The sequence below is a fragment of the Phascolarctos cinereus genome, unplaced genomic scaffold (assembly GCF_003287225.1).
Source record: "Phascolarctos cinereus isolate Bilbo 61053 unplaced genomic scaffold, phaCin_HiC Scaffold_8;HRSCAF=390, whole genome shotgun sequence".
Taxonomy (NCBI): Eukaryota; Metazoa; Chordata; class Mammalia; order Diprotodontia; family Phascolarctidae; genus Phascolarctos; species Phascolarctos cinereus.
The window spans coordinates 67,810,257-67,954,435 of NW_027556291.1; the positions used below are offsets into that span (position 1 = coordinate 67,810,257).

The 144,179-nt window shown below is 38.4% G+C and overlaps 1 protein-coding gene and 1 pseudogene across 5 annotated transcripts; both read right to left on the minus strand.

The window, feature by feature from the left end:
• Nucleotides 1-13,174: 13,174 nt before the first annotated feature.
• Nucleotides 13,175-74,792, minus strand: LOC110203167 (uncharacterized). Of its 5 annotated transcripts, XM_078147741.1 has the most exons (5): nt 74,299-74,792; nt 65,912-66,055; nt 59,654-59,743; nt 24,930-25,034; nt 13,175-16,388 (listed from the first exon to the last, which is right to left on the minus strand). In XM_078147741.1, exon 5 carries the CDS (start codon nt 15,678-15,680, stop codon nt 14,514-14,516), a length of 1,167 nt encoding a protein of 388 aa, XP_078003867.1. In that variant the 5' UTR covers nt 15,681-16,388; nt 24,930-25,034; nt 59,654-59,743; nt 65,912-66,055; nt 74,299-74,792; the 3' UTR covers nt 13,175-14,513. The 5 variants fall into 5 exon arrangements, with proteins under 5 accessions (XP_078003867.1, XP_078003869.1, XP_078003868.1 ...); XM_078147743.1 differs by lacking the exon at nt 59,654-59,743 and having other exon boundaries at nt 65,955-66,055; XM_078147742.1 differs by lacking the exon at nt 59,654-59,743.
• A 30,389-nt stretch (nt 74,793-105,181) lies between these two features.
• LOC110203168 (fizzy-related protein homolog pseudogene) lies at nt 105,182-106,573 on the minus strand (annotated as a pseudogene).
• Nucleotides 106,574-144,179: the final 37,606 nt, after the last annotated feature.

Here is a 144,179-nt window from a genome sequence, read left to right on the forward strand (position 1 = left end):
GAAGTCTTCTCTCTAAAATGCTCTCTATAGTGAATATCTGGGGTTTTTTTGTCCAAAATTGCTCAATATCCATTTTTATTAACAGTAGTTGAAAAGGCAGTCTTTACTAAGGAAAGAAATCCATGCAAATGTGTTTGTTTTAGTGTGCTATTGATGTGGTTTTGAAGCTTTTTTTGCTAGCCAGGAAATATCCAGTATTCTCAACCTTTTGTATTGTGGTTGAAGATAGGATTAATTTTTTTTAGTTTCTTTTTTATTTTTATATACATTATTTATGCTCAATAAAAATTATATTAGAATAAATGAATGATCTCCTACAACAAAAACTCCCTTCTCATTATTTTTTAAAAATTAGTTTAAAATGGCCAGTATTTGGGTTTACACAGTATATATGAAAATAAATCCTCATGAGTTTTGAGATTTTCCCCTGGGAGGCCCCATCCCCAGCAGATGATTTATGTTTTCTGAACCCTCCCAGCTATAGCATTTACTGTTTTCCAGGACACTGGAAGATCTGACCTTTTTTAGTCTGTGACTTGTCATTACTTTTGATATCCCCTCTCCTATGGACATTTTCATTTCCATGGCACCTCCAGGCCTGACACTCTGTGTGTGCTCACATCCTTTTGTTTCTGACAATTTCCATTCCCAGACCCTATACATCTTCCACTCTCTCTTCTCTAGACCCTCTCAGTTCTGAAATTACAGCATAATCCTGACTTCCAGATTTTCTTCAAGCTTGTACATTCTATGCTGCATGAGCCATCCCCCATCTAATACTTTCATTCAGCTTTTCATTCAAAATCTAGACACTGAAAGGCAGGACCTAGGCCCTAGCTAGGAAATTCAGTATTCTAAACTCTAGTAACCCTTGAACATATATCATTATAAGGTCCACAAGTAGCCCTGATATTCATTGTTCCAAGGGTCTAACCAGATATGGTATTGAAGATAGTGAGACCTGTGATCTATAAGGATTTTTTGTTTTATCACATATTGGGTAATTATTAGTATGCACATGCATCACATGCATGTATAAATTCCCAAAACTAACTCATGTCTCTTCTAAGTCCTTAGCAGGCTATACCTTCATTTGGTTGCCCAAACACATTCTGCATTCATTTTCCTTAATATAAATATTGATAGTAGTTTTGATCAAGGGAAGATCTACAGGGAATTATATTTATTTTGGTTCCCAAGTGCCTTCAGTTTGGGGGTGTTTTTGTTTGCTTGCCAAAAAATAGATAATACTTTAACTACATTCTTTTAGCTGTGTAGTCATGAATGAAGATGTGTTTCAAAGTATCCCTATAGCAGAATATCAAGTAAATTGCTGGAAAGGATTGAAATGCTAGATAACATCTCCTTCCTTCTTGTTTCTAAAACTCCCTAGAACTGGCCCATATTTTGGCTCACTTAGAATATAGATAAAAATAAATCCTTGCCCATTTCTGATATTTTCCATTCTAAGGGCCCTGCCAGAGCAGATTCTGATTCATATTCTGAGAGGGCTTCTAGCTACCACATAGGGTGGCCATGCAAAGGTCTGACTTTTTGTTTTATAAGACTTTTCTTTGCTCTGATATCCCTACTCCAAAGCAAGACATTCAGAGGTGGAGCTTTGGTGCAGCTAGGAAATTCATTACACTAACTCTCAGCCACCTTTAACAGTCACCCTTAAATGAAACCTGAAAGCCTTTGCATTCAAGTGTGCTATGGACATTCCAAGACATGAGATTGTTAGTTCCAAAGAAACATCATCCTATGAGCTCTAAAGTTGATTCTTAAAAGTCTTTTAATGGATTTTTATTCCATAGTACCTAATGGCTCACAGACATCATGATCCAGAAATATTAGTTCTTTCCCTCATGAGGCTTTGGGAATTACTACCTAGGTTTTTTTGTTCAAAAATATTCTATATTCATTATCAAGAATAATCACATCAAGGACAGTCTTTATCAAAGAAGGATCTTTGTGGAATTGCATTTGTTTCGTGGTGCTTTTATATTACCTTGCCTAAGGATTTTTAGCTAGACAAAAATTATCAGTACTTTCACAAAACACTTTTGGCTTTGTGCTGGAATATGGGCAATTTTTTGAGTTTCACAAGGGTGTAACATGAAGTAAATTGAAACAAATGATTTTTAAAATTAAATTTAAAATGCACCTAGTTTCTTTATTTACCTAGAACTGGAAGATATTTTGGCCAACTGAGAATATATTCCAAGTAATCTTTGAAATGTAGGACATTTTGCATTTGAAGGCCCATTCCATAGCAGACCATGTAGTTTCTCAGAGCCCTTAGAGCTATGGCATAGGGAAAACTGGAGGATACTCCAGTCCTGACCTTTGGTGTTCTCTCCTGGATCAGATATCCCTTGTTCTAAAGGCTCTCCTCAATGTCTCCTTCTCTTCTCCATGGCTCTTTGAGACCTGACATTGTCTCTTCTAAAATCCCATTTCTTCAGACAGCTTCCCTCATCAGCCTAAGAAAATCTCCCACTTTCTTTATTCTAATCCTTCCCCAAACTGACATTCCTATTTCTATAACCTCATCCACCTCAGGATTCTAGATTGTATAATTCCATCAACCTCATATATTCTAGTTTCCAAGTCAAAGAGCTGATCAAGACTTCTGGCTTCACAATCCATTCTTAATTGTTCCATTCAAAGGGGAAACTTACTGCCATGCTGGGAAATTATCTATTCTAAGCTCTAGGCTACCAACTACTTGCCATTTTTAATGGTACCTGGAAGCCCAGACATTCACTTTTCTAAGGACCTTCACAGTTGTGAGATTCTCATATCTAAAGGAACAGCCTCTTAAGTTCTGGTTGGTTTTATTTTATTAAGTTTCTGTTGCTGTTTATTTTAATAATGCACCAGAGTGTTACCCATATAGTGATTTCCGAACAGAAGTCTTCTCCCTTATAAGTCTTTATTGCCTACCACCATGTTGTAATGCCCCCCAATTTTGAACATTATCACAAATACAACTATCAATAGCTATCTTTATCAATGAAGCAATTACAGAAGATTTTATTGCTTCCATGTACAGATATTTGGGGGTTTTTTAGTATTATTTGGGGTGGCCATAAAATTAATTGTGTTTTCACCTTACCCTCAAAGCTCTGGGGTTAAGGATGTAAGATTTGTCAATTTTTCTATGACCAATGCATGCTAAAATGTAAATTAGAACTTATGTTTAATCATGTCACAGAAATCTACTTTGCCTTGTTTTAAAAATTACCTATAACAGGTCAGTATTTTGCCCAACATGTATAAGAATAAATTCTTACCATTTATGACTATTCTCAGAGATCGCCTAGCAATCAAACATAGTGATTTTCAGGACATGCCAAGATTTATTATGCCTTAAAATCCCCCTGCTTCTGAGAATTTCCATTCTTACTCCCTGAACATCTTTTACACTCTCTCTTCTAGTCCTTCCCATATATTATAGTCCAGCTAAATCAAACTCTGGATTCTGGATTCAAAATTTCCATGAAGCCCATACAGTTTTGGTTCCAGTGACCTCTGTGATCCCATGTTCTGACTTCCCTTTCTACTCCTCTTTGGTATATTCAGAGGCAGGATTTAGCTCCCAGCTTGAAAATTCTGTATCTCTGCTCTCAGTTCCTTCTAATATTCCCACATGAAAACTGCCTAGAAAGCTAGACCTTTAGTGTTCTATGGACCACGCAAGACATGACATTTTTGATTCTAAAGCCATATCATGAAAACTTGTGTCATGTTATTTTTTATTATTATTTTGAGTCTTATTATAATATACATAGTTCATAATGATATGATTTCAAAATAAAACTCTTTTCTCTAATAAACCCTCTAAACTGAACACCTCGTCTTTTTGTCCAAAATTGTTAGATTGTCATTTATATTAATGGTAATAGAGAAAGCAGTCTATACTAAAGAAAGAAATAGGGGAACTACATTTCTTTAGGTGTGCAGGTGTTGTGGTTTTGAGGGTTTGGGTTATTTTTGGCTAGCCAAAATATTGACAATAATCTCACCAAACCCTTTTAATCCTGTTGGTGAAGATAGGAGGAAATTTTTTGTTTGTTTGTTTGTTTGTTTATTTGTTACTTTTTCTTAAACATCATTGATGTTCAATATAATTATACTGGAATAAATGAATGAGCTCCTACCAAATGATCTACCTTCCTCTTATTTTTAAAAATTAATTAAAATGGCCGATCATCAGGCCCACTCAGTATATACTTGAAAACAAATCTTTGCTGTATGTGAATTTTCCACTTTGAGGCTCCTTCCCCACCAGATGATGTCTGTTTTCTGAACCCTCCCACCTCTAGAATGTAGGGGTTGGGTATACACTGCAAGATCTGACCTTTGCTACCCTAAGGGCTTTCTTTGTTCTGAGGTCCCCCGTTCTATGGGCACTGCTAGATCCTTTATTTTCGTCTCCATGGCAGTTCCCAGGCCTGACACTCTGTGTGTGCTCACATTCTCCTGTTTCTGAAAAGGTCCATTCCCTGCCCTCATACCTCTTCTACCCTCTCTTCTCTAGAACCAAACAATTCTGACCTTACAGATTCTATAGCCTTATCCAGATGATGACCCTGAAATCCAAAATTCCTTCAAGCTCATACATTTTATATGCATGAGCCATCCCTCATCTAATACTTTCACTAAGCTTGTCACTCAAAATCTGGACATTCAAAGGCAGAATTTATCACCTCACTGGGAAATTCTGCATTCTAAGCTCCAGAATCCCTATAATATATGTCCTTGAAAGGTCCTAGAAGCAGCCCCAATACTCAGCATTTCAAGGGACTACCAAGAGCTGATATTTTGGAATCTAAGGCCTACCTTCCTATTGTCCATAAGGATTTTTCTTTTTCTTTTTTTTATTGAATAATTATTACAATGCACATGTGTCTTACCTATATTCAAATTTCAAAACTTATCCATGTCTCTTCTAAGTCCTTAGAATGCTACACCCTTTTATTGCCCCCAAATACTCTGCATTCATTTTCCTTAATAGTAATCTCAATGGCAGTCTTGACCAAAGAAGGCCCTACAGGGAATTATATTTATTTTGATGTCCAATTGTTTTCAGTTTGGGGGAGGCTTTTTTAGCTTGCCAAAAAATAGACAATTCTTTAATTAGACTTTTTTAACTGTAACTGTGAATGGACGATTTGTTTCAATGCATCCCTCTGGCAGTATATCAATTAAATTGCTCAAAATGAGCGAAATGCTAGGCAAAATCTTCCTCCTTGTTTTTTTCTTTTAACCCCTAGAATTGGAAGATATTTTTGACTTACTTAGAATGTAGATGAAAACAAATCTTTGCCATTTATGATATTTTCCATTCTAAGGCCCCTACCTGAGCAGATTCTGATTCATGTTCTGAGAGCTATCATACAGGGTATTTTGTAGCCCATTCAAACGCTTTTTGTGTTCTAAGCTTTTGCTTTGCTCTCATATTCCCATATCTCCAAACTCAGACATTCAGAGGTGGGTCTTATGCCCAACTAGGAAATTCGGTACACTAACTCTTAGTCACCTCCAACAATTGCTCTTAAATAGGAACTGATAGCCGAGGCATTCACTGTGCTAAGGACATTCCAAGACACAACATTTTTGGTTCTAAAGAAACACTGTCTTCTGATCAATAAAGTTGATTTTTAAAAGTTTTTTTAGTGGATTTTTATTACACTGTGCTTAATGACTTATAGATACCATTATATGGAAAGATTAGTTCTGTCTCATGAGATTTCTGGAATTAACACCTAGGATTTTTGTTATTGTTGTTAAAAAATACTTTATATACATTATCAATAATCATATCAATGGTAGTCTTTATCAAAGAAGGATCTTCAGAGAATTGAATTTGTTATGTGGTGCTTGTATATTATTCTATGCAGGGATTTTTAAGTTTGCCAAAAAATTATGAGATTTTTCACAAAACGCTTTTGGCTGTGTGGTGGAAGATGTGATTTTTTTTTTTTACTTTTTGAGCTTCAGAAGGTTTAATATAAAGTAAATTGAAATTATTGATTTCACCCAGAGATTCTAAATTCTCCTACTTTATCTAGAATTGGAAAATATTTATATATTTAGAGTAATTCTTGAAATTTAAGATATTTTGCATTAGAAGGCAAGATCTCCACGGCAGATCACGTAGGTTCTCAGAGCTATGGCATATGGTCAATTTGAGAACACTCCAGTCCTGACCTTTGGGGTTCCCTCCTGGATCAGATATCCCTTCTTCTAAAGTTTCTCCTCAATCTCTCTTTCCCTTCTACAGGGTTCCTCCCAAACTGACCTTGTCTGTTATAAAATCTTGTTCCTTCATCCAATTTCCCTCATCAGCCTCTGAACATCTCCCCATCTCTCTCTTGTAGTCCTTACCCAGACTGACATTTCTGGTTCTATAGCCAGGATCAGGATTCTAATTTATATATTTCTATGAAGCTCAGATATTCTGGGTTCCAAATTGAAGACCTGTTCAAGAATTCTGGATTCACAATCCATTCCTGATTGTTCCAAGGTGGGACTTAGTGCCATGTTTAGAAATTCTACCACCAACTTGCACATTTTATTGGTACCTGTAAACCCAGACATTCAGTTTTTTAAGGACTTTCACAGATAAGAGATTCTCATATCTAAAGGAATACCCTCCTAAGATGTCTTTGGTTTTTTTCTTAAGTTTTTTTTTGTTATGTTGTTTTATTTCAACAATGCGCCTGAGTCTTATCCATATACTGATTTCCAAATAGAAGTCCTTATAAGTCTTAATTACATAACACCATGTTTTAGTGTCCTCAAATACTGAATATTTGTTATCATTAATACTACTATCAACAGCTATCTTTATCAATGAAGGAAATGCAGAATATTGTACTGGTTTTTATTTACAGTTATTTATGGTTTGTGGCACTTTTTTGGTGTGTGTGTGTGTGTGTGTGTGTGTGTGGTCACAAAATAGTATTTTCATCATACCCTTAAGGCTGGGTGGTTAAGGATATATGATTTCTTTTTCTTTTTTGCACCAATAATGCATACTAAAAATGAAATTGGAATATATGGTTTATCTGCCTTCTTTTTAAAATGACCTCCAACAGGTCAATATTTGGGCCAACTAAGAATATGTATGAGAATACATCCTTGCTACATATGAAATATTGCATTTTAAGGCATATTTGAGAGTTAATGAATTACATTCTAAGATACCTCCTATCAATCAAACATGGTGATTTTCAGGACATGCCAAGATCTGCCCTCTGGAGTCTCAGGGCACTCTCTGCTCTGACATCCCTTCTGCAAAATGCTCTCCTACTTCCTTCCTTCTCTTCACTATGGCTACACCAGGCCATATGTTAATAACCCTCCTGTTTCTGACAAGGTCCATTCTCAGGTGCTGAACATCTCCCACTCTCCCACTTCTAATCCCTCCCAACACTGGCATTATAGATTCTACAGCTGAATCAAGCTCAGGATTCTGGATTCAAAGTTTTATGAAGTCCACAGTTTTGGTTCCAGGTGCCCTCCAGATCACATATGCTGGCTTCACTTCCCACTCCCCATTGATACATTCAAAGGCAGGATTTAATTCCTAGCTCAGGCATTATTGATCTATGCTCTCAGCTACTTCCATCATTCCCCCATGAAAGGTTTCTGAAAGCCTAGACCTTTAGTGTTCTGGGAACCATGTAAGATGACATTTTTGATGCTAAAGCTATATCATGCTGAATTGTGTCAAATTATTATTTTTATTTTTTAGCATTTAAATTCTTATCACAATGCACATCCTATATGATGATTTGGAAATAGAAGTCTTCTCTCTAATGAGCTCTCTTTACTGAACTCCTAGTTCTTTTGTCCAAAATTTCTCAATATTCATTTTTATTAATAGTAATAGAAACAACAGTCTTTACTAAAGAAATACATGGAAATGCATCTGTTTTGGTGTGCTTGTGTTGTGGTTTTGAGGTTTGTTTTTTTACTAATCAAAAAAATTGACAATAATCTTACCAAATCTTTTTCTTTTTTGTATTGTGCTTGTCAACAGGAGGTTTTTGTTTTTTAGTTTCTTTGTCTGTCTTCTTTATACATCAGTGATAACCAATAAAAATTAGATTAGAATAAATAATAATTTCCCAAGTAAAATCTACATTCTTATTTTTTTCAATTAGTTAAAAATGGTCAATATTTGGGTCTACTCGGTATATACATAAAAATAAATCTTTGCCATTTGTGATATTTTCTACTCTAAGGCCCTTTCTCCAGTAGGTGGATTCTAAGACTTCTATGATGTATAATCATTTTTCTTTTTATTTTTCTTAGATAATTTTATTATAATGCGCACTGATCTTACCTATATACAGATTTCCCAAATTTGCTTTTGTGTCTTCTATTCCTTTTGATGTTACCCCTTGATGTTTTCACCCAATCACACTCTAATTCATTTTCTTTTTTCAATATTTTATTTATTTTCCAATTACACACAAGAACAATTTTTTAACATTTGTTTCATAAGTTTCGATTTCCAAATTCTCTCCATCCTTTCCTCCCCTCTCCATTCTTTCCTCCCCTCTCCCTTCACTGAGACAGCAAGCTATTTTACATAGGTTATACTTGCGCCATCATGCGAAACTTATTTCTATATTAGTCATTTTGTGAAACAGACCAAAACAACAACAGCAACAGCAACAACAACAATAACAATAAACAAGCCAAGAAAATAAAGAAAGGTTTTTTTTTTTCTTAAGTATGCCTTGATCTGTATTTGTACTCTCTTTCTTTCAGTTCTTTCTGTGGAGGTGAATAGCATTTTCCAAAATAAGTCCTTCAGAATTGTCTTGGATCTTTGTATTGTTGAGAATAACTAAGTCATTCACAATTGATCACTGTACAATAATGATGTTTCTGTGTACACTGTTCTCCTGGTTCTGCTCATTTCATTTTGCATCAGTTCATGCAAGTCTTTCCAGGTTTTTTTCTGAAAGCATCCTGCTAGTTATTTTTTTTACAGCACAAGAGTATTTCATCACAATCATATACCACAAATTGTTCAGTCATTTCCCAATTGATGGGCATCCCCTTAATTTCCAATTCTTTCCCCCATACAATGAGCTGCCATAAATATTTTTGTACACAAATATTTTGTACCTTTGTGTCTTTTTGGAATACAGACCTAGTAATGGTATTGACAAGTCAAAGGGTTTGTACAATTTTATAGCCTTTTGGGGATAGTTCCAAAATTCTCCTTAAATTGTTTGGAATAGTTCACAACTCCACCAACAATGCAAGAGTATCCCAGTTTCCCACATTCCCTCCAACATTTGTCCTTTTCCTTTTCTGCCATGTTACCCAATCTGGTACATCATATTTGTTTTTATTTTCTTTTCTCTAGTCAATAATGATTTAGAGCACTTTTTCATATTAGTATAGATGGCTTTGATTTCATCTGAAAACTTCCTGTTCATACCCTTTGACTATTTATCAATTGGGGAATGACTTGTACTCTTATAAATTTGATTTGGTTCTCTACATATTTGAGAAATGAGGCCTTTATCAGAAAAACTTGCTGTAAAAATGTTTTCACAATGATTATAACTATTTATTTCCCTCCATCCTATTTTCCCTCATTTATCCTCTCTCTCTCCTTTCACCCTGTCTCCTCTAAAGTGTTTTGTTTCTTACCACCCCTTCCCCAAATCTGTCCTGCCTTCTATCAGCCCCTCCCTTGCTTCTTTTATCCCCTTCCCCTCTTACTTCCCTGGAGGGTGATACAAATTTCTATAACCAAATGAATGTGTATGTTATTCTCTCTTTCAGCCAATTCTGATCAGAGTATTATCTGCCATCCCCCTCCCCCATCTTCCCCTTGATTGTAATAGCTCTTTCCTGCCTCCATTACTTGAATTTTTTTTGGTTGTTGTTCATTAATTTTTCTAGCCCATTTCTTGACCTTATGTTAAAAGGTGGGCTTTGCTCTTCAGGTAGAGGGGGCACAGTCCCAGGCTTTAGGATTTTCCGCTCCTGTTTTCAGAGCTAGTTCTGAAGGCCTTTAAGATTCAGTTCTTCCAAGGTTGTATGATCTAAGGAGATATGTGGTCACTGCTCTCTTGGCCTGTTCTCCAGTCTATGATTGACCAAAAGCACTCTTTCCCTCCCTGGAACTGTGACTGGGATCCCTGCTCCACTGCAGCCAATTGCTCTACTGTATTAATATTCCTCCTTGCTCTCTGACTCCAACCCAAAACAATTTATAGGCAAGGCAACAGAGTCCTACCCTCAGTGCCAATAAAGGGGCTCCTGTAATCTACTTCTGACCAGTTGTCAAAGCCCTTTACTATCTTTGGGCAGAGAATTTCAGCATGAATTTATTCAGTCACACCAAGTCCTACGCTGGCTTGCCTGAGCATGGCCTACCCTCGACGGGGCTGCACTCTCACCTCAGTGAGACAGACTTTTCTGGGAGATCTTCTAAATTGTTGGTGGCTAGAAAATTGCCCCCCTCTAGTCCATTTATTGGTTTGGCTGCTCCAGAATTCATTTTGAGGCATTACTTTAAAGTTGTTTAGAGAATGTTTGATGAGTTGAGTCCCTTTTTTATTTAGCCATCTTAGCATGCCTCTCTGCATTAATTTGTATTAATGCTAATATCAATAGCAGCCTTGACCAAATGAGGATCTAGAGGGAATTACATTTGTTTTGGTATCCAAGGGTTTTCAGTCTGGGGGCATATTTTTGACTTGCCCAAAAGCAGACAGTACTGTCACCAGACTCTTTCACGTATGTAGGTGAGAATGGGCCCTTAGTTTCAAAGCAGCCCTACTGTGGAATATAAATCAAATTAAAAGAAAGGACTGAATTCCTAGGCAAGATTTCTCTTCTTGTTTTTGAAATTCCCCAGACTTGGCTAATATTTTGGCTCACTTAGAACATATATGAAAATAAATCCTTGCCATTTATGATATTTTTCATACTAAGGCCTTTACCAGAGAAGATTCTGATTCATGGTCTCAGAGAGCTTCCATTTATCACATAGGGTGATTTGTAGCTCATTTAAATGTCTGACCTTTTCTATTCTAAGGTTTTTATTTTTGCTTTCATATCCCTACTCCAAAGTGGGATTCAGAGGTGGGACTTATGCCTAGCTAGGCAATTTTGGGATGCTAACTCTTGGCCACCTCCAACATTTACCCTTGAATGGGACTAAATAGCCCAGACATTCAGCGTACTAAAAAAATTCCAAGACATGACATTTTTGGTTCTGAACAAACACCATTCTATGATGAACTATGATCAACTATAAAGTTGATTTTTAAAAGTGTTTATTAATGTATTTTTATTATACTGCATGTAATGACTAACAGATATCATGATCTGGAAACATTAATTCTGTCTCTTATGAAGCTTTGGAAATTAACACCTTGGGTTTTCGTGTCCAAAAACACTGCATATTCATTATCATTAATAATCATATCAATGGCTGTCTTTATCAAGAAGTATTCATGGAATTGCATTTATTTCTTGGTGCTGTTATATTATCTCGTCTGAGCATTTTTTAGCTAGCCAAAAATTATCAAACCCTTTTGGCTTTATGATGGAAAATTAAAAAAAAAAATTGAGCTTCAGAGGGGTTTAATATAAATAAATTGAAATAAGTGATTACTCTCATCCAGAAACTCTAAATTTTCCTCATTTCTTTGTTTACCTATAAGAGGAAAAGATTTTTGCACATAAGAATATATTTAAAGTAATTGTTGAAATTTGTGACATTTTGCATTTGAAGGCAGATGAGGTAGGTTCTCAGAGCCCTCACAACTATGGAATATGGAAAATTTGAGGACACTCCACGATATTTCTGTTCTGTCTTGGATCAGATATCCCTTCTTCTAAGTCCCTCCTCAATCTCTCATTCTCTTCTCCAAGGCTTCTCCCAGACTGACAATGTCTATTCTAAAATCCCCATTCTCTCTGTTCTAGTCAGTCCCCAAACTGACATTCCTGTTTCTACAGCCCCATCTAGCTCAGGATTCTGGATTCTATATTACCATCAAGTTCAGATAGTCTAGGTTTTATGTTGACTATTTAAGTCTTTCTTAATATTCCATTCCAAATTGTTCTGTTCAGAGGTGGGACTTACTGCCATGCTTAGAAATTCTGTATTCTAAGATCTAGCCCCCTTCAATGATACCTGGAAACCCAAACATTCGGTGTTCTAAGGACCTTTACAGATATGACATTCTGTTATCTAAAGGAACACACTCCTAAGATCTAAAAGGACTTTTTTTTACTAAAGTTTATTTTATATTTTTAACTATACACTTAAGTCTTACCTATATACTGATTTTTAAACATGAGACTTCTCCACTTATAAGTCTTTATTACATAACAACATGTTTTAATGACCAAAAATACTGAATATTCATTATCACTAATACTACTACCAATAGCTATCTTCATCAATGAAGGAAATGCATAGAATTGCATTGGTTTTCATGTAGATTTTTGGGTGTCTTGGCATTTTTTTACCCCAGTGGCCAAAAAATAGATAGTATTTTCACTATACCCTTAAGGCTATATGGTTAAGGTTGTGAGATTTTTTTTCATTACCAATGCATACTAAAAAAAAAAAATTAACATTTAATTTATTATTTATTTTAAACATTCTTTTCTTTTTAAATTTTTAGTTCCGAATTATCTCCCTCCCTCCCAAACCCTCCCACACCTACTGAGGAGACAAGCAAAAATGATATCAATTATACATGTGAAATCACACTAAACATATTTCCATATTAGCCATATTTATACAGAAAGCAAGAGAAATATGGAAAATGACAAAATTATACTTCGATTTGCACTCAGTTCATCAGTTCTCTCTCTGGACATGGATAGCCTTTTTTCAGCATGAGTCCTTTGGAATTGCCTTGGATTGATGTATTGATCACAGTAAACAAGGCTTTCACAGTTGATCACCTAATTACAATATTTCTGTTATTATGTTACAATGATCTCCCTGTTCTCACTTCACTTAACATCAGTTTGTATAGTTCTTGGCATGTTTTTTTTTCTGAAACCACCCCCTTCTTCATTGTTCACAGCAAAATAGTACTCCAACACAATCATGTGCCACAACTCTGTTCAGCCATTCCTTAATTGATGCGCATCTGCTTGATTTCCAATTCTTTGCCACCACAAAAAAAGAGCTGATATAAATGTTTTTTTTTTAACATATCAGTCCTTTTCCATTTCCATTTATCTCTTTGGGACACAGACCTAGTCGTAGTATTATTGGGTCAAAGGGTCATGTGCAGTTTGATTGCCCTTTGGGCATAATTCCAAATTGTTTGCCAGAATGGTTCAATACACCACCAGTGGTTCATTAGTGTACCTGTTTTTCTCTCATCCCTTTCAGCATTTGTCATTTCTGATAGGTATGAGGTGGTACCTCAGAGTTGTTTTAATTTGCATTTTTCTAATCAATAGTGATTTAGAGGATTTTTTCATATGACTATAGATTTTTATAAAAAACTATAGTTTTCTTCTGAAAACTGTCCATTCGTATCCTTTGATCAATTATCAATTGAGGAATGGCTCTTATTTTTTATAAATTTGACTCCATTCTACATTCAGTATATATGTGAGAATGAGGCCTTTATCAGAGAAGCTTGATATAAAAATTTTGTATTATTTCATTGTCTATGGTACCGTTTTAGCAAAATGTAGTTCCTCTGATTATCTTTTTTAATTAGGTCTGTTTTTACTTTTGCATTGTTTGAGATCATGATGGCTAGTCGTGCTTTTTTACTTCAGCTGAAGCATAATAAATTCTGCTTCAGCGCTTTATTTTAACACTGGGTGTGTTTTTGTTTCAAATGTCTCTTGTATTGTTGGATTCTGTTTCCAATCCATTCTGTTATCTGCTTCCATTTTATGGGTAACCTCATCTCCTTCATATTTGGAATTATGATTTGCTGTTTATTTTGCTTCATTCCATTTTCTTCTGTTTCTTCTTTTCTTTCTTTTTATCTTGTCCCTCCTCAAGAGTCTATATTTTGCTGCTAAACAGTTTCTCCCTTAATTTGCCCTCCCTTTTATCAACCCCCCCCCCCAATATCCCTTTCCCTTTCTATTTCTCTATTGGGTAAGTTAATTTCTATGTACAACTGAGTATGTATTATACATATATATTCTTCCCTTTTTGAAGAAATTCCAATGAAAGTGAGGTTCAAACATTGCCTGTCATCCCCTCATTTCCCCACCCATTGTTCCTTGTGCAACTTTTTAATTTGAGAAAAATTTACCTATTAAACCTCTCCCTTCCCCTTTCTCCCTCTTTCTCACCCCTTCATGTGTTTTTTGGAGATCATGACAACATAATTAACTCATATCCATGCCCTCTGTCTATGAAAACTTATTTAAAAACTATCTTAAGAATGATAAAGTTCATAGGAGTTACATGTATCATCTTCTCATATAGGAACATCAACAGTTTAACTTCGCATCCATCATGATTACTTCTTCATGTATACCCGTCTGTTGTACCTCCTTGGGTCTTCTCTTTGAATGTCAAATTTTCTGTTCAGATCTGGTCTTTTCATCAGGAATCCTTGGAAGTCTTCTATGTCATTGAAGGACCATTTTTTCCCTTGAATGATTACACTCAGTACCGCTGGGTAGGTTATTCTTGGTTGGAATCCTAGATCCTTTGCCTTCCGGAATATTATATTCCAAGCCCTACGCTCCTTTAATGTGGAAGACACTAAATCTTGTGTGATCCTGACTGTGACTCCACGGTATTTGAATTGCTTCTTTCTGGCTGCTAGAAGTATTCTCTCTTTGAGCTGGGTGTTCTGGAATTTGGCTATAATATCCCTAGGAGTTTTGATTTTGGGATCTCTTTCAGGAGGTGATCGGTGGATTCTTTCAATTTCTATTTTACCATCTGGATCTAAGACTCCTGGGCAGTTTTCCCTGATAATTTCTTGCAGCATGACTTCTAGGCTCTTTCTTTGATCGTGGCTTTCAGGTAGTCCAATAATTCTTAAATTTTCTCTCCTTGATCTGTTTTCCAGGTCAGTCGTTTTTCTGATGAGATACTTCACATTTTGTTCTATTTTTTCACTCCTCTGTCTTTGTTTCACTGTTTCTTGATGTCTCATGGAGTCGTTAGCTTCCACTTGCACCATCCTAATTTTTAAGGATCTATTTTCTTCAGTGAGATGTTGTACTTCTTTTTCCATCTGGCCAATTCTGCTTTTTAAGAAATTCTTTTCATCAGTGAATTTTCGTACATCCTTTTCCATTATGCCAATTTTGATTTTTAAGGAGTTCTTCTCTTCAGTGGACTTTTGTGCCTCCTTTACCATTTGGCCTAATTTGTTTTTTAAGGTGCTATTTTCTTCAGTATTTTTTTGTGCCTCTCTTACCAAGCTGCTAACTTTCTTTTCATAATTTTCTTGCATCACTCTCATTTCTTTTCCCAATTTTTCCTCTACCACTCTTACCTCCTTTTTTAGCTCATCCATAAAATCTTGGTCAGGATGAGACCAGTTAGCATTTTTCTTGGAGCCTTTTTTTGAAGCAGATTTCATATTGTAGTCTTCTTCTCCCTTTCTGTCGTGGTCTTCTCTTCCAGCGTGAGAATTTCTTATGGTGAAGCTCTTTTTCTGTTTGCTCATTCCCTCACACTAATTCTTGGTTTTGAATTTTATGCTACAGTGGGGAAGCACTGTGCCAAGCTCCAAGCTTTTTTGTGCCGCTGTTTTAAGACCTAGTTCTGGGAATCTGCAATTTTTTGGTGCTTCCAAGCTGGTATGATCCTGGGAGAAGTGTGGTCACTGCTTTCCTACTCTATGCTCTGACCTTTATCCAGGAAACAACCCTAGTCTCCTTCAGCCACAAGAGCTAGAACTCCTATTTGCTTTAGAACTGTGACTAGGGCCCTTGCTCCCTTGTAACCAACCACCAGGGCTCCTCTCCACCCTGGAATTGTGGCCCAGAATTGAGTATAAATAATAAAGTTGCCAATCAGCTCCACACACCAGCACCAACACCAGCACCAGCAAAGGGTCTTCTGTAATCTCTTTCTGATGAATTGTCCAACCCCCTTATTGTCTTTGGACTAAGAGCTCCTTAAACTAGTGTTTTGGACACTGAGGCTGTCACCACCTGTCAGAGCTTCAAATAGGCTTCCACCCCAAGTGTCACAAAGTTCTGCTAACCACTTAGGTTTTCTTAGTCCCGAAAAATGTCTCACCCCAACCTTTTGTTGGCTCTGCTGCTCCAAAATTTGATTTGAGATGTTATTTTAAAGTTGATTGCAGGGGAATGTTGGGAGAGTTCAGTTGGGCAGCTGTCCCTAATCCGCCATCTTGGTTCCGTCCATACTAAAAGGTAAATTGAAATATATGATTGAACTCATAAGAAAAATCTACCTTCTTGTTTTTGAAATCATCTACAACAGGTCTATATTTGGACCAGCTAAGAATATGTATGAGAATATGTGCTTGCTATTTATGAAATATTGCATTTTAAGGCATATTCAAGAGTTAAAGAATTACATTCTCAGAGAACCTCTTAGTAATCAAACATGGACTTTGGGAGTTCTCAGGACATTTTTGCTCTGACACCCCTTCCTCTAGTGCTCCCCTTTGTTCTTTTCACTACAGCTAAACCATGTGATGTGCTAAAAATCCTCCTGTTTCTGACAATTTACATTCTCAGCCCCTGAATATCTTCCACTATCTCTGATTTAGTCCCTTCCAAGGCTGATATGATACATTCTACAGTTGGATTCAAATTTTCCATCAAGCCCACACAGTCTTGGTTACAAGTGGCTTCCCTGAATGAATATTCTGGCTTCACTTCAACACTGCAAATTGGTCCATTCAGAGACAGAACTTAACATTTAACTAGGACTTTCTGTGTCTACACTCTCAGCTAGTTTCACCATTCCCATATGCATGGAACCTGGAAGCCCTAGACCGTTAGTGCCGTAGGGAGTATCCAAGACATGCCATTCTAAAGCCACATAATATGTAAAGTTATTATATTTATTTTTTTTACTAATTGGATTATTATTACAAGGTACATGAGTTTTACCACTATGCTGATTTTGGAATATAAATCTACCTTATAAACTCTCTACTATTAACACCTTTTTCTTTTGTTCAAAATTACTTAATGCTCACTTTCATTCATACTAATAACAAGAGAAGTCTTCACTAAAGAATGAACTGCATGTAAGTACATTAGTTTGGAGAACAGCTTTTGTGGTTCTGAGGGGTATTTTTTTGGTTAGCCAAAAATGTACAGTAATCTCACTAAACCCTTTTGGTGATATGGTTGAAGATTTGAAGTCTTTTTGTTTGTTTGTTTTGTTGTTTGCATTTCTTATGCATCAGTGATGCATAAAATAAATCATATTGGAAAAAATGAATTATCTCACACAAAAAAACCTCTACCTTCTTACTTTTAAAATAAATGTAAAATGGCCAGTATTTGGACCCACTAAGTGTATATACATACACACACACACACACACACATATGTATATATATATATATATATATATATATACATATACTTATATACACACACACACACACATACATATATATGTGCATATATATATGTATATATATATGTATATATATTATATATATATATATATATATATATATGTATATATATATATATGTATATATATATATATAAAGATAAATCCTTTTCATTTGTGAGATTTTTCCACTTTATGACCCAGCAGATTATTTCTACTCTCTGAATCCTCCCACCTATGGCATATACTGTTTTCTAGGACGTTGTAAAATCTGAACTTTCTGCCCTAAGGACTCTCTTTGCTCTGATAAATCTTTTTTATAGGAACTGCTAACTCTCTCATTTTCGTCTCCATGGAATCTCCCAGGCCTAACACATTATATGTTCATGTCCTCCTGCTTCTGAAAATGTCTGTTCCCAGACCCCGTACACCTCTCTCTCTCTCTCTCTCTCTCTCTCTCTCTCTCTCTCTCTCTCTCTCTCTCTCTCTCTCTCTCTCTCTCTCTTTTCTCTAGGCCCTCAAAATCTTGATCTTGCATCTTCTACAATCTCATCCAGTTAATTATCCTGAATTCCAAATTTCCTTCAAGCTCATACTCTCTATGTTCCATGTGCCATCCCATATCTCATAGATTCTTTCAGCTTTTCACTCAAAATCTGATCATTCAGAGGTAGGGATTATGCCTTAGCTTGGAAATTCTGTATTCTAAGCTCTAGGACTCCAACATATATCCTTGAAAGGTCCCAGGAAGCTCTGATATTCAGTGTTCCAGTGGGGTACCAAGAGCTGATATTTTGGATTCAAAGGTCATACCCTACTATGATCAATAAGGATTTTTCTTCTTATTTGTTATGGGATAATTATTATAATGACCATGCATCTTAACTATATAAAAATTTCTAAAACTAACCTGTCTCTTCTAAGTCTTTAGCATGCTATTCCTTCATTTTGTTGCCCAAACATACTCTGCATTCATCTTCATTAATAGTAACATCAATAATAGTGATGACCAAAGGAGGACCTATGGGGAATTATTTTTTTTTGTGTCCAAATGTTTTAAGTTTGGGGGGTATTTGTTTTGGCTTGCCAAAAAAAAAAAAAAGAAAGAAAACAGCACTTTCACCATACTTTTCTAGCTATGTAGTTGTAAAAGGACAATTTGTTTCAAAGCATTCCTATTACCAAACATAAATTAAATCGGAAGAAAAGATTGATATCCCAGGCAAAATCTCCTTCCTTCTTGTTTTTGAAATTCCCTAGACCTGGCCATTTTGGCTCACTTAGAAAATATATGAAAATAAATCCTTGCCATTTATATTTTCTGTTCTAAGGCTGATAGCAGAGCAGATTCTGATTCATGTTCTCAGAGAGCTTCCAGCTATCAAAGAGGGGGGTTTGTAGCCCATTCAAAGGGCTGAACTTTTGTGTTGTAAGGTTCTGCTTTGCTTTCATATCCCCACTCCAAAGTGGGACATTCAGGTAGGATTTATGCCCAACTAGAAGTTCAGTTTGCTAATTCTCAGCCATTTCCAACAATTGCTCTCAAATGGGAAGTGACTGCCCAGGCATTCACAGTGCTAAGGACATTCCAAGACATAACATTTTTGGTTCCAAAGAAAGGCCGTCATATCCTATGATCTATAAAGTTAATTTTAAATTTTTTAAATAGATTTTTATTACACTGCACCTAATGACTTCTAGAAATTATGATCTGGAAACATTACGTTTGTCTCTTATAAGGTTTCAGGAATTATAACCTAGATTTTTTTTGGTTCAAAAATACTCTATATTCATTATCAATAATAATCATATCAATGGCAATCTGTATCAAAGAAGGATCTTCACAGACTTGCATTTGTTAGGTGGGGCTGGTACATTACCTTATGTGGGGATTATTAAACTAGCCAAAAATTTATCAGTACTTCCACCAAACATTTTGGCTGTGTGGTGGAAGATGTGAAATTGTTTTGAGCTTAACAAGGGTGCAACATAAAGTAAATTGAAATGAATGATCGATCTCATCCAGAAATTCTAAATTCTCCTCATTTATTTACCCAGAACTAGACAATATTTTTGCCCACTAAGAATATTTATTTAAAGATATTCTTGAAATATTGGACATTTTACATTCGAAGGTCTATTCCACGGCATATTACTTAGGTTCCCAGAGCCCTCAGAACTAAGGCATATGGAAAATTTGAGGATACTCCAGTCCTGATCTTTTCTGGATCAGATATTCTTTGTTCTAAAGACTCTCTTCAATCTCTCGTTGTCTTCTCCAAAGCTCCTCCCAGACCTGATATTGTCTCTTCTAAAATCACATTTCTTCAGAAACTTTCCCCTCATCAGCCTCTGAATATCTGCCACTCTCTGTTCTAGTCCTTCCCCAAACAGACATTCTTGTTTCTATAGCCTCATCAGCTCAGGATTCTAGATGGTATATTTTCATCAAGCTCAAATATTCTAGGTTACAAGTTGAGACCTGTTCAAGAATTCTGGCTTCACAATCCATTTTCAATTGTTTTATTCAGAGGTAGGACTTACTTCCATGTAGGGAAATTTTGTATTCTAAGCTCTAGTCTACCACCAATTTGTTCACTCTAATGGTACCTGAAAGCCCAGACACTCAGTTTTCTAAGGAACTTCACAGATAGGACATTTCCAAATCTAAAGGAACACCCTTCTGAGATCTATAAGATTCTTTTGCTTAAGTAGTTTTACTGTTTTAACAATGCACTTGAGTCTTACACAATATATTGATTTCCAAACATACGTCTTCTGCCTTTATGTCATTATTACATAACACCATGTTTTAAATGGCCAAAAGTGTTCGATATTCATTATCCCTAATACTAATATCAATAGCAGTCTTTATTAAATAAGGAACTACATAGAAGGGCATTTATGTGCATATTTTCACAGTTTGGGGAGTTTTATCAGCTGGTGAAAAAATAGACAATATTTCCACCATACCCTTTTGGTTGTGTGGTTGAGGATGTGGGATTTTTTTTAAGAATCACCAATGCATAATAAAAATTAAATTGGAATATATGATTGATCTCATCTTAAAAATCTACCTTCTCTTTTAAAACTATCTAGAATAGGTAAATATTTCAGCCAACTGAGAATATATATGAGAATACATTCTTGCCATTTATGACATGTTCCATCGCAAGGCACATTGCAGAGCAGATGATTTATATTCTCAGAGCCCTCCCAGAAATCAAACATGGTGGTTTTTAGAACATTCCAAGATCCAACCTTTTCAATTCTAAAGGCTCTCTTTGCTCTGATATATGCCTTCTTATACCTGCTCTCCTACGTCTCATTCTTCTCTCCATGGCTACTCAAAAGGTTCACACATTGTATGTGCTAAAATCCTCCTGCTTCTGAAAATTTCCATCCTGAGCCCCTGAAAATCTTTTATTCCCTTTGTTCTCATCTCTTCCACCACTGACAAAAAGCTACTACAGACTTCGTCTAGTGCAGGATTTTGAATCTGAAATTTCTTTCAAATCCAGACAATCTAGGTTCTAAATGCGCTACCTGGTCTAAAATTCTGGTTTTGAAATTCCTGATTCTGGAATCACTTTCCATTCCACACTGGGATATACAGGGACAGGGGACATGACTTAACTCCGAGTTTGGAAATTCTGTATTCTAAGCTCTCAGCTCCAACATTTCCATATGAATGCCATCTGGATGTACAGACATTCCATGTGCTATGCGCCTTGCAAGACATGACATTTTAGGTATGTTCTAAAGTTACACCTTTCTATGATGTACAAAGTTTAATTTTTTTTCATTTTGTATTATTTGGATTACTATCACAATACCAATATACTGATTTCTTAATATGATTCTTGTAAGTCTTTGGTAAATAACACCTGGTTTTATTTTTGTCCAAAAGTCCTCCCCATTCATTGTCATTAATAGTAATGTCAATACTAGTCTTTACCAAAGAAGGAATTGCAGGGAATTACATGTGTTTGAGTATGTAGGGTTTTGTGGTTTAGAGTGCTTTTTTGTTTAGTCAAAAAACGGAACAAACAAACAAACAAACAAACAAACCATCTCATTTCTTTCTGAATACTTTTACAAAGCCTTTTGGCTTTGTTGTTCAGGTTTTGTTGTTGAGGTTATTCTCCTTCTTAGTTAGTTTTTTTAAGCTTTACCAATGTGTAATTTAAATTAATTTGGAATAAATGACTGACATCAAATCCAAAAATCTACTTTCTTGTTTTATATTTTAACTTTTTGTTTCTACTAAAATATACATGAAGACAAATGCTTATCATTTATTGTATTTTCCATTCTAAGGCCCCTTCCAGAGCAGGTGACTTACATATCCAGGGCACTCCCAGCTATCACATACAGCAGTTTTTAGGACATTCCAAGTTCTGACCTTTTTTTGTTCTAAGGTTCTCTTTGCTCTGAAATCCCTGCCTTGAAGGGCTCTCCTCCCTCTCTCATTTTCTTCTCCCAGGCTACTCTCAGGCATGACATTCTGTGTGCTACAATCCCACACCTTCTGACCTCTGAATCTATGCCATTTTCTCAGTTCTAAAGGCCCTGCTAACTCTGATTATGAGGTTCTAAGGCCTCCTCTAGACAAGAAATCTGGATTTACCATTTCCCTCATGCTTAGACATTCTCAGTTCTAAGTTCTATGTTCCCTCCCTGATAAAAAATTATTGCCTTACTTTCCACTCAAAATCAGGACATTAAGAAGGAGGATTTAACTCCTCACTAGGAAATCCTGTATTCTAAACTCTAAGACCATCAGTATTGTCTCTAGAATGGAATTGAAAGGGCAGACATTCATTATTTTAAGGATTGTTCCAAGACCTGACATCTCCTTATTTTTAATTTTTATTAATTTTTGAAATTTAATTTTAATTAATGTAATTAATAATAAGGCTGTTTTAGATTTGTATTACTTGGGTAATTATTACATTGCACATGGGACGTACTCAGACTCTGATTCTGAAATATAAGCCTTATTCCTTTTAAATTCTCTTTAGATAACAACTTGGTTTTTGTCCATTGGTCCTCTTGGAGAAAGAAGAATGAACAATAATGACAACAACAGCAGCTTTATGTTAATTTATCATTAACAGTAATCTCAAGAACAGTCTTCTTTTTTGGTGAGGCAGTTGGGGTGGAGTGACTTGCCCAAGGTCACACAGCTAGTAAATATCAAGTGTCTGAGTTTGGATTTGAACTCAGGTCCTCCTGACTCCAAGGCTGGAGCTCTATCCACTGCACCACCTAGCTGCCCCTCAAGAACAGTCTTAAGGACTTCTAGGGAACTGATTGGTTTCACTGTGCAGGGTTTTGGGCTTGTTGATGGTTCTTTTGACTAGCCAAAAAATAAACACAGTACTCTCACAATAGCCATCTTGCTAGTGTGTTTAAAGATGTGAAATTTTTTAAGCACTGCCAATGTGTAATAGAAATTAAACTGGAATAAATGATTAATCTCAAACGAAAAATCTACCTTCTTGTTTTTTGGATTACCAAGAATGACAAACATTAGAGCCTATTAGGAAATGGTGATTTATGCTCTCAGAGCTCCCTCAGCTTTCAGAGATGGTGGTTTTTAAGACATTCTAAGATCTGACCTTTTGTGTTCTCAGTGGTCTCCTCCCTTTGACATCCCTTCTCCTAAATGCCCTCCAACTCTACCCTTTCAGCTATGTGGTTGAGGATGTAAGCTTTTATTTAAAGCATCACCACTGTGTAATATAAATTAAATTGGAATAAATAATTGATATCACATGAACAAATCTTTTTTTTTCAACTAAGAATACATAAGAAAATAAATCGGTATTTTCCATTCTAAGGACCCTTCTGGAGAAATGCACATAGGTATTATGGATATACCGAGTTTGAAACATGTCTTGTTTTTAATTCCTTTTTATGTAACAAGGTATTTTTTTTTGCCAAAAAGATTCTAAATTATCATTAAATGTAATATCAATAGCAGTCTTTACCAAAGAAGAAATGAATAGAATTATATTTCTTTCCATGAGCTGGTGTTTTGGGGTTTGGGTTTTTTTTAACCTAGCCAAAAAAAATCAGTACTTCCATCATACCCTTTTGACTGTGTTTGAGGATGTGAGGTGTTTTTTTTTTAATTTAAAAGCATCATCCTATGTAATAGGAATAAATGATCAATATCATATGAAAAATCTACCTTCATGGATTTTTTAAAATTGTAACTAGAATTGTCCAATATTCTGACTCACAAATACATATATGAAAATAAATCATTATTATTTCTGCTATTTTCCATTCTGAGGGCTCTTCCAGAGATGGTGATTTATATTCCCAGAGCCCTCCCACCTATCACAGAAGATAATTTTTAGGACACTCCAACTTCTGACCTTTTGTGTTCTAAAGTCTCTCCTTGCTCTGAGATCACTTCTTGTAAGGGATCTCCTCCCTCTCTCACTCTCTTCTCCATGGCTACTCCCATGCATGAAATTTTGTGTGCTAAAATCCCACTGTTTCTCACCATTTCCATGCTTAGCCTCTGAATTTTTCTAACTTTCTCCATTCTAAAATCTCTCCTAACTCAGATATTGAGGTTCCAAAGCCTCATCCAGACTAGGATTTTGGAATCAATGTTAAAATGAAGCTCAGACAGTGTTGGTTTGAAGTGTCCTCCCAGACTTGATATTCTGTTCCTCTGTCCAAACCAAGTTCTGACATTCAGAGCACAACATCAATCCTAGCTAGGAAAGTCTGTATTCTATGCTCTGTGCTACCTTCAATATTCTTCCCTCCAAATCATCTGGAAGCCCAGACATGCCAGGTTCTAAGGACACTTCCAGACTTGGAACTCTAGTTTCTCAGGCCACAACCTCCTTACATATATGGTGGTCCTTTTATTCCTTTAACTTTTTCAATTCTGTTGATTTTAATATATTTCCCTTCTGTTTTATCATTACAATGACTTCAAAGTGCAAATCAAGCTCTTTTTAATTCCGAGGATTTAATATTTACTTTCTTTTTCACAAAATAAGCGTAATTATATATTTATTTTACATGTTTATTATTCATTTATTTCTAGCATTTAAAAAAATTTGGGATCCAAATTTTCTCCCTCTCTCATCCCTCCCTCACCCACTGAGAAAGAAAGCAATATGGTATCAATTATACATGTGAAATCTTGCAGAACACATTTTCATATTATCTATATCACAGCAAAAAAAAAAGTGAGAAAACTATATCTGCACTCAGAGTTCATCACTGCTTTCTCTGGAGGTAAATAGCATTTCTCTTCATGAGTGCTTTGGAATTTTCTTTTAGAAAACTACTCCACAATTATTATCATTAAGAGGAATATTGATAGCTATCTTACCTGAATGGATTACGGAGTATTATAAGTTTTTCTTTTCCTTCTTTTCTGTCCTTATTGTGTGGGTGTTTGAAGACCTGGATTTTCATTCAAAACATCAGTGCTGTGCTAATATAAAATATATTGACATGAATGATTAAACTCATCCCCAACATACAATGGCTTCTTGTTTTTTAATTAGCTGGTTCTTCCCCATACTTTGGCCCACCAAGCACATAACCAAGCAACCTCCTTCCCAGCAACAATATTTTGGGTTCCAGAGCTGATAATTTACCATCTCCTGGCACCCCCAGCTTGGACATTATCTGCCTTCAAGGCCCCTCCAACTTCTGACATTCTGTCCTCTAAAGACTAGGAGACTCCAATGTACCTTGGGCTAAGTGCTCTCCTGCCTCTGTCTTTCTCTGCTCTATGGCTCCTCCCAGTCCTCACCTTCTCTGTTCCAGGGTCCCATTGGTTCTGGAAATTTCTTTTCTCAGGCTCTGAGCATCTCTCACTTGCTGTCTTCTAAGGTCTTTCCCTATGCTGTTAGGACAGGGTCTAGTGCCTGATCATGATGTAGAAATTCCACACAACATAAACAATACCTGTTCTAAGTTCCCAGTTCTGATATTTTGACTACTGTGTACATTTCAAGTTCTAACATTCAGAGCCCACACTGCCCTATCAGCTCTACCACGTTATATTCCAACTCCTCTTTCACCTCCAAACTTTTCCTTTAAAGAAGCCCGGGCACTCAATGGTCTAAGGAACTTCCCAATCTCGACATTTTATGTCTCAGTGCCTTACACTGCTATAAGCAGCCAGAGTTACCCCCGCCCCCCGTTTTTATAACATGTGCTTAACCAATACAAAGATTTCAAAGAGAAGTGGGGTCCTTTTAAACATAACACCTTATTTTGCCAAAACATGCATTATAATTATTATTAATATTGGGAAAAGTCAATGGAAAATGTATGGAATAGAAATGTTTTCAGTGTGCCTTTGGGGTTTTATTAGTGCTTAAAAAATAAACAGTACTTTTACCATACCCTTTTGGTTGTATGGTTATGAATGTGAGATTTATTTTTAAAGCATCAAAAGTCAGCTAAACTATATTAAATTGGAATAAATTACTAATTTCAGAGAATCCACTTAATTTTTGTTTTTTAATTTACTTAAAACTGGCCTAGTTGGGCCCCACTAAGAATATGTATTAAAGTAAATCTTTACCTTTTATGACATTTTTCATTCTAAAGTTGCTATCAGAGCTGAGGACTTGTGTTGTCAGAACCTTTCCAGCTATAACCTGCAAGAGTTTTTAGGACACTTCAAGTTCTGACTTTTTGTGTTCTAAGAGATCTCCTTTTCTTCTCTTTTAGATTTAATCTTACCTCTCTAGTTCTCCTCTCAATGGCTCCTCCAAGTCCTGCCATTCAGTAGGCTAAAATCCTACTGCTTCACACAACTTCCATTCTCAGTTTCTGAACATCCCCTGTTCTCTCTGCTCTAGTCCTGTCCAACTCTGACATTTCACTTTCGAAAGCCTTATCCAGTTCCCAATTCTAGATTTGAAATTTCCTTCAAACTCTGACATTCTAGGTTCTAAGTGCCTACCTTAATCTAATATTCCAGCTTCACTTTCCATTCCAAATTGAGACATTAAAGGGCAGGAATTAACCCAACTAGGAAATTTGGAATTCTAAACTCTGGGATTCCTCCAACATTCCCCCTTGAAAGATAGCAGGAAGTACTACAGAACATTTAATATCCTAAAGTCCATCTCAGCCACGACACATTTTGTTCTAATTCTGCGCCCTTGAAGGTTTTCTGACTTCATATTTTATGCCAAAAGGTTTCAATCAGAGGTAGAACTTACAATAAAGCTGGGAAATTCTGGATGAAGCTCACTCACATACCCCCTGGAAGGGTGCCTGCAATCCCAGCCATTCAGTATTCTGGGAACATTCACAGATATGACATTTTTAGATCTAAAGGAACACCCTTTTAAGACATATGGGGGAGGGGGAAAGGAGGGAGAGAAAGTATTTTTGCTTAATATTTTTATTGGTTTATTTTTTAAAAGCACTTTAATCTTGATGATATACTGATTTGCAAATGTAAGGCTATTTCCTTCACATGTGCTGATTTTAAAGCATCATGTTTTCACGGAAAAAAAAATAATCAATATTCTTTATCACTAATACTAATATGAGTAGAGATCTTTATCACTGACAGAATTGCACAGAACTGCATCGGTTTTCCTATACAAATTGGGGTGGGAGGCTTTCATGTGTTTTTTTGGCTGGCCCAAAAATGAGTGTTTTTATGATATTTTCATTTCAATCAGAAGTGGGAGTTAAAGCAAAGCTGGGAAATTCTGGATTTTAAGCTCTCACCCAACACTGAGGTGCCTCTTTGAATAGTACCTGGAAGTCCAGACATTCAGTGTTCTAGGAAACTTCACAGATATGATATTTTCAGATCTAAAAGAACACACTCCTAAGATCAATGTTGGTGGGTTTTTTTTGCTTAAGTTTCTTTTATTGTTTAATTTTTAAAAGGGACATCAATATTACCACAATATTGTTTTCATTGTCACTAATATTAATTTAAGTAGCAATCTTCCTCAATGATGGATCTGCATATCTGTGTGTATATGTGTGTGTGTGTGTGTGTATATATATATATATATATGTTAAACTGGAATATTTAATTGATCTTTCTATTGAAATTACCAAGAAGAGGTCAATATTTTGGCCAACTAAGAATATATACGAGCATACACTGATGCCACTTTTATGATTTTCAATTCTAAGGCCTATACTGAAGGCATCATACATGGATTCATTTAGTTACATTCCAGGATCTGGCCTTTGGAGGTATAAAGGCTCTTTTGGCTCTGATATTTCTTCTTCAAAGCATTTTCCTATTTCTCCTTTTTTTTCACCTTGGCTTCTCAGAAAGGCTCCAATTCTGTGCAATAATATCCTCCTATTTCTAACAATTTCCATTCTCAGCCCCTAAACATCTTCAGCTTCCCTGGTCTCTCCCAAAACTGACACTTCTATTTCTAAAACCTCATTCAGATCAGGATTCTAAATTATAATTTCCATCAAGCCTAAACATTGTAGGTTCTAACACAACTATCTGTTCAAGAATTCTGACTTCATGTTCCATGCAAAAATACTTTAATCAGAAGTTTGAGTCAGAAAATGGATGGGAAAGTTTGGATTCTAAGTTTTTGCCCACTATTACCTTGTGCCCTTATGGTACCAGCAATCTGAGACATTATGTGTTCTAGAAATCTTCACAGATATGACATTTTCAGAGCTAAAGAACACAGTCCTAAGATCTATAAGGTCTTTGGGGGCTTAAGTTTATTTTAATGTTTTATTTTTTAAAAACTCTTGAATGTTGCTCATATAATGATTTCCAAATATATTTTTCTTATAAATCTCGATTGTATAAAACTATGTTTTACTCAGGGAAAAAAATGTTCGATGTTCTTTATCACTAATACTATTGTCAGTAGTGATTTTTTTCTCAATGATAGAACTATACAGAATTGCACTGACTTTTCTGCAAAAAGTTTGGGGGTTTTAATAGGGATCTCTTTTGGCTTGCCAAAAAATAAACTATTTTCATGATTCCATTTTGGCTGTGTGCTTCAAAATGTGAGTTTCAGGGGGAGAGTTTGCATTGCTAATAAATATGAAAAGATAAACTGGAATAAATGCTGGATCTCATATGAAAAATTGACCTTGCTATTGAAATTACTTAGAAGAGGTCAATATTTGGGCCAATTAAGAATATATATGAGAATGTACTGGCACCATTTCTTAGACTTTCAATGCTAAGGCCCATGCCTGGGGCCATGGTTTATGAACTCAGAGGTATCATACAGGCTGATTTTTAGTGTATTCCAAGATACGCCCTTTGGAGGTATGAGGGCTCTTTTGGTTCTGATATCTTGTCTTCTAAGTGTTCTCCTACCTTTCCTATTCCTTTCACCATGACTACTCTGAAAGACTCGTGTTTCTTGACCTAAAATCTTCCTGTTTCTAACAATTTCCATTCTCTGAGCCTGAACATCTTCCACTCACCTGTTTCTAATCTCTTCCAACACTGACATTTCTGTTTCTACACCCTCATTCAGTTTTGGATCCTAAATTTTAAATTTTCATCAAGCTCAGGTATTCTGGGTTCTAACTCAACTACCTGTTCCAGAATTCTGACCTCACATTCCACACCAAAATATTTTAATTAGAAGTGTGGGTTAGAAAAAAGCTGGGAATCTGTGGATTTTAAGCTCTCACCCACTATCACCTTGTCCCCTTGAAGGGTACCTGGACACCCAGGCATTCAGTTTCCTAGAAATATTTATAGACATAACATTTTTAGAACTAAAAAAAAACCACACACCTTAGATCTATCTAGTTTTACTTGCTGAAGATTATTTTAATGCTTTATTTTAAAAAGTTATTGTTCATATACCAATTTCAAAATATGAGTGTATTCCTCTTACAAATGCTGGTTAATTGAGGAAGAATACTCAGTCCTTGTTAGCAATAATTCTAATTTCACTAGCAATCTTTCTCAATGACAGAACTCCCTAAAATTACATTGGTTTTCCTGTAAAGATTTTCGGGGTTTTAAGGAGTTTGAGGGGAATGGCCAAAAAAATAAACAGTATTTTATGGTTTCATTTGGGCTTTGGGCTTAAAAATAACAGTTATGTGGGGGATATTTTTGAACAGCCAATAAATATTAAAAGTTAAATTGAAATATATGATTGATCTCACAGAAAAAAATTGACCTTCTAGTTATTGAAATTGCCTAGGAGAGTTCACTATTCGGGGGAAACTAAGAATACATATAAGAACATATTGATGTCCTTAATGTGATTTTCGATTCTAAGGCCTTTCACTGAAGCCATGATTAACGAATTCAAAGGGTTCAGACATGGTGACTTGTAGTACATTTTAAGATCTGACCTAAGGACATGTAAGAGCTTTTAGGCTCTGATACCCCTTCTTCTAAGGGTTCTCCTACTTCTCTTCACCATGGCTACTCTGAAAGGTTCAAATTCTATGCACTAAAAAATCTGCTCTTTCTCAAAATTTCCATCTCAGCCCCGGAAATCTCCCACTCTTCTTGTCTCTCCCAACCAACATTGACATTTCTCTTTCTAAAGCCTCATACAGATCAGGATTGTAAATTATAAATTTCCATCAAGGTCAGATATTCTAGGTTCTAAATCGACTACCTGTTTAAGAATTTTGGCTTCACTATGCACACCAAAATATTTTAATCAGAGATGGGAGTTAGAAAAAAGCTGGGAAATTCTACATTCTAATCTGTCATCCACTATCAACTTGCCCAATTCAATGGTACCTGAGGGCCCGAACATTCATTGTTCTAGTGATCTTCACAGATATGACATATTCAGAGCTAAAGGAACATGATCCGGGGCAGCTAGGTGGTACAGTAGATAGAGCACTGGCCCTGAAGTCAAGAGGACCTAAGTTCAAATCTGGCCTCAGACCAAACATTTGACACTTATTAGCTGTGTGACCCTGGGCAAGTCACTTAACCCCAACTTAAAAAAAAAAAAGGAACACAGTCCTAAGATCTAAGGGGTTTTTTGGCTAAGCTTATTTTATTTTATTTTTTTGTTTTTAAAAGGCACTTGAGTATTGTTTATATACTGTTTTCCAAATATAAATCTATTTCCCATATAAGTCCTGATTACACACCATCATATTTTAATGGTGAAAAAATACTCAATTTTGATTATCAGTAACACTAATTTCAATAGCAGTCTTTCTCAATGTCTAGAATAGAACTTTATAGGTTTTCCTATAAAGATTTTGGGGGTTTTGATGTTTTTCCCCCTACTGGTCAAAAAAATAAACTATTCTGATGATTCCATTTTGGCTGTATGCTTAAGAATGTGAGGGGTTTTTGGGGGGGAGGGGAGAGTGTTGCATCATCAATAAATATTAAAATTTAAATTGGAATATATTATTGATCTCACATGAAAAATTGACTTCTTGTTGTTATTAAAATTACCTAGAAGAGAACAATATTTGGGCCAATTAGGAATATATATGAGAATATATAGATGCTGTTTATGGAATTTTCAATTCTAAGGCCCATGCCCGAGGCCATGATATATGAACTCCAAGGAATCAAATATGATGATTTTTAGGACATTCCAAGGACATGACCATAAGAACTGTAAGAGTATTTTTTGGGTCTGATATCCCTTCTTCTAAGTGCTATCTCACCTCTTGCATTCTCTTCACCATGGCTACTCTGAAGGACTCACTAAAATCCTATTTCTAACAATTTCCATTCCCAGCCCCAACCACCTCCCACTTTCCCTCTTCTAGTCTCACCCAACACTGACATTTCTGTTTCTAGAGCTCAGGTATTCCAGGTTCTACATCAACTACCTCTTCAAGAATTCTGACTTCACATTTCACTCACTCCATTCTTGGGCCCCTTCCAGAACTGAGGATTTGTGTTCTCCGAGCCCTCCCAACTATCACTTATGGTGGTTTTTGGGACCACCATATCTAAGATCTGATCTTTTGTATTCTAAGGGCTCTCCAACATCTGACATCCCTTTGTAAACTGTCCTATTGAACATATTCTCCATGGCAGCTCTCAAGCTTGATCTTCTGTGTGCTAAAATCCTATTGCTTCAGATAATTTCTCAGACACTGAACAAATCATACTCCTTCTGCTCTAGTCCCTAACAGTCTCTAACTATTCCCTAACTCTGTATTCATTGTCATTAGTAGCAATATAAATACCAGTCTTTACCAAAGAAAGACCTGTATGGAATTGCATTTGTTTCAGTGTCCAGGTTTCGGGGGAGGTTTTTGTGGCCAACCAAAAAATAGGCAGCACCTTCACCATACCTTTTTGGCTTATGGGTTGAGGATGTGAGATTTTTTTTTTAAGGATCACCACTGTGGAATATAAATTAAATTGGAATAAATGATCTCATACGAAAAATATACTTTCTTCCTGGAAAGTTGGACATTCAGTATTTTAAGAACCTTCCAAGAAACCACACCCTCCTATGAACTATAAGGATTTTTTCACTTCTATTTATAGGATTATTATTATTATTAAATGCACATATGTCTTACTGATATAATGATCTCCCAACATAAGTCTTCTCTCATATAAGTCTTCTGTATGTAACACCTAGTTTTTGCAGCCAAAAGTACTCTATATTCATTATCATTAATAGTAATAGCAACAGTACTCTTTGCCAAAGAAGGAACTGAATGGAATTGGATTTATTTGGTTTGTGTGTGTGTGTGTGTGGGGAGAATTATTTGGATAGCCACAAAAATAGAAAGTAATTTAGCTATATACTTTGACTTTGTGGTTTAAGATGTGGGTTGTCTTTTTTTTTTTTAAACCATCACCACTTGGTTAATATATTAAATTGTAATAAATTATTAATGTCATACAAAAAAATCTACTGTCTTATTTTTCAAATTAACTTAAAGTGGCCAATATTTTGTCCCACTAAGAATGTATAGGAAAATAGAACCTTGCCCTTCATAATGGTTTCCATTCTAAGGCCCCTTCAGAACAGATAATGCATGTTCTCAGAGCCCTTGCTGCTATGACAAATGTAAGATTTTAGGACAATCCAGGCTGACCTTTTATGTTCTAAGAGCTCTCCTCGTTCTGAGTGTTCTCATTCTCTTCTCCAGGTCTAGTCCCTGCCTTAACATTCTGTATGTTCAAATCCTACTCCTCCTGACAATTTCCCTTCTCAGCCTCTGAACATCTCCCCCTCTTTCTGTTCTAGTCCCTCCTAACACGGACATTCCAGCTGCTAAAGCCTCATCTAGCTCAGGATTTGGAAATTGAAATATCCTCCAAGCTCAGATATTCTGGGTTATTCTGGGTTCGAAGTGCCCTCCTTGATCTACAATTCTGGCTTCACTGCCCACTTCAAATTAGGACTTTTAGAATTTGGACTTAACGTCTGACCTAGGATGGTCTATAGTCTAAGCTTTCAGTCACATTCAACTTTCTTCCTTGAATGGTATCTGAAAGGCCAAAATACTGAATATTTTATGGACCTCTCAAGACCTGATATTTTTAGTTGTAAGGTTGCACTCAACCATAATCTAGATTAAAGTGTTTTTTTCTTAATTGCATTAATATCACAATGCAGATGGATCTTATCTATATACAGATTTCAAAACAGAAATTGTATTCCTTTCAAGTTGTACATTACACATTTTTTGGCCCCAAATATTCTTGATTCATTATTATTCACTGTAATATCAATAAGCAGTTTTGACCAAAGAAGGAACTACATAGAATTGCATTTATTTTGGTGTGAAGTGGGTTGGTTAGCTAAAAAAACACAACACTTTGCCTAGACCTTTTTGTAGTTGAGAACATGGGTTTTGTTTTTTTTTTTAAGCATCACCATTGTGTAATATAAATTAAATTGGAATAAATGATTGATCTCATATGAAAAATCTACCTTATTTTTTAAATTCCTTAGAACTAGAAAATATTTTGGTTCACTTTGAATATATATGAAAATAAATCAATGCCTATGATGAAAAACCATTCTAACACCTTTCCCAGAACTGAGGATTCATGTTCTCAGAGAGCTTCCAGTTATCACATAGGGTGGTTTGTAGCACATTCTACGATCTGAATTGTTGTGTTCTAAGGGTTTTCTTTGCCCTGATATCCCCACTCCAAAATGGGACATTCACAGGCAAGACTAATCGCCTAGCTAGGAAATTTTGTATTCTAAGTTCCAGGCACCTCCAACTTGCCCCCTTAAATGGTACCTGAAAGAGTGGATATTCAGTGTTCTAAGGCTCCTTTCGAGACATGACACTTTTGGTTCTAAAGACATACCATCCTAGTATCTAGAAAATTTATTTTTTAAAGTTTTTAATGAATTATTATAACAAAGCACATAATGCCTTACTGATATAACAATTTCAAAACAGTTGTGTCTCTTATGAGTCCTTGGAACATAAACACCTTGGTTTTTGGGCCAAAAATACTCTATCTTCATTGTCACCAATTAATTTAATATCAATAGTAGTCTTTAGCAAAGAAGGATTGGCAGGGAATTACATTTCTTTTGGTGTCCTGGTATATTAGGCTGTTTGGGGATTTTTTTTTTAGCTAGCCAAAAGATAGTCTGTACTTTCACCAAACCCAATTTTGGCTACTTGGTCATGGATGTAAGATTTTTTTTTAAGGTGTCACCTCTGTGTAATACAAATTAAATTAAAAAAAAAAAGATTGATCTATACAGAAAATCTAAATTCTCCTTTTTTTCTTAATTTACCTAGGACTGGACAACATTTTTGCCCACTAAGAATTTGAAATTTGAAATTAATCTTTGAAATTTACAACATTCTCCATATAAAGGCCCATTCCAGAGAAGCCCCTCCCCATTATCATAGGGTGATTTTTGGCATATTCCAAGATCAGTCTTCTTGTTCTTTAACGGGTTTTCTTTGTTCTAATATCCCTTATGTTAAGGGTGCTCCTGCCTCTCAATATGTTCTCCATGGCAGGTCCCAAGCTTGACATTCTTTATGCTAAAATCCCACTGCTTCTGACAATTTCCTTTCTCAGCCCATGAACATTTCCCACTCTCTGTGTTCTGGTCTCTCCTAACGCTGACATTTCAGCTTCTACAACCTCATCCACTTCAGGATTCTGGATTCAAAATTTCTTTCCACCTCAGATATTCCAGGTTCTGAATGTCCTCCCTGATCTAAAATGGCTTTACTTTCCACTACAAATTGGGACACGAAATAAGGGACTTATTGCATAGGTAGAAAATTCAGTATGCTAAGCTCACAGATGCTTCAACTTTAACCCTGGAATGGAATCTGGAAGGCCAGACATTCATTGTTTTAAGGATCTTTCAAGACATGACATTTTCAGCACTAAAGCCACACTCTCCCATGATCTGTATGGATACATATTTTTTTCAGTTTTTATTAATAGGATTATTATTACAATACGTATGTATCTTATATAATCATTTCAAAGTATAAGTCTTGTCCCTTATAGGTCTTCTTTACAAAAGACCAAAAGACTCTACCTTAATTATCTATTAGTATAGTACAGTATAGTATAGTAATATCAGTTACAGTTTTTAATCAAAGAAAGAATTACATGGTATTGCATTTTTTCTGGTATACAAGTGTTTTAGGTTTATGCAATTGTTATTAGGCTAACCTTTCGCCATATCTTTTTGGCCCTGTGGTTGAGGATGTCAGATTTTTTTTTTAAGCATCATCACTGGGCTAATATATCTTAAAATGGAATAAATTCTTAATCTCATATGGAAAACTTACTTTCTTTTTTTTAAACTAGCATTGGCCAAGATTTACCATACTAAGAATATATATGAATATAAACTCTTGTTATTTATGAGATTGTCCATTCTAAGACCCCTTCCAGAGCAGATGATTTCTGTTCTCAGAGGTCTCTCAGAAATCAAATATGGTGGTTTTCAGGACACTTCAAGATCTGACCTCTTGTGTTCTAAAGTCTCTCCTCTCTTTTGGAATCTCTTCTTCTAAATGTTTTCCTATCTCTCTCATTCTCTTCTTCATAGCAACTCCCAAGCCTGACACCCTGTGTGCTAAAATCCTATAACCTCTGATAATTTCCATTCTCTGCCTCTGAACATGTCCAATGCAAAATATAAATTAAATTGGAATAAATGATTTATTGAATATAAAAAAATCTACCACCTTATTTTCCAATTTATGGCCAATTTTTTGCCCATTAAGAATATATATATATATATATATATATATACATATACATATATATGAAAATAAATCCCTGTCATTTCTAATATTTTCAATTCTAAGGCCCTTTCCAGAGCCAATGTTCTAAGATACGATATGTGGAAGTTTTTAGGACATTCCAGGTCTGCTCTTGTGTGTTCTAAGGGCAATTCTTGCTCCAAGATCCCTTCTTTCAAATGTTCTCCTAACTCTCTCATTCTTTTCTCAATGGCTATTCTGAAGCTGGACATTCCCTGTGCTAAAATCCCACTTCTTTTGCCAGTTTTAATTATCAATCTCTGTACATTGCCCACTCTCTCTCTTTCTCCTTTCTAGTCCCTCACAGTTTTCACTTTGTTGTTTCTATGGCCTAAGATAGCTCAGAATTCTAGATTTGAAATTTCCTTCAAGCTCAGACATTTTAGGTTCTAAGTGCCTTCCCGCATCTAATATTCTGGCTTCACTATGTGTTCCAACTTGGGACATTCAGAGGTGGGACTTACCTTGTAGTTAGGAAATTCTGTATTCTAAAAAACGGGTACCTGGAAGGTACTCCATAACATTTAATGCTCTAAGAACCATCCCAGGCCTGATGTATTTTGTTTGAAAGTTACAGCCTTCTATGGTCTAGAAGGGTTTCTTTACTTGTTTATTTATTTGGATATTTTTACACTGCACATGTATCATCCCAATATAATGATTTCAAAGCATAAGTCCTGTTTCTTTGAAAGGCTCTGTACAGAACATTTTGTTTGCCAAAATGAGGCTACACTTATTATGATTTATATGATAACAATAACAGTCTTTACTAAAGAAGAAGCTGCAAGGAACTGAATTTGTTTTGGTGCACAAGTTTTTGGTTTTCTGTGGGTTTTTGGCTAGCCATTAAATAGACCATTCTTTCATCACATCTTTTTGGTGGTGTGGTTGAGGATATAAGATTTATTTTTGAAAGTATGACCACTGGGCTAACAAATTAAAATGGAAAAAATAATTAATTTCTTATGAAAAATATCTACTTTCTTCTTATTTTTTAAGTTATCTAGAAATGGATAATATGGTGGCCCACTAAAAATATATGTGAAAATTAATCCTAACATATATGAAAATAATCCTTGTCATTATGATTTTTTCAATAATTCTAAGGTCCTCTCCAGAGCTGATGATTTATATTCTCAGAGCCCTCTCAGGCATCACATATGGTAATTTTGAGGACACTCCAAGATCTGATTTTTTGTGTTCTAAAGGCTCTATTTGCTCCAATATCCCTTCTGCTAAGTGTTCTCCTAAATCTCTCATTCTCATTTCTCTGGCTAATCTCAAGCCTGACATTCTGTATGCTAAAGTCCTACTGCTTCTGATATTTTCCATTCTCAGCCTCTGAACATCTCCATCTCTCTCTCTTCTAGTTCCTCCCAATACTGGCATTCCATATTCTACAGCCTCATCCAGCTTTAGTCTGGATTAGAAATTGCCTTCAAACTCAGACATTAATCTAATATTCTGGCTTCACTGTCTACTTCCAATTGGGACATTTGGAGGTGAGACAACTTCCAAGCTAGTAAATGCTGTATTTTTCACTATTGGCCACTTCTAACTTTCTCCCTTGAATGGCACCTGGAAGCCCAGAAATTAAGTATTCTAAGAATCTTTCAAGACATGACATTTTTTGGATCTAAGGAAATGTGCTCATGTCATGTATAAAGTTTGGGGCTTTTTCCAGGATTATGATTGTTGGATTATTATTATAATGTACACGGGTCTTAGTGTTATATTGATTTCAAAATATGTCATGTCCCTTATAAATATTCAGTATATAACAACATGGGTTTTATCAAAAAAAATAATCTACATTGATTATCATTCATATTAATATCACTAACAGTCTTTAAAAAGAAGGAAGTGCATAGAACTGCATTTGTTTCAGTGTGAATGTTTTGGGGGTTTTCGAGGTAGGGGCTGACTAGTCAAAAATAGACAAAACTTCCACCATACCTTTTATAATTTTGTAGTTAAAGGTATCAGCTTTTCTTTTTAAAGCACCATCCTTGGGCCAGTATATATTAAATTAGAATGAATTAAATGTCATACAAAAATATGTTTTCTTCTTGTTTTTTTCTTAACTAGAATTGGTCAATATTTGAGCAGCCCACTAAGAATATATACGAAAACAAATCCTTTCCATTTGTTGTATTTTCCACTCTAAGGTGCTATCACACAGAGTGGTTTTTAGCAGAGTCCCAGATCTGATTTGTGTTTTGAGAGGTTTCTTTGCTCTGATATTCCTTCTAAGGGCTCTCCTCTCTCTCTCATTCCCTTCTCCTTGGATACTCCCAAGCCTGACACTCTGTGTGCTAAAATCTCACTGCTTCTGAACATGTCCATTCTCACCTACTAAACATCTCCATCTCTCTTTTCTAGTTCTTCCCAACACTGACATTCCAGAATCTACAGCCTCATCGAGCTCTGGATTCTGGATTGGAAATGTCCTTTAAGCTCAGACCCTCCCTACTCTACTATTCTGGGGATTCACTTTCCACTCAAAATTGGGACATTTAGAAACAAGGCTTGCCTCCTTGCTAGGAAATTCGGCATTATAAACTCCCAGCCATCTCCAAAATTTCCCCTTAAAGGGTCCCTGGAAGTACTATATAAAGTTAGTGATCTAAGGACCTTCCTAGCTCTGATATATTTTGTTCAAAGGTTTCACCCACTAAAAGTTTATTTTTATTTTAATTTTGTATTTTTTCTGTTTGTTATTGCAATTCAAAATGTCTTGTTTGTTATTACAATTCAAATATGTCTTGGCTGACATAATAATTCCAAAATATGTAGTATCCCTTTGCAATCCACTGTATGAAAACCTTTATTCATTTGCCTAAAAGACTCTGTATTGATTGTCACTAAAAGCAATGATAGCAAGCTTTACCAGAGAAAGAACTGTATGAAATTGCATTTGTACCAGTGTGAAGGTTTGGGGTTTGGGGAGGATTTTTAGCTTGCCACAAAATAAACAATACTTTCACCATACCCCTGTGGTTGGATAATTGAGGATGTGACTTTCCTAAAAGCCTCATCACTATTTACTATAAATTAAATTGGAATAAATAAATTATCTCGTGCAAAAATTTACCTTCTTATGTGTTCATTTACCTAGAATTGGCCAACATATTGGCCAACTAAGAATATAAATGAAAATAAAATAAATGAAATAAAAATAAATGAAAATAAAACTCTCCTTGCCATTTAGACATTTTCCATTCTGTGGCCCATTGCAGAGCAAATGTTTTATGTTCTCAAGGCCCTCCCAGCTTTGGCATATGGAAATTTTTGTAAAATCCAGGTCTGAACTTGTATGTTCTAACAGCTTTCCTTGCTCTGATAGCTTGTCTCCCATATGCTCTCCTAACTGTCTCATTTAGACCTAATATTCTAAAATTTTTTTGAAGAGTATACCCTGCTCCCTGTCTAGAAGGGCTTTTATTTTTTTATTTGAATATTATTAAAATACATGTGCATCTTGCAAATAAAATAATTTCAAATGTAAGTTGTATTTTTTTTAATCATCTGTATGGAATACTTTATTTGCCAAAAACTCCTACAGTGTTTTTTTTTTGTTAATTATTGTTAAGACACTGATTATTGTTAATAGAAATGACAATAGCATTTGTTAACAAAGAAAGAACTGCATGGAATTGCATTTGGTTTAATAAGAAGGGTTTTTTTTCTCTTTCTGAGTTTTCTGACTGGCCAAAAAATGGACAGTATTTTCACTATAACCTTTGGGCCATGTGGTTGAGAATGTGAGACTTGTTGTTGTTGTTGCTGTTGTTGTTAATTCTCAACACGGTGTCAGATTAATTAAATTGGAAAAAATGGCTGATGTCATATGAAAAAATCTACTTTCTTGTTTTCTCATTTACCTACAACTGGCCAATATTTTGGGGCCACTAAGAATAAATATGAAAATATATCCATTTAGGATATTTTCCATTCTAAGGTCCCTTCCAGAGCAGATGATTTCTATTTTCAGAGCCCCCCCAACCAGGCTATTACAGAAGGTTGTTTTTAATACGCTCCAAGATCTGACCTTTTGTGTTTTCAGAGCTCAGATATTCCTCCTTCTAAGGGCTGCCTTTCTTCTTCCCTTCCCTTTTCCATGGCTACTACCAAGCCTGACATTCAGCATGTTAAAATCCTACTTCTTATGACCCTTTCCATTCTCAGTCTCTGAACATCTCTCACTCTGTTCTAGTTACTAATCATGAAAAGCATATTTCCATGTCAGCCACATTGCAAATAAAGCAGAAAAGGTAAAAAATATTAAGTAAGTAGAAAAAAGTGATTTTCTAAGATCTCATCTACTCCAATTTTCCCAATTGAATGGCACTTGTAAGCTGAGACATTCAGTGTTTTAAGGCCCTTCCAAGACATGACATTTTTGGGTCTAAGGAAATACCCTTCGAGGATCTATATTTTTAAGTTTTTTTATTTGTGGGATTATTACTATTATAATGTTTTCAAATAATGATTCCCAATAATAAGTATTATTCCTCATAAATACTCTATGGATCAGCTTGGTTTTATCACCAAAAATTCTCTATATTTCTTATTATTAACAGCAGTCTTTACCAAAGAAAAAACTTCATGGAATTGTTTTTGTTGGTGTGCAGAATTTTTTTTTTGGGGGGGGACATTGGCTAACGAAAAATTAGACAGTCCTTTTTCTATATCCTTTTGGCCATGTGGTTTAAGACGTAAGATTTCTTTCTTTAAGCATCACTCGTGGGATGTTATATTAAATTGAAATAAATTAACAATGTCATAAAAAAAATCTGCTTCTTGTTTTTTAAAATTATTATCGGCCAATATTTAGGACCACTAAGAATATATATGGAAGATGGCAGTGTAGTAGAAGCACTACAGCCAGGCTCTCCCAACATTCTCCTCCAAACAACTTCAAAATAATGCTTCAAGTTGAATTCTGGGGTGGCAGAGTCAACAAAATAGTGAGGTGAGAGATTTTTTCAGGTCAAGACAACTCAGGAGGTCAGGAGGAAAGGTCAGTGACACTGACATAAGGGTTGGCCCAGAATGCATGTGTGGCAACACCAATGGTTGGCCTTGGAAGTATCTACAACAGCAGCTAGAAGGCCTCTCCTTCACCAAAGAAGGTGAAGGAATTGGGCAACTGCTCAAAAAGAGATTAAAGGAGACACCCCTGTACTAGCAGTTCATGTAAGACAGGCTACTGTTTGGTAACACAACTGCCCATACCCACTTCTGGGTCATAGTTCCAGGGAGGAGAGTAGCATTTTTAGTGACAAGAGATCAAAGGCTAAAAGGAGCAGTACTGATTTCAGAAAAAAGACAGTAGGGTTTCTGAGGAACAATAGTACTTGTGGATGCAAGAGATTGGGATCCTTCTTGGATAAAAATCAAAGCTCAGACCAGGAGAACAGTAAACACACTGCTTCCCAGATAACACCACCCTGGAAGCACCAAAAACTTCTAATACACCAGAACTAGCTCTGAAACGGGAGTATGAAAAAGCCTGAAGCTTGGGAAAGTACTTATCTTCTCAACCAGAGGAGTAAACCAGAGGGTAAAATAGACATAAAAAGAAGCTACCAATCATCCCTTGAAAGAGATCGCCAAATGAAAACTCCGACGGGAAAAATAAAACAACTCCTAACCAAATTCCAGAGCTCCCAGGTCAATAAGAAAATATGGCATCAGCCAGAAAGAAGCTGTTAACTTACCACAGAGCAATAGGCAGGATCACATAAGATTTAACATACATCATATTAAAGGAGCAGGGTTGGAATATGATATTCCGGAAGGCAAAAGATCTAGGATTGCCACCAAGAATAACCTACCCAGCAGAACTGAGTATAAGCCTTCAAGGGGGGAAAATGGACATTTAGTGAATAGAGGACTTTAAATAGTTCCTGATGAAAAGACTAGAAATGAATAGAGCATCTGACTTTTAAATATAAGACTAAAGAGAAACATAAAAGTAAATGAGAAAGAGAAATACTGAGGGACTCAATAAGGTTAAATGGTTTACATTCCTATATGGGAAGATAATATATGTAACTCCTAAGAAGTATATCAATATTAGGGTAATTAGAAGGAATCTGCAAAGATAGAGGGCACTGGTGTGAATTGATTCTGTTGTGCTCATCTAAGAAATGGAGGGATGAGAAAGAGGGATGCACTGGGAGGAGGGGAAAGGGAGAAGAATGGGGAAAACTGGCTCACATTAAAGAAGCGTGCCAGGAAGAGATTTTACAGTGGAGGGGAAATAGAGGATGAAAATAGGGGAGCTGGCAGTGCTTGAACTTCCTTCTCCTTTGAACTAGTTCAAAGAGAGAAGAAGCCATAGACACACTTATTTGGATATAGAAATCTATCTTATTGAACACGGGGGAGGATGGTAAGGAATACAGAAAAGGGGAGGGCTGATAAGAAGGAGGGCAGATTAAGGGGGGGGCAGTGGTCAGAAGCAAAACAGACTTTTGAGGAGGGACAGGGTGAAAAGAGAGAAGGATAAACAGAAGAAAATGGGATATGGGGAAATACACAGTTAGTTATCATAACTGTGAATGTGAATGAGATGAACTCACTCAAAACAGAAATAAATAGCAGAATGGAGTAGAAGCCAGAGTCCAACAATATGTTGTTTACAAGAAACACACTTGAAATAGAAAGGCATGAACACAGTTTAAATTAGGGGCTAGAGCAGAATCTATTCTGCTTCAGCTGAAGTAAAAACAACAACAACAACAACAACAACCAAAAAACCCCAACAAAACAAAACAAAAAGACAGCAGCAGGGATTGTAATCATGATCTCAGACCAAGCGAAAGTAAAAAACAGATCTAATTAAAAGAGAAGCAGGAAAATGACATTTTGCTAAAAGGCACCTTAGATGATTAAGTAATGTCAATAATAAACATACATACACCAAAATGGCAGAACATCCAAATTCTAAAGAAAAAATTAAACGAGTTACAGGAGGAAATAGTGAAACTATTTTAGTGGGGGACCTCAACTTTCCTCTCTGAGAGGTAAATCAAACCATAAAATAAATAAGAAAGAAGTTAAGGAGATAAATAGAAATTTAGAAAAGTTAGATATCATAGACTTCTGGAGAAAACTGAATAAGAAAAGAAAGAATTATACCTTTTTCTCAGCTGTGCATGGCACCTTCAGAAGAAGTGATCATGTTTTAGGGCATAAAATCTCATAAACATATGTGGAGAAACATATTAAATGAACTCTTTTTAGACCATAATGCAATAAAATTATCTTCACTAAATTCCTGTGGAAACACAGATTAAAATTATTTGGAAATTAAATAATCTAATCCTAAAGAATGAGTGGGTCAAAGAATAAATCATAGAAACAATCTATATTTCATTAAAGAGAATGATAATGAGATGGAATTGCAAGTGATTTCTACCAAACATTTAAGAAACAATTCCAATACTCCATAAACTATTTGAACAAATAGATAAAGGAGTCCTACTAAATTCCTTTTAAGACACAAATATGGTGATGATACCTAATCCAGGGACAGCGAAAGTGAAGGAAAGTGAAACAAACTATAGGCCAATTTCCCTAATGAATATTGATGAAAAAATTTCAAATGAAGCATAAGCCAGGAGATTGCAACACTATATCACATAGGTGATACACTATGACCAGGTAGGATTTATACCAGGATTGGAGGGCTGGTTCAGTAACAGGAAAACTATCAGTATAATTGATCATGTCAATAATAAAAATAACATGAATGATATGATTATCTCAATAGATGCAGGAAAAGCTTTTGACAAAATGCAACTTTCATTCCTTTTAAAAACACTAGAAATCTTAGGAATAAATGGAGCCATTCTTAAATTAAACAAGAGCAATCACTATCTGTAATGGGAATAAACTAGAAGCCTTCCCAATAAGGTCAGGAGTGAAACAAGGATGTCCATTATGACTACTAGTATTCAATATTTCACTAGAAATGCTAGCTATAGCAGTGAGGCAAGAAAAATAATTTGAAGAAATGAGAATAGGCAATGAGGAAACAAAACTATCACTCTTTGCAGATTATACTTAGAGAACCCTAGAAAATCAACTAAAACAACTAGTCAAAGCAATGAACAACTTTAGCAAAGTTGCAAGATGTAAAACGGACCCACATAAATCATCAGCATTGCTATATATTACCAACAAATTACAGCAGAAAGAGATAGAGAAATTCCATTTAAAGTAATTACAGATAACATAAAACATCTAGGAGTCTACATGCCAACATAAACTCAGTGACTATATGACCACAATTACAAAAATTTTCACAGAAATAAAGACAGATCTAAACAACTGGAGAAATATTAATTGCTCATAGATAGGTGAAGCCAATATAATAAAAATTTAAATTCTACCTAAATTATTTTACTTAGTGTTATGCCAATAAAACCACCAAAGATATATTTTACAGAGCTAAAAACAATAGGAACAAAATTCATCTGGAAGGTCAAGACCACCATGGGAATCAATGAAAACAAACTACAAAGGAAGGTAGCTTAGTATTATGAGATTGCAAGTTATATTACAAAGTGGTAATCATCAAAATAGTAAGGTACTGGCCTAAAAGACAGAGTGGCAGATCAGTGGAATAGATTAGCTACACAATACACAGTAGTAAATAACCATAATATGCTAGTATTTAATATACCCAAAGATCCAAACATTTGTATTCTTGCCCCAAATGCTTAGCTCCTTGGGTTTATCAAGCACTAGATTACTATAATCATTTATTACTATGTATTGTTTTAATTTTTTCAGCTACTTTTTAAAGTTAATTCTCTAAGATTCTCTATCATTATATCATCTGCAAAGAGGAACATTTTTGTTTCCTCATTGCCTATTCTCATTTCTTCAAATTATTTTTCTTACCTTATTGCTATAGATAGCATTTCTAGTAAAAATTGAATAATAGTAGTGGTAATGGACATATTTGTTTTACCCCTGACTTTATTGAGAAGGCTTCTAGTTTATTCCCATTACAGATAATGCTTGCTCTTGTTTTTAGATACATGCTACTTAGCATTTTAAGAATGGCTCCATTTATTCCTAAGATTTCTAGTGTTTTTAATAGCAATGGATTTGAAATTATACTTATAACTTTCCTAATTTTGAACCAGCCCCCATTCCTGGTATAAATCCCACCTGTCCTGGCTTATGCTTTATTTGAAAATTTTTCAAGAATATTCATTAAGGGGGCAGCTAGGTGGCATAAAGTCAGGAGGACCTGAGTTCAAATCCGACCTCAGACCAAACACTTGACACTTACTAGCTGTGTGACCCTGGGCAAGTCACTTAACATCAATTGCCTAAAATATATATATATATATACACACACACACACACACACACACACACACACACATACATACACCATATATATATATATTCGTTAGGGAAATTGGCCTATAGTTGTTTCATTTTCCTTCACTGGTTTAGGTATCAGCACCATATTTGTGTCTTAAAAGGAATTTGGTAGGACTCTTTCTTTATCTATTTGTTCAAATGGTTTATAGAGTATTGGAATTAATTGTCTCTTAAATTTTGGGTAGAATTCACTTGCAATTCCATCTCATTATCATTCTCTTTAATAAAATATTGATTGTTTCTAAGATTTGTTCTTTGACCCACTCATTCTTTAGTATTAGATTATTTAATTTCCAAATATTTTTTTAGGCAATTGGTGTTAAGTGACTTGCCCAGGATCACACATCTAGTAAGTAAGTGTCAAGTGTTTGGTCTGAGGCTGGATTTGAACTCAGGCCATCCTAACTTCAGGGCTGGTGCTCTATCCACTACACCACCTAGCTGCCCCACCCCCCAAATAATTTTTAATCTATGTTTCCACAGGAATTTAGTGGAGGTAGTTTTTATTGCATTTTGGTTTAAAAAGGTTTCATTTAATATTTCTTTTTCTCTGCATTTGTTTATGAAATTTTTATGACCTAAAACATAGTCACTTCTTGTGAAGGTGCCATGCACAGCTGAGAAAAAGGTATAATTCTTTCTTTTCTTATTCAGTTTTCTCCTGAAGTCTATGATATCTAACTTTTCTAAAATGTATTCATCTCCTTAACTTCTTTCTTATTGATATTACTTAATCATCTAAGGTGCCTTTTAGCAAAATGTCATTTTCCTGCTTCTCTTTTAATTAGATCTGTTTTTTACTTTCGCTTGGTCTGAGATCATGATTACAATCCCTGCTGCTGTCTTTTGTTTTGTTTTGTTGGGGTTTTTTGGTTGTTGTTGTTGTTGTTGTTGTTTTTACTTCAGCTGAAGCAGAATAGATTCTGCTCTAGCCCCTAATTTAAACTGTGTTCATGCCTTTCTATTTCAAGTGTGTTTCTTGTAAACAACATATTGTTGGACTCTGGCTTCTACTCCATTCTGCTATTTATTTCTGTTTTGAGTGAGTTCATCTCATTCACATTCACAGTTATGATAACTAACTGTGTATTTCCCCATATCCCATTTTCTTCTGTTTATCCTTCTCTCTTTTCACCCTGTCCCTCCTCAAAAGTCTGTTTTGCTTCTGACCACTGCCCCCCCCTTAATCTGCCCTCCTTCTTATCAGCCCTCCCCTTTTCTGTATTCCTTACCATCCTCCCCCGTGTTCAATAAGATAGATTTCTATATCCAAATAAGTGTGTCTATGGCTTCTTCTCTCTTTGAACTAGTTCAAAGGAGAAGGAAGTTCAAGCACTGCCAGCTCCCCTATTTTCATCCTCTATTTCCCCTCCACTGTAAAATCTCTTCCTGGCACGCTTCTTTAATGTGAGCCAGTTTTCCCCATTCTTCTCCCTTTCCCCTCCTCCCAGTGCATCCCTCTTTCTCATCCCTCCATTTCTTAGATGAGCACAACAGAATCAATTCACACCAGTGCCCTCTATCTTTGCAGATTCCTTCTAATTACCCTAATATTGATATACTTCTTAGGAGTTACATATATTATCTTCCCATATAGGAATGTAAACCATTTAACCTTATTGAGTCCCTCAGTATTTCTCTTTCTCATTTACTTTTATGTTTCTCTTTAGTCTTATATTTAAAAGTCAGATGCTCTATTCATTTCTAGTCTTTTCATCAGGAACTATTTAAAGTCCTCTATTCACTAAATGTCCATTTTTCCCCTTTGAAGGCTTATAAGTTTTGCTGGGTAGGTTACTCTTGGTGGCAATCTTAGCTCTTTTGCCTTCCGGAATATCATATTCCAACTCTGTTCTCCTTTAACATGATGTATGTTAAATCTTATGTGATCCTGTCTATTGCTCTATGGTGTGTGAACAGTTTCTTTCTGGCTGATGCCATATTTCCTCTTTGATCTGGGAGCTCTGGAATTTGGCTAGGAGCTGTTTTTTTTTTCTTTTTTTCTTTTTTCCCTTGAGAGTTTTCATTTGAGGATCTCTTTCAAAGGATGATTCTTTTGATTTCTATTTTACCTTCTGGTTCTAAGATATCATGGCAGTTTTCTTTGATAATTTCTTGAGATAGGATAGCTAAGCTCCTTCTTTTGACTGTGGGTTTTAGGCCATCCAATCATTATTAAATTATCTCTCTTTTGATCTATTTTCCAGGTTGTTTATCTAATGATTGTCCTTACATATGGTGGTCCATTGATCCTATCTATCCCCATGTCTTATTGCTCTTCAGGACCCCTGCTCCCTTGTGACGGACAGTACCAGTCTACACTCTGGAACTGTGTCCAGATATGGGTCATGGAGTTGCCAAATAGCACTCTGTTCAGTGCTAGCACAGAGGTCTCCTCAAATCTCTTTCTGACCAGTTGCCCAATCCCCTTACTTTTTCTGGGCTGAGAACTGCTGAAGCTGTTACTATTGCTGTTATCAACAACAAAGTCCACTAGTGTTGATGCTTCCTCTGCTCTGGGCCAATTCCCACCTAAGTTGTCTTGACCAGGAAAAGATTGCACCTTGAAATTTCCATTTAGCTCAGACAAGCTATGTCCTAAGTGCTCTCCCTGATCCAATACTTTGGCTTCAATTTCCACTCGAAAAATGGGACATTCAGAGGACAAACTTGCCTCCTACCTAGGAAATTTTGCATTTTAAGCTCTAAGCCACTTCCCCCCTTGAAAGGTAACTGGAAGTGCTCGATAATAATCAATGTTCTAAGGACTTTCCCAGCTCTGACATTTTTAGTTCTAGAGCTGCACCCTTTTATAATGTATAAGGTTGGGTTGTTTGTTTGTTTGTTTTTCTTTTTATTAACTGGATTATTATTGCCATGCAAATGGATCTAACTATGCTGATTTCAAAAAATAAGACATGTCCATTATAAGTCTTCTTTATGTAACATCTTTTTGTGGCCAAAAAGACTATATTCATTATCATTGACAAGAATATCAATAACAGTCTTTACCAAAGAAGGAAATGCATGAAAATGCATTTGTATCAGTGTGCAGGTTCTTGATGTTTTGAGGGGATATTTTTTGTCTGGCAAAAAAATACGCAGCTCTTTCACAATACCGTTTTGTCTATCTGGTTTAAGATTTGACATTTTTTAAGCATCATCCCAAATTGAGACATTTAGAGGAGGGACTTACATGCTAGTAAGGATATTCTGTTTTCTAAGCACTCTGCCACCTCCAAAATTCCCTTTTTAAAGGTACTGGAAGGTACTCCATAATATTCAGTGTTCTAAGGACCTTCTCAGACCTGATATACTTTATTTGAAGGCCAGACACTACTGTGGTTTAGAAGGGTTTTTCCCCAATTTTTAATTTATTTTGATATTATTAGAATGCATATATTTGATAGTATTACAACATCTAGCTGACAAAATTATTTTGAAGTATATGCAGCGTCCCATTGCAATCTTCTATACCGAACACCTGGTTTGTTAGCCAAAACACTCTATATTGTTTATCAGAAGTGTAATAAAAATAGTCTCTACAAAAGGACATGCATGCAATAGCATTTGTTTTGGCATGGAGATCTTTTGTTTTTCTGGAGGGTTCCGGTTAGCCATGAAATAGACAGTATGTTCACCATACCCTTTTGGTGATATGGTTCTGGATGTTAGATATTTTTGAAAATATCACCACTGGGCTAATAGAAATTGAATTGGAAAAAAAGAACTCCTCTTATACAAAAAAAGTACTTTCTTCTTGTTTATTAATTTACTCAGCACTGGCTGATATCTTAGCCCGCAAAGAATGTATAGTAAAATAAAACCTTCCGTGTGTGATCTTTTTGATTCTGAGATCCCTCCAGAGCTGATGATTTATCTTTTCTGAGACCTCCCAGCAATCACATTTGATGATCATTGAGGACACTCCTATTTCTGATATGTTAGGTTCTAACAGCTCTCCCCACTCTGATATTTTTTTTCTGTGGGTTTTCTTCTCCATGGCTACTCCCAAGACTGACATTCAGTGTGCAAAAATTCTATTTTTTAAAATGATTTCCATTCTCAGCCTCTGAACATCTCCAACTCTCTCTGCTCTAATTCCTCCCAAAACTGACATTGCAGCCTCTACTGCCTCATTCAACTTAGTATTTTGGATTCAAAATTTTCTTCAAGTTCAGACATTTTAGGTTCTAAGTACCTGCACTGATCTGATATTCTGGCTTCACTTTCCATTCCAAATTAGGACATTCACAGGCAGGATTTACCCTTTAGCTTGGAAAGTCTATATTCTAATCTCCGGATTTCCTCCAAAATTATCCCTTGAAAAGTACCTGGAAGTATTCCATAATAGCCAATGTTCTAAGGACCTTCCAAGACATAACATATTTTGTTCAAAAGTTCCATCCTGCTTTAGTTTTTCTTCTTTTTTTTCCCAAATTTTCATCTATTTAGATATTATTGCTCTGTACAATGTGTCTTCCCATTATAATGATTTAGAATTCTTAGTCATATCCCTCTGAAATCCTCTGCATGAAACACCTTGCGTATATGTCAAAAGGCTAAATATTAATTATCATTAAGAGTAAAATCAATAGAAGTCTATCAAAGAAGGAACTACAGGGAATTACATTTGTTTGGGTGAGGTGTTTTTTTTTTTTTTTCCCCTGGGGCTTTTTGATTTGGCCAAAAAATAAACAGTACTTTCACCATATGCTTTTGGCTGTGTGATGGAGGATGTGAGATATTTCTTTAAAGACTCACAACCATATAATATAATTTAAATTGGGATAAATGATTGATCTCATACAAAAAAAATTCTACCTTATTGTTTTTTAACTTTCCTAGAATTAGCCAATGATTTGGACCCACTAAGAATATATATGAAAAGAAATCTTTGCCATTTATGATAGTTTCCATTCTAAGGCCCCTTCTAGACCCAGTGATTTATATTATCAGAACTCTCTCAGCCATGGCATATAGAAGTTTTTATGACATTGTGGGTCTGACCTTTTGGGTTCTGAGAGTTCTCTTTGCTCTGACATCCCTTCTTCTAAGGGTTTTCCTACCTCTCTTAATCTCTTCTCCATGGCTACTTACAGGACCAACATTCTCCTGCTCCTGACAATTTCCATTCTCAGCCTCTGAACATTTCCCTCTATCTCAGTTCTAGTCCCTCCCAACACTGACATTGCAGGTTCTATAGTCTCATCTAGCTCCAGATTCTGGATTAGAAACTTTCTTCAGTCTCAGAGAATATATGTCCTATGTGCTCTGCTGAATCTAATATTCTGGCTTCACTTTCCACTCCAAATTGGGACATCCCAAAGTGAGATTTCTCCTAAAGTAGGAAATTCTGTCTTCTCTGCTCTCAGACACCTGCAACTTTCCCTCTTGAATGGTATCTGGAAGGCCAGACATTCAGTGTCAATAAGGACCTTCTTGGCTCTGACATTTTTAATTCTAAGGCCACACTCTCCTCTGATCTGTATGACTTTTTTTCAGTTTTTAATTTATTAGGTTATTATTACAATGCACATGTTTCTGATACAATTATTTCAAAACATAAGTATTCTCTTGTATCAGTTCTCTCTATGTAAATCATTGTTTTTTGGCCAAAAGTACTCTATATTAATTATCATTAATAGTAATAGCAATAGTAGCCTTTATCAAAGAAGGAACTGTATGGAATTGCATTTGTTTTGCTGCATAGGGTTTTGGGGTTTTTGAGGTTTCTTTGGATAGCCAAAGAATAGATAGGACTTGCAACATAACCTTTTGGCTCTGTGTGGAAATATGTGAGGGGCTTTGGAAGTTTTTTTTTTTAATTATCACAAGATATATTAAATAGGAACAAGTTATTAATATCATATGAAAAACCTACTTTCTTCTTGTTTTTTTTTAAATTAGCTAGAATTGGCCAATATTTTGGCCCATTAAGAGTATGTGTATATGTATGTATGTATATATGTATGCATGTATGTTTGTCCTAGCCATTTATAAGATTTTCCATTCTAAGCCCCCTCTTGGAGCAGATGATTCATGTTCTCAAATTCCTCCCAGTTATCACAGAAGGTGGTTTTTAGGACACTTCAAGATCTGACCTTTTATGTTCTAAAGACCTTCCTTATTCTGATAGCCCTTTTCTTTTTTTTTTCCATTTTATATTTATTTCCCCTGATTACTTGTAAAAACAATGTTAACGTTCATTTTTAAAAACTTTTGAATTCCAAATTTTCTCCCCCCCCACTGAGAAGGCAAGCAATTTGATATAGGTTATAAATGAGCAGTCATGTTGTGAAAAAAAAAAACAGACAAAAAAAAAAGAAAAATGAAGAAAGTAAAGAAAAAGCATGTTTCAATTTGCATTTAGACTCCATCAGTTCTTTCTCTGGAGGAGGATAGCATTTTTTTTCATCAGAAGTCCTTCAGAATTGTCTTGGATCATTGAATTGCTGAGAATGGCTAAATCATTCATAGTTGATCACCATACAATATTGTTGTTACTATGTACAGTGTTCTATTTCACTTTGCATCAGTTCATGTAAATCTTTTCTGGTTTTTCTGAGAGCATCCTGCTCATCATCAATTCTTGTAACACAATAATATCCCATCATAATCATATGCAACAACTTGTTCAGCCATTCTCTCCAACTGATAGACATCCCCTCATTTTTCAATTCTTTGCCACCATTAAAAGAGCTGCTATAAACATTTTTGTAAAAATAAATTCTTTTCCTTTTTTTTTTTAATCTCTTTGTGACACAGATCTAGTAGTGGTATTGCTTGGTCAAAGGGGAGTCATGGTATGCTTTTTGGACATAGTTCCAAATTGGATAGCCCTTTTTCTAATGGCTCTCCTAACTCACTGTCTTCTCCATGGCTACTCCAAAGCCTGCCATTCTTTGTTCTAAAGTCCCACTGTTTCTGATCATTTCCATTCTCTGCCCATGAACATCTCCCACTCTCTGTTCTAGTCCCTCCCAACACTGACATTCTAGCTTCTATAGCCTCATCCATTTCAGGATTCTGGATTAGAAATGAATTTCAAGTTAAGATAACCTAGGTTCTACCTTTCATCCCCAATCTAACACTTGGACTTCAACTTTCTATGCCAAATTAGGACATTCAGAGGGGAGACTTACCTCCTAGCCAGTAAATTCTAAATTCTAGGCTCTTTGGTACCTCAAATATTTCCACCTGAAAGGTACCACAAATATTCCATAATATTCAAGGTTCTAAGGACTGTCTTAGCTCGAATATATTTTGTTCTAGGGCTATATCTGCTAAAGGTTTTTTTTTTCAATATTTAATTTATTTGGATATTATTGCAGTGCATATGTGTCTTGCCAATATAATGATTTCAAATTATAAGTGGCGTTCTTTTGAAATTTTAAGTACGGAATATCTTGGGTTTTTTTTTCTTTACAAAAAGACTAGTTTTTCAAAAAACAAAATAATAGCAGTCTTTATCAAAGAAAGAACTGCATAGAATTACATTTGTTTTGCTATGCAAGGCTGTTTTTTGGTTTGTTTTCTTTCTTCAGGTTTTTAATGCGAGCCATTAAACAAACAGAATTTTCACCATATCCTTTCAGTGATGTGGTTCAGTAGGATGGATTTTTTAAAATTATCACCTTTTGACTAATATAAATTAAATTATTAAAAAATTGATGAATATCATGCCAAAGTGTTTTTTTTTTAACTAATTAGAACTGGCCAATATTTTGTGCCACTATGAATATATAATAAAATAAAACCTTCTAATTTATGTTAATTTTCGTTCTTGGGACTCTTCACAGCTGATAATTTATTTTCTCTCTTTTTTTTTAAAAATTTATCTTCTCAAAGTCCTCCCAGGATACACAAAACATGGTATTGAGGACACTCCTACTTATGATACCCTAAGTTCTCAGGGCTCTTCTTGCTCTGCTAACCCTTCTTCTAAGTGTTCTCCTATCTTTCTCATTCTCTTTTCCATGGCTACTTCCAAGGCTGATCTTCTGTGTCCTAAAATTCCACTGTTCTGACTATTTCATTCTTAGTCTCTGAACATCTCCCACCCTCTCCCTCTAGTCCCTCCCAACACTGACATTCTAGCTTCTATACTGTTGTCCAGCTCTGGATTCTGGATTAGAAATTTCCTTCAAGCTCTGACATTCTAAATTCTATGTACTCATCTCAATCTCCTACTCTGGCTTAACTTTCCACTCAAAACTGGTACATTCAGAGGAAGAACTTCCCTCTTAGCAAGGAAATTCTGTATGGTAAAAACTCTAGGCCACTTTGAACATACCTTTTTGAAAGGTATCTGGAAGTGCAGAAATTAAGTGTTCTAAGGACCCTACAAGACCTGATAGTTTTGGTTCCAAGGCTACAACCTCCTTCTATGAGGTATTTTTTTGTTAATTGGATTATTATTACAATGCACATGGGTCTAACAGATATACCAATTCCAAAATGTAAGTCAGATCCCTTCTAAGTATTTGGAATATTACACATTTTTTTTGACCAAAAGTACTTTAGGTTCATTACCATTAATAGGAATATCAGCAGTATTATTTACCAAAGAAGAAACTGCATGGAATTGCATTTGTTTTCCAGACATGTTTTAGTAGGGAGTTTTGGTTTTTTATTGGCTAGTCAAAAAATAGGCAGTATATAGCCATACCCTTTTGGCATCGTGGTTGAGGATGTGAGATATGTTTTAGGATTTTTTAAGCATCACTAATGCATCCTGTGAATTAAAGCGGAATAAATGCTTGATCTCATATGAAAAAATCTACATTCATTTTTATTTTTTATTACTTAGAACTGAGCAATATTTACACTAAGAATATCTATGAAAATAAATCCTTGCAATTTGTGAGATTTTCCATTTAAAGGCCCCTTCCAGATCATATGATTTATGTGTTCTCAGGGCTTTCCAAATTATCAAATATGGTGGTGGTTTTTAGGACATACCACAATCCAACCTTTTCTGTTCTATGTGTTCTCCTTGTTCTGCTATTCTTTCTTCTAAGAGCTTTCCTACATCACATTCTCTTCTCCATGGCTACTTCTGGGCCTTACACTCTGTGTGCTAAAATCCTCCTGCTTCTGACAACTTTTATTCTCAGCCCTTGAAAATCTCCCGTTTTTTCTGTTCTACCATATTCAGTGTTCTAAAAGCCTTCCAAGACATGACAGTTTTGGTTCTAAAGCCACATCATCCCATTATCTAGAAAGTTTATTTTTTTTATTAATTATATTATTAGAATGCACATAGGTCTTACCAATATATTGATTTCAAACCATAAGTTATTGTCTCTTATGAGTCCTTGGCCTTTTGTCTAAAAATACTCTACATTCACTATCATTAATAGTAATATCAACAGCAATTTTTACAGAAGAAAGACCTGCAAGGAACCATATTTGTTTCTGTGGGCAGGTTTTGATGTTTCCTTAGGGTTTTTTGGGCTAGACAAAAAATAGACAGTACTCTCCCCAAACCCTTTTGGCAGTGTGGATGAAGATATAACGTGTTTTTTAAGCATCACTGATGCATAATATAAATTATATTAGAATAAATGAATGACCTCATATGAAAAAATCTACCTTCTCGTTTTTTAAATGACCAAGAATTGGCCAGTATTTTTGGCAAATAAGAGAATATATTTAAATAAATTGTTGCCATTTATTGTATTTTCCATTATAAGCTCTCTCCAGAGCTTATGAGTTTTGTTCTCAGAGCCCTGCCAGCTATCACATATGTGACACTCTAAGTTCTGACCTTTTGTGTTCTAAGGTTCTCCTTGCTCTGATGACCCTTCTCCTAGGTGTTCTCCTCCCTCTCTCATTCCCTTCTCCAGGGCTATTCCCAGGCCTGATATTTCTGTGTTCTAAAATCCTCCTGCTTCTGACCATTTCCATGATCAGCCCCTGAACATCTCCCTCTCTCTCTGTTCTAGTCCTTCCCAACACTGACATACCAGATTCTACAGCCTCATCCAGCTGAGAATTTGGGACTCAAAATTTCCTTCTAGCTCAGACATACTAGGTTCTAAGTGCCCTCTCTGTTCTAAAATTCTGGCTTCACTTCCCACTTCAAATTGTGATATTTAGAGGCAAGAATTCCTGCCTTACTAGGAAATTCTATATTTTAACTTTCCCCCTCGAATGGTACCTGGAAGCCCATGGGGATTCATTCTTCTAAAGACCTTCCAAAGTATGACATTCCAGGATCTAAAGAAATACCTTCCTATGATCAATAAGGTTCTTTTTCTTTAAGTTTTTTTAAATTATTATGACTTTTCTAGGTTTGACACTTTTAGTTCTAAGGGTTTTTCCCCACTTTTTTTTTATTGGATCATTATTACAATGTACCCAAGTCTTACTGATATAGTGATTTCAAAACATAAGCTGTGTTCATTATAAATACTCTTTATGTAAGACCCTGTTTTGTAGCCACAAAGAGTCTATATTCATTATCATCATAGTAATATCAGTAGCAGTCTTTACTAAAAAAAGGAAATACATGGAATTGCATTTGTTTCAATGTCCTTGTGTTTTGGATTTGGGTTTGGTTTGTTTTTATTAGCTAGCCAAAAAAATAGTCAATACTTTCATCATAGGAGGATGTGAATTTTTTTTTAATCTTCACAACTGTTTGATAGAAATTAAACTGAAATAAATGACTGATTTCATTTTTAAAAATCTGCCTTCTTGTCGTTTTTTTTTTTAAATTTACCCAAAAGTCACCAATATTATGGCTCACTAAGAATGTATATAGAAATGTAAATCCTTGCCATTTATGATATTTTCCATTCTAAGGCCTCTTAGAGACTTGATTCATGTTCTCGGAATTCTCCAAGCAATGACATAAGAAAGTTTTTAGGATATTCCAGGACTTACCTTTTGCGGTCTAGGCACTGTCATCCCTCTGATATCCACTCTTCCAAGGGCTCTCCTAACTTGCATTCCCTTCTCCATGGCCACTCCCAAGCCTGACATCCTGAGTGCTAAAATCTTCCTGCTCCTGACAATTTCCATTCTCAACCCAAGAACATCTCCCATTTTCTGTGTTCTAGTCCCTCCTAATATCAACATTCTAGCTCCTAAACTTCATCCAGCTCAGAATTCTGGATTCAAAATTTCCTTCAAGTTCAGATATTCTAGATTCTAAGTGCCCTCTTCTGGGATTTAGTAGTCTAGCTTCACTTTCCATTCCAAATTAGGACATTCTGAAGGGAGATTTCTCCTAAGGTAGGAAATTCTGTCTTCTTAGCTCATGGCTACCTCCACTGAATGGTATTTGGAAGGTCAGGCAGTCAAAGTTTTAAGGACCTTCCAAGACATGACATTTTTGGAGATAAACACTCTACTAGGATCAATAAAGCTTCAATGCTATATGATATACATTAAATTGGAATAAATGACTGATCTCATATGAAAAATCTCCCTTCTTACTGATTTTTAATTTACTGAGAACTGACCAATATTTTGGCCCACTAAAAACATATATGAAAATAAATCCTTGCCATTTATATTGTCCATTCTAAGGCTCTTCCTGGGCAGATGATTAGTGTTCTCAGAGCCCCACCAGCTATAGTATATGGACATTTTAGGCCACTCCTGGTCTGACCTTTCGTTTCCTCTCTCTGATTTGATATCACTTTTTCGAAATGCTCTCCTAAATCTCCTATTCTCTTCTCCATGTCTAATCCAAGGCCTGCGATTTTCTATGCTAAAAATCCACTCCTTCTTGCAATTTTCTTTCTCAGACTCTGAACATCTCCCACTATCTTTCATCTAGTTCCTCCTAATACTGACATTCCAGCTTCTACACTTCATCCAGCTCTGGATTCTGAATTCAAAATGTCCTTCAAGCTGAAAAATTCTAGTTTCTAAGTGCCCTCACTAATCTAATATTCTTGTTTCCCTTTCCACTCCAAATTAGGACAATCAGAGGCAAGACTTACCTCCTCACTAGGAAATTCTATATTCTAAAATCTCAGCTACCTCCAACTTTGCCCCTTGAATGGTAACTGGAAGCCCACACATTCAGTGTTTCAAGGTCCTCCCAAAGCACAACATTTTTAATTCTAAAGAAACATCATCCTATGATCTAAAAGGTTTTTTTTTAATTTTTAAAGCATGATTATTGCAATGAACATTATTATTACAATTATAAAATCTTATGGATATAATGATTTTCAAACATAAATCATGTCCCTTATCAGTCCTTAGGACATAACACCTAGGATTGAGGCCCAAAATACTTTATATTCATTATCATTATTCAATGTGCATCATTATTAATAGTAATATCAATAGCAGTATTTATTAAAGAAGGACCTGCATGGAATGGCATCTGTGCTGGTGTATTAGGTTGTCTCAGGATTTTTTAGATAACCAAAAAATACTCAGTATTTTCACCAAACTCTTTTGGTTGTGTGGTCAAGCATGTGAGATTATTTTTTTGATGCTTTACCAATGTACAGTATAAATTACATTAGATGACTAGTCTCTTACAGAAAACCTAAACACTCCTTTTTTAATTAACCTAGAACTAGCAAATATTTTTGCCCAGTAAGAATATATTTTAAATTAATCCTTGAAATTTAGGACATTTTACATTCGAAGGCCCGTTCTGGAGCAAATGCGTTATGTTCTCAGGGCCATCACATCTATGGTATATGGAAGTTTTGAGGATACACCAGGTCGGACATTTTGTGTTCCCCCTTTGATCTGATATCCCTTGTTCTAAATGCTCCTTACATCTCTCATTCTCCTCTTCATGGCTCCTTCCAGGCCAGCCATTCTCTGTGCAACAGTCCCATGTTCTGACAATTTCCATTGTTGGCCTCTGAAGGTATCCCCTCTCTCTATTCTAGTCCCTCTCAATACTGATATTTCAGCTTCTACTGCATCATCTAGCCCTGGATTTCCTTCAAGCTCTAAAGTTCTGTCTTTATTTACCACTCCATATTGAAACATCTAAAGGTGGGACTTAACGACTAGCTAGGAAATTCTGTATTCTTAGCCCTAAACTATCTCCAGCTCCCCTCACTGAATATTAACAGGAAGCTCAGACATTCCCTGTTCTAAAGACTTTCCAGGAAATGACATTTAGGGATTGAAAGGAACAACCTATTATGATCTATAAGTGTTTTCTATATATAAGGTTTTTTTTAATTGGATTATGACCTTCCCAGCTTAGAACTTTGGGTTCAAAGACTGCACTCTCCTATGATTTATAAGGGGATTTTTTTCTGATTTTGTTATTGATTGGATTTTTATTACAGTACACATAGGGCTTAGGGACGTAATGATTTTGAAACAGAAGTCATGTCTCTTTTAATTCTTCTTTACATAACACCATGTTTTTGTGGCCAAAAAGACTCTATATTCATTATCATTAATGGTAATATCAATAGCAGTATTTACCAAAGAAGGAAATGCATGGAATGGCATTTCTCTGTGCTGGTGTTTGGGGTTGGAGCAGGGGTAGGTAGCCAAAATATAGTCAGTGATGTGAGACTTTTTAAAAACATCACTATTGGGCTGATCTATAATAAATTATTGATTTCATCAGAAAAGTTGATTTTCTTCTTATTTTTAAAAATTAACTCAAACTGGCTGATATTTTTTTCTGCCACTAAGAGTATGTATTTAAATAGATCATTGCCATTAATGGTGTTTTCCATTATAAGTTCCTTCCAGGGCTGACTATTTATATTCTCATAACCTTGCTATCACTTTTTTTTTTCCCCAGACACTCCAAGTTCTGATCTTTTTTGTTCCAAGGTTTCCCTTTGCTCTGATACCCCTTCCTCTAAGACTCTCTTCCCTCTCTCATTCTCTCCTCCATGACTACTTCCAGGCCTGACCTTCAAAGTGCTAAAATCCCACTGCTTCTGCCAATTTCCATTCTCAGGCTCTGAACTTCTCCCACTTTCTTCCTTCAAAAGTCCCTCCTAACTCTGCTATTGCAAGTTCGAAGTTCTCCTCCAGTTCAGGATTCTGGATTTGATATTTCCCTCATGCTCGGCCATTCTCAGTTCTAAGTATCCAAGCAGATCTGAGATTGTGGCTTCTCTGCCCTATCCAAGTTCTGACATTCAGAGCCACATCTTCCATCCTAGCTCTGAAAGTCTGTATTCTATGTTCCCTGAGACCGCCAATATTATTCCTCGAAAATAATCTTGAAGGCCAAACATGCTAGGTTCTAAGGATACTTCCAAGCCTGGAGTTCTAGTTTCTCAGGCCACAACTTCCTAGAAAGAAAAAGGGCCTAAAAGGGCCCTTTTATTGCTTTAACTTTTTCAATTCTATTGATTTCAGTAACTTCCCTCTATCCTATCATTACAATGACTCCAAAGCACAAATTGTGTTTATTTTAATTCTAATCACTTAAGATCTAATTTTTTTCCCCAAAAAATACTCCACAATCATTATTACTTGGAATAGCAATACCTTTCTTACCTGATGAAGGGATTGCACGCTGTTGCAAGTTTTTCTTTTCCTTCTTTTTTTTCTTATTTTTTCAGGTAAATGAGGCACTGTCCTGGAACCCTGCAAGATTGTGTGGGTGTTTGAAGACCTCAATTTTCATTCAAAGCATCAATGGTGTGCCTGATAGAAAATATCCTGATATGAATGATTAAACTCATTCCCAAAACACAATGGCTTCTTGTTTTTTAAGTTATCTGGTTCTCCTCCATACTTTGGCCCACTGAGCACATCACCTAGCAACCTCCTTCCCAGAAACAATATTTTGTGTTCCAGAACTAATGATTTACATTCATAAGTAGTACGAATGTAACACCTTATTTTTCTCCAAAAGTATATTTTACTTATGATTATTATGAAAATCAAGAGCAGTCTTTATTAATGAAAAATGCATAGAATTGTATTGTTTTCGGTGTGTTTTTGGAGTTTTATTGGAACTTAAAAAATAAAGAGCACTTTCACCATATCCTTTTGGCTGTATGGTTGAGGATATGAGATTATTTTTAAAGCATCAACAGTGGGCTAAGCTATATTAAATTGGAAAAATATTAATCTCATAAGAAAGATCTACCTTCTCATTTTTTGTGGTGTTTTTTTTTGGGGGGGTTAGGCAATATGGTTAAGTGACTTGCCCAGGGTCACACAGCTAGTAAGTGTCAAGTATCTGAGGCTGGATTTGAACTCAGGTCCTCCTGACTCCAAGGCCAGTGCTCTATCCACAGTGCCACCTAGTATTGTCCCCTACCTTCTCATTTTAAAAAAATTAACTAGAACTGGCAATGTTTTGGCCCACTAAGAATATATATGAAAAGAAATCCTTCCCATTTATATTTTCCATTCTAAGGTTCTTGCCAGAACTGAGAATTTATGTTGTCAAACCCTTTTTAGCTATCACCTGAGATAGTTTTTAGGGCATTCCAAGTTCTGACCTTTTGTGTTCTAACATATCTCTTTACTCTGATAATGTGTTGCTGTTGAGTTGTTTCGTTATGTCTGACTCTTTGTGACTCCATTTGGGGTTTTCTTGGCAAAGATACTGGAGTGGTTTGCATTTTCCAGCTCATTTTACAGATGAGGAAACTGAGGCAGAGATTAAGTCACTTGCCCAGGGTCACACAGGAAGTAAGTGTCTGAGGCCACATTTGAATTCAGGTCTTCCTGACTCCGGGCCTGGTGCTCTATCCACTGCAACGCCACCTAGCTACCCTCAGTGTTCCTACTTATTCTCTTCTCCATGGCTACACTGCTTCAGACAATGTCCATTCTCAGCCTCTGAACATCTCCTACTCTCCCTGCTCTAGTTTTTCCCAACACTGACATACCAGCTTCTATAGCCTCACCCAGTTCCAGATTCTGAGTTAGAAATTTTCTTTGAGCTCAGACATTCTAGATTCTAAGTGCTCTCCCCAGATCTCATAGTCTGAGGCTTCACTACAAATTGGGAAGCTTAGATTGGAGACATGCTTCCTGGGTAGGAAATTCCATATTCCAAGCTTTCAAGAATTTTCAACTTTCCCCCTTAAATGATACCCAGAAAATGAGACATTCAGTGTTCTAAGGACATTCCAAGACATGACATTTTGGGTTCTAAAGCCAAAATTTCTGTGACATATAAAGGTTCTTTTTAAATTAATTTGATTATTATTATAATACAAATGAATCCTACTGATAAGCTGATTTGGAAACATATGTTTCCTTTATGAATCCTCTGTATTTAACACTCTGGCTTTTTTTTCCAAAAAATATTCTACAGTCATTATCATTAGTAGTAATTAGTAATTAATAACAATCTTTTCAAAAGAAGAACCTGCAAAGAATGGCACTTGTTTTTGTGAGTAGGTTGTGAGTGGTTTGGGGGTTTGGAACTAGCCAAAAAATAGACAGTACTCTCATTAAAACAAGGGTGGGGAAGTTGCAAGCCTCAGGGCTCCATGTGGCCCTCTAGGTCCTCAAGTGCAGCCCTTTGACTGAATCTACCCTCAAGGTCACATGAATCCAATGGATTCAGTCAAAGGGTGATACTTGAGGACCTAGAGGGCCACATGTGACCTTGAGGCCACAGATTCCCCACCCCTGCCAGTGACTAAACCCTTTTGGAAGTGAGGTTGGAGATGTGAGATTTTTTTTTAAGTATCATCAATGCATAATATAAACTAAACTAGAAAAAATGAATGATCTCACCATGAAAAATCTACCTTGTTATTTTAAAATTACCTGTAACTGGACCATATTTTGGCACACTAAGAATGCATATGAAAATAAATCCTTGACATTTGAAATACTTTCCATTCTAAGACCCCTTCTAGAACAGATGATTCATGTTCTTAGAGCCCTCTCAGGTATGGCAGTTTGTAGGACACTACAATCCTGTCCTTTTGTGTTCTGAGGGCTCTGTCTACTCTTACATCACTTCTTTTCAGTATTCTCTGACCTTTCTCATTCTCTTCTCCATTGGTACTCCTAATCCTGACACTCTATGTGCTAAAATCCTACTGTTTCTGACAATTTCCCTTCTCAGCCCTGGAACATCTCCTCTCTCTGCTCTAGTCCCTCCGAACACTGACATTCCAGCTAATAAAGCCTCATTCAGCTCAGGATTCTGGAGTCGATATTTCCTTCAAGCTCACACATTCTAGGCTCTAACTTCCCACCCTGATCTAAAAGTCTGGCTTCCTTTTCCAATTGAAATTGAGATGTTTAGAGGAGACATCCAACCAAGGTAAGAAATTCTGTATTCTTAAATAAAATTATTTTGAAACAAAAGTCTTATCACTTATAAGTCCTCTATGTATAATACCTTTTTTGCTATGTCTGAAAACACTTAATATTCATTATCATTAATAGTAATATCAATCACAGTCTTCAACCAAAAAGGAACTACATGAAATGCATTTGTTTCATTATACAAATGTTTTCGGGTTTGGGGTTTCTTTTTTTGGCAAGCCAAAAGAAAAAGGCATTGCTTACACCATACATTTTTGGCTATGTGGTTGATGATGTGAACCTTTTAAAGTGTCACTACCAGACTAACTTATTAAATTGGAATAATTTATTAATGTACAAAAATCTACTTTGCTCTTGTTTTTTACATTAACTAGAATTGCTCTATATTTTGGCGCACTAAGAACATATGTGTATGTATAAATTCTTGTCATTTATGAGATTTTCCATTCTAACCCTTCTTCCAGAGCTCATGATTCATGTTCTCAGGCACTCCCAGCTATAATATAGGATGTTTTTTTAGCACATTCCAAGATTTGATCTTTTGTGTTAATAAGGATTTTCTTCGCTCTAATACCCTTGCTTCTAAGTCCTCTCTCTCTCTCTGTCTCTGTCTCGCTGTCTGTCTTTCTGCCTCTCTGTCTCTGCCTCTCTCTGTCTCTGTCTCTCAGGTTCCCTACCTCTGGTAAGAGCTCCCATTAAGGTACTCAAGGACCTCTCTCATTCTCTTCTCTGGGGCTACTCCTAAGCTTCACATCCTGGGTGTTAAATCCTCCTGCTTCTGCCAGTTTTCATCATCAGCCCAAGAACGTCTCCCTTCGTATGTTCTAGTCACTGTAAACATTGCAATTCCAGCAAGGATTCTGGGTTGAAATTGCCTTCATGCTCAGACATTCTAGGTTCTAACTGCCCTTCCTGATCTAATATTCTGGCTTCACTTTCCACTCAAAATTGGAACATTTAGAGGAGGGACTTAGTGCCCTGTCAAGAAATTCTGGATTCTAAGTTCTCAGTCACCTCCAACTTTGCCCTTTGAAGGGTACCAGGGAGGGCCCACATTCGGTATTCTAGGGACCTTCCAAGATATTACATTACTAAGGTCCTCTTGTGATCTATAAGGTTTTTATTATTATTATTACAATTATGATGATAATGATGATGCACACATGTCTTACTGATATAATGATTTGGAAACATCAGTATTCGTCTTCTAAGTCCTTTGTATGTAACACCTTGTTTTGTGGCTAAAATTACTTGATATTCATTATTATTAATAATAATATCAATGCCCATCTTAACCAAAGAAGGAAATGCAAGGGACTACATTTGTTTTCCTGTGCAGGTGTTTTAGGCTTTTTGGGGTCATTTTTGGCAGTCTACAAAATGGACAGTAGTTTCACCATATGTTGTTTAGTTGAAGACATGAGTTTTTCCTTTAAATCATCACCACTGGGCTAATACATATTAAATTGGAATAAATGAATGAGCTCATACAAAAAAATCTCATTTCTTCTTCTTTTTTTTAATTACTTAGAAATGGCCAATATTTGGACCCACTAAGAATATATATATATATGAAAAGCAATCCTTGCCATTTATGAGATTTTCCATTCAAAGGCCTTTTCCAGAGCTGATGATTTTTATTCATAGAGTCCTCCCAGCTATTTAGGACTCCATGATCTGATATTTTGTGTTCTAAGGGCTCTCGTTTCTCTGATATCCCTTGTCCTAGGTGCTCTCCTAACTCTCATCCAATTGGATTCAGTCAAAAGGCTACACTTGAGGACCTAGAGGGCCACATGTGGCCTTGAGGCCACAGGTTCCCCATCCCTGCTCTAAGAGCTCTCCTCAATCTGACATCCCTTTTTCTAAGTGCTCTCCTAAATCTTTTTCATTCTGTTCTCCACAGCTACACCCAGGCCTGACCCTGCAGGCTAAAACCCAACATTTTCCATTCTCAGCCCCTGAACATCTCCCCTTCCCTCTGATCTAGTCTTTCCCAAGAGTGACATTCCAGCTTTTACAGCTTCATCCAGGTTCAAAATACCCTCCCCTGATTTGATATTCTGGCTTCACTTTCCCCTCCAAATTGGGACATTCAGAGGAGGGACTTACCTCCTAGCTCGGAAAGGCACCTCCAACATTCCCCCTTGAATGATACTTGAAAGGCCAGACATTCACCATGCTATGCACCTTCATAGATATGACATTTTTGGTTCCAAAGTCATTAAGTTTTTTCCCCAGTTTTTGGTTTATTGGATTATTATTACAATTCTCATGAGTCTTACTGATATAATGATTCACAAAAAAGTGCTCCCTTATAAGCTCTCTTTATATAGCACTTTTTCATAGTCAAAAATATATCATTAATAGTAATATCAGACACAGTCTTTACCAAAGAAGGAACTGCATGCAATTGTGTTAATTTTGCTGTGCAGGTGTTTGAAGTTTTTTTTTTCAGGATATTTTTGGCTAGTCAAAAAGTAGACAGTACTTTTACCATATTTGGGGTAAAATATATTAAATGAAATAAATAATTGAGCATTCCTAAAAACAAATCTTCTTCTTGTTTTTAAAATTAACTAGCATTGGCCAATATTTTGGCCCACTAAGAATACATATGAATATAAATCCTTAACATTTATGATATTTTTCCATTCTAAGACCCCTTGTGGAACAGATGATTTATGTTCTTAGAGCCCTCCAGATATTAAATACGACAGTTTGTACGACACTCCAATCCTGTCCTTTTGTGTTCTAAGGGCTTCATCCACTCCTTATATCACTTCTTTTAAGTACTCTCTGACCTTTCTCATTCTCTTCTCTATGGCTACTCCCAATCCTGAAATTCTTCTATGCTGAAATCCCACGGTTCTGACAATTTTCTTTCTCAGATTCTGAACATCCCCCACTCTATCTGATCTAGTCCCTCCCAACACTGACATTCCAGCTTCTACAGCCTCATCTAGCTCTGGATTCTGGATTTGAAATTTCCTTCAGGTTCTGACATTCTAGGTTCTAAGTGTCTTCCCAGATTGAATATTCTGCTTCTCTGTCCAACTCAAGTTCTGACATTCAGAGTCATGACTTCCATCCTAGCTCGGAAAGTCCATTTTCTATGTTCTCTGCTACCTCTAAAATTCTTCCCCCCAAATCATCCTGAAGGCCAGGCACACCAGGTTCTAAGGACACTTCCAGACCTAGAGTTCTAGTTTCTCAGGCCATAACTTCCTAAGACCTAAAAAGGCCCTTTTTCTTCCTTAAACTCTTTCAATTCTATTGATTTCAGTAACTTCCCTTCTGCCTCATCACTATAATGACTTCAAAGTATACAACCTGTTCCTTTTAATTCCTAGGAACTAACACCTACTCCCTCCCCCCAAATAATACACAGTCATTATTATTAAGAGCAATATCAATGGTCTTACCAGAAGGAAAGACAGCAGGCTATTACAAGCTTTTGTTTCCTTGTTTTTTTTTCCCCTTATGGAATATCAATGCCTGTCTTACCTGATGAAGGGACAGCAGTTGCTACAAGATTTTGTTTTCTTACTTTTTTTCCTTTTTGTTTTCAGATAAATGGGACACTGTCCTGGCACCTTCCACGATGGTCAGGTTCTTTGAAGACCAATGTTTTCATTCAAAGCATCAGTTCTGTGTTGATATAAAATATATTGATATGAATAATTAAACTCTTCCCAAATTAAAATGGCTTCTTTTTTTTTAATTAGCTGGTTCTTCCCCATACTTTGGCCCACTGAGCACATACCCAAGAAACCTTCCTCCCAGCAAAAATGTTTTGAGCTGAAGATTTACCATCTCATGGCACTCCCAGCTCTAACATTCTCTTCCTTTAAGGCCACTCTGATCTCTGATATTGTGTATTCTAAAGGCTCACTAATATTCTGGATTCTATTTCCACTCAAAAATAGGACATTCAGAAGCAAAATTTACCTCTTAACTGGGCAATTCTGTCTTCTATGCTCTCAGTTACCTCCAATTTTCCCCCTTGAATGGTACATAGGCCAGTCATTCAGTATTCTAAGGACCTTCCAAAATACCACGTTTTGGGTTCTAAAGAAACATCTTACTGTGGTCTATATGCTTTTTTCCCACTTTTAGGTTTATTGGATTATTATTACAGAGCAAATGTGTTTTATTGATATAATAATTTCAAAATGCAAGACTTCTGCCTTATAAGTTCTCCATATATAACATCTTTTTTTGAGACCAAAAATATTGCATATTCATTAACATTAAGAGTAATATCAATAACTGCCTTTACAAAAGAAGGAACTGCAATTGTTTTGGCTTGCAGGTGTTTAGTGGTTTAGTTTGGGGTGAGGTGGGGCAACAGGGGGGATTGGCTAGATAAAAAATAGTACTTTCACCATACCCTTTTTAGCTGGGTGGTTAAGGATGTGAGATTTTTTTTTTGAAAGTAATACCACTGGGCTAATATATATTAAATTGGAATAAATTATTTTTTGATCTCATATGAAAAATCTATTTTCTTCCTTTTTTAAAAAATTAATCAGAAATTGGCAATATATTGGCCCACTAATATATATATATATATATATATATATATATATATACATATATACATACATATATATATACACATACATATATATACATATATATACACACATATGTACATATATACATATATACATATATATGTATATGTATGATATATATACACATATATGTGCATATATATGTATGAGATATATATATATATATATATATATATATATATATATATACAAATCCTTGGCATTTATGATGATTTCCATTCTTAGGCCCCTTCTATGGCTTATGATTTTTGTTCTCAGAGCCCTCTCAGCTATAGTATATGGAAGTTTTGAGGACACTGTAGGTCTGACCTTTGGTGTTATCCCTTGTTCATAGTGCTTAAATTTAACAAATCCACATAGAAACAACAAATTTTGTAAGCAACCAGGAGAAAGACATTCAAATACAAATGAAAAGAAATTCAAATAACACAAGACTACTCTGCACCCACCAGAAAGGAAGAGAGGGAACAGAATGATGTGTTTCAAACAGCAACACAATTTAAGATGCTACCCAAGGTAGCATTGCCCTGCAAATAAGAACATAAGCATCAATGAAAAAAAGACAAGACTTCAATAATAAAGAGGTGATTGAAACCTACTTAGAAAGAAAAGCAGAACTGAAGAGAATGTTTGCTTCACAAATACCCCAGATAACAGACATACAAGAATGGCACAGGGATACAGGAACAACAAAAGGACAATAACAATAAAACAACAGAGAGATCATTAAGACTTCTTTCTAAATGTATGCAAGGAAACAGGGATGAAAGCAAAAATCAAATTAAGGTGGTGGTAGAGAAACAGGCCTAAAACATCACTAAGGACTGCACCTTACACCTACACCTATCCACCAACAGGTGAATCAAGGGGTTTTTGTAGAACTAGACTATAAAATGAGAGTGCATCAAAAGGGGAAATGTAGTAAGAGCTCAGAGGAGAAACTGTGATACATCCTAATCAAGTCAAAGGTTAACAATGAAGGGAAAGTCACTCCTGTAGTTTCCCAGGAAGAAAAGAGTCTACAGGAAAATGGGAGAGGAGCCAAAGGGAAGGATTAAAAAGGGTGAAAGGAAAGAGGGGGAAATCTTATTTTGGTGGTGAAAGGGGGTTTCACTGATGAATGTAGCTATGGGTGAAAAAAGATATTCTATAAAGGAGATGGGGACCTTACAATGGGTAATATCTGCAGAGATTTAGTACTTAAAGAGACCACTCAGCCTACCTCAGGAGAAAGGGAAACAGAGGTCCTGGGGACAACTGAAAAACTCAGAAGAGGGACAAGACAGGGATCCAGGGAAGAGATTTTGAGAAAATGGGGGGAATGACCAAGGGGAAGGCAAAAGTCAATAATAAACTATATAATTAGGGACATAGGAAGAATCCTATCATAGGGCAATATCTTCCCTACAACCTTGAGGAATTGGTATTTTGCTACAAGTGAGGTACAAGAGAAAAAAAGAGGGTCAGGGGCAAGTTTTACAAGGTAATAACAGAAACTGGTAAGAACAAAGGACAAAATAAGTACAAGGGTCAGGAACCAAAGTAGAAAAGTCTGGAATGGACAGAAAGGGAAGATTAAACAAAGAAATGAGTGAGGGAAAGAAATCTGTTCTAGGAAAAAAAACATGTAGAAAACCAAATTTTAAAAAGAATGAACAAGATAAACTGAAAGGGAAAAATGGGAATGGGGAAAGAAGTAAATAACCAGATAAACTAAGAAAGAAAAAGGAACTAAGAAGCAAAACTCTGAAGAAAAAGGGGTAAAAAAAGGGGGAATAAGGTGATGAGGTAGGGTGGGGTCAAGGGTGAGAGGTAGAGAGCCATTGGGAATAGGGTCACCTCAAAAAAATTAAGCTAAAATTACTGAAGAGATGTAATACTATATTCACAGGGGAAGAGGGGAAAAATCATAACTTAAAAAGAAAAGCCAATAGTAGAGACAAATGGAGGGGGGAGAACCCTAAATCTCATAATTTTAAATGTGGATTAGACAATCCAATACAACAAAAAAGTGACAGATTAGACAAGAAAACCAAACCCCATAGTCTCTGCTTACAAGAAACACATTTAAAAGACAAACATATATACGGAATAAAAAGGAGAGATTGGAAAAAATTTATTATTTATCAAGTGAATTCAAAAAAAGCAAGAATTATAATTATTCTATCAAAGCTATATCTATATCTATATCTATCTATCTATATATAAATGCACAAAAAAGATATCAACAAGGAAATCACATTTTACTGAAAGGAACCAGAAAAAACAAACCAACATCAATATTAAACTTAATATTGATTGGCATAATATTGATTGATAAGGCTCCAAATGCCTTAGAATCCAAATTCAAAAAGAAAACAACTGAGCTACAAGTATATAGTGGGGAAAAAAATACAATAGTCATAAGGGAATTCAATATCCTTCTCGGTTTTGGATAAATCTAACAAAAAGATAAATAAAAGGAAAAATACAAAAATTAAAAAATGCTGGAGAAATAAAAGCTAAAAGACTTATAGCATCTTCTAAATATGACTACAAACGAATATACACATTTCTCAGAATTACATGAAATTTGTATTAAAATTGACCACGTATTAGGGCACAAAGACACTGCAAATAAATGTTAAAAGACAGAAATAATAAACATATCCTTTACAGACCGTAATATAGCAAAACGTGTTTGGTTCAGAAACCACAAACAGACCCAAATGGAAATTTGGCAATGAAATACTAAATATTTAGTGCATCAAAAAACAAATCATAAAAACAATTGTGTGAAAGAAAATTATAATGATAAACAATATACTCAAATTTCTAGGATGCAGCTAAAAAGGCCTCAGGGGAAAAATCATTTCTCTTCAAACATCCATTGGCAAAACAGAAAAAGAGAGTATTAATAAAATGCATTTTAAAAAATTAGAAAGCCAACAAATAAATAAACCTAAAATAAACATAAACAGGATATTGAAAATTAGAAAATGGATAAGCTAGAAACCCAAAAAATAAACCCATATAAATTATAAATAAAACTAAAAATTGGTTCTTTGAAAAGACTAAAATAATTGATAAACCTTTCACTAATGTGATTTTTAAAAGGGCAGAAAATCAAATCAATAAAATAGCAATTGAGCAAGGCGAAATCACAACAAAACCAGAAGAAAAAGAATAATTAGAACCTATTATGCACAGTTGTATGCTAACAAAATTGAAAATTCAAAAGAAATACAATTTCTTCAAAAATATAAAACACCCAAACTGACAGAATGCCAGATAGAGATAATGAATAATTAAATTTCAAAAAAATAAATACAATTAGCTATAATGGTACTAACAAAGGGGGGGGGGGAAATCTCCTGGTCCAGAATTACAGGAGAATTCGATTAGATTAAAAAAAAACAATTAGTACTCATACTAATCAAATTATTCTCAAAAATTGAGAAACTCCTCTACCAAAATCCTTTTATGAGATAAATGTAGACCTAATATCTAACCAGAAAAGGACAAAACACAGAATGAAAACTACAGATAGATATCATTAATGAATATCAATTCAAAAATTTTCAACAAAATCCTGTGGATCAAGTGATTAATCCAAGAAATCATAAATTATAACCAAGGCAGATTTATGCCATGGATGCAAGAATACTTCAACATTAGGAAAACAATCAACATAATCATATTAAAAACCAAAACATACAAAATGACATGATTATGTCAGAAAAAGCCTTTAAGAAAGTACAACATTCATTTACACCCAGAACTCTATAAAGGAGAGGCATCTTCCTAAAACCAAAAGCAAGCATCATATGCAATCACTACGTTTTCCAATAAATATAAACATAACGCAAGAATGCTCACTCTCTCCCCTATTGTTCGATATAGTTCTGGAAATGTTAGCAAAAGCAATAACACAAAAGAAAGGAATTAAAGACATATAACCAGGTAATTGGGATAAAACTATCCCTTTTTATTGATGATATGATGATCTATTTGGAAAACCCTTGGGGAGTCAGCAAAGATTTGAATTGACATGGTAGCTTCAGCAAAGCTGCAGGCTTAGAAGATAAACCCTCAAAAAGCAACTGTGTTTCTGTAGAATAGTAACAAAATCCAAGAAGTAACAATGGAACAAGAAATCCCATTCCAAATGACTGCAACATGCAGAAAGTATCAGGGGATCAATCTTCCAAAGCACACCAAAGAATTCTATGAATTCAATTACCAAGTGCTTCTTAAAGAAACAAACTTAAAAAGCTAGAAGAATACTCAATCATCAAAACCACCTGGTATATGGGCTTAAAAAAAATAAAGGGCCTAGACCAAGGGTGGGGAACCTGCGGCCTCCAGGCCACATGTGGCCCTCTAGGCCCTCAAGGGTGGCCCTGTGACTAAATCTAAACTTCACAGAACAAATCCCCTTAATGAAAGGATTTATTCTGTAAAACTTGGATTCAGTCAAAAAGCCACACCCAAGGACCTAGAAGGCCACATGTGGCCTTGAGGCCGCAGGTTCCTCATGCCTGCTAGGACTCATCTTGCTGGACCTCCTAGGGTGGTGGAGGTTGGTGCTGTCAGCCTGGTTGTTTCCCACTTATATATTTATATTTAATTTATCACACTGCATATATGTTACCATGATTTCAAAGCACAAATGATGCCCCTTTTAAATCCTGATTACTTAACAACTTTTTTTCAAAAATACTCAGTATTCATGATCATTGAGAGTAATAACCACTGCCTTCTAACCCAATGAAGGCACGAAGTGGAACTCCATTTTTTGACTTTTGTTGTTGTTAGCCAAATAAGACACTGTACCTTTGCCTTTCCCCTTTGGCTGAGTGGTTCAGGATCTGAGTTTTAATTCAGAGCATCACCACTGTGCTGGTAAAAATCATATTGAAATAAATGTTACATTTCATACCTAAAATACACTTTGCGATTGTTTTTTAAATTTATCTGTCCCTCCCCATACCTGGGACCCCTGACTGAGCGCATCAATAAAATTCCTTCCATGCTATGACAGTTTATGTTCTCAGGACCCTCCGAGCTCTGATGATCATGACACGTGGCCTTCTAGGTCCTCAAGTGCAGCCCTTTGACTGAATACAAACTTCACAGAACCGATCTCCTGTAGGTCCTTGGGTGTGGCTCTTTGACTGAATCCAAACTTCACAGAACAAATCCCCCTTCAAAAAAGGATTTGTTCTGTAAAACTTGGACTCAGTCAAAGAGCTGCACCCGAGGACCTAGAAGGCCACATGTGGCCTCAAGGCCACAGGTTCTCCACCCCTGAATTCTATGTTCTAGAAACCCCTTCTAGGTCTGACATTTTTCACTCTATGGCTATTTCCAAGCTTGACATTCTATGATCTAAGGTCCTACAGGCTCCAGGGGAAGGGAAGAGAAGAGAATAAGCATTTATATAATGCTATTATGTGCCAAGCACTGTGTTAAGTGTTTTTTTTTACAAATACTGTCTCATTGAATCCTCACAACAACCCTATGATATACTTCTGTACTGTTATTTTCCCCATTTTACAAATGAGGAAACTGAGGCAAATAGTGGTTAAATGATTTGCCCAAGGTTACACAGCTAGGAAGTGTCTGAGGCCAGATTTGAAATCACATCTTACTGACCCCAGGCCCAGCAATCCATCTACTTGCCTGTCAAAATTCTGGGTTCTCAGGCTCTGACCATCTCACACTATTTGTGTTCTGAGATCCCTCCCACCTGTGAAATGTTTTCTAGGGCCCTATCCAGCTCAGGAATTCTTGATTCTAAATCTCCTCCAAGCTCAGACATTCTACATTCTAAGTACTTTCCCAGGCCAGGTATTCTGACTTTAACATCCATTCCCAGTTCAGACACAGAGAGCCCCTGATTGCCCCTTCAGTTCTGAAATTCTCCATTTTAAGCTTTCTACCAGCTCCAAAATTCTCCCTTGACATGCGCATTCAAGCCCAGACACTCTATGTTCTAAGGTCCTTCATGGCCCTGTAATTCTATATGCGAAGGCTATAGCCTTCTATGATATTCTAGGCTTTTTTTTCTTTTGAGTTTTTAAAAAATCTTATTACATTGCAAATATGACTTACCAATACAAGAATTTAAAAATGAAAAAAAGACATCCTTTTAAATAGTGTACATTTAACACCTCATTGGTTTCTATAAACACTCCCCATTTACTATGACAAATTATAGGAATACTAATAGCAGTCATCAATAACGCAGTGCGAGGAACTCCTTTTTCTGTTAGGTTTCTGCTTTTTTTTTCCTCCGCCAGATACACGAAATATTTTCTCCTTTTTTTGGCTGTCTGGACCAAGACCTGAATTTTAATTCACAGAATCATCATTATATTGATATGAACTGTATTGAAATATACCTTGCATCTCATACCATGTACGTCATTATTGCTTTTTAAATTTCCTCCTCCCTCCCCACACCTTGGACGCCTGAGCACATTAAGCGCACACACACACACACACACACACACACACACACACACACACACAACACACACACAAACACACACTCCTTCCAAGATGCGACATTCAATTTTCTGTGTTTTCAGGCCTTTCCCAGATCCAGCAATCTATATTCTGAAAGCCTCGTCTCTTAGAGCCACTCCTACTTCGGCCATTGTATGATCTAAGGGCTTTCTGAGATCTCAGAAGCCTTTGTTCTACATGCCAGTTCTGACATTCTCTTCTCTGGGGTTTCTCCCAGGCTTAACATTCTGTGTGCTAATGTCCCAAAGAATCAAACAATCAGACGAATCAGCCGCAGTCCATCTATCGTTTTGTGGGTTCTCAAGTCCCTCTTACCTCTCACATTCCAAATCCTTGAGCCCCAGCCAGCTCAGGCACTCTTGGTTCTAATTTTCCTCTAAGCTCAGACATCCTACGTTCTACATGCGCTCCCCTGTCTGATATTCTGTTTTTTTTTTTTTTCTGCGAACTCTCAATTTTGACATTCGGCATCAAGACTGCCATACCAGCACAGAAATTCTCCATTCTAAACTCTATCCAGCCTCCAGCCTTATCCCTTGAAAATCGTCTCACGTACCAGACATCCTAATGACTGGACCGCCCCAGTCCTGATAATCGATCTTCTAACGCCCTTTTCCCCCAAGATTTTCTTCTTTTCATTACCCATCTGTATTTTATCACACTGCACATGTGTCTTAGCATGACAATGATTTACAAGCACAAAGAGACTCTTTTAAATCCACTGTTTATAACACCCCCCACCCCCCACCCCCCCGAAAGGCTACCCAGTCATTATCAATAGCATCGAGCAACAAGCCTTACCTGCTCCAGGCTGTACAATATTTCTATGACACAGAATCGCCTAGGGCTCAGAATCGCCTTGGGCTTCCGCCTCGCCTCCACCTCCGCCTGCGACTCCAACCCTAAACGCCCCTGACTCTATTTTCCCTTTTTCTCTCTGGCTGAGTGGCTCCGGATCTATGCTTTCATTTAGCGCATCACCTTTGTGCTGATCTAAATACACTGGTGTCTAGAGAAGCAGAACTATATTTTGGCACTGATCATTAAATTCACCTGTCCTTCCCAATATTTTGACCCACTGAGCACATAAAAGAAAAGAAAAACAGAAAAAGAAAGAAGGAAAGAAAGAAGCCAGCACCCTCTCGGAGGTGTAGCGGAGCCCTGCTTCCCAGGCGCAGCTTCACCCTCACACAATCAGAGGATGCTCTACCTCAAAGAAGACAAAGCTGACTCTGCTCTCTGATTGGCTCCCGTCTCAGTCTCGCCTTCCCAGACACAGCTCCCCCCTCTCCTCCCTTTCTCCCTCCCTCTGGCTGCAGCACTGGCTTGGTTGAGGACAGCGCTGTCTCTGACACCTGATTGGCCCCAGATTCTCTAATGCACTCTCCAAAGCGCCCCCCGCCCCAACCCGTCCAAACCTTCCCAACCAACAAGGAATAGGCTGAGAACAAAACTGCTTCTGGGCTCTGATTGGCTGCAGCCTCCCTGGCTCGACTTCCATTCCCCACCCCCTCCACCAATCTTGGGTACCTAGGCCAAAGCTGCCCCTGGCAACTGATTGCCTACCCCTCCTCCTTCCCCCCCCATTCTCCTAATGCAGGCTCCTTGTTACCTAGGAGCTTGAAAATTCCCAGCCCCCCTGGCCTCTTAAGTCTTCTGTGCCAGTAAAGTTATTGTGCCTTGCTGACCAGACCAAACTGGTTTGCTTGAGGGTGGAGAGGAAGGAGGGATAGAGGAGGGGGGAAAGAGGGAAACCCAGTACTTCTGTGGCCTTGTTGCATGTCCCTTCTGTGTTCTGTCTTTTCAATGTTCACAGCACCTAGCACATAGCAAGCAATTAATAGGTGATGATTGATTAATTGATTGGCTTTCAAGGAGGTCAACACTCAATCAGCGCTAAGAGCTGCATGTGCAACCCACTGTGTGTGCTTGAGCTACTTACAGAGAGCAGAGATGGGAGGGAAGAGAAGCATTATGGCTGCAGTATTTGTTCGGTATCAGGCCCTTTCACAGTCCTCTTGGAAAGCAAAGGGCAAACAGCAACCAACCTGTAGGCATGTTACTGTGGGTACGGTCAAATGGAAACCCTTAGAGTTACCCAAGCCATCCCATGTAGTTAACTCCATACAATATCAAGTCACCAGGAGGGTAAAAGATATTTTTTTTTTCTCTAATAAAGATGCAAATGAAGGAAACTGGAGTAGTTTGCTATACCAGCTCCCCTTACAACAACCCTGTGCTACCTGTGAGAAAAGCAGGTGGAATCTGGTAGCTTGGTAAAGGGAGATGAACAAAGTCATCCTTATAGCTTCTCATCTCTACAGCTATTCCTGCCTGACCTCCTCACTGTTGGAGACCAGGCAACCCAGGTCAAGTGTGAGTGGTACGGGGCTATCCACCTTGCCAATGCTTTTTTCCCCTCTATATTTGTGGCTAAGACAATTCAGGAGCAGTTTTCTTTCACTTGGAAAGGAGTCCAAAGCACCATCCTTCCCCAAGGCTCTCTCTCATACTTTCCCTCATACTGCTGCATTATAGTGGGCAGAGACCTGAAAGAGGGCTCCCTTTTCCTGATGACACTGATGATGTAATTTTTACTGGGCCAGAAACTCCAGATCAGATGACGGTCCATATAACAGACAAAGGGTGGGAAATCATCTCTACGAAAATCCAGGCCCCAGCCAATTCAGTCAAGTTTGGGGCAATACAGAGGGTAGGGAAAACCCAGCAGATTCCAGGTGTAGTACAGAAGGAAGGCAGGGAGGGAGAAAAGGAAGCAAGCATTTAATAAGCACTGACCACGTAGCAGGCACTGTGCTAAGTACTTACACAGATATTTCATTTGATCCTCACAACAATGCTAGGAGGTAAGTGCTATTATTATTCCCATTTTACAGTTTCAGAAACTGAGGCAGACAGAGGTCAAATGACTTTCCCAGAGTCACACAACTAGTGAACATCTAAGGCCAGATTTGAACTCAGGTCTTTCTGCTTCAAGGTCCAGCACTCTAATCACTGCATCACCTAGCAGCCTTCTTTCCTCTAAGATGTGAGAAGGAAGCACATTATTGGATTCTTCTGGTTTTAGGAAACCTATATTCCCCATCTGAGTATCCTGATGACTCCCACTTACGAAATCACGTGAAAGTCTGCCTCATTCAAGTGAGGCCCAGAAGATACTGTTGCCCTGGAAGATATAAAGCACAAGTCTGTCCACAAGTTTCTCCCCTTGGGCACTTAGGACTCAGCAAGGCACGTTTTTTTGGCTGTTTCTCTCCATAAAGACCAGACATAGTGGAGCCATTGGGAGGGACAAAGACATGACTAGAATAAATGACTAGCGGGTGTCTGGAACACCAATTATCCCAAAGCAGCCACTCGCTATACTGCTTTTGAAAAGTACTTGCTTGCCTCTGACACACAGTCATATAACCAGAGACTGAGGCCTCCAGTCTAAACCTTGGAAGCTGCCTCCTCCACTGGTCCAACACGTCTCTGACTATAAGGACCTGGTTCTCAAAGAGTATCATTTTGTCTGGCTGATCTATGGTTCCCTCCATTCTAAGAGAGACATATACAATTGGACTTATTAATCCGGTAACAAGGGATACCCTGGGGAACATGGGTCCTGTCAAGTCTTCCCAGTGGGCTGAGCTCCAGGCTGTTATGGCTGGCAAGTGAAAAAGCCTTGAGGAATGGGGCAGAAAAGAACTTCATCTAATTCCTGGGAGGTGGTCCTGGTGGTCTGGGGCTTTGAGAACATAGGACCAGACGATGAAAGGCCCTTCCCTTTGGCATCAGTACCAATGGAAGAATTCTGGCAATGCTTTCCACTGCATGTAATTGTTTATGGGGGCGTGTTATTACCCATCAGAGACACTATGTGCAAACCGATCAGGTTAGAGCTGTTACAAGAACAGCAGAAGTTGAGGAGTGGAGTGCATCTAGTGCCACCTTGGACCTTGGGGTGGTGATGCCATTCTTTGCTGGGCAGATGATCATATGAGTCCCCCTAAGGACAAGATCAACTTTTTCAGCCCGTGTTCCATATACCAGTCAGAGTACCTGGTATCTTGCTTTCTAATTGCACAGAGGAGGTGGAACTGTCCCACATCGCAAGGGTTAGGGGTGCAACAACCCCATGATCTGGGAAAATCCATGTAAAATGTTTTGGTCCTCCCTTCACACCAGAGAAGTTTGATTTTTTTTCTTTTTCTTTTATGAGGTGTTTATAGGACTTTATTGTAAAATTTGGGTTAACATTGTACAATGCTACTATACATATATTTAATGCATTTCTGAGTTTCTAAACTTTTTCTGTGTTGTCTGCTGGCTTTCATGTGTTGGATGCAGCTTACACAAAACTCCCCAAAATTACCACTTAATTTCTTATGCCAACCCACAATACATCAAAACCATGATGGGGAAAGTCACAACGTGAAAGAGATAACAGTATATGATGGGATTGACATGGAAAAAGGGATTCTTTAGTTGACATACTGGCAATTCTGAGTCACTGGATGTCAGTGCAGAAGAGTTCTTATTTAACCACAGTGGAAGAAGGGAGCAACCCTGCCACAAAGACCTCTAAGGGGGCAAAGATTCCGCATCATTCCAATGATGTAGATATCAAGGAGGGGAAAGGTTTCAAAAATCAGTCAAGGGAATTTTGAGCGGGTTTCTGTACAGGTTAAGATTCGGTATTGACTTAGATCCCAGGATAGGCTGCATGCGAAAGGCTTATGATATCTTGGCTACTTTACTACCAATGGCCCTGATATGTGATGAATTGTTGAGTGGGACAGAAATGTCCATTCTGTGGCCCTGGTGTTCCTTGAGCTGCTCCAGATCATCATAACCACTTCAAATTGAGGCTCATTAAGAGATCTGGAATCATGTGGTTACATGGACCACATAAGGAAATTTGAGACTTGGTCCATCCAAATGGGTGGAGAAAAGGCTTAGGATTTCTGAATTTTGTCTTCTTCCACATTTTTATTCTGTTTTTTTTTTTCACTTTTCCACCCTTCACCTTAGTACTACCTAGGCCAGAAGGACTGTCCCATAAAAGTTCTAGAAGCATTTAACCAGAATTTCCCTGACTCAACCTCTTTCCTCATACCCACAACGTGGGAGATTTTACCCAAAAGAAGAAAGAGCTGCCCCCAGGACCTGATTGGCCACAGGTTCCTTGATGAAGCTTCATTCCTCATCCCAGGGGGTGGGGAACCTGTGGCCTGGAGGCCACATCCTCTAGGTCCTCAAGTACAGCCCTTTGACTGAATCCAAACTTCATAGAACAAATCCCCTCAATAAAAGGATTTGTTATGTACAACTTGGACTCAGTCAAAAGGCCGCACCAGAGGACCTAGAAGGCCACATGTGTCCTCGAGGCTGAAGGCCCCCCACCCCTGCCTTATCCCTATCCCCCAAACTCCAGCCAGCATGGGGAAGACCTAGAAGAAAGCCAGCCCTGGGATTTGATTGGCCCTGGCTTCCCTGAAGCAGCTTCCTGATCATCCAAGGGTATAAAATGCCTTAGACACACGGAATCCAGTCCCCTCAGACTTGGTGGATTTCTGCATCCCACACTTGTCAGTCAATACACATTTATTAAGCACCTACCATACCAAACACTGGGTTAAGCACTGGGGATACAAAAGGAGAAAAAAGACAGAGCCCTCAGGGAGCTCACAGTCTAATGGAGAACAAAACAAACATACAAGAATAAACAATCTGTATACAGGATAAACAGGAAATGGTGAACAGAGGAAAGGCACAAGAATTAAAGAGTTGACAAAGGTTTGTAGTGGAAGATAGGATGTTAGTTGTGACTTAAAGGAAGCCAGGAAAGTCAAGGGACAGAGACGAGGAGGGAGGGCATTCTAGGCATGGGGGCCAGAAAGAAAAACTGCTCAGAGCCAAGAGAGGAAGTGTATTATTCAGGGAACAGCAAGGAGGACAGTGTCACTGGATCAAAGAGTATATGGAGGGTGACTACAAGGTGTATAAAGTACAAAGAGTACAAGGCGTAAAAAGATTAAAAGGGTAGGAGGGGGCTAGGTTATGAAAGGCTTTGATGCCATACAGAGGATGTTTTATTGGACCCTGGAGGCAATGGGGAGTTACTGGAGTTTATTGAGGGGTGTGTGTGTGTATGTGTGTGTGTGTGTGACACATCATAGGACCTACCTTTTAGGAAAATCAATTTAGTGGCTGAATGGGGGGTGGACTAGAGTAGGGAGAGACTTGAGGCAAGCAGACCCATCAGCAGCTATTGCAATAGTGTGAGGTGATAAGGGTCTGCACCAGAGTGGTGGCAATGTCAGAGAAGAGGAGGTTGGATTTGAAAGTCGTTCCAAAAGTGAAATCAACAAACCTTGCCAACAGTTTGGATATGGAGGATGAGAGAGAATGAGGAGTCCAGAATGACTTCCAGGCTGTGAGCCTGAAGACTGGAAGGATGGTGTTGCCATCTATAGTAATAGGAAAGGTATCATGGGAGGAAGGTTTAGGGAGAAAGATAATGAGTTCTTTTTTGGGGAAGATGGCAGAATAAAATGAGAAACACCAGGCTCTACAAAATTCTTCCGCAAACATAATAAAAATATTGCCTCAAAGGGAACTTTGAGTGGCAGAAATAATTAAAAGTTGGGGTAAAGCAGTTATCCTCCTAAGACAACTTGAGAGGACCTTCAAGGGCAGAGGGCTGGCGTGACCAAAGTGTAAACACCTCCAGGCCACAAGTTCTAGGGGCACGTGGCAGCCTTGGCAGCAGAAATTTTCACCTTACTGACAGTGTTGGGGTTGGAAAGCTGAGAAGGGGAAGATTGAAAAATTCTCTTCTGTCACAAGTGTGCTGACCAGGGCTGTAGCTGTGGGTGAGAAGAAGGAGTGAGTACACACCTGGTGAATGTGGTAGCAAAGGCATGGAGACTCTGCTGGCTGTGGGCTCTCCCAGGAAAGTGGAATCCCTAGTTTCAGTTTCAATTCCAGGGCAGAGGGGTGAGCTGAAGTTGCTAGCCACAAGAGGGATGCAGGGAACAAGAGTGTCTTCAGTGACTGCATAGCTAGGGGCCCTAGCTGTGGCTCAGGGGTGGAGAGGAGTGCCCAAGGATGGGCTCCCAGACAGAGCTTAGAAAACAACCATATATAAAACCTAAAGCCTGAGGCATCATCCCCCACACCTGGGGACTAGAACTTGACTATAATAATAAGACACTTAAGAATAAAAATGAGTAAGCAGAGGGGAAACAGCCTGACTATAGGTAGCTACTACGAAGACAGAGAACATCTGGGTGCATACTCCAAAGAAGATAGTGAAGCTAAAAATCAAAGAAACAAACAAAAAAACCCAACACTCCTACTTTAAAGAAAAATGCCAAATGGTCAAAAACCCAAAAAGAGTTCCTGGAAAAGCTTAAAATGGACTTTAAAAATCAAATGAGAAAAATTAAGGAAAAATTAGGGGAAAAAAATAAGAGTAGTCCAAGAAAATCAAGAAAATTATGAAAGTCAAGCAATTGGAAAAAGAGATCCAAAAACTTAAGGAAGAAAATAATGCCTTAAAAGCTGGAACTGGGCAAGGAGAAGCCAGTGATGTTATAAGACACCAAAAAATAATACAACAAAATCAGAACAATGAAAAAATAGAAGAGAATGTGAAACATTTCATTAGAAAAGCAGCTAATCTGGAGAACAGATAGAGGAGAGACAATATAAGAATTGTTGGACTACCTGAAAATTATGATTAGCAAAATCTAAATATGATAATACAAAAAATTATTAAGGAAAATTGCCCTGAAGTACTAGGACAAGAGGGTAAAATTGAAGTAGAAAAAATCCATCAATTAGCACATGAAAGAGATACTAAGATGAAAATTTACAGGAATATTAAAGCCAAGTTTCAAGGCTCCTAGGTTAAGGAGAAAATATTATCAGCAACAAGAAAAATAATTAAATACTGTAGAGCTACAATCAGAATAACACAAGACTTATTGGCTTCTACTTTAAAAGACCATAGGGTTTGGAACATTATATTTTGAAGAGCAAATAACTTGCGATTTGTTGTGGTTGTGACCAAAAGTAACTCATCCAGCAAATCTGAGTATAATCCTAAAGAAACAAACAAACAAACAAAAAAAGAAACGACATTTAATGAACTAAAAGACTTTCAGGTATTTCTGACAAAAAGACCAGAACTCAGTGGAAAATCTGATCAAGGAGAAACATAAGGTAAACATTAAAGAACAATTATAAGTGACTCAATAGGCTGAACTGTTTACATTTGATATGGGCAAATGTTATCTGTACTCTTAAGCTTGTTATCATTACTTGATTAATTTGAAAGATCATACACTGATAAAAAGCTTGAAGTTGAGTTGAGTATGATGAGTATAATGGGATGATTCTAAAAAATAAAAATGGGTAGGGAGAGGTAAAATGGAGTAGTTATATAAATGAGGCATGAGTGGAAGAACTGTTACAGAGGAAGCAGGTCAGGGTGAAGGGCTGCTAGTGCTGGAATCCTACTCACATTGTAACTGAGCTAAAGAGTGAATCACATACACCTAGAAGGGCATGAAAGTCTTCTAAATTTATAAAGAAATAGGAAGGTGAGGGGATAGGATAAGGAAAGGACTTATACAGAGTGAGGAGAGAGGATAAAGGAGAGACTTTTAGACAGGTGAGATTAAGGAATAGGAAGGCAGGGAAGGCAAGTGGATAGAAGTAAATTACACCCATCAGTAGGGATAGGGTAAATAGTGTGAGAAGGATAAATAGTGAGGGGAAAAAAGGATGGAAGGAAATACACAACTACTTATTATAACTTTGAATGTGAATGGGATGAAGTTACCCATAAAACAGAAATGGCAGAATGGATTAAAAATCAGAATCTGACAATGTGTTGTTACAAGAAACACAATTAAAATGAAAGATACATACAGTTAAAATAAAGGGCTAAAGAAGAATTTATTATGTTGCAGCCGATGTAAAAAAACAGGGGTAGGAATCATGATTTCAGACAAAACTTAAAGCTAAAATAGATTTAATTAATAGATAAACAGAGAAACTACATTATGATCACCAATATTAATCGATATTGTTGAAATGCTAACAAAATCAGTAAGAGAGGGAAAAGAAGTTGAAGGAATCAGAATGGGAAATGAGGTAATAAACTATCTCTTTTTAGAGATAATATGATGATATATTTGGAAAATCCTAACGATTCAACTAAAAAGTCAGTTTGAAACAATGAATAATTTTAGCAAAGTAGTGGGATATAAAATGAACCCATATAAATCATTCGCATTTTTCTATATCACCAACAAAACCCTGCAAGAAGATATAGTAAGAGATACCCCATTTAAAATAACTGTAAAATAAATAAAGGAGGAAAAATAAAATAAAATAACTATAGACCATATAAAATACCTGAGAGTATACCTGCTAGAACAGATCTAGAAACTATGTGAATATAATTATACAATATTCTTTAGTCAAATAAAGTCAGATTTAAATAACTGGAGAAATATTAATTGTTCGTGGATAGGCAAAGTCAATATAATAAAAATAACAAATTTGCCTAACTAATCTATTTATTTAATGCCATCCCAATTAAATTATCAAAAACTTATTTTACTGAGTTAAAAGATAATAACAAAATTTATTTGGAAAAACAGAAGGTGAAGAATTTCAAAGAAACTAATGAAAAAATATAAAGAAAGGAGGTTTAGCAGCACTAGATCTTAAACTATATTATAAGGCAGAAAACTATCTGGTTTTGGCTAAGGAACAGAAAAGTAAATCAGTGGAACAGAGTAGACATGCAAATACTCAGTAATAAATGATTATAGTTACCTTGTGTTTGACACATGTAAAGATTTAAGTTTTCAGGATAAGAATCCATTATTTGGTTTAAAAAAAATTGTTCGGAAAGCTGGAAAGCAGTTTGGCAGAAAGTGGGCATAGAGCAATATCTTAAACCATTTACCAAGACATGGTCAAAATGGATACATGACCTAGATATAAAGGGAGATATCACAAAAAATTAGGAAAATATGGAACATATTACTTATCAGACTTATGGATAGGAGAAGAATTTATGAACAGATAGAGAGCATTATGAGGTGTAAAATGGATGATTTTGGTTACATTAAATTAAAAAGGTTTTGTACAAAGAAAACCAATGTAGCCAAGATTAGAAGAAAAGCAGAAAATTGGGAGAAAAATTTTATAGATAAAGGTTTCATTTCTCAAATATACAGAGAACTGAGTCAAATTTATAAGAATATGAATCATTTCCCAATTGGTAAATGGTCAAAGGATATGAACAGGCAGTTTTTCAATGAAGAAATCAAAACTACATATAGTCATATGAAAATATGCTCCAAACCATTACTGATTAGAGAAATGCTAATTAAAACAACTTTGAGATATCATCTTACACCTATCAGATTGGCTAAAATGATAGCTGTCTTTCATTTGGGGAATGGCTAAACAAGTTGTGGTATATAATTGTCATGTAATACTACTATGCTATAAAAAATGATAAGCTGGTTGATTTTAGAAAATCATGGAAAGACTAACATGAAATAATGAAAAGTAAAATGAGCAGAATCAAGAGAACATTGTACATAGTAAGAGATATTTTTGCCTTAACAAGAGCTTTGAAGGACTAATTCATCTTAAGTATCATAAATACTTAAACCAATTATAAAAGACCAATGAAGGAAGATGCTATCCACCTCCAGAAAAATAACAGATAAATATATGTATAGTATGATTTTACACATACACACACACATTTTTGTTCAATTGTAGCCTTCTCTAGGGCAGGGTGGGGTGGAAGGGTGGAAACAATAAAAAGTGCACAACGGGGAATAAAAGAAAACTTGGCAGGAAACAAAGAAAAGCAAGGTAGCTTTGAAAACTATGTGCAGTATTTATTACATTTTTTTGGGGGGGGAAAATTAAATAGTCTAAAATGGAAATTTATGTTTTTATATTGAATCCTCTCTTTATGTTGTGCTCTGTATATGGAAATGTTCTTTTGTGGGGTGGGGGGTTGTATTTAATTTCAAAATGAATTTTAAAACTTTTTAAATGAATTCCTTTTAAGACATGTTGAGTTTAAGATATCTACAGGACATCCAATTTGAGATGTCTAAAAGGCAGTTAGAGATGCAAGATTGGAAGTTAGCTGAGAAGTTGGGTCAGGATACATAGATTTGAGAGAATCATCAGCATAGAGATGATCATTAAATCCATGGGAGCTGATGAGATCACCAAGTGAAGTAATATAGAGGGAGAAGAAAAGAGGGCCCAGGATAGAACACTGACCTGGAAAATAGATCCAGGAGAGAAAATTTAAGAATTATTGGACTATCTGAAAGCCATGTTCAAAAAAGAAGAGCCTAGACATCGTCTTTCAAGAAATTATCAAGGAAAATTGCCCTGATATTTTAGAACCAGAGGGCAAAATAGAAATTGAAAAAATCTACCGATTACCCCCTGAAAAAGATCCCCAAAGGAAAACTTCTAGGAATATTGTAGCCAAATTCCAGAGTTCCCAGGTCAAGGAGTAAACATTGCAAGCAGCCAGAAAGTATTGTGGAAACACAATCAGGATCACACGAGACTTAGCAGCTTCTACATTATGGAACCACAGGGCTTGGAGTATGATATTCTGGAGGTCAAAGGAGATAGGATTACAGCCAAGAATCACCTACCCAGCAAAACTGAGTATAATCCTTCAGGGGAAAAATGGATATTCCGTGAAATAGAGGATTTCCAAGCATTCTTGATGAAAAGACCAGAGCTGAATAGAAAATTTGACTTTCAAATACAAAACTCAAGAGAAACATGAAGAAGTAAACAGGAAATAGAAATCATAAGGGACTTATTCAGGTTGAACTGTTTACATTCCTACATGGAAGGATGATATTTGTAACTCATGAGACCTTTGTCAGTATTAGGATAGTTGGAGGGAAAAATTATACTTACGGATAGACAGATAGATAGATAGATAGATAGATAGATAGATAGATAGATAGATAGTTAGATAGATAGATAGATAGATGGCACAGGGTGAGTTGAAGATGAAGGGGTGATATCTGGAGAATAAAATTAAGGGGTGAGAGGGGATTATACTGGGAGAAGGAAAAAGGGAGAGGTAGAATGGGGTAAATTACCTCACATAAAACAAACAAGAAAAGGCTTTTACAATGGAGCTTTTACACTGAGGAGGGACAGGGTCAAAAGAGAGAATACAATAAACAGGGGCAGGATAGGATAAAGGGAAATATAGTTAGTTTTCCACAGCATGACTACTATGGAAATGTTTTGTATGACTACACATGTATAACCTGTATTGAATTGCTTGCCTTCTCAATAAGGGTGGGTGGGGAGGGAGGAAAGGAGAAAATTTGGAACCCAAAGTTTTAAAACAAATGTAAAAAAATATTTTCACATGCAACTGGGAAATAAGATATATAGACAACGAGATATAGAAATCTATCCTGCCCTACAGGAAAATAGAAGAGGAAGGGGATAAGAGAGTGGGGGTGGTAGATAGAAGGGAGGACAGATTAGGGGAAGAGTTATTCAGAATGCATGCCATCTTAGAGTAGGGGAGGGACGAGATAGGGAGAAAATTTGGAACTCAAAATCTTGTGGAAGTGAATGTTGAAAACTAAAAATAAATAAATTAAGAAGAAAAAAAAACCCGGAATTGGGCAAGGGGAAGTTAATGATGTTATAAGACACCAAGAAATAATAAAACAAAATCAAAAGAAGGAAAAAATAGAAGAGAATATGAAGCATCTCATCAGAAAAACAACTGATCTGGAGAATAGAGGAGAGGCAATATGAGAATAGTCAGACTACTTGAAAGTTACAAACAAAAAAAATAATCTTGACACAATATTACAAGAAATTATCAAGGAAAATTGCCCTGAATTTCTAAAACAAGAAGGCAAAGTAGAAATAGAAAAAAAAATCCACTTATTACCCTCTAAAAGAAATCTCAGGAGGAAAACTTACAGGACTATCAGCTAAATCTCAAAGCTCCAAGGTTAAGAAGAAAATATTGCTAGCTACAAGAAAATATAATTTAAATATCATGAGGCTACAATAAAGATCACACAAGACCTAGCTGATACCACACTGAAAGACCATAGGTCTTTTGTGGAGCAAAAGAACTAGGGTTACAACCAAGGACAATTGACCTAGCAAATTTAAGTACAATCTTGAATAAAAAAAGGACATTTAACAAACTGAAAGACTTTCAGGTATTTGTGACAGAAACATTAGAACTTAATGGAAAATTCGACATATGAGATTCAGGAAAAATATAAGATAAACATTTAAGACCAATTATAAAGGACTCAGTAAGGTCAAATTGTTCATTTCTTATATGTGAGAATGTTGTCAGTACTCTTATGACTGTCATCATTATTTGAGTAGTTTGAAAGAAAGGCTTTGGCTGAGTTGTATATGATGGAGTGATTCTTAAAAAATGAAACAGTGTAGGGAGAAATAAAAGGAGTAATTATCTCATACAAATCAGGCATGGAAAAAAGAACTGATACAGAAGAACCAAGTGTGGGGGGGGTGGATAGTGCTTGAACCTTACTCTCATCGGAAATGGGTTAAAGAGGGAATAACATACATCGAGAAAAGTATAAAAGTCTTCTAAATTTAGAAAGAAATAAGAAGATGAGGGGATAGGGTGGGGAGAGAGGCTAAGGGAGGGACTCTTAGAGGGGTGGGTAAATTAAGGAATAGGAGGGCATGGTAGCAGGTAGAAGTAAAGCAGAGGAGTGAGGAGGGATAGGGTAAACAGGGAGAGAAGGATAGTGAGGAAAAATAGGAAGAAGGAAAATATATAACAAGTAACCGTACCTTAGAATGTGAATGGGAAAAAATTACCCACAAAACAGAAATGGATAGCAGATTAAAAATCTGAATTCAACAATGTATTGCTTTCAGAAAACAATAAAAATGAGAGATGCACACAACGATAAAACAAAGGAATGGAGTGGAATCTATTATATAAAAAAGTGGGGTAGTTAATTATGATCTCAGACAAAATTAAAGCTAAAAAGATTTAAATAAAAGAGAAAAATAAGGAAACTATACTATATGTCACCAATATTATTTAATACTGTTTTAGACCATTTGAAAAACCTACTTCAGAGGTGGAGAACCTGTAGCTTCGAGGCCACATGTGGCCCTCGAGGTCCTCAAGCACAGCCCTCTGACTAAAGTGGATAGGGCTGCACTTCAGTGACCATCTCCCATGCCTAGAATTCTCTCCCTCTTCATCTCTGCCTCCCTCTTGACTTCCCTGGCTTCCTTCAAGTTCCAGCTTGAATCCTATCTTCTACAGGAAGCCTTTTCTAATTCCTCTTAATTCTAGAAGCAAACAAACATGGTAGTATAGTTTTTGACAAACTCAAAGACCCCAGTAACTAAAGAAGGGATCCACAATCTGACCAAAAAACTGCTAGGAAACTGGACAGCAGTCAGGGAGAAGTTAGATTTAAACCAACATCTCACACCATTTACCAAGATAAGTTCCAAATAGATAGAGACCTAGATTTTTTAAAAAGTCATATTATCAATGAATTAGAGGAGCAAGGAAGAAATGATATTTCCCCTGTGAATATAGGAAGAGTTCATGACTAAACAATCAATGAAGAAGATAACATAAAACAAAGTGGATAACTTTAGTTAAATGGTTTTTTAAAATTTTTGCAGAAACAATTTATTGTAGTTAAAGTTAGAAGGGAAAGAGGTAACTTGGGGAGGGGAAAATCTTCACAAGTTTCTCTTGGAAAGGTCTCACATCCAAGATGTGTAAGGAACTGATTCAAATTTCTAAGATTAAGAATGATTCCCCAACAGATAAATGGTCAAAGGACATTAAGCACAAAGTTTTCAAAGGAAGAAATCTAAGGTATCAATAACCATATGAAAAAATACTCTAAATCACTAGTAATTAGAAAAATACATGTTCAAGTTTTCACTTCACACCTATTGATTGGTAAAGATGACAGAGGAAAGTGATAAAATGTTAAAGAAACTGTGGGAAAACAGGCACACTAATGTACTATGGATGTGGCTGTCTATCCATTGATGTCATCTTGGAAAACAATTTGGAACTATGCCCAGAAAACTAACAAACTTTAGGCATATCCTTTGCTCCAGCTATACTACTACTTAGCCTATACCCCCAAAGAAATCAACAAAAGAAGAAGAGAATCTCTACGTATAAAAACATTTATAGCAGTTCTTTTTGTGGTAGATAAAAATTGGAAACTGAGTTCCAGCCTATTGAGAAATGGCTAAACAGATTGTGGTATATGAATGTAATGGAATATTATGACGCCATAAAATTATGAAATGAACAGAAATGAGCAAAACTAGGAGAACAATATACATGATGATAACGTCATTAGAAGTAAAAACAACTTTGAAAGACTCCAGAATGCTGTTTACCATGATGACAAACCACCACAAATCTAAAAGATTGACTAGGAAATACGACACTCATCTCCTGCCAGAGAACTGTTTTTTTTTTTTGCATCTTGTCTCTGTTAGCTCCTTATCTACCTAAAAACACATCTATACCTCACTAATTTTTTTAAACTTATTTAACTTATATGTAGAGCACATTATGAGAAATGCCACGTGAAATGAATCAAAAGCCAGAATTAAGGTTGCACGGAGAAATATCAACAATTTCCGATATACAGGTGATACCACTCTGTTGGCAGAAAGTGAAGAAGAAGTAAGAAACCTCTTGAGGGTTAAAGAGGAGAGTACAAAAGCTGACTTGAAGCTTAACATTTAAAAAAAACCCTAAGATCTTAGCAAGTGGTCTCATCATTTCCTGGAAAATAGAGGAAGAAGAAATGGACGCAGTGTCAGGTTTTATATTCGTGGGCTCAAAGATCACTGCAGATAGCACCTGCAGCCATGAAATTAAAAGATGCTTGCTCCTGGGAAGGAAAGCTATGGCAACTCTGGACAGCATGCCAAAAAGCTTTATCATCATAAAGCTGAGCACCACAGAATCCACATTCCTAAATCATGGTGCTGGAGAAGACTTTTGAGAGTCCCTTTTATAGCATGGGAGCCAAGATGGCTAAGTAAGCAGTGGGTTGCACTTACCCTACCTTGTTGACCTTGAAGGATCCAGAAAATACTGCCCCAGGAGGAATCCTGGAACAGTGAAACCAGCACAGAGACAAGGTACAGCAGTCTTTTGGCTTATGGGGCTGGAGGGGTTGACAAGAGGGGTCCCTCTTGCTGTAGCTGAAGGAGACCAGTACAAGACTAGAGGCATCCTGGCTAGCCAGCAACAAGCCCCACCTCAGAGGACCAGGGGGAGATACTGAGCCCCAGGGTGGTGAAGCAGCAAGCACTAACACCAGGACCCCCAGAGTGTTTTGGCACACCCAAGGGAACCAGCAGACACCAGTGCAGAGAACCATCACTTGTGTCAGCAGACAGGAGTCCACCAGCGGATGAGCCTACATGTGCTCTAGTGCAGCCCTGGGTCAGGAAGAGATCCCCAGCAGCCAGATCAACCCCACCTCCCACCCCATGAACTTCACTGTAATCCCAGGGAAATGCAGAAAGAACCCACATGGCCTTGGCACACACCAGCCACCATCACCAGCTCCAGCTCAGCATCAGGTAAGCCCCTACTGCCAAGGAAGTACAAAAGCTAACTGAAGAAAGTGTGTGTAAGGAGATAAAATCAGTCAATACTTAAAGAAATTAATTCAGCCTATTCATTGGAAGGTCAAATACTGAAGCTGAAGCTTAAATACTTTGGCCACATAATAAGAAGATGGGACTCATTGGAAAATCCCCTGATGTTGGGAAAGATTGAAGACAAAAGGAAAAGGGGATAGCAGAGGATGAGATCAATAGGTAGTGTCATGGAAGCAATCAACACGAGCTTGGGGAGACTTTAGGAGATAGTGGAGGATAGAAGGACCTAGTGTGCTATGGTCTATGGGGTCATGAAGAGTCGGACAGGACTGAACAACAACCAAAAAAAAAAAACTGTGGGTGAACACCAAGTCTGTGTCCTAGGCTCTCTTCTCTCTCTCCGCACACTTTCTTTCAGTGATCTCATCCACTCCCATGGGTTCAATAATCATCTCTATGAAGATGACTCCAAGATCTAGATGTACAGCCCAGATCTCACTCTGTCTCTCTCTGTGCCTCTCTCTCTGTCTCTCTCCCTCCCCCCCCCTCCTGCTCCTGCTCCACATTATCAACTACATATTGGAAATGTCCAAATTCAAAATGTCCAACACAAAACTCATCATTCCCTCCTGGCCCTCTAAACCTACTCCTATTCCAAACTTGCCTATTTCTATAGAGGGCACATCCTTTTAGGCTCTAGAATTTGCAGCTTCAGGGATACCCTCTCCTCTTCATTCTCACTCACTCCAAATATTGACTCAGTTGCCAAATCTTGTTGATTCTACCTCAGTCTCTCCTGCATCCCTCCCTTGTTCTTACATAAAACATGGCCACCACCCAAGTTCAGTCCCTCCTCATTATCTCTCACCTGAACTACACAAGGGCCACTTAATTGGTTTTCCTGCCTCCTTCCCCAACTCCAATCCATCCTCCCATCAGCTAATAAATGGATTCTGGCCGTCAACGCTGCAACACACACACACACACACACACTCAATAAACTCCATCGGCTACGTTTGATCATGAATAAAAGCTTTCCATTGCTACAGGGATGTAGACGTGGGTGGGGGGAAGGGGTTGCAGTTCTTCCTGTTTCCAACAGACACTATTGATTCCCTGCCTCGGCTAAGCAGTGACCTTTGTAATAGTTATTGCAGAGCCCCTGAGGATGGTGATTATGGCTGACTTGGTTATGGAAATCATAAGGTAGCCTCCTCTGCTCCTACTGAGGGTAATTAGGCATCCAGCTGACTGGCTGAGAGTACCTATTTCCTTTACCGGAGAACCATTAAGCTACAGCTCATTTCCCCATTCAGACTAGGAGATGGCCCCACGGCTTCTCCCAATGGGGATGCTAATTTAAAAGGCAAAGGCCAATGGGAGCTTTGATTTTCACAATTATAGCTGACTTGTCCATAGGCACATATTGTCACAAAGCCCTCCTAAGCCACAGACTCCTAAGCCAGCCTTCTGTCCACTAGCTCAGTATGCCTCCCCTACCCTCACTCCCAACAGAAGGCCCAGAAGAAGAATAGTCTTTTTCAAAGGCATGGAGCTAGAAAGGTGTACCCTCCCCAAGACAGCACACAATCTGATATAGGCTTTACATTTACGTACCCATTAAACATATTTTCACATTAGTGAAGTTGTAAGTAAAAATTAAAAATAATAGGGGGAACCATCAGAAAGATGAAACAAAACTCAACAGAAGGTAAAAATAAGTGATAGCTATTTGACTTCCATAGCTCTTTCTTTGGATGTGGATAGCATTTTCCATCCCTAGGCCTCTGGAGATGTCTTAGATCCTTGTAATGCTGAGAAGGGTTCAGTTTAACAATATTAGTCGTCGCATAAAGTGGCTGTTATTGTGTACAAAGTCCTCTTGGTTCTGCTCACTTCACTTAGCATCAGACCACATAAGTCTTTCTAGGTTTTTCTGAAGTCAGCCTGTTCATCATTTCTTATAGCACAACAGTATTCCATTACATTCATGTACCACAACTTGCTCAGCCATTCCCCAATGGATGGGCATCCTCTCAATTTCCAATTCCTGGCCACCACAAAAAGAGCTGCTATGAATATTTTTGTACAGGTGGGTCCTTTTCCCATTTGTTTGATCTCTTTGGGATATAGCCCTAGAAGTGCTATTGCTGGATCAAAGGGTATGCACATTTTTGTAGCCCTTTGGGCATAGTTTCAAATTGTTCTCCAAAATGGTTGGATCATTTCACAACTCCACCAACAATGTATTAGTGTTCCAATTTTCCCACATCTTCTCCAACATTTATCATTTTCCTGTTTTGTCATGTTGGCCAGTCTGATAGCTGTGATGTGGTACCTCAGAGTTGTTTTGATTTGCATTTCTCTAATCAATAACGATTTAGAGCATTTTTTCATATGACTATAGATGGCTTTAATTTCTTCATCTGAGAACTGTCTGTTCATATCCTTTGACCATTTATCAATTGGGGAATGGCTTGTGTTCTTATAAATTTGTCTTAATTCTCTATATATTTTAGAAATGAGGCCTTTATCAGAGAGACTGGTTAAAAATTCTTTCCCAATTTTCTACCTTCCTTCTAATCTTAGTTGCATTGGCTTTGTTTGTGCAAAAACTTTTCAATTTAATGTAATCAAAATATCCATTTTGCTTTTCATAATGTTCTCTATCTCCTGTTTGGTCATGAATTCTTCTGTTCTCCATAGATCTGATAGGTAAACTATTCCTTGTTCTCCGAGTTTACTTATGGTATCAGCCTTTATATCTAAGTCCTGAACCCATTTTGACTTTATTTTGGTATATGGTATGAGATTTGGGTCTATGCCTAGTTTCTGCCATACTCTTTTCCAGTTTTCCCAGCAGTTTTTTTCAAAGAGTGGTTCTTATCCCAGAAGCTGAGGTCTTTGGGTTTACCAAATAATAGATTACTATAGTCATTGACTACTGTGTCTTGCATATTTAACCTATTCCACTGATCCACCTCCCTACTTCTTAGCCAGAACCAAGCACTTTTGATGACTGCTGCTTTATAATACAATTTAAGATCTGGAATTGCTAGGCCACCTTCCCCTGCATTTCTTTTCATTAGTTCCTTTGATATTCTGGACCTTTTGTTTTTCCAAATGAATCTTGTTATTATTTTTTTTTAACTCTATAAAATAATTTCTTGGTAGTTTGATTGGTATGGCACTAAATAAGTAAATTAGCTTAGGTAGGATTGTTGTTTTTATTATATTAGCTTGGCCTAACTGTGAGCAACTGATGTTTTTCCAATTATTTAGATGATCAGGCTTGTTTTTAAAGAGGCAGAGGAATTAGAAACCAAATTGCTAACATTTGCTGGATTATGGAGAAAGCCAGGGAGTTCCAGAAAAACATTGACGTCTACTTCATTGACTACAATAAAGCCTTTGAGTGTGTGGATCACAACAAAATGTGGCAAGTCCTCAAAGAGATGAGAGTACCCGATCAGCAATAATGGGATTAATTATCACCTAGAAACAAATCTTTTCCAAATCAAAATCTCTAACACTGATCACTCTCTTGAACTCCATTACCATATCACACCTGCCCATTCACCTCAACTCCTATATGGCCCATAAGTATGTGAAATTCAACATGGCGCAAAAAGAGCTTATCATCTTTCCCTCTAAACTTCCATCTCCCTCCAGACTTTTATTTTTGTCAAGGTGCTACCATTCTCTAAATCAGAGGTGTCAAACACATGGCCCATTGGCTGAATGCAACCTACAGCATTTCTGAGAAATCAGAACTGGATTAAAAAGTAATTAGGAAATATTTTGATGAATAAATAAAATACGATAAAGCATAATATCACATTTAAAAAACAAAGCTCATCTGCAACCCACAGCAGTCCTTATGTATGGTTCAGCAGCCCCAGTTTCTACTTAAGTTTGACACCACTGCTCCCAGTCATCAAGGTTTGTAACTTCAGAATAATACTCAACTCTTTGCTCTCTCATACATCCCAAATTTAATCATTTACTAAAACTTATCACTTGTCTTTAAGTCAAGTCAAGTAGCATGCATTAAATGCCTAGTATGTGCCAGGTACTGGGCTAAGCACTAAGGATATAAAGAAAGGCAAAAGACAATCATCATTCTCAAGGAGCCCAGAGTTGAATGAGGGATAAAATCAACAAACAATTTTGTGCAAAGGAGGTATAACCTGGATGAGTTGGGGCAGGTGGGCAGGCAGAGAATCTCAGAGGGAAGGGACTAGGAAGACTGGGAAGACTGAGAATTGAAAGAATCCAGGTAAGCTAGGAAGTGGAGATGAGGAGAGAGTTCCAGGGATGGGGTGGCAGACAATGAAAATGCTTAGATTCGGGAGATAGATGGTCTTCTTCAAGGAAAAGCAAGGAGAACAGCATTACTGCATTGTAGAGTATGTTGAGCACCAATGGGGTTGGGGGAAGGAGGGAGTCAAGTAAATAAGGGAATAGAAACATAGAAAGGAGTTAGGTTACGAGGGGCTTTAAAAGGCAAACAAAGGATTCTATATGTGATCCTGGAGGTAAGTGGGAGCCCTTAGGGTTCACTGAATAGATGAGTGATATGGTCAGACCTGTACATTAGGAAGATCACTTTGGCATCTGAGCGGAGTATGGATTATAGTGGAGAGGGACTCGCGGCAGGGAAACCAACAAGCAGGCTATTGCAATAGTGCAGATGTGAGGTGATGAGGACTCACACCGTGGTGATGGCAGTGACAGATGAGATTGGCTTGGGGAAGAGAGTGAAAAGTTGAGGATGATACCTAAATTTGTGAGTCGAGGTGACTGAGAGATGAGGGTTGTATCCTCCACATTAATAGGGAAGTTAAGAAGGGGGAAGGGTTTGGAGGGAAAGATAATGACTTCACTTTAAGACACGTTGATTTTAAGATGTCTTTGAGACATCTAGTTTGAAATGTACTCACACCAGTAGACATGAAATATAAATGAAATAAAAACAAGGACTTTTTTGTTGGAGGGGCACACTAACTAGCAGTGGAGGGGGGGGTGTTAAGAAAGGCTTTTTGTATTGAGCTGACCTTTAAAAGAAGCTCAGGATCCAATGAGGCAAAGGTAAGGAGGGGATATATTTCAAGCATGGAGGAAAGCAAAGGTACTCCAACAGGGAACTGAATATCCTATTGTCTTGAGTGAGATATAGTAACTAGGCCAATTTGGATGTACCAAAGAGGCTACAAATGTACCATAAGCCTGGAAAGATGGGCTGGAGCCAGACAGCAAGGAACTGTAAATACCAAATGAATAGTTCATATTTCATCATAAAGGGAAGAGGAAACCATTGGAGTTTCTTGGACAGAGAAGTCACGTGGCGAAACATATGTTTTAGGAATATAACTTTGACAACTTTGTGGAGGATGGACTGGAGAGGGAGGAAGATTTGAGCAGGAACACCAATTAGAAGACTATAGCAATAATCCAAACTAGACGTGGGGATAGCCTGAACTAGGATAGTAGTCATGTGACTGGAGAGAAAAGGATGGATGTGATTTTGTGGAGGCAGAATTGTCAAGACTTAGCAAGTAAGGATGCCCAAAGGATTCTCAGGTTATGAATCTGGGTGACTAGAAGTCACCCTTTACAGAAATAGAAGGAGCTTGGAGGAAGGGTGGGTTTCAGGGGCTGAGGAGGGATAATGAGTTCTGTTCTTGACATGTTGATTTTGAGATAGTTTGAGATACCTGCAGAACATGCCATTAGGTAGTTGTTGGTGTGGGACTGGACCCAGGAGAGAGAATCATGCTAGATATGTGGATCTAGAAATCATCTTCAGGGTGATACTTGAACATATGGGAGCTGATGAGGTGAACAAAAGAGAGATTATAGAGAGAGGCAAAAGAAGAGGGCCCAGCACACATTCTAGGAGTACAGGCACAGTCAGGGGTGGGACACAGGGATGTTAGCAAAGGAGACTGAGAAGTATCCAGGCAGGTAGAAGAAGAACCAAGAGAGAGTAATGCCAGGAAAACTCAGAAAACAAAGTGTCTGGGAGGAGAGGGTAGTCAACAATGTCAAATATTGCAGAAAGATCAATAAAGAAGAGTACAGAGAACAGTCTATTCACCGCGGCAATAAGAGAACATTGGCAACTTTGGAAAGCACAGTTCCAGTGGAATAATTAGGTCAGAAGACACTGTAAGTTGAGAAATGAGAGAGGGAATAAGAAGAGAGGAGTCAATAAATAGAGGCAAGTTGTTTTCTAAGAGTTTGGCCAGGGAATTGCCAGCAACTGAGTATCTCATACAGCTTATCTCAGTTGACCGCAAATTGAATGGGTATAAGACTTCAGATATTCCAGATATTAAGATAATGAGATATTGAGCTCCTTCAAGGATGGAGAGGGTAACCAGGGCAGACTGTTGTCAAACAGATTGGCAATATTTATAAGGAATGGCAAGATGGCAGATTAGAGGCAACCTAGATGAATTCTCTCAAGATTCCCCTCCAAACAACTTTAAAATAGCTCCTCAAATCAAATTTTGGAGCAGCAGAGCCAAAAAAAAAAGTCAAGGTGTTACTTTTCCCAGTCTAAGAAAACTTAGGAGGTTGGCAAGAGAAGATCGTGGATGTGGAAGCCTGTTGGAAGGAGAAGTTTGTGGGGATGGAAGCCTGTCTGGAAACCACAGTGGCAGCAGGTTCAGGAGCTATCAGATCAGAGACAGTAAGAGGGTTGGACAACTGTCAGAAAGAGATTACAAGGGATCCTTTGCTGGCACTGGGTGCATCTGGAGCTGACTGGCCCATAACCTGTTCTGGGTTGCAGTTCCAGGGCAGAGAGGAGCACTGGTAGTCAGTCACAAGGGAGCAGGGTCCCTGCTTGTAATTCCAGGGCTTGGAGGAGCACTAGCACTTACAGTTGGAGGAGAACAAGGGACCTGGTCATAGTTCCAAAGCAAAGAAGTGTTCTAGGGCTTGTGGCTTTAGGGAACCAGGGGCCCTTAACTAGGTAAAGACCAAGAGAGCAGTGACTACGCCTCTCCCAAGATCACACCACCTTAGAAGCAGAGAAAATTTGCAGACCCCCAGGACTAGCTCTGAAAACAGCAGCACAAAAAAAGCATAAATTTGGGACAGTGTCTCCCTATTGCATGGTGACAAGAGGCCAACTTTAATATAAAGTTCCAAGTCAAGAAATAGGCTGGCAGGGTACAGGTACAGAAGGGTGTTTAGATTAATGGAAAGGGGAGGATAAAAGAGGGATACGTGGGAAGATAATGGAAGGATCTTTAAAGGGGAAGGTGAGGGAATAGGTCAAAGGGGGGCATGTAGAAGGGTGTTTAGATTAATGGGAAGGAGAGGACAAGGGAGGGATACTTGGAGGCGGTAGGTTAAGTAATAGGAGGGCAAGGTAGCAGGTAGAAGTAAAGTAGAGGAGTCATGAGGGATAGGGAATAAGAGATAAGTACAAACATAAAAACAAAGATCAGGAGTACAATTTGATAGGGAAAGTATATGTCTATGTATGTATGTATGTATATGTGTATGTATATATCTATATTTATATATAAATATATCTGTGTTTAACTATAGCCTTCAGATGGGGGTAAAGGGGGGGAAGAACAAAGTAAAAAGTGCATAGCAGAGAACAAAAGAAAACTTACAAGGAAGCAAAGAAAAGACAGGCAGCTCTCAACACAATGCATAGTATTTATTATATAAGCTTTCTTGAAATGGAATTTTATTGTTATATATTTTTAATCCTTTTTACATTCTGCTGTGCACATGACATGATTTTTTTCTTATTTTGTATTTAAGTTTATAATGTTTCTTTTTTCTTATTGTGTATTTAATTTTTAGTGTTTAAGTCTAAAACAAAAAAATAAAATAAAAATGAAGGAAATAGGCTGGGGAAAATGAGCAAACAACAAAAACAAAATAATTTGACCATAAAAAAGAAAAAACTACTATGGTGGCAGGGAAGACCAAGACACAATAAACTCAGAAGAAGACAGCAATGTGAAAACAGCTACAAATAAAGGCTCAAATAAAAATGCTAATTGGACTCAAGCCCAACAAGAATTCCTGGAAGAGTTAAAGAAAGGTATAAGAATGGTAAAGGGAAAATTGGGGAAAGAAATAAGAGTGACACAAGAAAATTTTAAAAAAAGAATCAACAGTTTGGTAAAAAGAGGCACAAAAATACTGAAGAAAATAATACCTTAAAAAATAGAATTGGCCTAATGGTAAAAGAGGAACAAAAATTCACTGAAGAGCTTTTTAAAAAAAAAAAAATTGGCCATCCCCAATTGATAAATGATCAAAGGATATGAACAGGCAGTTTTCAGAGGAAGAAATTAAAGATATCTATAGTCACATGAAAAAATGCTCTAAATCACTATTGATTAGAGAAATGCAAATCCAAATGACTCTGAGATACCACCTCACACCTTCAGATGGGCCAACATGACAAAACAGGAAAATGATACATGTTGGAGAAGATGTGGGAAAACTGGAACACTAATGCATTGTTGGTAGAGTTGTGAACTGATCCAACCATTCTGGAGAGCAATTTGGAACTATGCCCAAAGGGCTATAGAAATATGCATACCCTTTGACCCAGCAACACCACTTCTAGATCTATATCCGAAAGAGATCATAAAAATGGGAAAAGGACCCACATGTACAAAAATATTTATAGTACTTCTTTTTGTGGTGGCCAAAAATTGAAAATTGAGGGGATGCCCATCAATTGAGGAATGGCTGAACAAACTGTGATATGTGAATATAATGGAATACTATTGTGCTATAAGAAATGAAGAGCAGGAAGATTTCAGAAAAACCCAAAAGACGTATGTGAACTTGATGCTGAGTGAAGTAAGCAGAACCAGGAGAACATTGTGCACAGTAACAGCCACACTGTGCGATGACTCACTTTGATAGACTTAGCTCTTCTCAGCAAAGCAAGGATCTAAGACCACCCCAAAAGATTCGTGATAGAAAAATCTATCCACATCCAGAGAAAGGACTGTGAAATCTGAATACAGATGGAAGCTACTATTTGCTCTCCTTTTCTTTTGTTGTTTTGTTTTGATTCTGCTTTCTCATGGTTTCTCCCACTGGTTCTAATTCTTCTTTACATCATGACTAACATGAAAATATGCTTCATATAAATGTACAAGTAGAGCTTATATCAAATTGCACACTGTCTTGGGGAAGGGAGAGGAGAGGGAGGGGGAGAAAATTTAAAAGTCAAAATCTTATGGAAGTGAATGTTGAAAACTAAAAAATAATAAATAAATTGTTTAATTAAAAAAATTGGCCAAATGGAAAAAGAGGTACAAAATCTCAGTGAAGAAAACAATTAAAATTAGAATTGGGGAAGTAGAAGGTAATGACTCCATGACACATCAAGAAACAATAAAAACAAAGTCAAAATGAAAAAAAAAAAGAAAAGAAAATGTGAAATGTCTCATTGGAAAAACAACTGACCTGGAAAATAGATCAAGGAAAGATAATTTAAGAATTATTGAACTACTTGAAAGTCATGATTAAAAAAAAAAGAGCTTACACAACATATTTCAAGAAATTTTCGAGGAACACTGCCTTGATATCTTAGACCCAGAGGGCAAAATAGAAATTGTAAGAATCCACTGATCACTTCCTGAAAGAGGTGCCAAAGTGAAAACTCTCTGAAATATTATAGCCAAATTCCAGAGCTCCCAGTCAAAAAGAAAATACTTCAAGCAGCCAGAGAGAAACAATTCAAATATTTTGGAGCCACAGTCAGAATCACATAAGATTTAGCAATTTTCAACTTGAAGGCGTGGAAGGCTTAGAATATGACATTCCAGAAGGCAAAGGAGATAGGATTACAATCAAGAATGACCTACCCAGCAAAACTGAGTATAATCCTTCAGGGGGAAAATGGTTATTTGATGAAACAGAGGAATCTTAAGCAGTCCTGATGAAAATACCAAAGCTGAATAGAAATTCTGACATTCAAGCACAAGATTCAAGAGAAGCACATAAAAGAGTAATCATAAGGTTCTCAATAAAGTTTAACTATTTACATTCCTATGTGGAAAGACAATACATGTAACTACTGAGAACTTGATCATTGTTAGGGCAGTGAAAAGGAAGTTACATAGACAGAAAGCATGGATATAAATTGATTATGTTGGAATGATCTCCGAAAACACTGAAGAGGTGAAAAAGAGGTATGCACTGGGAGGCGGGGGAAAGGAGAGACAGAAAGGAGAAAATTTCTCACACATAAGAGGTGCTCAAGTAACAGCTTTTACAGTAAAGGAGAAAATGAGGGGGTGGCAAGCAATGCTTGAACCTCAGTCTCATCGGAATTGGTTCAAAGAGGGAAGAATATATGTGTGCATATGTATACACACACATATACATACATACATACACACACACACATACACACTCAGTGGTGTATAGAAATGTAACTTACCCAATGGGGAAATAGGAAGAGAAGGGGATAAGAAAAGGGAGGGTGGGGGAAGATAGAAGAGAGGGTAGTTTAAGGGAGGTAAAACAGAGTTTTGAGGAGGAATAGTATAAAAAGAACCCGAGAAGAAGAAACAGAAGAAAATGAGATGGAGGGAAAAACACAGTTAGCAATCATAACTATGGATGAGAATGGGATGAGCTTACCCATAAAATGGAAGCAGATAGCAAAATGGATCAGAAACCTGAATCCAATATGTCTGTTACAAGAGACACACTTGAAACAGAAAGACACACAGAGTTAAAATAAAAGGCTGGAGCAGAATCTAATATGCGTAAGCTAAACTAAAACCAAAAAAGCAGGGCTAGCAATCAAGATCCCAGACAAAGCAAAAGTAAAAAAAAAAAAAATAGTAGACCTAATTAAATGAAATAATCAGGAAAACTACATTTTGCTAAATGGTACCATAGACAATGAAGTAATATCAAAAAATTTTACAGCAAGTTTCTCTGATAAAGGCTTCATTTCTCAAATATATGCTAAGTATACAACTGAATTAAATTTATAAAAATAAAAGCTATTCCCCCAATTGATAAATGGTCAAAAGATATAAATAGGCAGTTTTCAGAAGAAGAAATCAAAGCTATCTATAGACATAGGAAAAAATGCTCTAAATCACTATTGATTAGAGAGAGGCAAATTAAAGAACCCTGAGGTACTTCACATCTATCAGAAATTATGAATGCTGCAGGGGATAAGGGAAAAGTTGGTACACTAACAAATTGTTGGTGGAGTAGTGAACTGGTCTAACCATTCTGGAGAACAATCTGGAACCATATCCAAAGGGCTATATAAATAAAACCTTTGACCCAGCAATATCACTACTATGTCTGTATCCCAAAGAAATCAAAGAAAAGGGGAAAGGACCTCTATGTACAAAAATATTTCTTTTATAGTAGCTCTCTTTGTGGTGACAATGAATTAGAAATTAAGGAGATGCTCATCAATTGAGGAATGGCTGAATGAGATGATTGTAATGGACTAGTATTGTGCTATGGGAAATGATGAGGGAAGTGGTTTCAGGAAAACATGGCAAGACCTATATAAACTGATGCAAAGTGAAGTGAGAGGAACCAAGAGATCATTGGGCACAGTAACAGCAATGTTGTAATGATGATCAACTGTGAAAAACTTGGCTATTCTGATCAATACAATGATCCAAGACAATTCCAAAGGACTCTTGAAAAAATGTTATCCCACCTCCAGAGAGAGAACTGATGAACTCTGAGTGCAAATTGAATTATAATTTTCTCACTTTCTTTATTTTTCTTTCTTGTTTTTGAAATATGGCTAATATGGAAATATCTTTTGCATGATTTCACATGTATAATTGATAACATATTGCTTGCCTTCTCAGTGACTAGGGCACGGGGTAGGAGGAAGGGAGAGAATTTGGAACTCAAAATTTTAAAAGAATGCTAAAATAAATAAATAATGATATTTTAAAACTATCTCTGGGGAGCAAGCACAAATTACATAAAACCAAATGCCATTCCCCAGTGGATAAGAGGTCAAAGGGTATGAACAAACCATTCTCAAAAAGAGAATTGCAATTATAATAGGTGACAAGTACTCCTTGTTACACAAGCTAGTAGCGACCATAAGAAAAAATGCTCCAAATCACACACACATATATTCACATATTACATATCTGCCCTCCCTGGCCCCCCTTACCATGTGCCTCGGAAGTCAGCTAAAACTCCCCAATGACACAAGTCTGTGAGTGATGTTTAGGCCTATTTCCAAGGCTTCCGCAGTTGGCCAAGGACTAGACAAGTGGCTGATAATGAGGCCAGTTGCTAAGATACCGATTCCATTGAGAGGATATTGTCCTTTCTTTCTCTAGTTAGGTGTGGGAGGAAATGTTCTTTCTTGGCTGTCCAGTTGATCAGATTTGAATTTTTAAATAATATTTTTCAAAAAAAGCATAAAAATAACATGTACACTCCTTGACATCTCCCCCACAAATCCCCTGGATTCCTCTGCAGACACAACTGGTTATTCTTGGGGCAGTTAGGTGGTGCAGTAGATAGAGCACCAGCCCTGGATTTGGGAGGACCTGAGTTCAAATCCAGCCTCAGACTCATGACACTTACTAGCTGTGTGACCCTGGGCAAGTCACTTAACCCCATCGCCTAGTCAAAAAATAAACAAACAAACAAAACCTGGTTATTCTTATCCTCCTTGTGCTTTTCTGAGGCAGATTTTTCTTCTATAAATTTACCATACTTTTTTTTTTTGCTTTTTATTGAGGCAACTGGGGCTAAGTGACTTGCTCAGAGTCACACAGCTAGTAAGTGTCATGAGTCTGAGGCTGGATTTGAACTCAGGTCCTCCTGACTCCAAGGCCAGAGCTCTATCTACTGTGCCACCTAGCTGCCCCTCATTTACCATACTTTAAACCAACACCCTCCCCCTCCCAACAAATACACATAGGTATATATATGGGAGCACCCAAGGAGAGCCAGAGGGCAAAGAAAACATTTTCCAACAAATGCCTTCTTGCCTGGGCTCCAAATATTCTCTGTTTAGCCCAGAACAGAAGCAGTTACTTAAGAGGGTCTGGGGCATCTTACCTGTAGCCATCAGTGGTTCATTCAAAAGCTCAGTAGTTTAAAAAAAACCTGCTAGTTGGCCAAATCCACCCTTTCCTTCCCCACTCAGAGTTGGCTCCTACCTTCTAGCTGACTGCTCTAAGCCCTAAGGAACACATTCTAATTAGATCCAGGAATGTTCAATATTCCCATCCCCATTCCATTTAAGGAGACTCCTCTCTCTTTGTTCATTACAGATAGTCCTGGCCTATCCTGACTGACCTTTTCTCTCAGGACTCCTGTGGTCCTCATGGTGGGGTGGAGTCTACTGACTGAAAGCAGTGGCTAAGGGAGGGAAATCACGACAGGGAAGAGGAGCAGGGAGGAAGGCAAAATGCACGGCTGGACTGAGGATTGGCCCAGGTGTAGGAAGCCAGGGCTGGTGGGAACAGAAGCACGGGTCCCTTTCTATAAGACAGAAGATAAAGTTGGTCAATAAACATTGATTAACATTATGCCCATTATATGCCAGGCCCTGCCCTAAGCAGTGGGCATTGTGCAAAGCACTGGACACACAAAGTGCCCATCCTGTCTGCCCACACTATACTCTTCAAAGCCCTATGAAGCCACTTGCCCAGTAGGAATAAGATTAAGATTTTATGCTGGACAATAAAATGCTTTTCTGAGAGGCACTGATCTAATAAAAGCATTGTTCTAAAAGCTGGTGTCTAGATTCATAAGCATGATACCCTCCTTCTCTTGCAATCCAGAAAGACAATTTGAAATAACTTCTTTGCTTTCATAGAAAGTCCACCTGAATATTTCCCCATCCCTTCAAAATGTAAACAACTTTCCCCGTCCCCACCTTTCTTTTCGGCTCCACAGCTCTGAACCTAGGGGGCAGTAGGGCCAGCCCTCTCTTGAGCCAGGGTGGAGCAAGGATTCCTCAGTGCCATTAGAACCTTCATACCGCAGTCAATTTTGCCCATAAGGCTCAGAGTTTGGAATGGGGTTCCATTCTCAGTGTTTCCTTATCAACTCACTTTACTTGAGGGCCAATGAAATTGTTCAGCTGTTAGCCAGTTTAATCACTGAGCCACGTGGTCTTGTTTGAAGCTGCTGCTCCTCCACCCCCACCACCCCCACCACCCCCACCCTGTATCACCCCCACTGAAGGACAACAGAGCTCATTGGTCTTTGGGGTTTATGATCACAAGTGTGGGGCATATGTGAGAAAACAACCCAAGTGGTAGTTTGCTCCCTTTGGCATGGGCCCATCTAGTTTTTTCACCAAATGGGGACTGGGAGTCAAAATCCCAAAGGGGCTGCAAGCCCCTGGAAAGGTCACTAGATTGGGCCATACTTAACTATTGCCTAGGGAGGAGGTATTTCATTTCTCTGCTCCAGCTTATGGAATTTCAGGTTCCAGATCGCTATGGTCCCTAAGGACCTCAGCATTTGAAATAAGGGGGGGGGGACTACCTTGAGTCTGAGGGCACACAGAGCCTGCATCTTCCCCCACCTCCCTTTACTAACCATTCTCACTTCCCTCCAACTCTGGCCCCTCAATGAAGACAAAACAAGGAAGTAAATTTGTTAAAAGAGGTAACCCTGTGAATGTCGGGGTTCCCTCTCCCTTCCCCAACCCACCTTTCTGGTTCTCTTCTGTCTGCCCTTTGAGAAGAATAATATCTTAATTTCTGAGTGGTTCCCCCCCCAAACCATGTACCCTCCCCCAAAATGATTCAACAACATTCACAATTAAGAATTTAATAAGAATCTCAAAAGTTTCTTCAGGTGCACCTGCCCACCCCACCTCTTTTCCATTCCAGTTGATCACTGAGGTTCTGTTCATGAGGATTAGTCAGTAGAGTTTCCATACACATCTCAGTGTGGTCCTAGATGTGGAGTTGAAGAATTATCAGATTTTAGTGAAGAGACGGAGGACAGATCCAGATTCCTTTGCTGAACGGGTTTTATGAAAAACATTCCAAAATCTCAGGGTCTCATCTCCAGCCCCTGTAATGATGTCCTGTCCATCAGGAGACACTGCCAGATACAGAACTCTGTACAAATGGCCCGTGAGTTTGGCTACTTGGGTCAAGGAGGGGTATTTCCAGATGGCGATCTGGTTTTCAGGATATCCATGGGTGCTGACTAGCTCACTGTCATGTCTGGACTAGGCCAGGTTGCACACTTGGGAACCTGTATTGATATGCTGGAGGGGCTGCCCTCTAAGAGTATTCCAGAAGTGGATACACCCATCTGATAGCCCACCACCTGATGTTAATAGACCATGCTGGTGGGGAGACCATGAGAGAGCTTTCACAGCAGCCACATGCTTGATGTATCTATGGACAGGCCTGAAACTATAAAGGCTCCAGACCATAACTGTATCGTCATTTCCACCAGAGGCTAGCAGTTGGCAATCTGTGGACCACTTTAACCCCCATATCTCCTGCGTGTGACCTTGCATCCAGCGCTCACACTGTAGGGGGGGTGCCCGAATGTCTCTCTGGAGGATCATTGTGTCCTCGCTTCCAGAGGAAATCTGGTTTGCATTCCAGGTGAGCACGCCGACTCTAGCTGTATGACCCTCCACTGTGCACAGTATCTTCTCTGCAGCTACATCCCAGATCTGTACAAAGCCTTTATTTGTACCAACTGCTACCAAGTTACCCTGCTTAGACCAGCCCACAGAGGTCACATGATCTCCTTCCATAGACAAGTCACACAGCTTGCTCACCTGGCACAAAGAAGCATTCCACAGGTAAGCACTAGTGCCCAGGCCCACAATGACAATGTTTAGGGAAGACCAGTCTAGTAGATTCAGGTAGAAGTCATTTTGGAGTTTGGGGGCCTTAAGGATTTTGAAAGGGCTTTGGGGGATTTTTCTGGTTAGCTTCTGGCCAGATGTTAGTACTGTCTGGCTTTTGCTACTGATGGGAGAGAAGACATAAGGACAGGCATCAGGTCTCCAGTGCTTCTTAGTGATGTCAGCATATGTGAAGAGATTCTTTCTGTGTGATGTCCAAACCTGCGGCCTTCGGCTTTCTCTCTTGGGATCCTGGACATTCTCAATCCCAGCTTCTAGTAGCTCATTCTTCAACAAGGCAGAATAGACTGGGTTAACTTCGCCGTTGTCTGAGGTGGCACCTTTGATTTTCTGTTTCTGCTTGGGTGATTTCTCAGGTTCATAGAGTCTATGGAAATGCAGGCTCCAGTTGGCTCTGGCTCTGGAGGGAATGAATCGGTCTCCATGTTTGTTAGAAGAGAACAATGGAGAACTGGGAAGTGGCAAACTCCAACTCATGTTAGCTCCACCTCAGTCGGCTCTCCTGGGATCTCCTGAGGCTTTTCCTGGGGTCTCACCCTGAGGCAGATCAGGACACAGACTTTGTTCAAGTCTACTCATGGTAGGAAGCTGGCACCTAAAGTTGGGGGTCTGGCAATGGGATTAGACTAAAACAGACAGATGGACAGACAATGAATGCGCAGATAGACAGATGAAGGGATGCACATACAAATAGATTCATACACTACAGGTGTTCCTATTGTGGAGAAAGGTCTATGGACTAGGGCAGCCTGGCATTCCTGTGTTAGATCCAGGAGGGATGATGGTCAAGGTCAGTCTGAGAAAAAAAGATGCCAGTTGGGATTTTGGTTCTGGGGAGAAAAGCCAAGATCAATCTATGAGAAACCTTGCAGGATTTCTGCCTCGGGTGGGTGTGGGATATCCAGTCAGTCTGGGATGACTGTCATCTCAGTATGTGGAGAAGGTGGGGTTGGGGTGGCTTGGCACTCAGAGACTGAATTCAAAAGTTTAGATGACTTAAAGTAAGTCTGGGAGGTGACACCTTTTAGGATCTCAATCCTGGGAAGAACGGCCAATATAAGTCTAAGATGGGACACCTTTTGGGATCTGAGTCCAGGGGAAAATGGTCAAAATGAGTCTAGGAAGGAGAGTTCTTTCAGGATCTCAGTGGAGAAGGCTGGGTAGGGGCAGCCTGTGACTCAGGGCCCACAAAGGCCAACAGCCAAGCTCAATCTGGAAAGAGACACTTTGAGAGTTCTTGGTCAGGGAAGATGGGAAAGGGCTTGGGTCTCCTATGTCCAGGAAAGAAGGAAGGGACACAAAGTACTCACTGACTGTTGGTGCTCAGCGTAGAAAAGAATCTGCAAAGGCCAAGATGGCCAGGGCCAGCTTGGTGCCCTCTGAACTCAGGGCCAAAATTCACGAAGCTGATGGCTCAGGTCAGCCTATGGAAGATAACCTTTCAGGATCTTGGTCCAGGAAGAACACTGGGCCAGAGCTCAAACTGGTGATATCTTTGTCACTGGTGGGAGAAGAGATTAGGTAAGTCTGGGAGGGGAGATCTTTTGTGAGATAGGTTGGGGGAGGAGGCACTTTGCCCCTGGTGAACAGCCTAGGAGGAGGTACCTCAGTCTTAAGAGAATGGTTTGGGAGAGGTCTAGGAAAAGAGGGCTTTCCTAAACTCCATCTGGCGAGAAGGCTGGAGGCCTCAGAGTTGTCCCTGGATCCACCCTCAGGCCAACAATGAAGATAATTCTAAGAAGGGACACTGTCTTGGAGATGCCTGGGAAATAAGGGCCCGTGGGGGGGGGCAGGACCAGTATAAGGCTCTGGGTCCCAGGCTAGCCTGCCAGGGGTTGCCTCAAGGGATTTAGGGGTGGGGAAAAGTCAGAGGGACTCTCCTAGGCAGGGGCCCAAACTGAGGCCTTTATTGGAAGGGCCAAAGGCTACGGTGAAAGGCTTGCCGCTGGGGACACTTTGCACTCACTGGCCAACCAAGGGTCAGCCTCCGAGGAGGGACAATGAAGCGGAGCCGAGAGGGCTGGACCAATGGGAGGGCGGGCCAAGTACACCTCACACTGAGGCCTTAGGGCTGCCACTTCCATCTCCGACCCCCAACTCCAAGGTACTCGAGATGGCGGCAAAGCACACACTGAGATGATGCATAACCGCCCTTATTCAAGATGGCGGCACAGCACCCACTGAAATGACGTGCCCCCCCTTACTCAAGATGGCCGTATTCTCCCCTTCTCCTCCGGTTGCCAGAGCCCCCTGGGTGGGGCACTGCGGTGCCATGATAGATTCCCTGCTCTTAGGAAGCCAAGAAGGGGGAGGGGAGGGGTAGAAGCTGGAGAACAGTATGCCTAAAAAGCCCAACAGATCAATTTCCAGGGAAAAGAGGAAAAGAAAAATGTAATCCGGTGTGATTGTATTTATGGAGTTTGGTTCTAGAGAAGGCCTTTGCAGAGTTTGGGACTAGGAGTATGGAAAAGAGGATATACTGTCAGACTTAGAATATGTGTTGGCTATTTTTGCTGAACGCCTCCCCCCTCCCCCCTTTTAAAAAATTCCTTCTTAATATGGATGCATTAGAGAATCCCTTAGGCAAGGGGAGAGGCAGATATTCAGACATGAAGATGATATAAAAACAAGAGATTAACAGTATGTAGCAGATTTAGCTGCTTAATCTGTCAGGGTTCTGGGCAAATCTAGGACTATACAAGGTGTCCCAAAAGTCTTAGTGCAGTCTCTAAGTTAAAATTTTTGGGACACCCTGTATAAGTGGAAAAGATTCAACTCCTATCCTAATCTTATTAATATAAACTAGAGCTCTGTGTGTGTGTGTGTGTGTGTGTGTGTCTCTTCTCCCTCCCCCATTTGTGTGTGTGCGTGTGTACACATATACACGTGTCTGGAATCTGGTGCATGTACAAATCACATCAAATTCACATTACATGCATAAATATGCATATGTGTATAGATATAGCTATGAAACAGAGTAAAAGAGAAGCTATTACTGCTGCCTAAGCTTCTTTTTGTCAAATAGACACACATGTTGTGTTTAACATTTCTTTTCTGAATACAAAATAACTACCTATCCCCCATACCTGATTCATGTTTCTATGCCCAGGCCCCTACTCCCAACCTGAGGCAACCATGTGGTGCAATAGTAGCGTACTGGACCTGAAATCAGGAAGACCCAGGTTCAACCCTGGGCAGATCACTTAACATCTATCTGCCTCGGTTTCTTCATCGGTAAGATGGGAATGATAACTGATAGCATCTCCCCCAGGTGTATCCCTACAAATAGGATAATATACCCAAAGTGTTGCTCAATCGTGTTGGACTCTTTGTGACCCCATGGACCACAGCATGCCAATACTCTCCGTGGGGTTTTCTTGGCAAAGATTCTGGAGTGGTTTGCCATTTCCTTCTTCAGTGGATTAAGGCAAAGGGAGTTTAAATGACTTGCCCAGGTTCAGGCAGCTAGGAAGTATCTAAGGCTGGATTTGAACTCAGGTCTTCCTGACTCCACGCCCAGCATTTTATCAACTGGGCCACCTAGATGCCTCTTTGCAGCCTTAAAACTCTGTAAAAAAAAATGCTATGATTAAGTGACCTCACCTCTCACCACCTATTTCCTAGTCAGTAATTTCATGAGGTTGGACTCAAGGCTTTCTAAGTCCTCTTCTAATTCATGGAATCATAGATTTAGAGCATGAAAAGACCTGAGAATCCATGTCTAGCCCCATAAATTTGCACATAAGGGAACCAAAGGCAAAAAAAAAAACTGACAGAAGAGATGTGAAAATACTGTATAACGTACCAACTATTGTAAGGTGTTAGAAGACACACACACACTCATACACATAGATACATTCTAGTGATGGAAGGGCTTTGTAACAACTTGTAATGATTTGAAGGTTCAGAGGAGACCTCGGTAAACTGGCACCCACCTTGCAGTGCAGTGGGTATACTGGAAAAAGAGAAGAGCAGGAGGAGGAAGAAGAGGAGGAAAAGGAGAAGACAGAAGGGGAGGCGGCTGAGGGCAGGGCCTGGGGTTGGTCCTGGCTCTGAACTAGGTCTGGGGGCTTAGACAAAGCACTGAGGAGTCTCCTCAGTGAAATGAAGCTGCTTAGACTCTAGATCAGGGGACCTTCACATTTTGGGGATCATGAACCCCTTTGGCATTCAGTCTGGGGAAGCTGATGGACCCATTTTCAGAATCGTGTTTGCTGCCTGCATTCCTAATTGAGGATGCTCAAGGTCACTTAGAAGTTAGGAAAAAGGAACATATAATTTTTACCCTGCTCCATCCAAGTTCACAGAGCCCTTGAAAACCATCCATGGACTCCTTGGAGGGTGGATTCTATGCACCGCAGGTTAAGAATCCCTGGACTAGATTGTCTTTAAGATCTTTTCCAGTAACTTTTCCAATTGTCATTTTGCTGCCCCCATCTTTCAGGATAAAAAGAGGATGACCAGTTTACAATATCATATGGGAGGTAGGGCAGAGGAGCTGGGATGGGGGCCATGGACCTTGGAATGGAAGGAAGGAGGGAGGGAGGGAAGAAAGGAACAAAGGAATGAAGGAAAGGAGAGAGGAGGGGAGAGGAGGAAGGAAACAATTATATATTTAGCACCTACAATGTGTTCTAACCCCGTCAGGTATCAATACAAAGCATGTGAAGATTTCCTTGGCTGAATGGGCAGATGAGAATAATTTGCTCCAATGGTCAGGAAGGCAGCTGAAACAGGCTCTGTGGAGCACTTAGAGCTTGGTCAGACATCAAAATGTCAAGGTCATCCACTGCATCCCAGGCCATCGCCAGTCATCTTGACTTTTGCCTTACCACTCAACTTTGATGACTGTGGAAGAGACAGTGAGGTTGATGACTTTGTGCAGCTCTGCCTCACTTAAATCTAATTTGTGAGTCAAGTCTTGGTCCCCTTCGAAAATGAAGGACAACAACAAACAACAGCATAAAGAAAAGTAATGGCAGCTACCAAGAAGAGCTGGCAGGGGGTGATCTGGTGTCCTTACAGACTGATCTCCCTCTACACATTGTACTCCCACCTCCCACAGAGAGCAGGGAGCATTGTTCAGAAGGATGGCCTTGCATTCCAGCAACATCCTGAGTTATCAAAAAGACAGTTTGACATTATACATTGTATTATATTTATGAAGGCAGGAATGTGGACTATTTTTCTGTTGAGAAGATATTTGGCTACAAGTTTTAAAACAGAAACACTTTTCTGGTTCACCTTCAGCCCAGAAAATTAAAGGAATGGGACAGCTTGCTACATCGAACGTTCTGGGGAATTGACATTTTAACATCTAGTAAGGAGAGGAAGCAATGTGATGTGGGCATTATAGGGATGAATTCAGTACCTAGGAAATCCAAGTTCAAATCCTGCCTGTGATACTTTTAGCTGTGAGATCATGAGCACTCAAGTCACTGAGCCTCAGTTTTACAGGAGGGAAGGTGATACCTGTAGTCCCTCCCTCAGAGGGATGGTGTGAGGAGCCCCTGAGATAATGTACATGAAATACTGTGTAAACTTGAGAGGACTCAAGCATTAGAGTCCATAGGATAAGGTTTAGCCTGTGAGAAGTATGGGTTCCCAAATAATTAACTTTTAGGATGGAAACCTGAATTTGTAGGCTTGGCTCTTAGCTTCTTTTTTTTTTATATTAAAATTTTATTATTTATTTGTTTTTAGTTCTCAGCATTCAGTTCTATAAGATTTTGAGCTCTAAATTTTCTCCCTCTCTCTCCACTCCCATCTCCCCAAGATGGCATGCAATCTAATGTAGGCTATACATGTACAATCATACTAAATATATTTCCACTTTAGTCATGTTGTGAAAGAAGAATTAGAACCAAAGGGAAAAAACCATGAGAAAGAAGAAACAAAAGAGAGAGAGAGAGAGATAATAGTATGCTTCGATCTGCATTTAGACTCCATAGTTCTTTCTCCAGATGTGGACAGCATTTTCCCTTATGAGTCTTTTGTAGTTGTCTTAGATCTTTGTATTGCTGAGAAGAGTTAAGTCTATCAAAGTTGGTCATCGCACGGTGTTCTCCTGGTCCTGCTCACTTCGCTCAGCATCAGTTCATGTAAATCTTTCCAGGTTTTTCTGAAGTCCAGCTGCTCATCATTTCTTATGGAACACAAGTATTCCATTACAGTCATATACCACAACTTGTCCAGCTATTCCCCAATTGATGGGCATCCCCTCAATGTCTAATTCTTGGCCACCACAAAAAGAATGACTCTCTTAGGCCCTGGAGACACAGCCAACTTATTTGCCCAATTTAAACCCTTTTCCAGGTTGTACAAGTTTCTAAAGTAAATATCATAGTAGCTGTATCTTTGATCAACTTCTATTGCCCCCCTAAGCCACAGACCACTGATATAAGACCTTTCAGATAGGGTTTGACCTACTTATCAATCTGCTATGCAGACCATTGAATGGACCTAGTTACCCAATAAGTGACCTTCTTCTTCTTCCCTTAGCTATTCCCCTCTATTTCCCACCCATTCCCACTGGGTAGGTGGGTGTCATTTATCTGTAAGCCCCAGGTAACTGGCTATAAAACTAAGCCTTGACTTTGTAGTTCAGGGGAATGATTTTGGGAGTTGTTTAGCCTCCTAACTCTAACTCCATGCCTTACTGTTCCCAATCCACTTTAGGAGGAAAATGAACATCCGAGCAATTTCCACAAATATCCCTAGAGTCTTAAGCCACAGAGACTGGATTCTCACAAAGTCTGTCAGTTTCACGTGAGTCAATTTGCATCTCTGTTTCAGGCAGACACCAAAGAGATGTGCCTACATCAAATGAGATGTAGCTGAGGAAGGTCTCATTTAAAGATCTTTCTTGTTTCCTCTGTCTGTCCCTCTCTGCCAGCCCCATAAATCATCCTGGTTCTGTGATGTTGCTCTTTCCTTAGTCATGCCAAGGGGGTGGGGAGAGGAGGGCGGGCAGCAGAGAGCAAAGAGCTTATTTGCCAACCAAGCCACCTTCTGGTCTTTGCAGTAATGCCTTATGTGGTCCTTGATGGAGCCTCACCAAAGAGGGCCAGGGATGATTCTCATCAGTCAGTAGTGGACCATAGTAGTGTTCATTCCAGCTATTCCAGTGAGACCTTTGAGTCCTTCACAGAGGAGGAGGAGGAGGAGGAGGAAGAAAGAAAAATGTCAACTGACTGAGGGGAAACCCTCTGGCTCCTTGGTCTCTTCTGAAGAATGCCAGGCTGGGTCTAGTGTCTCTGGGAGCCAACCTGTGAGCAAGAAGCTGATGCCAAGCTTAAAGAACAAAGGTATAGAAATCCCATTGGGAGGGAGTGGGAAAGGGCTTTTTGTCAGTCCATCAATTGGTAAACATTTATTAAGCACCTCCTCAATGCCAGGCACTTTGCTAAGTGAGTTCTGTTGGTCACACACTCAGGGTTACGCTCCCACCCACTTCCTACTTTAGCCCATTTTTCTTCTAGATTAACGAGGGCCAGCCCTGCTGCCATTGACAGTTTCAGCGTGGACATCTACAACATGCAGAACTCAACAGAAGCAACCCCCTGGCTCAGCCCCCCACAAATGATATAATCACTAGTTCCTCAGAAGCCACAGGCCAAGTAGAGATTTTAAAAAGTCCATACCAGGGTACCTTGCTGAATAGGGCCAGTCTATTCCAAAGAAACTACAGTGGGCATTATTGAAGGCCACTGGAAATCACAAGGAATTACTTCCACAGACTCCTCACAGTGCATATTGGCCTTCCTCCCCACCTCCTCCTGCCACACATCCCAACCCCTAGTGCCCGTCCTTCACCCTTCTCCTCATTTCCCCTTTATGTCACAGTTTGAATATCTTCCTGACAGTGGCCTTCTCTGTGAGTTGTACTTGCTTTGGGGACCTAGGATTGAGAGTTAAAAGGGAAACACCAACACCTGGACCCCTGAGTGCCTTACTGAGGATGGGGGAACCAGTAGAAACCAGCTTGGGAAACCACCAGGTGCCTTGGCATTCTACAGCAACCAGCTCTCCCAGTGCCTCAGTAGCGCTTCTAGGGGCCCCAGGCAAATAAACATCCTGCAACATCCATCTGAAAGGAGCTGAAGAAAGCAAAAGGAAGGAAAGGTCTGGGTGAGCAGGAAATCTCCAGGAGCCACACTACCCAAAACTACCCCTAGAATTCCAGTGTTGCTGATTCTGAACCAATACCCAGTAAGCTGCCAGAACCCTAGAGTCTCCAACTGACAGCATTGGAGGCCCCAGAACACAAAGCTAGTGGACAGGCCCTAGGTTCCCAACCCAAGAAACTTGGGTCAGTGCCCTCTTCTCCCCAGCAGGAGAACTCAATCTTTTTTAAAGGCCAGGAAATAAGCAAACATCATGAGAAAAAATAAATGTATGATAGATTCTTATTATGGGAAGAATGAAGATCAAGGCAGAAATTCTGAAGAGGACAACATTGTCAACAAACCCACATGTGGAACCTCAAAAGGGAACGTGAACTGCTCTGAAGCCCAAAAACCCTTCTTAGAAGAGCTCAAGAAGGATTTTAAAAGTTAAATGTGAGAGGTAGAAGAAAAAATAGGGAAAGAAATGAGAGGTACAAAGAGAGAGTCAATAGCTTGGAAAAAAAAATAACTGAGAAAACAAGTCCCTAAAAACAATTGGCCAATGGAAAAAAAGTACACTGAAGAAAACAAGTCCTAAAAAATACAATTGGCCAATGGAAAGAAGACAAAATCTAAAGAAGAACAATCTTAAAAATAGAATTGGACAAATGGAAACTAATGACTCTATGAGAGAGCAAGAATCAGTCAAACAGAAACAAAAAAAGAAAAAAAAGATGAAAATGTAAAATACCTCAGTAAAACAACCGACCTGGAAAATCATCAGGAGAGACAATTTAAAAATTATTGGACTACCTGAAAATCATGATGAAAAAAAGAGCCTGGACAGTATCTTTCAGGAAATCATAAAGGAAAACTGCCCTGAAGTCCTAGAACCAGAAGGGAAAATAACCATAGAAAGAATCCACCATCACCACCTGAAAGAGATCCCAAATTGACAAACCAAGGAATATAATAGCAAAATTCCAAAATTACCAGATGAAAGAGAAGGTGCTGCAAGCAGCCAGAAAGAAACAATTTAAATATCATGGAACCACAGTCAGGATTACACAGGACCTTGCAGCTTCTACATTAAAAGACCAGGGCATGGAACATGATATTCTAAGGCAAAGGAGCTTGGAATGCAGCCAAGGATCAATTACCCAGCAAAAATGAGCATCATTTTTCAAGGGAGGAGTGGATATTCAACAAATAGGAGACTTCCAAACTTTCCTGATAAAAAGACCAGAGCTCAACAAAAAATTTGATCTTCAAGTACAGGACTCAAGAAGGACTTAAAAAGGTAAATGGGACAGAAAGATACAATATGTTGTTAATAAGGGGGGGGCTGTTTAAACCCCTACAAGGGAATATGACACTTGCAACCCTTGAGAACTGTATTGTTATTACACCATGTTAAAGGAGTATACATAAAGAGGGTGGATATTAGTTGACTTTGATGTAATGATAAAAAAAAATCTAATCAAGTGGGTTAAATGGATCCAAATAAGTGGATCAATCTGATCTTAGAAAATGTACTGAGAAAGGAGGAGGCAGACAAGGGTAAATTACATTACAGGAAAAGACACAAAATCCTATTACAGCAGAGGGAAAGAAGGGAGGGGGGAGCATTGTTTGAACCTGACTGTCATCAAATTTGGCTCAAGAAGGGCATAATCATAATCAGTTAGGTATAGAAATCTAACTTGCCCTATAGGCAGTAGGAGGGAAAAGGGGAAAGAAAAGGGAGGGGAGAAGGGAGGGAAGAAGCAGTAAGACTAAAGGGGAAGAAAAGGGAAAGGGATAATAAAAGGGGGAGGGACTGAAGGAGGTGGTGGTCAAAAGCAAAACACTAGTGAAGGGGGAAAGGAAAAAGGAGAAAGAAAAGCATAAATGGGGGAAAAGGATGGAGAAAAAGACACAGATAGTAATCATAACTGTGAATGTGAATGGGATGAACTCTCCCATAAAACGGAAATGGATTGCAGAATGGATTAAAAACCATAATCCTACAATATGTTGTTTACAGGAAACACATTTGAAAAAGAGTGACACATACAGGGTAAAGGTAAAAGGCTGGAGCAGAATATATTATGCTCAGCTGAAGTAAAAAAGCAGGGGTAGCAATCCTGATCTCAGACAAAGCAAAAGCAAAAATAGATCTAATCAAAAGAGATAAGGAAGGAAACTACATCCTGCTAAAAGGCACCATAGACAATGAAGTAATATCATTACTAAACATATATGCACCAAATGGTATAGCATCCAAATTCTTAGAGGAGAAGTTCAGGGAGTTACAGGAAGAAATAGACAGCAAAACTATACTAGTGGGGGACCTGAACCTCCCCCTCTCTGCACTAGATAAATCTAACCACAAAATAAACAAGAAAGAAGTTAAGGAGGTGAATAGAACATTAGAAAAGTTAGGTATGATAGACCTCTGGAGAAAACTGAATGGGGATAGAAAGGAATATACTTTTTTCTCGCAGTACATGGCACATACACAAAAATTGACCATGTACTAGGGCATAAAAACCTCACAATCCAATGCAGAAAGGCAGAAATATTAAATGCATCCTTTTCAGATCATGATGCAATAAAAATTATATGTAATAAAGGGCCATGGAAAGATAGACTAAAAAATAATTGGAAACTAAATAATCTAATCCTAAAAAATGATTGGGTCAAACAACAAATCATAGAAACAATCAATAATTTCATTCAAGAGAATGACAATAATGAGACAACATACCAAAACTTATGGGATGCAGCGAAAGCAGTTCTTAGGGGAAGTTTTATATCTCTAAATGCTTACATAAATAAAATAGAAAAAGAGGAGATTAATGAATTGGGCATACAACTAAAAAAACTAGAAAAAGAACAAATTAAAAATCCTCAACTAAACAAATTAGAAATATTGAAAACCAAAGGAAAAATTAATAAAATTGAAATTAAGAAAACTATTGAACTAATAAATAAAACTAAGAGCTGGTTTTATGAAAAAACCAATAAAATAGATAAACCTTTGGTTAATTTAATTTAAAAAAAGAAAGAAGAAAACCAAATTACTAGTATCAAGAATGAAAAGGGTGAAGCTACCACCAAGGAAGAGGAAATTAAAACAATAATTAGGAATTATTTTGCCCAACTATATGCCAACAAATTTGACAATCTTAGTGAAATGGATACATATTTACAAAAATATAAATTGCCCAGATTAACCGAAGAGGAAGTAAAATACTTAAATAACCCCATCTCAGAAAAAGAAATTGAACAAGCCATTGATGAACTCCCTAGGAAAAAATCTCCAGGGCCAGATGGATTTACATGAATTCTATCAAACATTTAAAGAACAATTAATTCCAATACTATATAGACTATTTGGGAAAATAGGTGAAGAAGGAGTCTTACCAAATTCTTTTTATGATACAAATATGGTGTTGATACCTAAACCAGGAAGAGTCAAAATAGAGAAAGAAAATTATAGACCAATTTCTCTAATGAATATAGATGCAAAAATTTTAAACAAAATACTAGCAAATAGATTGCAGCAACTTATCACAAGAATAATACACTATGACCAGGTAGGATTTATACCAGGAATGCAGGGTTGGTTCAATATTAGGAAAACTATCAGCATCAAGACACAAAACCAACAGAAACCACATGATCATCTCAATAGATGCAGAAAAAGCTTTTGATAAAATACAACACCCATTCCTATTAAAAACACTAGAAAGCATAGGTATAAATGGAGTCTTCCTTAAAATAATAAATAGCATTATCTAAAACCTTCAGCAAGCATTATATGTAATGGGGACAGGCTAGAAGCATTTCCAATAAGATCGGGGTGAAACAAGGATGTCCATTATCACCACTGTTATTCAATATTGTACTGGAAACCTTAGCTTTAGCAATAAGAGAAGAAAAAGAAATTGAAGGCATTAGAATAGGCAAAGAAGAAACAAAGCTATCACTCTTTGCAGATGACATGATGATATACTTAGAGAATCCTAGAGAATCAAGTAAAAAACTACTTGAAATAATAAACAACTTTAGCAAAGTTGCAGGCTATAAAATAAACCCACATAAATCATCAGCATTTCTATATATTACCAACAAAGCCCAACAGCAAGAGATAGAAAGAGAAATCCCATTTAAACTTACTGTAGACATTATAAAATATTTAGGAGTCTACCTCCAAACAAACCCAGGAACTCTATGAACACAATTACAAAACACTTTTCACACAAATAAAATCAGATCTAAATAATTGGAAAAACATCAGTTGCTCATGGGTAGGCCGAGCTAATATAATAAAAATGACAATCCTACCTAAGCTAATTTACTTATTCAGTGCCATACCAATCAAACTACCAAAAATTATTTTATAGAGTTAGAAAAAATAATAACAAGATTCATTTGGAAAAACAAAAGGTCCAGAATATCAAAGGAACTAATGAAAAGAAATGCAGGGGAAGGTGGCCTAGCAATTCCAGATCTTAAATTGTATTATAAAGCAGCAATCATCAAAACTGCTTGGTACTGGCTAAGAAATAGGGAGGTGGATCAGTGGAATAGGTTAAATATGCAAGACACAGTAGTCAATGACTATAGTAATCTATTATTTGATAAACCCAAAGACCCCAGCTTCTGGGATAAGAACCCACTCTTTGAAAAAAACTGCTGGGAAAACTGGAAAAGAGTATGGCAGAAACTAGGCATAGACCCAAATCTCACACCATATACCAAAATAAAGTCAAAATGGGTTCATGACTTAGATATAAAGGCTGATACCATAAGTAAACTGGGAGAACAAGGAATAGTTTACCTATCAGATCTATGGAGAACAGAAGAATTCATGACCAAACAGGAGATAGAGAACATTATGAAAAGCAAAATGGATAATTTTGATTACATTAAATTGAAAAGTTTTTGCACAAACAAAGCCAATGCAACTAAGATTAGAAGGAAGGTAGAAAATTGGGAAAGAATTTTTACAACCAGTCTCTCTGATAAAGGCCTCATTTCTAAAATATATAGAGAATTAAGACAAATTTATAAGAACACAAGCCATTCCCCAATTGATAAATGGTCAAAGGATATGAACAGACAGTTCTCAGAAGAAGAAATTAAAGCCATTTACAGTCATATGAAAAAATGCTCTAAATCGTTATTGATTAGAGAAATGCAAATCAAAACAACTCTGAGGTACCACATCACAACTATCAGATTGACCAACATGACAAAACAGGAAAATGATAAATGTTGGAGAAGATGTGGGAAAATTGGAACACTAATACATTGTTGGTGGAATTGTGAAATGATTCAACCATTTTGGAGAACAATTTGGAATTATGCCCAAAGGGCTACAAAAATGTGCATACCCTTTGATCCAGCAATAGCACTTCTAGGGGTATATCCCAAAGAGATCAAACAAATGGGAAAAGGACCCACATGTACAAAAATATTCATAGCAGCTCTTTTTGTGGTGGCAAAGAATTGGAAACTGAGAGGATGCCCATCCATTGGGGAATGGCTGAGCAAGTTGTGGTACATGAATGTAATGGAATATTGTTGTGCTATAAGAAATGATGAACAGGCTGACTTCAGAAAAACCTGGAAAGACTTATATGGTATGATGCTGAGTGAAGTGAGCAGAACCAAGAGGACTTTGTACACAATAACAGCCACATTATGCAATGACTAAGATTGTGAAACTGAACCCATCTCAGCATTAAGAGCATCTAAGACATCTCCAGAGGCCTCAGGATGGAAAATGCTGTCCACATCCAAAGAAAGAGCTATGGAAGTCGAATAGCTATCACTTATTTTTACCTTCTGTTGAGTTTTGTTTCATCTTTCTAATGGTTCCTCCTCTTGGTTTTAAGTTTTGCTTACAACTTCACTAATGTGAAAATATGTTTAATGGGTATGTAAAATGGGTATGCATATCAGACTGTGCGCCGTCTTGGGGAGGGTGGGGGGGAGGAAGGGGGAGAAAAATTTTCAACTCAAAAGCATATGGAAGTGATTGTTGATAAATCAAAATAAATTAATAAAATTAAAAACAAAAAAAGAAGGATTCTGAAGATCACCTGGCAGGATAAGTTATCAGACACTGAGGTTCTTTCTCAAGCTGAACTGCCAAGCATTCAAACTATTGTAGAAAGTGCAACTCCCATGGACTGGCCATGTTGTTGAAATACCAGCCATACATTTGCCTATAAACTATGAGAAGGAAAGGCAGCCCCAGTGTGGTGGAGGGAGCTTGGAGCCACAGATAAATGAATCAATCTACTAAGTGCCAAGCACTGGGCTGAACAGTTGGGGATACATAGAAGGAAGTCAGTCCCTACCTTCAAGAAACTTACATCCTGATAAGAGTAGAAAACACACATGGTGTTAAGGGGTTTTTGTTTTGTTTTGTTTTGTTTTGGAGAGTTACAGGAATGATGAATGGAGTGAGAACTGAGTAGATTAGTACATCCTTCCCAGAAGTAAAATGGCAGTATTGATTTGATTATGGTTCCAGAAATGGAAAGGCATAGAAGGGCAAGATATACAGGAGAAAATGGCTAAGACAGCCTGGGCATGGAGATTAACTGAGATAATATTTATAAAGCCCTTAGTGCGTACCTAATTCTTAGTAGGCACTTGATAAATACTTATTCCCCTTTCCCTCATGGTCTCTGGTACAAAGCAACAAGGTGGCTGTGGAAATGGGTGGGGAGATCTCAATTGAAATCCTAGCTCTGAAACTAGCTTTGCAATTGGAGCTCACTAAGTAGCCTTGCATCTCTGAGTCTGAGTTTCCTTACATATAAAATCAGAAAAATAATAGCAGGATTATTGTGAGGAAAACACTGTGAAAACTTGAATGTGCTAGAGAAATACAAATAATCACTAATAGATATTCTAATGTTTGGAATAGAGTACCAATGCATACAGCTTCACACCCAGAGCTCACATCCTTTTTTTTTTTTTTTGGGGGGGGACTGGTTCATTTTTTCTCCCCCAGGCTGAGGTATAGCCTGCCACTCATGGGCTCACTTCCACTGTTGATCATTAAGGGAGTTTTGAAATGCTCCATTTCCAACTTGGGCTGGGGATTCCCATCTTAGGGAACCTGGTGACTCAACTTCCTGGGGGCTTTACCACATTGGTAGACTTGGTGTGAACACCTAATCTGCTTTAACCTGCTGTAGCTCAGCAACATTATGTGATGACTAACTTTCATAGACTTGGCTCTTCTCATCAATGCAGTGGTCTAAGGCAACTTCAAAAGACTCATGATGGAAAATGCTATCCACATCCGGAAAAAGAACTGAGGAGTCTGAAGGCAGATGGAAGCATATTAATTGCTCTCTCTCTTTTTTTCCTGTTTCTTTTTTTCTCATGGTTCCTCCCATTGGTTCTAATTCTTCTTTACAACATGACTAATGTGAAAATATGTTTAATATGATTGTATATGTAGAGCTTATAGCAGATTGCATGCCATCTTGGGGTGGGGAGAAGGAAGGGAGGAGGAGAAAATTTAGAACTCAAAATCTTATGGAAGTGAATGTTGAAAACTAAAAATTAATTCATTAATAAAAAAATAAAATCCCACCTCCTACAGGAAGCCTTTACCAACCTGTCTTAATTCTAGTGCCTTCCCTCTGTTAACTAGTTCCTATTTATCCTGTATATACCCATCAGATTGTAAGTTCTTTGAGTATTAGGGACTGTCATTTTTTTCTTTTTGTATCCCTACCATTTAGCACAGTGCCTAGAACGTAGTAGGCACTTAAGAAATGTTTATTGATTGATTGATTATACAGCTTGCTTTGTATATATTTGTTTGTGTCTCCCCCATTAGAATAAAAGTTCCAGGACAGCTAGGTGGCAAAGTGGATAGAGCTCCAGCCTTGGAGTCAGGAGGACCTGAGTTCAAATCCGGCCTCAAACACTTGACTCTTACTAGCTGTGTGACTCTGGGCAAATCACTTAACCCTATTGCCTAGCCAAAAAAAAAAAAAAAGTAGAAATTGACAAAGCAGGAGGGGAGAAGGGTGTATGCAGCAGCAGCAGATCAGGACCCTGGCCAGCTGATCAGAACAGGAGTTGTGGTTCATTTGTCCACTTGAATTGTGCAGCTGGTGTGACCAGGCTGCGTTCTCTTGTTATTCCAGCGGCAGCAAAAACTCAGCTCCAGAGTTTCCTTCCCATCACAGCCCTGTTCTTATCACAGTGACCAGAAGACGCCTGAGCCACAAATTCTCTTGCCACAGAAGCAGAGTGGTCAGCGTGGTTTGGAATAGGTCAGTGCATGCTGGAAAGAGATCTAGGTTAAGGGTTGGTGCAGTAGCAGAAGGCCCATGGTGTTGGCCATGGGTTCCCATTCCTTGTCTTATTGCTGTATGTGTGAGAGTGTGTGTGTGTGTGTGTGTGTGTGTGTGTGTATGTGTGTGTGTGTGTGTGTGTGTGTGTGTTGGAGTGGGGAAGGAGAGTGATTCTAATGGGGAACTTTGTCTCTCCAGATTTATGACTTGTTTTACTCCAGAGCCCACACACAAACACAGCATGTGTTTCACTAAGAAAGCAAGCAAAGATGAGAGCTGCGCTCTCCAATCCTTTCAAGTACCTTCTATTTATCTGAGGGGTGGCATGGGGCTATGGATAGGGCACTGGGATTAGAGTCAAAAAGACCTAAGTTCAAATCCTGTCTCAGACTCTCAGTAACTGTGTGCAAGTTATTAATCTTTCTGTGTAAGATGAAGGGGTGGAACTTGATGCCCTCTAAGGTCCCTTTCAACTCTAAACCCAGGATCCTAGGATCTGAATTGCACCAGCTGAACTTTGAGTCAGGAATATCTAGGTTCAAATCCTGCCTCTGCTGTATCCTGGCTATGTGACCCTGATCAAGTTACTTGACCCCTCAGTGACCTCAGACATAAGATCCTAAGACTATGGGTTGTAAAAGAATCTGTGACTTGGTTTTTCCTTGCTTGAGGTTCCCTATTTTTATGAAATCACAACAGACAAAACAAGTCAAAGCATAAATGTGATGTGTTAGATGTGCTGCGTGTAATTCCTTCTTACATATCCTGTTATCATGCACTAGTACACCTGGCTGGCCAGAGCAGAGAGGGAAAGAATCCCACCCCTCCAAATGGCCTATACCAATCACCCAAGCCTCCTCAAGAGTTAGCATGCAGGTCAGCAGCTCAGGATCGGGGCCCCTAGGCAATGATTTTTCAGTGGGCTGATGCTTAAGTCTTCCTCTAGTGAGACCATAAAAGGTAGGATCAACAAAAAGGGCCAGCCACCTTTAAAGGGACCTTTGGCTCAAAATGGTGGTTGGACAAGTCTATTATTGCTGTCTTTGGAGTACTGCAGGTAGCTCTGTGGTTTGTTGGATTTGGGTACACGTGCATCCTTTCCCTATTATCTTCATTGCAGTCATTATAGTGAGTATATCAAATAGCCGACTTCCTCACAGCTTGATCCGGTCTCCTGGACTGATACACAAGAATATCTAGGTAGTAGACAACAGGGCCGAGACCCCAATCCAGGGCCTAAGTCTCCCAAAACAGTTCTCTTTCCAAAGTTTAATTCAATTCGTTAGATGTCTCCTACAATAGCCTATAGATATCAGCCTGCTTGTGGCCAGAAGCTGACCCTGGCCTTTCTAAGGTTATACTAGTATTTATTAAACACCTGTACCTGGAAAGGGGGAGCTTCCATGGAGCCCGACAAATTGCAAATGCTCTGCCTATTAGACTCATTGATGGACTATATATATTATCTGAGGAGTAGTCTAACTGACTTTGGAGAGGCTTAGCTCAGATTTGTTGGACAGCTACATGACTCTGTGGATGGAGTGCTGGCCTGGAGGAAGGAAGACCTGGGTTCAAATCCGACATGGGACACTTACTAGCTGTGTGACCTTTGGCAAGCCTCAGTTTGCTCATCTGTAAAATGAGCTGGAGAAGGAAGTGGCAAACCATTCTAGTATCTTTGCCCAGAAAACCCTCAAAGGGGTCACAAAGTCAGATGTGAGTGAAAACAACTGAACAACAACAACAAACAAACTCAGGTTTGTGATGATGAATTTGGGGGCCCTGGCAATTACCATAGACTTTCTTGTTAGTTATTGGGACGGGGGGAAGGGAACAAGCAGATATTAAGGGCCAGAAAGTGCCAGGCACTATGCTAAGAACTTTACAAATCCTATCTCATTTGATTCTCACAATAACCTTGGGAGGTATGTGCTATTATTATACCCATTTTACAATTGTAGAAACTGAGGCAGTTAGCAGTTAAGTGATTTCCCCAGAGTCATACTGACAGTAAAGCATCAAGCACGGATTTGAACTAAGATGTTTCCAACTTCAGGCCCATCACAGAACAAAATGTATAATCTGGAGTTCCTCCTGATGGGAGTATGGTAGAGGAAGAGAAACCTTGGTGTAACAACTACCCACTCTGTGACTCACTGCTTCACCAACCTGCCTTGATGGCCATCATATTAATAGTCCAATAGACTAAAAATGAGCTAATTATCATCGTAGGGAGTCACATAGCATTTTGAGGGGAAGAGAAGACAAGCAGGTGACTATTGCCCCATTTTCCAGTGGTGAAAAATTCTGTGACTTGCACATGATTTCATGCTAATTCTTCACATTGAGCACTTTAGATAGACATTACCTACATATCTATTAACTATGCATAATTGTTGACTGTTTGTGAATCCCCCTTATTTTACAAGTGATAGAACCAAGGACTAAAGATGGGAAAAGATTTGTCTAAGATCTCACAGGTAGTGAGAGAACCAGTACTTATTGTCAGGGAGCTAGCCCCATTTCCTTGCTTGGCATTACCATGCTATCTTCTACATGAAGCCTTCCCTTATACCTTCAACAAGAAGGATCCCTTCTCCATCCCCAGTCCTTTAGGTGTCACTGACCTCTTCTAGGTACTTAATCAGGTCCTCACTTCTATAATCATTCTTTGTTTATGTAGTTTTCATAGAGCCATCTTTTGTCTGAATTCTTACCTAGCCCATAGTCATTGAATGGGTGTCCCCTCAGACAAGCTGAGACCTGGGAAAGATGTTAATTTAGAAGGGCCAAGGTCATCCAGTGTATCCCAAGGGAGCCATTGCCAGTCATCTTCACTTATTCTTGCCACTGGAATTCAATGATTCTGGAGGAGACAGTGAAGATGACGACTTTGCACAGCCTTGCCTCATTTAAATCCAATTCACTAGAAAGTCAAGATGTCACCCTCATGATGACATTGGTTCTCTTCGAAAAAGAATCATGAACAACAACAATAACAGTTTTGGTGGCTTTAGAGCTGGAAGGGATTTTGAATGTAACAAATGGAATAACAGAGCCAGAGATATATATGTGTATGAGGGCATGTATGAATGTATGTGTATGTGTGCATATGAGTGTGTACATTATAGATAAAGAATACAAAGTAGTTTGGAGATACAGGGCACTAGCAGCCAGGGGAAAAAGAAAAGGGCAAATCCTCAGTCACCTTAGCCTGCCGTCTCTCAACTTCTTATAGATCGTGACTTTGGAACACCTCGCATTTACTGTAAGCATCTTCCTTCAATCCATTTCTTTTCTTTTCTTTTTTTTAAATTTATTTTATTAATTTATTTTGATTTATTAACATTCACTTCCATGTGCTTTTGAGTTTAAAATTTTTCTCCCCTTTCCTCCCCACCACCCTCCCCAAGATGGCACACAATATGATATAGGCTATACATTTACATTCATATTAAACATATTTTCACATTAGTGAAGTTGTAAGTAAAAATTAAAACCAATAGGAGGAACCATCAGAAAGAGGAAACAAAACTCAACAGAAGAGAAAAAAAAAGATAGCGATTCAACTTTCACAGTAATGATTACTATCTGTGTCTTTTTCTCTATCCTTTTTACCCAGTTCATGTTTTTCTTTCTCCTTTCTCCTTTACCCCCCTCATTAGTGTTTTGCTTTCGACCACCACCTCCTTCAGTCTCTCCTCCCTTCTATTATCCCTTTCCCTTTTCTTCTCCTTTGCCCTTACTGCTTCTTCCCTCCCTTCTATCCTTCGTGCCTTTTCTTTCCCCTTTTCCCTCCTGCTCCTTATAGGGCAAGTTAGATTTCTATACCTAACTGATTATGTTATTCCGTTCTTGAGTCAAATCCCATGAGAGTATGGTTCAAACAATGCTCACAACCTTCCCTTCTTTCCCTCTGCTGTAATAGGATTTTCTGTCTTTTCCTGTAATGTAATTTACCCTTGTCTGCCTCCTCCTTTCTCAGTACATTTTCTAAGATCAGACTAATCCACTTACTTGGATCCATTTAACCCACTTGATTAGATTTTTTTTATCATTACATCAAAGTCAACTAATATCCACCCCTTTATGTATACTTTAACATGGTGTAATAACAATACAGTTCTCAAGAGTTGCAAGTGTCATCTTCCCTTGTAGGGATGTAAACAGTCCCTTATTAACAACTTTTGTATCTTTCTGTCCCATTTACCTTTTTATATCTTTCTTGAAGCTTGTACTTGAAGATCAAATTTTTTGTTGAGCTCTGGTCTTTTTATCAGGAAGGTTTGGAAGTCCCTCTTTTGTTGAATATCCATCTCCTCCCTTGAAAAATCATGCTCTTTTGCAGGGTAGTTGATCCTTGGCTGCAATCCAAGCTCCTTTGCCTTATGGAATATCATGTTCCACCCTGCGGTCTTTTAATGTAGAAGCTGCAAGGTCCTGTGTAATCCTGACTGTGGTTCCATGATATTTAAATTGTTTCTTTCTGGCTGCTTGCAGCACCTTCTCTTTCATCTGGTAATTTTGGAATTTTGCTATTATATTCCTTGGCATTGTCAATTTGGGATCTCTTTCAGGTGGTGAGTGGTGTATTCTTTCTATGGTTATTTTACCTTCTGGTTCTAGGACTTCAGGCAGTTTTCCTTTATGATTTCCTGAAAGATACTGTCCAGGCTCTTTTTTACATCATGATTTTCAGGTAGTCCAATGATTTTTAAATTGTCTCTCCTGGATGATTTTCCAGGTGGTTGTTTTACCAATGAGGTATTTATTTTTCATCATTTTTTTCATTTTTTTTGTTTCTGTTTGACTGATTCTTGCTCTCTCATAGAGTCATTAGTTTCCATTTGTCCAATTCTAGTTTTTAACAGATTGTTTTCTTCTGTTAGTTTTTGTACTTCCTTCTTCAATTGGCCAATTGTATTTTTAAGGGATTTGTTTTCTTCAGTGTACTTTTTTTCCAGTTTGCCAATTTAGGGACTTGTTTTCTTCAGTGTATTTTTTTTCCAATTGGCCAATTGTATTTTTTAAGGACTCTTCTACCTCTCTCATTAGACTTTTAAAATCCTTCTTGAGCTCTTCTAAGAAGGCTTTTTGGGCTTCAGACCAGTTCATATTCCCTTTTGTTGTTGCAGATGTGGGTTTGTTGACAATGTTGTCCTCTTCAGAATTTCTGTCTTGATCTTCACTCTTCTCATAATATGAATCTATGGTATGTTTCTTTTTACTCATGGTGTTTCTTTATTCCCTGGCCTTTAAAGAGATTGAGCTCTCCTGCTGGGGAACAGAGGGCACTGACCCAAGCTTCTTGTGTTGGGAGCCTAGGTCTTGGTCACTGGCTTTGTGTGCTGGGGCCTCTTATGTTGGCAATTGGAGGCTGTAGTGTTTGGGCAGCTTACCTGGTGTTGGGCTGGAACCAGCAAGGCTGGAACTTTCAGGCAATTCTAGGTTGCCTGCTTTTCCTTTCCTTTAGCTTTCTTTAGCCCCTTTTAGATGGGTGCTGCAGGGTGTTTATCTGCCTGGGGCCCCTTGCAATGCTGCCTCCGTCATTTCTGCTAATGCACTGGGAGATTCCTTTGTGGTAGAGTGCTGAGGCACCTGGTGATTTTCTGAGCTGGTTTCCACTGGTTTCCTCCATCCTCACTGAGGCACTTGGAGGTCCAGGTGTTGGTGTTTGCTTGTTCTTCCACCTGGGCTTCAGGATCTCCTTCTGGTTGACAGTTGGAGGCTGTAGGGTTCCGACAGCTTACCTGGTGTTGGGTTGGAATCAGCAATGCTGGGACTTTAGGAAGACTCTAGGTTGCTTTCTTCAGCTTCTTTCAGATGAATGCTGCGGGGTGCTTATCCCGCCTGGGGTCCTTTGTAGTGCTGCTTCCCTTATTTTTGCTGAGGCACTGGGAGACACGTTTGCTGAGCTGTTGCATTTCTGTTTCCCATCTTTCTTTTAGTTCAACTGTACCAGGGTTTTGTTTTTTCCCCAGGGTGATATTTTCTGGGTTTTCTGAGGTTGATAGGGGAGAGTGAGAGTGACTACCTTTTTACTCCTCCATCTTGGCTCCTGGAAGCAGAAGTCTATTTCTTTTCTTTTATGGATATTGCTATTTGTCCTGTACAGTTTTATAATCTTGCCATAATCAAGTTATTAGAGGCAGATAGATGGTACAGTGGAGCTGGGCCTGCAGTCAAGAAAATCTGAGTTCAAATCTAGCCTCAAATTATCTGTGTGATCCTGGGCAAGTCACTTAATCTATCTGCCTCAGTTTCCTTAACTGAACAGCTGCTTCATAGTACTGTTATGAGGATCAAATGAGATAAGACTTGCAAAGTGCTTAGTTCAGTACCTGGCTATGTTAGGAGCTTAACAAATGCTTATTCCATTGCATTCTATAATCAACATGATCAAATTTGTCTGTAACAATTTCGTCCTTTCATTTGATTGATAAAAATGTTCTTCCTTTCCAAAACTCAGACAAATACACTGTTCTTTTTTCTTCTGTTTTTTTAATTTGAAAAAATATTTAGATTATTGATCCAATTGGAGTTTATTATAAGGTACAGTGTGATGTATAAATCTCAACCTGTGTTTAACCATGCAGCTGTCTAACTTCGCAGTGGTTCCATTTTCCATTGATTTTTTTCAACATGGGTTTATCAAATACTGATCTTGGACAGACATTGGATTCTATTTTCATCCTTTTGATTTGATTCTTTATTTTCAATGTAAAATGCTCATTTTACAGATGAGGAAATTGAGGCTCAGAAGAGTGAGGTAACTTACCCAAGTTCCCATAAATCAGTAAAGAGTAGAGTTAGTATTATAAGGCAAGTTTGACTCTCAAAGAGGATTTCTTCATATATGGGTTGATGCTGAATTTAAAGGAGGCTTTTCATGTAGTGCCTTAGGAGCAGGGCTGTTGTAAGGCTCAGCTGAGATAATGGATGTCAAGCACTTTGCAAACCTTAAAGCACTATATAAATACAAGTTATTATTATTGTTGCTGTTATTATTATTATTATTATTCCTCCAGTCCGGTGATGACTTTTTTCCCTGAGCCTTCCACTGCAATCCTGTTGAAGTTAAGCAAGCAATATTCATAGAACAAAACAGGAGTGTGCCTGTAAAATGTTTAACAATCAGCTTTCCAGGGGGAACTGTATGCACGCACTCTTAAGTTAAATCTGTATTATTAACACTTTCCAGAGCCTACTAAGTCAACAGAAATATGTCAAGCTCTGATTTGTAGCTGACTGTTAATTGCCAACAGTAAATGCTCACAACTGAAAATTTAACAATCAACTCTCACAACTGGCTCTTGCCCATCCCTGTGCACAGAATGTTTAACACTTTTTATCAATGATGGCAGGCGTAAGTGACTTGCTGATGTGTAAGCAAGGACAGGGAAACATGCATGTACATGCATGCCAGCTCCAAGATTCTGAACTAAACCCTTTGAAAGGAATAGCTCTCTGTTCAGTTGACTGTACTGTTGTCCAGGTAAACTGATCATGAGCCTGGGAAGACTATTATAGGGAGAAGGGAGGCAAACTCCTTCACCTTTCAGATGGGGGAAACTGTATCCCAGAGAAGGAAGGGGACCTACCCAAAGTCTCACAAGAGGCTAATTCCCAAAATAAAATTCCACTCCCTGGGTGTGAGAGGCTAGGAGGCATGTAGACATTTCATTTGACATTGGTTACCAGATAGTAATTTTTTTTTTGGGGGGGGGATGTTACTGTTTCAAGATTTTCAAGTTTTGTCAAAATTCGGTTTATAATTTCGTATTTATAGAAATCCTCTGCATTCAAATCATTGTGATTGATATTTCTATAGAACTGTAACTACTGCAGAGCACTCTGCAGACATTTTCTTGCCTCATAGAAATGAGCTCTCCAATGCACAGATGCCAAAATAATTTTCTGAAAGCGTGAGTCTGATCATGTCTGTCTCTCGTTACCTTGGCAACATCTCTTAGCAACGTCCCCTTCTCTCCTCTGGCACAGGCCCTCATCACCTCATGCTTGGGCTAATGCATTAGCAGCTGGCGGGGCTGCCTTCCTCAGACATTTCCCCATCCCAGCCCAACCTCCACTCAGCCACCAAAGTAATTTTCCTAAAAAACATGTCACCCCTTCCACCTCTTCAATAAACTCCATTGGTTCCTTATAGCCTCCAGGAGCAAATACAAAATGCTGTTTGGCATTCAAAGCCTTTCATCACCTATTCCCCTCCCATCTTTCCCATCTTCCAATGCCTTACTTCTCAACACATACTCTTCGGCCAAGTGACACCAGCCTCCTGGCTGTTCCATGGACAAGACCCTCCATCTCTCAGTTCTAGGCATTTTGACTGGCTTCCTTTAAGTTACAACTAAAATCCAACCTCCTACAGGAAGACTTAGCTAACTCCTCTACATTCTAGTGCCTTCCCTCTGTTCATTATTTCCTCTTAATCCTATATATGGCTTTTTTCGTACATATTTCTTTGCTTATTGTCTTCCCCATTAGACTGCGAGCTCCTCAAGGGCAGGGGCTACTTTTTGCCTCTTTTTGGTATCCCTGGTGCCCAGCCCAGTGCCTGGTAAATAATAAATGATTCGTTGTTGTTATTCAGCCATGTCTGACTCTTCATGACCCAGTAGACCAGAGCACACTGATGATGGCCACAGGGTTTTCTTGGCAAAGATACTGGAATGATTTGTCATTTCCCTCTCCAATGGATTGAGGCAAATAGAGGTTAAGTGACTTGCCCAGAGTCACACAACTAGTAAGTGTCTGAGGCCAGATTGGAACTCAGGTCTTCTAGACTCCAGGCCCAGTGCTCTATCCACTGATCTGCCCCAGAAAATGCTTAATAAATGCTTATTGACTGACTATCTTGCTATGAAACTAGAATGGTTCCCCATTGCCTCTAGAATGAAATACAAAATGATCAGCCAGCTGCCGAGGGCCTTCCCTGCTTTTCCAGACATGGCTCATATTACTCTTCATACATCTATATTCCAGCCAGACTGGCTTCCCGGGTGTTCCTGCATCCAGGTCTTTGCACGGGCTCTCCTCCGTGCCCCCACTGCTCCCCCTCCCACTTCTGCCTCCTTCAGTCTTTAGCTTCCTTCAAGTCTCCACTCAGGTGCTCCCCCCTTACATAGAGTCTGCCCTGATGCCCCAAAGGATTGGTGTTCTCATCTCCCACCCCCACAAATGGCTTTCTATTTACTCAGCTGTTTACAGGATGGCATTCCCCAGCAGTGTGTGAGATCCTTGAGGGTGGCAAGGACTGTTGGTTTTGTCTTTAGTGCCTAGCACAGTGTCTTGTATATAGTAGGTGCTTAATAAATGCTCATTGAATTGAACTGCCTTGATCTTGCACAAAAATAAACTCTCATGAAGGTTCTGTTCTCCATGGTGGAGACATGTATGACTTTCCTTTAAGATACACTTACAGAACAATCCAGATCATCATCCAGGTATAATTAATGATTAATAAAATCTCATATTTTCATTGTATTAGGTAGAATTACTCATTCACTTAGAGTCAGGAAAGAACATATAAATCCAAAAGGAAGATGGTACCATGGCAACCAGGTGGGTAGAGCAATTGGCAAGAAGCACTGCTATTACTTCTCTCCCCCCACCTCCACCCAGAAGCTTAAAAGCATTTCTTTTATTTTTTTCACACAAAAGGCACCAGGGAAAAAAGAAAGATATCAGCAGAGTCTTTTCTATGCACACACATTTCTGGCCAAACAGCCAATTAATTTTTTTTTTCAATTGCCATACAGTAGGACAAAAAAGATCCAATTAGAAGCTACCTGCAATGCACTGAAACAAATAGGGAAAGGGCCCTTTCATTATGCACCTCCAGATGCAGACTCACCAAGCTTTCATGTGAACAGCAGGCAGAGAATAATGCTTCTGTTCTCATTGGACAATTCCCATCTCCTCCCCCGATTACATTAAAAAGGCCTGTTGCTATGGGAAAAAGCACTCTGCTGCTACCTACAAAATTGGATTGAAGGCTACTTAATTGTAGTGCATTTGTGGAAAGATGGTGAATGTTTAAAGTAATTTAATTCCCAAAGAACAATTCCCCTCCCTGGGTGTGCAAGGCTGGGAGGCATATAGACATCTCATTTGCAATTGTTTACCACGAGCTAGTAAACAAGCTAGGCTACTTGGATAGATTGGTAGTTCTTTTGACTATAGTACCAATTTATAATAACCTTTTCAAGCAATGCTAATAACAGAGAAAAATTCAAGTAGGATGAATAGGGTCTAAAAGAATGATGTGTTCTTGTACATAAAAGAATCGGACATAATAGTAATGAGACCATTCTATTCTTGTAGTGACCCATCTCAATACTCTATGGCTGCACCTGGCACATCTCCCGAGCAATGTTGGCCCCATCCACAGTGGAGTCTTTGCTGGGAAAGGGTGAGTTCAACACAAAGACCAACTCTGAAAACAAATTCAAAAATCAAATGAGTCTCACAGGGCTTAACCCGACAATGGCTGCAGCCCAAGCTATTGTGTTCATAATTTCTGGAAGGCTTTTGTTTTGTTAGTGTTTGTTGTTTGTCGTTCATTCTCGAAGAGGACCATAGCCTCAGGAAGATGATGCCATGACTTGCAAGAGAATTGGATTTAACTGAGGGAGGGCTGTGCAAAATCACCAGCCTCACTTTGTCCTCTGGAGCCATCTGAGTCCAGTGGCAAGATCTAGATCAGGATGACTGGAGACGGCCCCCAAAATTTGATTTTGGATTTGACTTTGCTTTTACTGGTGCAGGGGATGGATCAGGGAAGAAAATCCACCATGAAGAGCAGCAGTTACTAGGCAACTTAGTGGTGGGGAGTTGCCTGAGGCCCTAAAAGCTTTACCCATTTGCCCAGAGTCTCACAGCTGCGATGGGGCATAACGGAATGCTCCGGAGGCCTCATGCTTTCAGTGTTTCATTCTACCCATTCATAAGTCTTTGGGGTCTTCTGCCATTACCCTAGTGGAGGCAGTAAACTGCTGTCCTATATACCTGGTACCCACATCCTGCAGTACCATTGGGAGAGGGGATCCTCTTACTCATTTAGGGGGGATCACTGGCAAAAGTCCTATCTAAACTACATTTTTAAAGGTGTATTTCCCTGGAGTAGCACTCTCCTTTTTTCCACTGATCCCAATACAGGGCAATCTGTAAAATATAGCTTAGGGCTCACCTCAGGGGTCTCCTCAAAAGCAAGTAGCAGGATCACCTCCCACAAAGTGGGGGTGAATCAGCTCTAGGGTGCAGGGGAGGGTAGGGGCAGAGCAAGAGGGAGAACCTAACCTTCTTTGTGGTCAGACCCCCTCCCCAGGGTTGGACCCAGGTTCAGGTTAGCCAAGTAAATCCTCTTTGGGTGCCTCTTGGACTGCTGGGAACATCTGCAAACACAGGGGATTGTACTAGATGGGATCTTGGGCTCCTTCTTGCCATAAAACAATTACCTTGCTTTGCTGCTTGGGCGGCTGACAATGCCAGCTATGCCTCTGTCTTCCACCATGAGAAGAGCATAGAAAACTGAGACATCAGAAATTCAAGAGATCAGGTTGAATACATTTTTACCTCTTGCCCTGATAGTGTTGGTGTTGTCCTACACTCTCTCTTCTCAAGTTCCTGCCAGCCCAGGGACATCACTGCCCAGGACTAGAGGCTTGAAGCCTGGAGTCCCTGCATGTGCAGATGACCGTGCATGTAAAATATGTGTTTGACTGTATACCTGGAAATTTTCCTGCTTAGAAACAAAAGGGGGGAAGGGAAATGTGGCTCAGTCAGAGTGGGGAGAGCCTCATAAATGTGGCCCTAAAAATGCTAGCTCCAGAAGGTGGAGGAGCTGTGGGGAATTCTCTCAACAAGAACAGAGGGACCACTTGGGAGAAGCCTACTGGTCAATGGGGATCCAAAGACTTTGTGTCAAAGGTAGGAAACCAAACTGAAAGCCAAGAGAATTCTCACATTCTAAGGTAGACTGTTATCTCCCTGATGGAGTCTTCAGATTCATAGGGCACAGATTTGGTTTTCATAACCTTTAAGGCACACTCCAAGTACAGAGCCAATGAGCAGCATTCTGTAACAACTTAGGATAAAAAGTAAAGCATTTCACAGGAGAGGGAGGGGCAGAGAAAGAGGGGGATGAGCCAAGGGAGAAAAGGAAGAGTTTGGGATGCAATTGGAATGATTTTTAATTAAAATAGGAGAACCCTTCTTATTTAAAGGGAGGAGACAAGGAGAAGTGACCAAATACTTTGATGACTGTGAAAGAAGTCCTTTTAGACAAAATTGGAGGATTGTTTATCCAAGGGCAACAAGTAGCTGCAACAAGAGTGGAGGAGACCATCCATTTTAATGAGTCGTTGCATAGTTTCTTGTATTTTCTTTTTTTAAAAAAATGTATTTATATGGGGCAGCCAGGTGGCACAGTGGATAGAGCACTGGCACTGGAGTAAGGAGGACCTGAGTTCAAAACCAGCCTTGGACACATAACACTCACTAGCTATGTGACTCTGGGCAAGTCACTTAACCCCAATTGCCTCACCAAAAAAAAAAAAATACATTTATTTTATCTTTAATTTCTGGAATAAAACAAGCATTTCCATAACATAGCATAATAATAAATTAAAAAAATGATTGCACATGAAATTTCAAATCTATTATGTAGAACTTGCTATCCCTTTTAAGCATATAATAAAGTTATCATGAAAATTTCTTTTTTTCCTTTTTTTTCTTTGCTTGCCCTCCTGCTCCCACTTCCCTGCAGAGAGATGGCTACCATTAGACACAAATATGTATATGTATGTATATGTATGTATATGTATGTATATATATACAGATAGCGTCTTCCTTCATATGCCCTTTATACTTAATTTGGGTATTTTTAAAAAATTTATTTATTTTTAGCTTTCAACATTCATTTCCACAACATTTTGAGTACCAAATTTTCTCCCCATCTCATCTCTCCCCCCACCCCAAGATGGCAGGTATTCTGTACACCCCTTCCCCTAATTTGCCCTCCCCCCCTTCTCTTATCCCCTTCCCCTTCTATTTTCATATGTGGCAGGATAGATGTCTATACCCCATTTCCTGTATTTCATATTTCCCAGATGCATTTGAAAACATTTTTTTAACATGTTTTTAAAACTTTGGGTTACAAATTTTCTCCCTTCCTCCCCCTCCCCCATTGAAAAGACAAGCAACTACATACAGGTTATACATGTGTAGTCATGCAAAACACTTCCATAGTAGTCATGTCGTGAAAAACTAAGTATATTTCCCTTCATTCTATCCCACCACCCCCCTTTATTCTATTCTCTCTTGACTCTGTCCCTCCTCAGAAGTGTTTGCTTCTGATTACCCCCTTTCCCAATATGCCCTCCCCTCAATCATCCCCCTGCTCTCTTGTCCCCTTTCCCCCTTATTTTCCTGTCTGGTAAGTAGATTTCCATACCCAATTGTGTATGTTATTCCCTCCTTAAGCCAAATCCTATGAGAATAAGATTCACTCATTCCCTCTCACCTTCCCTGGTTTCACCTCCACTGTAAAAGCCTTTTTCTTGTCTGTTTCATGTGAGATAATTTACCCCATTCTACCTCTCCCTTTCTCCTTCTGTCAGTATAATCCTCTCTCACCCTTTAATTTTATTTTCCAGATATCACCCCTTCACCTTCAGTTCACACTGTGCCATCTATCTATCTATCTATCTATCTATCTATCTATCTATACATACATATATACATGCATATAATTTTTCCCCTCCCACTACCCTAATACTGACAAAGGACTCATGGGTTACAAATATCATCTTTCCATGAAAGAATGTAAACAGCTCAACTTTAATAAGTCTCTTATGATTTCTCTTTCCTTTTTACCTCTTCATGTTTCACTTGAGTCTTGTATTTTAAAATCGAATTTTCTATTCAGCTCTGGTCTTTTCAGCAAGAATCCTTGAAAGTCCCCTATTTCACTGAATGACCATTTTTTTCCCCTGAAGGATTATACTCATTTTTGCTGGGTAGGTGATTCTTGGTTGTAATCCTGTCTCCTTTGCCCTCCTGAATATTCTATTCCATGTCCTGTGGTCCCTTAATGTAGAAGCTGCCAAATCTTGTGTTATTCTGATTGTGTTTCCGCAATACTTGAATTGTTTCTTTCTGGCTGCTTGCACTATTTTCTCCTTGACCTGGGAACTCTGGAATTTGGCTACAATATTCCTAGGAGTTAAAAAAGGTAGTCACTCTCACCCTCCCCTATCAACCTTTGAAAACCCAGAAAATATCACCCAGGGGAAAAAACAAAACCCTGGTACAGTTGAACTAGAAGAAAGATAGGGAACAGCAGTGCAGCAGCCCAGCAAATGGGTCTCCCCATGCGTAGCAAAAATAAGGGAAGAAGCACTACAAAGGGCCCCAGGCAGATAAGCACCCTGCAGCATTCATCTGAAAGGAGCTCAAGAAAGCAACCTAGAGGCTTCCTAAAGTCCCAGCATTGCTGATTCCAACCCAACACCAGGTAATTTGTCAGAACCTCCAACTGTCAACCAGAAAGAGGTCCTGAAGCCCAGGTGGTAGAGCAGGCAAACACCAACAGCTGGACCTCTGAGTTCCTCAGGGAGGGTGGGGGAACTGGTGGAAAAAAGCTCAAAAAAGCACCAGGTGCCTCAGTACTCTACCACAAAGGAATCTCCCAGTGCAAAATTAGCAGAAATGAGGAAGGCAGCACTGCAAGGGGCCCCAGGCAGATAAATACCCTGTAGCACCCATGTAAAAGAAGCTGAAGAAAGCAAAAGGAAAGGCAAAGCAGGCACCCTAGAATTGCCTGAAAGTTCCAGCCTTGCTGGTTCCAGCCCAACACCAGGTAAGCTGCCAGAACTCTACAGCTTCCAATTGCCAACATAAGAGGCCCCAGCACACAAAGCCAGTGACCAAGACCTAGGCTCCCAACACAAGAAGCTTGGGTCACTGCCCTCTGTTCCCCAGCAGGAGAGCTCAATCTCTCTAAAGGCCAGGGAATAAAGAAACACCATGAGTAAAAAGAAACATACCATAGATTCATATTATGAGAAGAGTGAAGATCAAGACAGAAATTCTGAAGAGGACAACATTGTCAACAAACCCACATCTGCAACATCAAAAGGGAATATAAACTGGTCTGAAGCCCAAAAAGCCTTCTTAGAAGAGCTCAAGAAGGATTTTAAAGTGAAATGAGAGAGGTAGAAGAGTCCTTAAAAGTACAATTGGCCAATTTGAAAAAAAATACACTGAAGAAAACAAGTCCCTAAAAAACGCAATTGGCAAACTGGAAAAAAAGTACACTGAAGAAAACAAATCCCTTAAAAATACAATTGGCCAATTGAAGAAGGAAGTACAAAAACTAACAGAAGAAAACAATCTGTTAAAAACTAGAATTGGACAAATGGAAACTAATGACTCTATAAGAGAGCAAGAATCAGTCAAGCAAAGACAAAAAAAATGAAAAAATAGATGAAAACGTAAAATACCTCATCGGTAAAACAACCACCTGGAAAATCATCCAGGAGAGACAATTTAAAAATCATTGGACTACCTGAAAATCATGAAAAAAAGAGCCTGGACAGTATCTTTCAGGAAATCAAAAAGGAAAACTGCCCAGAAGTCCTAGAACCAGAAGGTAAAATAACCATAGAAAGAATACACTGCTCACCACCTCAAAGAGATCCCAAATTGACAATGCCAAGGAATATAATAGCAAAATTCCAAAATTACCAGATGAAAGAGAAGGTGCTGCAAGCAGCCAGAAAGAAACAATTTAAATATCATAGAACCACAGTCAGGATTACACAGGACCTTGCAGCTTCTACATTAAAAGACCGCAGGGGTGGAACATGATATTCATAAGGCAAAGGAGCTTGGATTGCAGCCAAGGATCAACTACCCTGCAAAAATGAGCATGATTTTTCAAGGGAGGAGGTGGATATTCAACAAAAGAGGGGACTTCCAAACCTTCCTGGTAAAAAGACCAGAGCTCAACAAAAAATTTGATCTTCAAGTACAAGATTCAAGAAAGACATGAAAAGGTAAATGGGACAGAAAGATACAAATGTTGTTAATAAGGGACTGTTTACATCCCTACAAGGGAAGATGACACTTGCAACTCTTGAGAACTGTATTGTTATTACACCATGTTAAAGGAGTATACATAAAGGGGTGGATATTAGTTGACTTTGATGTAATGATAAAAAAAAATCTAATCAAGTGGGTTAAATGGATTCAAGTAAGTGGATTAGTCTGATCTTAGAAAATATACTGAGAAAGGAGGAGGCAGACAAGGACAAATTACATTACAGGAAAAGACAGAAAATCCTATTACAGCAAAGGGAAAGAAGGGAAGGTTGTGAGCATTGTTTGAACCTTACTCTCATGGGATTTGTCTCAAGAAGGGAACAACATAATCAGTTAGGTATAGAAATGTAACTTGTAGGAGGAAGTAGGAGGAAAAAGGCGAAAGAAAAGGGAGGGTGGAATAGAAGGGAGGGAAGAAGCAGTAAGGCCAAAGGGGAAGAAAAGGGAAAGGGAGGGAGGGATTGAGGGAGGCGGTGGTCAAAAGCAAAACACTAGTGAGAGTTTGTACTTACAGCTTCACTAATGTGAAAATATGTTTAATAAGAATGTAAATGAATAGCATATATCAGATTGTGTGACGTCTTGGGGAGGGTGGTGGGGAGGAAGGGGGAGAAAAATTCTAAACTCAAAAGCATATGGCAGTGATTGTTGATAAATCAAAATAAATTAATAGAATAAATTTAAAAAAGTATTCCTAGGAGTTTTCCTTTGGGGATCTCTTTCAAGAGGTGATTGGTAGATTCTTTCCATTTCTATTTTGCCCTCTGGTTCTAGAATATCAGGGCAGTGTTCCTTGATAATTTCTTGAAAGATGATGTCTAGGCTCTTTTTTTAATCATGGCTTTCAGATAGTCCAATAATTTTTATATTTTCTCTCCTGGATCTATTTTCCAGGTCAGTTGTTTTTTCAACGAGGTATTTCATATGGTTTTCTATTTTTTCATTCTTTTGGATTTGTTTTACAGTGTCTTGATTTATCATAAAGTCACTAGCTTCCAATTGCCCCATTCTAATTTTTAAGGATGTATTTCCTTCAGTAAGCTTTTGGACTTCCCTTTATTTTTGACCGATTTTGCTTTTTAGGGCATTCTTCTCATTCGCTCTTTGGACCTCTTTTGCCATTTGGGTTAGGCTGTTTTTTAAGGTGTTATATGTATTATACAATCTTCAGTATGTTTTTGGGTCTCCTGTTGATGTGTGTTTCATTATTTTCTTGCATCCCTCTCATTTCTCATCCTAGTTTTTCTTCTACTTCTCTTACTTGCTTCTCAAAATCCTTTTTGAGCTCTTCCATGGCCTGGGACCAATTCATATTTTTCTTGGAGGCTTTGGATATAGGATCTTTGACTTTGTTGTCTTCTTCTGGTTGTATGTTTTGATCTTCTTTGTCACCAAAGTAAGATTCTATGGCTGACTCTTTTTGAGCTGCTTGCTCATGATCCCAGCCAATTACCTGAATTATAAACTCTTTGTTAATGTAGGGGTCTGTTTCCAGTGTGGAGAATGTACTGTCCAAGCTTCAGGGGTTTTGTGCAGCTGTTTTCAGAGATACTTCTAGGGACCTGTAAATTTTCAATTCTTCCAAGGTGCTATGATCAAAGGTGAGGTGTTTACTCCTTTCCTGTCCTGTGTTCTGCTCTGAGTAACCATAAACACTCTTTTGTGTCTTGGAACTGTGAGGAAGATTTCCTCTCCACAGTCACTACAAGTTCCACCACACCAGCACTCCTCCTCTCCCCAGGACCGCCACCCAGAACTGTGACCCAGATCCAATAATGGGCAAAGCAAGAGAATCCTGCACCAGAAGAGAGATCCCTGCAATCCACCTCTGATCAGCCTCTGGATTCCCCCTCAGTCTGTGGCCCAGAAGCTCTGAAAGTAGCCACTGCCCCAGGGCCATGCTCAAGACTAGGGCTGGGACCCCACCTTCTCTCTCACCTCCACAGACATAGACTTTTCCTACTGACCTTCTAAGTTGTCTTTGACATTCCTGGGTTGAGAATTATGGAAACCAGCACAGCTGCCTGTGGTTCAGTCCTCTGAGTCCAGCTCCAGGTTTGCTGAGGTCTTCCTCGCCTGAGTGCCCATGCCTAAATGTGCTCCTCAACTTGTTTTGCGCGATGTACCTTTCTAATCAACCATGCAGGCGGTCTTGGGCTGGAAATTTGCTTCACTCAGTCTTTTTGTGGGTTCTGCTGCTTTAGAATTTGTTTAGAGCCATTTTTTATAGGTATTTGGAGAGTTTTGGGGGAGAGTTCAAGCAAGTCACTGCTTTTACTCTGCCATCTTGGCTCCACCCCCAATTTGAGTATTTATAATAGCTAAAATAATTGATCCACTCAGTGTTGTTCTTAAAACAATACTGCTGTTACTGTATACAAAGTTCGCTTGGTTCTGCTTATTTCACTCTTCATTCTTTTATGCAAGTCTTTCCACGTTTTTCTAAGATCATTGAGCTCATCATTTCTTATAGCACAGCAGTATTCCATCACAATTATATACTACAACTTGTTCAGCCATTGTCCATTTGATGGACATCCCTACAATTTCTAGTCCTCTTCAATAAAGATTGGGTTTTTTCTAATATTAAGCCAACTATTCATAGTTACTTATTATTAATAGTAATCCATCTACGATTGAGGTGGTTGGGGCCATCAGTCAATCACCTAGAATTTATGAAGTTGACCATGGACTAAGCATCAGGCTAAGCCCTGGGAATACAAAAGCAAGTAGAAAGAAAGACTGTCCATGCCCTCAAGGAGCTTACATTCTAATCAAGGAGGGCAACACAAAAAAGGAAGCTGAAGGAGGAGGCAAGGCACTAGACACCAGGCTGGGGAGCCATGGTGGAAGAAGTCTCAATGCAGCCCATAGAGAAAGGAGACACGGTGGGCCTGGGCACCCTCCTGAAGTGGAGCTTCTGGGAGGAGCCGGCCGATCACAGAGAGAGGCCCCAGAGGCCAGAGTACTTCCCATGTGTGGATTCCAGGGCTGCAGGGAGGCTTCAAGATGAAGAGCTAGGGCAAGTTGGAAGTCTGGAGTGCAGCCTGGAGAGCAATGACTCCATTGCAAATTGGGATGGCATGAAATGCTTGTGGTTCCTATTTTCTCTCACAGAGGGGTACCAGAGGTAGAGCATATCTTCTATGGGGAGAGATGTGACTTAGGTAAAGATCCACCAGGGTTTCTCCGAAGGGAAGATGGTGGCTCATTAGGTACTGGAATTGGATTAAAATGCTAGGTAGATGCCCAGAAGCTGAACAAAGGAGATAATATGGGTAAAGCCCTTTGCAAACTTTAAGACATTCTATTAATGCTAGCCATTATTACTGTTATTTTAATGATAGGATGAGTTTCCAATGGCTAGAACCTTGACAATTCTGTACTCCGTCAATATTATTATTTATAAGGTGGTCCAGGTCTTCCCTCTTCATCTTTGCTCTTCTCCCTCTGTTCCCTCTTCTCCCTCCCAATTCTAACATAGAAATCTGGAATTTGATTTGAAAAAAATCAACTTCCTAAGTTTAGGATGGGGGAGGCATGGCTAGACAAGTCTTTGCTAAAAACCTGGGAGCTCAACCAATCACTAGCAGGACATGATGATGCAATATGGTGGCTGAAATAGCTAATACCATCTTGGACTGTATGAAGAGCTAGAGAACATCATAGCCTAGGGAAAGGATCATTCTGCTGCGCCCATTCTGGTCAGAGCACATCTAGAAGAAAACTGGATTTGATTCTGATACCACATTTGAAGAAGGACTGTGAAAAGCTGGAGAATTTCCAAAGGAGGGAAACCTAAATGGTGAGAGGCCTGGGGACTATACCACACAAGACTTGGATGAAGAAGCAGATGTTCAGCCTGGAGAAGAGCAGATTAGAGGGGACAATAGAGCTGTCTCCAAGTATTTCAGGGGCTAAAGTATTCCAGTGACTCAAGAGTTAGAAGATCTGAGTTCAAATCCCACCTTTGATACTTGCTGCCTGTGTGGCCTTGGGCAAGTAACTTCCCCTCCCTGAGAGAATGTGAACTCTGGAGTTCTGGGCTCTGGGCTCTGGAGTCTCTTCCAGATCTAGATCTCAGAACTTATGGTCCCAGGTGGAAGAGGGTTTGGTCTGTCTGATCCCAGAGAGACAAACCAGGAGCTCTTAACCCAAGAGTTATCCCAAAGTGGAATGGGCAGCCTCAGGCAGGAGACACAGGGCTCCCTCTCCATGAAGGTCTCCAAGCAGAAACTGGATGGCCACTTCCCAAGAAGCCTGCAAAAGGGATTCCTACAGAGCTGAGGATTGGACGTCTTGGCCTCCAAGGCCCTTTGATCTCTGAGCCTCTCCAATCTTGTCTTCTGATGGCCAGGGCAGGACTCCTCCTCTGTGCCTTGCTGTGCTCCCTCCCAGGCTGTGCTCTGAAGGGCAGATGACATAGACAGGGCTCCTATAGGCTGACCAAGCACTGTACAGGGGGGATCCCCACAATAGCCCTTTGAACAAGGTGGCAAACCTGCCATTGTCCCCTTTTACTGATGATGAAACTAAGGCTCAGGGGGATGAATGAGTTGCCCAGGGTCACCCAGGCAGAAAGTGACAAAGGCAGGGGTCATGGCCCAGGGATTTCTCTCCTCTGCTCCAGCTGCCTCAATCCCACCAATTCCCTTTCCCCTCTTTGTTCTACCAGTGCCAGTACTATGTACCCTTCAAGGCCCAACTTGAGATCTTCCCTCATGAAGCCTTCCCTAGCCACCCCAACCCACAGTAACATCACCCTCCCTGAGCTCCACCAAAGTGCTTTCCACTCTAGTCCCCATTACTTCCCTTGGCCTCAGTTTCCCCATCTTCAAAATGAGGGGGTTGGACTAGATGACCTCTGAGGTCCCTCCTGGCACTCAATCTTCAATCCTAGGATCCTTGGAGTGACCTTGGGCCAGAATCTTTCCCTCTCTGGGACTCATTTTCCTCTCCTGCAAAATGAGGGGGTTGGACACGATGACCTTCGTGTGAGAGTCCTTCCAGATGTAGCCCTAGGATCTGATGAGCCTGTGTTTAGGCACACGCCATAGGGAGAAATGCATTTTGAGGGACCAGTTTGGCTGTTTTCAATGAAGTGTATAACAATGAATTTTGTTCCAAACAGGAACAAATGACTACTTATAATGCCTTCTTCAGTGCTCAGGGGTGGTCTGAGTGTGTTGGGAGATGCTGAAGCAGGGAGAGCCCACAGGAGCCCAAGGGAATCATGCAATCCAATAGTTTCTCATCTACGTCCTTCTCATACATCTGTCAGATGGTGGGGAGTTGAATACTTTAAGCCATGACTTCTCAACATAACATTATTTCCTTGGAGCCCAGCAATCCTATTAGGGAAGAATTACACATATCATTGCCCTCACTTTGGGGATGAAGAAACTGAGGCTCGGAGGGTGACTTTGTTCATGGTCACAGAGTGACCAAGTGTTGGAGAAGGAACTTGAACTAAGGTTTCCTGACTCTAGTTCCAAGATTCCATTATGTGGGGAAATGAGAAGATGACAA

Coding starts and splice junctions, on each gene's coding strand:
- LOC110203167 (XM_078147743.1), bottom strand. CDS start 15,680: ATGAGCAAACAGAAAAAGAGCTTCACCATAAGAAATTCTCACGCTGGA.